We start from the raw sequence: 139,798 nt of genomic DNA on the forward strand, positions 1-139,798 counted from the left end.
CGAGGTCGTCGGCATCAGCCGCCCTGGCTCCTACAAGCTCAGAAACTCCGACGGCAAGACCCTTGGCCATCCATGGAATGCTGACCACTTGAAGTACTATTACAAATAGACTCACATTGTACAAGTGTTAAGCTACAGCCGTTCGGCATCCTATGTAACAAAGACCATTTGGTATGAATTCAATAAAGAGGTGATTTAGCCAACTCGGCCCTAAACTCTTTTACATTCTGAGCAATGAAACACTCAAGTGTTGAAGCTTCAACGCAAATGTTTCCAATACAAAATCAAATCTAAGTATGTGTCAATAAGACTATACAAAGGATCTATGCAAACATAGCCAAACATTCATCAATGATAGGGCAAACACTTGAAGCTTGATAATGCAAACACTTGAAGCTTGACAATACAAACACTTGCTTGATAATGCAAACACTCATAAACATACAAAACAAAAAAACTCTCAGGCTTATAACATGGCACATGCCATACAAACAACAAACTAGTGCAGGTAGAGTACATGCAGAAAGTGAAAGCACTTATAGTCATCCTCATCTGAGGTTGAACCCCTGATCATATCACTATGAGTCATACCGCCATTTTCTGCATTTCCAAACTCATCATCACCCTGATGACTCTGCTCATCAGCACTAGCCTCATCATCAGACTCATCTGCACTGCTAGAATAAACGGCAAGGTTGAAGGTTTCACCTTTTCGATGATGCTCATCTATTTCTTCACGGTATTTTCGAAGAACGCTTCCATCATCATAACGATCAAGGACAGCCATCCATTTCCTTTTTTCAAAGTGAACTTCCCGGGTACAGCGAGGTTTAAGGACATGGAGAAAGGCCTGGGAACCCAAGAACTCCTTCACAGCAGCTTCCTTCTCAGTCGGGATACTACTCTTCAGCTCAGAAACCTCAACCAAGGCACTATCCAACTCCTATTTAACCTTGGAAACCTCGAGCATAGTTGTCTCCAACTGTTTCTTAGTCGCCTCCAACTGTACTTTGAGTCTCAAGTTCTCACCATTCCGCATCTTCAAACTCTCAAAATGTTGATCCCTGACTTCAATGGCCTCAGTCAAAGCTTTGCTCGTCTTCCTGGCATCATTCACAAGCTGCTTATTCTCTTTCAGTTTCACCTTGCACCGCTCAGCCTCTCGCAGTCTGTCGTGATACTCAGTCATGACCTGCATGACAAGACGATCATCGCTACCAAAATAATGCTAATAAAGAGGAGAAAACAAGGAAATGACAAAGTAACACTCACATATGAAGACAGCTTCAACATCCGGTCACAATCCGATTCATCTTTAGCTAAAGGCTCTTCGAGCTCATCGAAAGTGAATCGACGCCCTGCCAGGCAATTGTTGATATACCCAAAGTCCTTTGGCCGCATGGCAACCTTCAAATCCTTTCAAGGGACACTGCCAACCTCTTCTTTATCTTTACCCTTGCTGCTAGAACTAGGATCACATTTCTGCCCAATGTGCTCCCTAACTGGAAGAAAGATAGGATTGATAGTAGGAAGATGAGGCAACAATCGCCTATCTTCCCCGGCAACTATGGCAGCAGCACATCCAATGGCCTCAGCTTCAGCTTTCTTCGAGGTAGCAACCTTGAGGACTTCTTCTCGAGACTTAGTTTTAATGATTGGTCTCACTCGGTGCTTGCGAGCTTCCTTGTGAAACAGGATGTCTTCTGAAGGAACTAACATGGGCACTCTCATTTTCTTGGTGCTAGTCTCCACTTTCTTGCCCACCTTCTCCACTGAACAAGGAAAATCAAAGTAAGGAATACCACATTATATATCTATATATAAAAAAAAGGGAAGATCAAGGATCAAGTGAGGATACAACTTACTCGCTCGTCTCTGGCACTCAGAAACTAAGGGCTGGAAACCGTACTTTCGAAACAAGGGTCGTAGCTTACCCAAGTGTCTATCTTCTTTAGGCACCCTCAGCACTTTCTCTACATCAACTAGCTCCTGTCCGGAGAGTTTGATGGTGCCTCGTGTCACTGCATGAAGAAAAATCTTAGAAGCAAGAGAAAATCACAACAATAGCAAATAACGAGAAAATGGATACATTACAACCTACAGTCTGGAAGTGAGTAGGAACACGTCGCTCAGGCGTGACACCCTTAGCATGCTCCCAATCATTATAAAGAAAGCACCAACGTTTCTTCCATGTGCAGTACGCCTTTCTCTTATCAAAGACAACACGCTCTCTCTCACTCCGACATGCACATTCAGCATAACCAGTACATACTTTCACCGGGCGCATCTTATAACAGTAGCGCCACTGATGGAAGGAAGGTTCACCTAATCCACACTCCATCCATATAATATAAAACCCGATCAAGGTATCCCAGAAACTAGGGTTGAGTTGCCCCGGTGCATAACCAATAAAAGACAGCATCCGTTGCAACCACGGATGCAAAGGTAAATTTACCCCCAAGGTCACTAATGTCTGGGTATAGAACATAACATGACCCGTGGGCGGCTCAGAAGGCAATTCTTCACAACGCACCAAACGTATTCCTACATTACGGGGGATACTACATGATCGCCTTAGGGCCTTAAGCTGCTTTTCGCTATCTAACAAGTTATTTTCTAAATGGTCCGCTGTGAACTCAGAGCGAAATATGGGTATGGCGTCACAAACAACCCCCTCACCCACTAGCATGGAGGAAGAACCAATATTGGCTAAGGTTTGACAATTGTGAGGATCAGAACGAAATATGGGTATGGCGTCACAAACAACCCCCTCACCCACTAGCATGGAGGAAGAACCAATATTGGCTAAGGTTTGACAATTATGAGGATCATCCAACGTTTCTTTCATACCAGACTCTAACAAAGGCCATGCAGACCCTGACATGGCAGGCTCAAACCTAGAGCTAGAGCTAGGGGATCCCTCATCACTAAGACTTCCAGACTCCGACATCTACAACAAACAGAAACAAACTCTATCACTACATGAAGGATCAAAACATAAGGAAGCTCATAGGGCATGCAGAAAAGCTCAACCAGTTCATTATGTTCTTAACAGAATACATGAACACTCAAACAATTCAACAAGAATGAAAACATCCGATCTAGTGGAGAAGACTACCAACCTGAAGATGGTGCAGTAAAGCAATGTCAGAATCCCTCTCAAGTAAAGAGCACTATGTCTTCAAAAATCACTACAAGATGAGCAAATGAAGGTAAGGTAAAGAATGGAAACTTATCCTTCTTATATATAGTTCAACATGGCTATTGATATTCAAAATTCAAATTCAAACCGTGAGAAAGCCCCACATGGAAAATCTTCAAACTTCTAACACTAGGGAGTTTCAAATTTCAAATGTTTCAGTTCCCCCCTTAAAAAAAAAAAAAAATCCGAAAGGGGGAACACAAAAGCTTCATCAATGGAGGACAAATATCAATCTCAAAAGCTTCGCACTATCTTCATCAAGATAGTGTGAAGCAAAATCAATTTATGGTGCCAACGAAAGCTTCATCAATGGAGGACAAATATCAATCTCAAAAGCTTCGCACTATCTTCATCAAGATAGTGTGAAGCAAAATCAATTTATGGTGCCAACAAAAGCTTCATCAATGGAGGACAAATATCAATCTCAAAAGCTTCGCACTATCTTCATCAAGATAGTGTGAAGCAAAATCAATTTATGGTGCCAACAAAAGCTTCATCAATGGAGGACAAATATCAATCTCAAAAGCTTCGCACTATCTTCATCAAGATAGTGTGAAGCAAAATCAATTTATGGTGCCAACAAAAGCTTCATCAATGGAAGACAAATATCAATCTCAAAAGCTTCGCACTATCTTCATCAAGATAGTGTGAAGCAAAATCAATTTATGGTGCCAACAAAAGCTTCACCTATAAAGCTTCAACACCAAAGCTTCACCTATAAAGCTTCAACACCAAAGCTTCACCTATAAAGCTTCAACCCCAAAGCTTCACCTATAAAGCTTCAACACCAAAGCTTCACCTATCAAGCTTCAACCCCAAAGCTTCACCTATCAAGCTTCAAACACAAAGCTTCACCTATAAAGCTTCAACACCAAAGCTTCACCTATAAAGCTTCACCTATCAAGCTTCAACCCCAATGCTTCACCTACAATACAAAATTTCAACACCAAAACATATAAAAGCTTCGCACACTCTTCATCAAGATAGTGCGAAGCTAATTCAAGTTTTGTATCCTAAAAATAGCTTCAACTAGTCATGCTATATACCCAAGAAAAAATCTATAGTCAATAAACCTTACTTATTAAACTATTTCCCAAACATAAAACCTTGTGACAAATAAACAAATTTTGTTCACAAAACCAAGATTCCCTTGAACCTGTACAAAAACACGGGTCAACGCAAACATTTGTTTTGTTCTACACCCATAACATCCTTGTCATAAACAAACAAGCAATTATGTATATGTTTCCAAACATATTATAATAAATCAAACAACAAGCCAAAATCCCAAGTTTAACTAGAAATCCAACCCAAGCAACCTCTTTCCCTCTCTTCCTCTTCCGCCTCCTTTCATCTATCAAATTTCTGCAACCTTTGCTCTTCTCCAGTGGAGCTGAATTTTGGACACCCTATAGTTCTTGAGCAGATGAACAACTTTCAAGAAGGAATCGTTTCTGTTTGAGCGACGGAAGCCGAAGTCGAACCTCCGATCCTGGGTTGCTTGCTTGGAAGTTTGACTGCATACCTTGTCTGTCACCTCTTTCGGCAGATCTCCTAGCTCGGCGACTTGGGGGACTCCTACTATAGGGTTTGTATCGCACTTGACCAAGCCCGAAACTACAAGTAAGCTTCAAGTGAAATTGATACATTACCTTGTGCATCTTCATCGGTTAAAGATACCACCCATGGATGGAGGAAAAGTACTTCCAGAGAAGATGCCACATCTACATATGAGACAGATAAGGCATGTGAAAATGATACCACACTTCGGTACTTAGAAGTTTCGTGATTACTCAATGGCTTGGATCTTGCAAGTCCCCAACCGAGGAGATTCCCTCACTCGGGAACTTAGGGGAGCACTGTTTGTACCATACTTGACCAATCCTGAAACTACTGAGCACCGGTCAACGTTATACCGTCAAGGACCCAGAAGAGCTTCCCTTCAACCAGGAGGCCAATCACAATGCGACACGTGTCGACATCAGAAGCCAATCACAGCGCGACACGTGTCAACATCAGAAGCCAATCACAACACGACACGTGTCAATGTTAGAACAAAACTAGAAACCCTCTTCTATAAATAGGGATCATTCTCCCACAATAATCTCTAATGTCATTTTGTACTAAACTATTCACTAGAACTCACAAAATGAGAGCTTGAACCTATGTATTTGTGTAAACCCTTCACAATTAATGAGAACTCCTCTACTCCGTGGACGTAGCCGATCTGGGTGAACCACGTACATCTTGTGTTTGCTTCCCTGTCCCTATTCATTTACGTACTTATCTTCACTAGTGATCGAAGCAACCAAGCGAAGGTCACAAACCTGACACTTTCTGTTGTACCAAAGTCCTCGCTGATTTTGTGCATCAACATGTTGTATACTACAAGTGGTATCCAAGTTATTTCTAGTAATATGGCTATTAAAAGACTCTCTCAGTGCTTGAATCCGATTTGAATATGTCTTCACAGTTCAAGCCAGATCTAAGTTCTAAGCCTTCAGGCATATAAGATTTGATCACTCTAAAAGTCCTTGGCCTCAAGGCATAAAAAAGAACCTGATGTGGACTTAACCCATCCACGACAAGCTTTGATAACAAGAAGTCCGAAGTTACTTGAGGCGTAAGTAATCGACCTGTCACTTAGTTTTATTTCTATTATATTATGATTACCATAAAACATTCGAGTACGTAATGAATTCTGATGGGAAGCCTCAAGGCCTATTCAAGGCCCTACAAAGGCACCTATTTGGATTCATCCTGTTCCTCGGGCTAGAACATTGAGTATAGAAGGAGTTCTGATGGGAAGCCTCAAGGCCTATCTAAGGCCCTACAAAGGCACCTATTTGGATTCATTCTGCTATTCGGGCTCAGGTAATCAGAAGTATAATGGTTGTAAGACTCATATAACCAAGAAAATGAACCTTATGTATTCGAGTACTAAGTTAGTTATTAACGTGAAGCCTCAAGGCCTACACCTAAGGCCCCACAAAAGTACCTGTTAATAACTAACATAGTCTCTCAAATATATATAATTAAAACTCAAACATCCGTTTTACATCTGCCATGTTGAAGATGGCAGTGGCACGCCTGAGCACTTAAAAGTTAATCTTGATTGTGAGCCTTAAGGCCTACACCTAAGGCCCCACAAAGGCACCTTTCAAAGTTAACTGTGTCCTTCTAATTCAGCCTTGCCCGACAGGCTTTACCCGACAAGCCCGCCAGTAAAGCAGAAGCCCGACAGAAAGCATCAACCGGTGCGGACCTCTCGGGGAGCTGTGTGCTCGTCGGCTAGGAAGCATCCCCGACGGAAATTCCTGCCACGAACAATAATATTCTTGTTAGTCTTATTCGTCGCGTACTCTGATATTCAACTAAATGAAGGATCGAAGAGGTTAAAAATGTACCAATATTGGTCCCCAATCAATATTGTCTTGTGCCATATATAAAAAATCTACTGATTCCTCTTCCTCCCTCCAAGCCTCCAAGGTCTCGAGGCTTGAGGCTTTGAAGTTGCCCAATCTGTCAATCACTACTAATTTGTGATCGTATAATAAACCATATCTGATCACATGAAAGTACAAGTAGTTAAATTTTCTCATATGAACAAGCAACTAGTTAATTAATCTTCGTTTTTATCAGGAAATTAATCTTAGCTAGTAACACCAATAATTGGTACTAGCTAGGTGATCGAAGTGAAGTGGACCAAATCATATGACCAAAGAAAATAGAAAAGTGAACCAAATTATTTTTGGCAAAAGTTTGACATGCATTGTGTGATCAATATTTTAGTCAATGTAAAAATAATAGTAATACAATAATTCATATCATTCATAAAAAAATGGAGAAAATTTATCATTCTTACTCAAATAATATTATGCAATGACGCATATGTGTGTATTAGTTATGTCAATTATCTACTCATTGGACTGCACGTTCATGTGAATTTTGAGTTGTGTTGTGTTGACGTATCATATCTAGAAGTCCGTAATCTATGTGTTTTTAATTTTTTGAAGCTTATTGTCTTCGGATAATCGGATACGTACTGGTATTAGGTTATATGAATGCACAGCACATCGGCTTGCAATGACATAATGTGTGTATATCGATCGACCTAATAATTGGCGGATGAGCAGTAGATTCTGAAACATATAGAATAGTAATCACTTAATTTTCTCTTTGTGTGTTGAGGTTTTCTAAAGTAATAAAAAAAATAAAAATAAAAATATAGAATATTAAGCACTCAATTTTCTCTTTATGCTGCATCACCTCTATGTTCATCTTTTGGGAAACATTTTGACATGTGACCGTTTACTAATTAAACTCTTGTAAAACCAATTGTTTGTTGTTAGAAATTAACCTGGGAAAGGGATTCTCTCTGGATTCCTTCATCCTAATCCATAGAGTTCGAAGATCTGGACCATTGAAATTTAATCTAACAGTTAAAGTTATTATAACTTTTTAAGTGGACCCCTGTTTGTAGCTGTTGGATCAAATTTCAATAGCCCGGATCCCCTGACTTGATGGATTAGGTGTCAAGGATCTGGAAAGGATCCCTTTCCATTAACCTGAGCCACTATTTATATGTGACCTAATATATATTTGTTACGTCTATTATTTTTACAGTAAATTTGCACTTACGATTTTGTATTTGTGGTAACCATATAAGAGTTTAATCATTTTGATTGTTTATACAAATTATCTCTAGATCAATGTAATGGTCAATAGAGAAATATACCCAAGTAAAAGCCATTGTAACCATTCTTAATTAGTAATGAAATCGCTATCGTTTATGTAACAAAAAGAAAGAAAAAAACTTGAGTCACTTGATCATAATGACCATCCCCATTAAATTGTGACAAGGACTCGCCGGTCCCTTTGTTCTTTAGAAAGAAAAAAAAAGAAGCATAAGTTGAAAAATAAAGAGTGAACTACTAGAATATGGAGCGAAAGGCCAGATATAAATTTGCCACAAATCAATATTGGTAGTGCTATTTACACATCTATTTTTACTTCTCACACATCATTGTTAATTTTCGGCGTAGTGCTATCCACACTCATTTTTACGTCTCACATATCTCTCTCAATTTTCAGCCGTATGACCGAATGAATTGAAGATGTATGGCAAAAAATTAATAAAGGTATGTAGAAGGTAAAGATAATTGTGTGAATAACAATGTCTTGAGATATTTATGCCTTTTGTGATTTTGGTTTTCAATGATAAATTAGACAGAAATAAAAGATGTTCTTTGATAACTTGTAGGAAGTTTTCTAACTCTATGGTCTTCTTAAACTCCAGAATTCTTCCTGCTTTGTAGTACTTTAAGTGTTCCCATCTAAAATAGTTAGACAATCATGCAAATCCAAAAAACATTTGCATTGCACCACTTCAAATTGGAGAAATATTTTTGTGGGTCAGAACAGGCCCAATATACCAAATATCAAATCGCTTGTATTATGATATTTGATGTGCGGACTCTATTTTTGTCACCCTGAAAAATCTCTCTTAAGTTGAGGTAATATTCTTATAAAACATGTCTATTCAGTTGCCCCTTTTACAAGCTCCAGACCGAACCTCCTCCCTCCTGCCTTCTATTTAAATTGTCTTCGTTTTGAAAAACTTCCAACAAAACGTATAGTAGACGCGCGTGGTGTTTGAGAATAATTTGAAGACCAACGAGGGATCATATCCATATATATGCATGTGTGATCGAAACTAGCTAGGATATTATCTCACTTGTACATTATTTACGTGAAGTGTGGAAGCAGAAAGACCAATATTATTGTTTTAATATTGAAAAAGAATATTGTGTATATATAGATGTTGAGTCGAGTCAGAGAATGATAGGGACATTTGGTAAGCCAGTCAAAGCAAGCGTTGCCTTCCATGGTGGTAATCAAAAGCAGCTGGCTCTAAATATTGTACAAGACCTGTAGCCTATGGCCCTCTATAGCCTATAACCTCTCGTCTCTCTGTGTTACACTGTTACATTTATAATATAATTGTCCTCTCCTCCATCGATCTCTTTCTCTTTCCTTCTCACTCTTTCCAGGGCACCTATACATGTAGGCGGTCAGTTTCTAGCCCTCTAAAAATTCCATAGAGCTGTGAATAAGTTTTCCAAAGAATATCATAATCAAGAGAGTAACTTATATATAACGTAATTAACAACTTACACGTTACAATATCGAATATTAATTGATTAATTACTACACATCTCTTCCTTTCTTTCTTTATTCTTTCTCATAAAAAACAATATAATGAATTATATTCACACACAAACACAGAAGATTGGCACGGCAAAAATGTTGTTCCTTTGTGATCGAAAAATCATGGATTTGAATTATGAAAACACCCTCCTTGCAAAACAAGAGTTAAGCTGCATATGATAGACTTTCTTCCGACTCTTACAAAGCGAAGAACTTTGTTAGCTTGCGGTTGCACTTTACATAAACACAGGGTTGTGAAAAAGGATGGCTAGGTTCGGTCGCTTTCTTGCACTCACCCCTGCACTCACCCACGTGATGTGTCACCATTCACTTACATGTTCAAATTAAGACCAAGAGATATCATCAGTTGCACAACTAGCTAGAGGTCTATATAGCTTTACATAGCTATCTCCCTTATGTACACTCTTCTCTCCGTTCCTCGTGCTCTTTCTATATTTCGTATCCACTCACTTTCTTTCTTTCTTTCTTTTGCAACCCGGTACTACTACTGTGGAGTACGGTCACATTTTCTTGCTTGAATATGTAATAATGGTGAAGCAAAAACCAGTTTCCAGGTTTTGGTTTAGCTCTACACTAGCAACAAAGCACCGCCATCGCCCTCATCAGACTCTGCACTTTGTGTTTTTCTTTATCGCTCTTCATAACTAGTTGCGTCCTTTTCCTTTAAGGCTCTCTTATACATGTAGAAGAACAGTAACCCTCCAGGGCATCCACATAGTAGTCGATTTATTTCTTGCCCCTTCTCTTTACTACTACTGTTTGTGTTGTTTTTCCGGCGGTCAAAACAGTACCGAATTAAAAGAGACGTCATGCATCATCACAATCTTTAGGGTTTTGTGAATTGTCATATACTATCCATGTTTCCTTCTAGCAGCACCACTAGTAATACCCAGCTACCTTTTCTATGTGATGACAACCACACAAATGGTATTATTGATGATTTTCATCAAAACCCTAATTCAATATCATCACATGGTGGCTATCATCAATACTATTCACAGTACTACTACTCCGATGACCAGCAGCAGCAGCAGGCACCTGATTTTCTTGAACACGATGGAATGCTATTGAGCTACTTGCTATCTCAGCAGCAGCTCTTGATCGACAGCTCCAGTACTACTAATGTAGCAACGCATTCCAACCATACTCGAGCTCACAGTAGCGCTGAAATATGCATTGTGGATTCAAATTCAAACAAAACAATGGAGTTGATCAACCGTGCCGACGAGATCACCGTTATCCCGGCTGCAGATTCACAGATTAAGAAAAATAATGTGAAGATGAATGGAGAAGGAGGTGGAGAGAAAAAGGCAAAATTTGCTCGAAAGAGAGCGAGTGGGAAAAAAGACAGACACAGCAAGATCTACACAGCTCAAGGTCCAAGAGACCGGAGAATGAGGCTGTCCCTCCAAATTGCCCGGAAGTTCTTTGATCTTCAAGACATGTTGGGGTTTGACAAAGCCAGCAAAACAATTGAGTGGCTTTTCACAAAGTCAAAGACCGCCATCAAGGACCTCAAGCAGCACCTCCTCGTCTCACCCAAGGAGGATTACAGCAGCACAAATGGCGGTGCAACTGCAAAGGTGAATTCATTTGAGAGTACCACCGGTGATGTCGCATCGAAAATTATGGAGCCAAATAGTAGTGCTGCAAAAGGTGACATTTCCATTGGGTTGGCTAGGGAGAAAAAGTACAGGAAGTTATCAGTGGTTGCAAGGGAATCGAGGGTGGAGGCAAGAGCAAGGGCAAGAGAGAGAACAAGGGAGAAGATGATGAGGATCAGAGGGTTTGATCAAGATCATCAGAGTACAAAGCAAAGCCATAAGCATCAAGAACAACAAAACCCTAATGAATTGTTTGAAACAGCTGGAATGATGAATTCCATGATGATGAGCATGAATCGTCCCAACGATGGTCAGAAAATTGTGGGCAGAACAAGTAGTAATTGTGGTGGTGCAGAAAGATTGTTTTTGAATTTTGATTTTTCGCGACATGCGGAGGCAAGTGGAGCAAATTCTGAGGACTGTGATTTTCCAGGGAATTGGGGAGCAATCAACAACACCAAGAATATTATTACAGGTAACGTGCTGCAAGTAGAGCAAAACCCTACCTCATACCCAAAACAACAGAACCCTAGCTCAATTTTCGGGACCGGTACTCAAGAGCAAAACCCTAATTCAATTTTCCTCACCACCTTAGCCAAAGCTCAAGACCAAAACTCCACTACCTCTTCAAATTTTGCGATCAATACAAATATTAGTACTTTGCAGCCCCTGTTTACTGGAAATTAACGAATCTTCTTCCACCTTCTCCTCCTCCTCCTCCTGCTGCTATATATAGCTAATTATCAAGCTCAGTATCCGAATATATTCACTGGTAATTTGTATTGTAGTGGATTACTATCTTTGACAGTGCGAGAAAAATGTTTTCAGGCATCTCTCTAAACTTTATTTGATTGCATTGTTAGAAAATGTAATTTGAAGATGTCGTAATTTCTTGAATTTATAAAAAAAAATTGTGCAATACAGTGTCAGGTACTATAATAATTTGTTTGGAGATTTTATATTATGCTAGCATCGTTGTGATTTTATATTTTCTGATCGTCGTCACTTTCCGTAATATAAATTCTCATGAAATATTATGCTAGCATATATCCAGTCACTGGAAAATAGTGTTGCAGTAATTCAGTTTTTCCCTAAAATTGCAAAGGAAGACAATCACATAGACATATAAAATAAAACTGGAAAACAAGAGTAAACTTTACTATATGCATGCCACATTTCAAATATTCTTTTGCATTGGATATGTATTTCTCTATGTAGCAAAACCTGCAGCAAATAACAATCATTAGGATGATAATAGGGCATCATATTCCTTTCCCAGCTCATTGATCTCCTATTAAATATATAACCTAACCCACCCATAGATACAGCATCTAAAAACCATAATCTTCTCAGAGAGAATTTATAAACATAGTAGATGGTGCTCTCCGCTTGGACGGAGCCATGCCATGATGACGGTTTTTCTCACATACACGGTATATGAGCCTACTGTCTGTAATTCCAGGTAATAATGAAAACATCTTGATTAGTTATTTTTTTCTATTTTTCCTAGTAGCTAAGTTCCATTCATATAGTTTATCTCTCTATTTTATCAAGTTTAAGGTCCATAGAAACTTTTATTGTGTTTCTGAGAATGCTTTTAGGCCAACTAATATAACATGTCAACCTGACTTTGGTTGCATATGTTTAATTTTACAGTGCTGCAAATTCCAAGGAATTCAGTATATATATTGTCTGTTTATGCTAACTTCCTTGTTTTGTTTGCTGGGTATAGCCTAGGTTGAAAAGCATATTACATAAGTGTTTGTGTATGTTCTATGAATTACTATAAATTATGTGCCTAGCTACCCATATATTTCTTTTGTCTGTGTTTCAAGCTTTCAAAACGTATAAATTTATTCCATTCATTTTCATGACCTAGCTATATATTCTAGGAATACTTAAACTGTTATACAAATTGTGGTATGCTATATCTCCCACAAATTAGTTTTTTAGTAGGTACTGATTTAGGTGAAAGAAACTATCTCACCATCACACATTGAAGAAGTCTGCATATTACTATGTGCGGCCCTTGATGATGAGCACAATTACATTTTTTAGTATCATTTCTTCTTGGAACTTTTATATTTTTAGGCTTGAACTTATCTAGTGCAGTTAAATGATAATTTGGATCCTTCATATTTCACTGAATGATCACCATAGGCACATGATGTCTGTGTGGTTTTGTATCTCTGGAAAGCTTACTTTCAGAGTCCTAAAGATAATTGTTGTTTCCTATAGTCTAGCCAGTATAAGCACGCACACACACAGTGTCCGTAAAAAAATCAGTTGAAATCCACAGAGAGAATTGATGCTAAATTCTCTTGAGAAGATCCACTAATCTGTGGAATTTCATGTATGCCTGCGTTTTCCACTTTGGATGTTATATTCTCTTTTTTCTGGTGATCCTGAATTTTATAATATTCTTAACTTCCAGTTCATCATGTACCCCAAACTAATGAATGTCAAGGGAGGGGTTAGAATATTCTATTTTCAATTTTCTCTCACCTCCTTTTTCTAGCTAATCACCATTTTGGATCTTGATCTTTCTTGTCATAATTTAGCTTTCAGATTCCTGACCTACCATGAATTAAACTTGCATCTTTTCCAAAGCTAATCTTATTGAAACCCTCTAAGATCCTTTATGTTACTTATCATCTTTCTTTGTTTTATAGGAAGTGATTTTTACACACTATTTTTTTCCTCCTACACATCTATGTTAATTTTTGGTCTTCAAATTGAAGGCACCAAAGGAGAATTAATCAAGGGATAACAAGAAGTAATGCTGTACAAAAAGGAGAACAATGTTTACGGAAATCACTTCTTTTGTTAAATGCATTCATCCTGACAATGAATTTGTATTGTGCAACTTCGTGACAATATTGAGTGTTTACGGGTCTTTAGTTCTACTGCCTAGACTCGCCCCTAGCTATATACTACCTGCTATGGTCTATGGGTCAGGAGATAAGAATTTTACCCCCTAAGCCAACATGTTACTTGGCTTTAGTTTTGACTGCTTTTTCGTTCAATCCACTTAAAACCCAGCTGCCTTAACTGCTACTACTTCTTTCATTCAGAGCTACTACTGCATCTGCAGCATTAATCGATGACAAATCGAAGACAATAAAGCTCACAAAAGTAATGGAGGTAACTGTTACTCTAGTCTCTCTTCAGCAACCTAGGTCCTAAACGGTATACAGTTTATTTTTCCTCTATTTTTTTTTAATTAAGAAGAAATAAAAAAACTTACATCACTAGTTACAATGGTGTTGGTATTGCAGAATCACTGACATTTTCACTGCTGAAACTCATTCACAAAAAGTTAGAATGAAGATAAATAAGTTGTTTTAAAGTCTTGACAGAATTTAATCATCTGTTAACAGTTAACACGTCTTTACTTGTATTCTTCAAAGAAAAAAAAACATAATTATGTTCTCTTTATATAATAAATATCATCAGGATTACCATTTATATTTACCATGTCTTTCATTGTAATGATATATATGAGATCAGCAACCCAAAAACTTGTGTTTTTTACAAATCAGAACTCTGATTAATTCTCAATCTGGTTGGGAAATTGACCAAAATGATCATTTTTCAAATCTCAATTGATGAAATAATGAGCTTTTAGTATGTCATGGATACCTGATCTTTGTATCGCCAAATTTTTTCATCGCTCTCGTGGACATTTAGTTTTGATTAGTTCAACAACTGGGATTTGAAGCAAATTCCCATTCTTAATTTCTCACATGCATATCTCTTGCTAAATCTATTTCCAAGAAGACAAATAGAATCATATGATTAAATATCTGTTCTGTTGTATAACAATACAACCAGTATAGAGTTGTAACAAAAACAGACAAATATATAAATTCAATAATCAAATTTTAGGAGTACGTAGATATAGAATGAGCTAAAACATTAACATCCAAGAAAGACATATACTGACCTATCTACAAAACTTGCAAAGCTCTCTTTGCCCCATCAAAACCAGGCAGTTTCTCCATCTCCCAACTAATCAAGCATACGCCATGAGCCTAAAACAAAAAATGGCCACTGTGAAAGAGACTGTTCATATTTATAATCATCTACCTGCGCAGATTGAGCTACACTTAAAACGAAACCCAAATCTGTCTCTTACATACAAAGTCTGCGTATATATGTATAGAGAGGAGAGAGAAAAGAACCCTAATAGACGGCTTTGTAGGTGGAGGAGCCTCTCTTTTAGCGTACGTACGTTATGATTTTTCGGCCATCGATCTCTTTTTCTGCAAATTATATAGGGCATGCCCTTATCCAAAGGATTTTTATTTAAAAAAAAAGTGAATTAGTTGTGAGATCGCTCTATATTGAACTTTAATGATCCAAATTGTTATTTTTTAAGTTGCACTTTATATATGATTCTTGCAAAATATTAGTCACAACAAAAATATTTGAGGCATCTATATTAAGTTCAAAAAATTTAACGAACATTATGTTCTAAGATAAAGGGTATGTTATATATGGTTTGTTTATATCTCGGACTGGATTTGGTTTTGTCAAAACTCAATCAGTTTGCGTGATCTTATTGCAGTGTTTGGTAGACTTAGGCCCGTGTAGGCTGTACGGACCAAAAAGAAAGGGCAAAAGATCTTGGCTCACCAACGACACACAATGACAATTTTATACACAATTAATTATACTGTATTTTTTTTGTATTTGTCTTTCTTTTTGCTTTCTGCATATATATAGCTCCGTGTGTGTGTGTGTGTATTTTGAGAAGAGCACTGAGGTTGAGTTATTGTGAACAGTGAAGAGCTGGCTATATAATTGCTCTGCCAGAGTTGTACTGCACCAAAACATGGTTGTGTTTCTCTTTTACAACAACTTACAGAAGCAGAAAATGCTTTTAATTTCTTGTGCACATTTCTTAATGCAAGCAAATTAAAGTTACCTTAGATCGCGATGATTAAAGTCAATTTTGCCTTTTTACAAACGATTCATGTACAGGAACTGCAGCTTATGTCAACTGAACAATCAACAACAATGCATGCATGCACGAACACCTCGATCGATGATGGCTGGATTAATTTTCAGAGCATCATGTTCGTTGAGCTCTGACATTTTGAGCACCTCATCGAAGATATGCTGAGGCAACGTAATCACCTAAAGCAAGTTACTTTACGGAGAAGCATCACTTCTCATGTGAGAAATGAATTATCAACCACACCGCCTTAAAATGGGAACTTATGCATCATTAGGCATTTCATTACTTGAAATATGATTATTTACAACACCAGAAACACACACAGCGTACCGAAACTGAATCAAATCTCGTGCACAGAGGAGAATAACGAAGGACGGGAACATGGTAACAAGAAAAACTAAAAAGAATCTGAGAAGAGGACATTCACATTTTACACTCAGTTGCCTATATCGACGGGGAAAAACCAAAAGTAGGGATTACATATGGTGTTCGATGACTAGGAGCGTCTCACTGTGACTGACATTCCATTTTGCCTGCCTGAAGAAACCGCATTCTGAGACCATGATGATGGCTTGAATCCCCCTGTAAGTAAGTTGGATGCAGCAGCAGCACTTATCCTTCTTCTCTTAGATTGCAGTTCCAAACTCTTCTTAGAAGTCCCAGATGCGCCAGGAAAAATTGAAGCCCCATTGATTAGTGCTCGCTTATCCTTCCTATTTTTTTCTAACTTGGAAACGAACTTCACACGCGACGCAGCAGCAGCATCCTCCTCTGCCACTGGAAGCAGTCGTAAACCGAGACCCATCTTCCTTGAAGCAGCCTCTTCTTCGGCAACTCTTTTCTTTTGAGACTGAAATAAAACAATACTAAATAGTGAGGAAACCCTTTATGTAATGCCAAATTCAACACTCAAGTTCAGTTCGTTCTCACTTGAGAAGCAGAAAAAGATGTAAGAAAAGAGAATAAGTTATACACACACACACACACACTGAGAAGAGAGATTTCTAATCATATTTCATCATATCTAAATACTTTATAAGGAAATATGGGTAGGGCAGACTAAAAACTTCTAATCATCTCTCCGTGTCCACATTTTTCATCACTCTGTAATATAAACCTTAAAGGAGAAGTGAAAAGTAATAATTTTGACTTTTCTAACATCAACCAATGCATCTGTGTGAGAAAAAAACATTTAAGTGAAGAACTAAAAAATGATCAGGTTACATACTCTAAGTTTGGCTCTGAGGGCCTTGTTGAGGGAATAGTCATCTAAATGCCTGTCATCAGAAATTCTCTGTAGGCGAACAAGTAATGGCTCGGCTTCTTTCTTCTTTTGCAAATCCTCTTCTTGGTGTTCAAGACGATAAAATGGATCCGCAAGCTTTCCTCTTTCTGGAGAACAAAAAATTAACTTTTGTTATGAGAGCAGAAAAGGAAACATCAAAATAATGCAACAAGTGGTCCAACATCTCAAGAAGAATAATGCAACCTTTTGATCACACAACTGAAATTAACAAAAAGGGGTGAAAGGACTCCATTCACACCCCTTCTTTTACTTCCTTTTTTGTTTGAGTTCAAGTTAACTTAATTGGAGTACAATAAGCTCAATCTATTTCAATAAGGCATTACAAAAGTCACAAAAGTCACAAAAGAAACACCATTTGCAGCAACTTCTAAACCAACCTTCATCAGCAGGAAGTTCAAAGGTTTCTGCATCCTCAACGTCAAATTCCTCATTCTTTTGCGTGGCCCCACTAATAATCACATACTGGCAATTCTTCGGATCTGTCTGAATAACAATCTCTTGTTTGCAGCATGGAGACTTCATGGTAAAGCTCCATATCTGGCAGGAAATAAAACCTTGATTTTTAATAAATGCATTAACTAAAACCGTTAAGAAAGAATGACGAAGAAGAAAGGCAGGCATGCTAAAAAAATGAATACACGGATTTCTATTGATCAAGGGGTAGCAAAACTAATAGTAGCCAATTTAGTTCTGAATATAAAAGTACTGGTTGGAAAATATACCTTTGTAGAGTAGTAATTTCCAACTTGCTTTTTTTCTGCATTAAAACGAACACCCTTCGCAATCATAGAATTGCAACCACCGCACCATATATGGTAAGGCATCTCGAACCTGAATGCATAACAATCAATATATCAGAATGACGGACATATGATTGCCAAGATTTAATTAAATTTCCCATTTTCCACCCAAACTATATCATTCAACCTAGTTTGCAAGAAAAAGCACATAACTGCAAATGCTTAAAGTGGAGTACAGTAAAAACCACAATTTCATATACATGTGTGTGTCCATACATATTACAAACAGTGAAACAGTAAGCACTATCCAAGAAAAACACTTCCAAATAGATTAATGCCTACAAACTATAATATACCAACAGAAGTAAAACGAAGTAAAGTGAGCAGTAAAACCAAGTGACTAAGTTTCCATGTTCCATTTAGAGCTTATCAGAGCCATAAATGGAAAATGACATAAGTGAAACCATCATCGCACAAATCAAATCACTTACAAAACTACAACAAGAAGGAAAGAGTAATTCGGTTGGTTAATAAGGCTTTAATCTCACAATAGATATCACGCATAATCTTCTCACCGGGGAACAGTTTAGTAAGATAATAACAAAGAAGCGAAAAAAGCCCATTATTAGCTATTCTGCGGAAGTCACTCAACCACATTAAAACTTTCCATTAAAAAAATTGCTTCTTGAGACGCATTTAGACCATCTAACAAACACATAACATATATGATTTGACTTGTTACCTTATAATCAGAATCCCCTGGTCCAATTTCCTCGCTCTCTCCCTCAGAGCATGTTGACCGTTGAACTTGTTCAAGGAGCCCTGAAGCAAAAATCAACATTAGAACTCCATAAACCAACCACCCCACCATGACATATTCTAACAGGAGTATAACGGAAGCATACCTTCTTTGGCGACCATTCTGGGGGATAATAAAAGTTGTCTGCCCTAGCAGCTGCAAGTGTAGACTGCAGAGAACCAGGTAAAACATTTAGCAGATTGAACAAATCTACAAGCAGAAAGAAAAGAAAATCCTAAATATTACTACGAAAATACAATTGTCAAAATACAGAAGATTCATCTCAAGCCCAAGTATTTGTAACCGTTGTTTCATAACGATCAATTACATTAGAAAAAATAACATCCCGATTTTCTTTGGTGAAGAACCATATGTTTAATTAATCTCCTATACATTTAAAAATCGAAACAGCATCACCACAAAATCCTTTTGAGCTCATTGGTCACCTAAAATCTTAGACGAGCAACATTGTCCATTAATTTTTAAACTGTCGATAATGAATCAATGCGATCGTAGGTTCTAAAAAATGGCAATCGAAAGCAGAATCAAATCTGTGCACAATTAAAAATTAAAATCCAAACACTCCAAAAATTGGATATATTGAACGTGAAAACTCAAACTTTATAGCCCTCATCTTACATAGAAAAATTCGTTCGACAATAAGTTAAAAAAATTCAGATTAATCAACTCGAATATGAAACCCCAAGAAAACGCGTCTAATCCGATACCAAAACCCTAATATTGCAATAGCTTCAAGAACGAACAGGAAACCCTAATTTAATTGAAATTAGTGAAAAGAGATGAATTTTGCATACCATTTTCTCCTTCTTGAATTGCTACTTGTTCACCGAAGTTTTTCCGATCAATCAACCAGTCCGCTCGATTCAATCGTTCTGTTGAAGTTTTGGTTCTTGAAATTTTTTGATGCCCCTTTTTCCTGGTCGGTTCTCAATTTTCCCTATTGGACAAAGACGACGTCGTATTACTGTTTCCGGGCCCTGCCTTTTCTTGTCATTCACAACGCTACAAGAATATGGAAACCCAATATCGTCTCGGCCCATGGCCCATAAAAGATCGTCGCACACATCCAATCACTAATTGGATTTTAAATTTAAATCCATATTGTCAAATTCCTAAATGATTCAACAGTTTGTGTCAAAGACATCATGCCATTTTTATGATTTTGTTGTAAGAAGGTGAATAACATGAATTTATATTTATCAACATCAAACAATTTTCGAAGTTTGATTTAGCATGATTGAAATGTATGAACTTTGTTTTTATAGTGAAGGAGGTAAAGATTATAAACTTGCGCATACTTTCCAATCACTTATTTGTTAGCATTTTTTTCTTCAAATGATAATGGCAAGGGTATTTAAATATAGAATTAATTACTTGAGTTATAAACTCTTTTCCTTGTGATATGAGATATTGGAGTAAATTAAAAGTTGACATAGTTCCATGTCCTTCGCGTTGAAGATGTCGAACAATTCAAAGCATTTTTTTATGAAATAGTAACTGTCCTTCAGTCCCTTCTGTGCAGTTTCCTTCAAATCTCCAATAGTTGCATCACCTGGAACAACAACCACTATGTCTCCAATTGGCGACTCCCTTTCCTCTTGGATTTTCTTGGAGTGATGCTCATCCCTCCAATCAATGTTTGGCCATGGAATTTGACATATGAATGTCAGTGTCAAAGATTCCCCTTGTGCAGCAATGTCAAATTCTTTCACAAAATGTTTACAATTCTGTATAATTTGAACACTCCTTTACTTTCGTTTGAGTCCGCTCCGGATAACTCCTTTACTTTCGTTTGCACCCCTATTCGTTATTTTGTATGTAAACATACGTAAGGATGAATTTTTCAACAATTCAATAAGAACCTAAATATTTTCATTGTAAATTGAGTAGTTAAATTAGGTGCCATGAATCACATAGTTCAACTATAACATGATGAAAAAGAAAAAACTAGAAAGAAAATAATTTATAAAATCCATAACACTAGTGGTACTTCTCAACTGGGCAGCCATTCTTGTCCTTGGGGAAGTTTCAGTAAAAAACCTAATACCACAGTACCAATAGTGACTAAAAGAACCTATTTACCTCTAATTCCTGCAAAATTAAAAAATTAAAAAACCCCTAACACCATATCACATGCTCGGGACCGGACCGGGCTCATAACGATATTACATGATGTGTCATGTGATGTGTTAAAATTAATGAGGAAAAAAACTAAGAATAACAGGCCAAATGAATGAATATATAGCAAGAAGCAGATAGATCAACAGATGGAAATAAATGAAGTACCCAAACAAAGCAATCACTTAATTCTTAGTTATAAATTGTATCCCTAAAAAATTTCTGCAGAAACAACTTATGTGAAATTGGAAAATAGGCAAATGTTCAGAAGATGACAGACAGAGATCGAGATCGATATGAGCAAATTAAGTGCCCAAACCAATCACTTTTTATTGTTACTAACAATTTGGCAAAAGAAAGTAAAAGAAAAAGCTAGGAAGAAAATCAATTTGTTGCTAAGAAATAAGCCTTTGCAACGAAAAATTTCTGGAATATCATCATCTTGTATCTTGTAGCACAATGTTGAAGTTTGTGGTTTTAATTATATTAACAAGCATCCAAAGGTTACACAAAATATATAGAAGAGTTTGAGTGAGTTGCAAACTGCACTCAACACTCACGACAGCCAGCATAGGATGCCACACTAATCTCCTTAAATAATGCAAGACAGCTAATTGAGACATAGGGAGCCACACTAATCAACCACACTAATCTCCTTAAATCATGCAAAGCAGCCGGCATAGGGCCACACTAATCTTCCTTGAAATGAGGAGATAAGACCCTTACACAAGATGATAAGATCAAGAAGAAAATAGACAGCTATTAACTAGATAAAACCCTAATGAAGAGTAGTCATAAGTAACCGGAGGTCCTTCCTTCAATACTCCCCCTCAAGCTGGATCCAAAAGGTTGATGGATCCAAGCTTGCCAAGGAGAAGCTGAAATTGATGAGAGGCCAATGATTTGGTGAATAGGTCCGCAAGTTGATCCGAGCTCCTTACAAAATGCGTTTGGATAACCTGAGATTGAACTTGTGTACGAACATAGTGACAATCGACTTCAATGTGCTTGGTTCTCTCGTGAAAAACTGGGTTGGAAGCAATGTGCATTGCATCCTGATTGTCACATAAAAGAGACATGGATTGATGATTGAAAACACCTAAGTCACACAGTAAACCTTTGAGCCAAATTAGTTCACACACAGTAGATGCCATGGCCCGATATTCTGCCTCAGCACTGGATCTTGCAACGACAGTTTGTTTTTTGCTTTTCCATGAGACAAGGTTGCCTCCCACAAACGTGCAATATCCCATTGTAGACTTACGATCAATGGAATTGCCAGCCCAATCTGCATCACAATAACCTGTAATCTGAGTGCTTGTATTGTTCTTCATGATTATACCACGTCCCACAGAACCTTTTAGATACCGAAGTATCCTTTTGACTAGGTTAAAGTGTTCCATCGTGGGAGAGTGCATAAATTGGCTAACAATACTGACAACATAGGTAATGTCGGGCCTTGTGATGGTCAGATATATCAACTTACCAACCAACCGCTGATAATAGCTTATGTTCGGAAGAGGTTGACCCTCTAAGCTGAGCTTAAGTTTAATGTCGAGAGGTGTAGGGACCAGTTTAGCATCACTCATGTTTTCTTCCTTAAGGAGATAAAGAACATATTTACGCTGGTTAAGGAATAAGCCCTTGTGAGAGGTAGCCATTTCGATGCCAAGGAAGTATCTCAGTACACCAAGATCTTTTATTGCAAAGCGTTGCTGAAGAGAATGCTTGAGTTCTTTGATTTCTTCAGGGTTATCTCCGGTGATGATCAAGTCATCAACATACACAAGAACAACCAATGTACCAGCGGTGCCTGAGCGTACAAATAAAGAAGAGTCCGCATTGCTTCTTCCAAAACCAACACTGATAAGGACTGAACTAAGCTTAGCATACCAGGCTCTCGGTGATTGTTTAAGGCCATAAATTGATTTGTGCAGTTTACACACAACATCCTGTTTATGACTTTGAGAGTGACCCGGTGGTAATCTCATGTAGACGTCTTCTTCAAGCTCACCATGTAAGAAGGCGTTTTTTACATCCATTTGATACATAGGCCATCCTTTGTTGACAGCCACGGACAAGAGTACGCGCACTGTGTTCATCTTTGCAACCGGGGCAAAGGTTTCCTTGTAATCCACATCAAATGTTTGAGTGAAGCCCCGGGCCACTAATCGTGCCTTGTGTCTTTCTATAAACCCATCCGAGTTGAATTTAATCTTGTATATCCACCTGCAGCCTACTATTTTCTTTCCTTTGGGCAGTGGCACAATGCTCCAGGTTTTATGTTGATCGAGTGCATGCAATTCATCCTGCATGGCTTGCTGCCACACCTATGATTGGTTAGCTTCTTGAAATGATTGAGGCTCTTCATGTGCAGATATATTACTCAAATAGGCAGTATAATTAGGTGACAACTTTTGGTAAGAACAGTAGTTGGATAAGGGGTGTTTAGGCTTGTACGTAACAAAATCTTGCAATCTTGCTGGTGGGTGCCTCTCACGAGTTGGATTTCGTCGAGGTATGATAGGAAGAGACTCATCTGAGGATTCTTCAGGATGAATACTGCGTAGAGTTTCATCTTCCATAGGCATGTTGTTGTCGTCATATGGAGCCGGTTGATTTGGGGCCACAAGATCCATCGTGTGAGGTTGATCACCCACATTGTTGAGTATCTCAGTCATTGGCAGTGGAAACATGTCCAAGCTAATCTCCCCCTGACTTGTACTATCCAGAGACTTACTGTAATAAGAATTAGTTTCATGAAATTGAACATCATTTGAAACAATTAATCTCTTAAGTTGTGGATTGTAACACTTATACCCTTTTTGTGTGGACGAGTAGCCAAGGAAAATGCATCTAGTTGCCCTAGGATCAAGTTTGTCTCGATGTAAGGGCTGAACATGAACAAAACAGATGCATCCAAAGACTTTAAGGTGAGACAAGTCCACCTTTCTGTTCTTGACTATCTCTATTGGAGATTTGAACCCCAAAACCCTACTAGGTAACCTGTTGATTAGGTAAGCTGCTGTCATGACGCTTTGAGACAAAAAAAGTTTTGGTACATTCATTTGTAACATCAATGCCCTAGTTTTTTCAAGGAGATCACGGTTTTTCCTCTGGGCAACACCATTTTGTTGGGGTGTGCCAACACAACTAGTTTGATGTATGATGCCATTGTTACTCAAATATTGAGTCATGACTTGGGACATGTATTCGGTGCCATTATCAGACCTTAGGGTTTTGATTTGAGAAGAAAAATGATTTTTAACAAGGTTGTGAAAGTCCTTAAACACTTCCATCACCTCACTTTTTGATTTTAACAAATATAACCAGGTGGTTCTTGAATAATCATCAACAAAAGTTATGAAATATTTATAACCATCAAAAGATTCACTTGTTGGTCCCCATATATCAGAGTGTACAAGCTCAAAAAGGTGAAAAACTCTAGACATCGAAGACCCTAGAGGTAGTCTTGTTGCCTTTGACAAATGGCAAGTTTCACAGTGGGTTGATTCTTTGCCTAAGTCAGGAAATAAGGTGGACAAGATAGGTTGAGATGGATGGGCTAGTCGCTGGTGCCACAATGAGGCCTCTTGAATGGAGGTATAGATGGACTTTGACTTGGCATGAAACCCACAGGAAGAGTTTTTCGATATGTAATAGAGACCATCAATGTAAAACCCCTCACCAATCGTCCTCTTGGTTATACAATCCTGAAAAATGACAGTTTTTGGTGAAAAAATGGCCAAACAATTTAAGGAATTTGTGATTCTTCCCACTGAGAGAAGTTGAAATGGAAAAGATGGGACATATAGGGCCATAGACTCTATTTGATCTGATATCAGGTGGATTTTTCCCTTTCCTACAATCCTAGCACCTTCACCATTAGCAACAGATACATGTGAAGGATTATGTAGTTTCTCAAATTTATGTAACTTTGACATTTGATTTGTCATATGGTCTGTGGCACCAGAATCTACAACCCAAAAATCATGTAACTCATTTATTTTAAGAGCAGTTTGGAAAGCAGTTATAATACCTTTCAAGTCTGTCTGAGGTACACAATCAGCTTCAGCTAAAAAACCTGCAAATTTGCCCATCAATGCAAACTCATTTAACAGGTCCCTTATCTCTTCCCTTTTTTTGTTGGAGATACGATGCGAACTCATTTAACAGGGTGGCAGGATTTGCAGTAAACTGTTGATAGGTATCAAAACTGTTGATAGATGAAGATGTTGCAGTGTTGGCACGAGGGTGTGCTCGACTTGTCTTTGGTGCGGATTTATCCTTCATGAAGTCAGGTTTGAGTTCTGGATGTAGGATCCAACACTTGTCTCTCACATGCTCGATGTTGTCACAATGTAGGCACTTCAAATGAGGGTTTTTCCCTTTATACCTTTTTTCATTTGTCAGGTAAGCCCTAGCTTATGTCACGTTGATTTTTATACCATTGTTCATGACTTTTCTCCTTACTTCCTCACGTTGGATAGTTGCACAGACACTAGTGAAGGATGGTAGCTCCGGGTTCATGAGAATGTGACTTCTCAAATCCTCATATTCTGAGCTTAAGCTAGACAATAATTGAAATTTTTTATCTTCTTCAGTTCTTTTAAGGAGCACTGAGGAATCAGTTGTGTGAGGTCTGTACACATCTAACTCATTCCACATGCTTCTCAAGGAACCAAGATGTTGAACAAAGCTTTTACCTTCTTGCTGTATATTGGAGATATCCTTCTTGAGTTGAAAGATGCGAGCTGCATTGTTTTGATTGCCATACATCTCCTTCACGGTGGTCCAAAGAGTGAGAGACGACTCAGAATAGCTGAAGATTTCAGCAACCTTCCTTTCCATAGAATTTAACAACCATGACATGACCAATTGATCTTTACATAGCCACCCTCCAAATTCTGGAGAATAAGCATCTGGTGCAGGTTGACTGCCATTGATGAAACCAAGTTTGGATCTTCCACCGAGAGCAAGACTGACAGCCCTTGCCCATGGCAAATAATTAAACTCATTCAATAACACTGAACTGAGACGTTGGTTTGGATTGATATCCATTTCAGACGCGCTTATAGATGAAGAAGCAATGATGCTTACATCATCTGGACTTCCATCTGCCATTGTTTTTGAAAAAATAAACACAGCAGTTTCGATATACAGAATAGGCTCATAATGATGCCTGCTCTGATACCATGTTGAAGTTTGTGGTTTTAATTATATTAACAAGCATCCAAAGGTTACACAAAATATATAGAAAAGTTTGAGTGAGTTGCAAACTGCACTCAACACTCACGACAGCCAGCATAGGATGCCACACTAATCTCCTTAAATCATGCAAGACAGCTAATTGAGACATAGGGAGCCACACTAATCAACCACACTAATCTCCTTAAATCATGCAAAGCAGCCGGCATAGGGCCACACTAATCTTCCTTGAAATGAGGAGATAAGACCCTTACACAAGATGATAAGATCAAGAAGAAAATAGACAGCTATTAACTAGATAAAACCCTAATGAAGAGTAGTCATAAGTAACCGGAGGTCCTTCCTTCAATACACAATGTATGACACCGATTGCCGCAGGTGTCGCATTCCACCATCCTCTCACCGTCTTCCTCCTTGGCTGGGCATTTACAGAGGAACGTCTTCAGGTGGTCAAAACCACATTGGAACCACAGTTCATATCCTTCGCGTTGAAGCCATCCCCTATCAATTTAACTGGATTATCATTCAAAACCCTAGAAGCTGGTGTTGTATCACACAATCTGAGAAAGATGTCGGACAATTCAAAGCATTATGTTGGACAATTCAAAGCATTCTTTTATGAAATAGTAACTGTCCTTCAGTCCCTTCTGTGCATTTTCCTTCAAATCTCCAATAGTTGCATCACCTGGAACAACAACCACCATGTCTCCAATTGGTGACTCCCTTTCCTCTTGGATTTTCTTGGAGTGATGCTCATCCCTCCAATCAATGTTTGGCCATGGAATTTGACATATGAATGTCAGTGGCAAAGATTCCCCTTGTGCAGCAATGTCAAATTCTTTCACAAAATGTTTACAATTCTGTATAATTTGAACACACTCCTTTACTTTCTTTACTTCTCCGTTTGAGTCTGCTCCGGGTAATCCCTCCATCTTCACATAAGAGTCATAGAGACGTTTTATATCATTGCATGTACGATTGTATATTTGTCCTTCCCATGGTACCTCCTTCAGCTGCAAATGATAAACATCCCTACCATTGTGGTCCTTTGTGATTGTACGGGCAAAAATGTGATGTTCATCAACCACCACGTTGTCTAGGTTGGACAACACATGATCTAGAACGGCGGTAGCCCCTACTGATGGCCTGTTAGCTTGCTTGTTTGCTCGAGCCAAGTCAACCGCTGCTTCCCGTAACGCTTTTCGGGGCATCAAAGGAGCACCATTGCCTAGTATCTCCTTGAATTGATTCACTGCTATGCGGATTTTGTCAGCTTTGCATTTGCTATTGTCCTTGAGCTCCTTTATGTCATCAACATTCCTGCTATTCCTCTTCATATTTTCTGCCTCATGAATCATCCCAACAAGATGGGAGAGAAGATCTTTGAGCGTTCGAAAGTCCCTGTATCGCGAAAGTAATGCTTGCAACTGGTGGCCAAAGGAGGACTCGGTCATCTTTGAAAGCTCTAGTGACCCAATGTGGTTCAGTGAATCAACGTATGCGAAGCGACTGATCCCGTAGCTTCCACGATAGAACTTGTATCCCCACTTGTCAAACCACGAACGTCCGCAAGCGACTCCGAACAACAATCGAAGATCCATCCCAGCTTTCATAGAATTGTCTTTAACACAGATTGCTCTGCAGGAATCAAAAGATACAAGGATTCTAATCTGTTCACATTCTAATTACATAAATAATTACATTCCCAAGATGAGTTTTCGCAATCATACCTGGTCCTAAGAAGAGTACACATTCTGTCCCACAAGTCCATAATCTCAGTGCCACTAAGATGAGCAGAGCCCGCATCATGTCCCCTTATGCCCAATAAATGGCCGTAACCATCAGAGTGAATCAAGCCATACATGATGTGGTTCTGCAGATCAAGCACACCATTCTGTAGAGGCTTATTCCAATCCTCTTCCGACAGAATAATCACATGGTATGATCGGTTGCACAGGAGATGCTTGCTCCAACCTATATATACAACCAGAACCAATTAACTAACTGAACCCATGTATAAACAGATCCTAACAATCTACGAGTCCATGATGTGCCAGTGAACAAGACATACATCGAAAAATTTAAACTCAAGATACACAATCATTAACTACTAGAATGCAGGATAAAGAATCGACGAAAAAAGTAGGCAAACAAATCAACATATATACAATCTTTATCAAAAGATTGATGGATCAAAACAAACTACCATTTCATAATTAAACGTAAGGAAAAATTAACCAAGAAAGATTCAAATTTTCATCGAAACGTTCTACGGGCCATACAATATATTCAGATGTTTCAAGACTCCAAGCGTATTGAACAGCAGCGAATCTTTTATTTAAAACAGAGACAAACAATGAATCTTATTTACTCGAGCACTGCAAGTTAGTTTGTGTCACCTGTTATCCGGCAATGGTCACAAGTCTGTCGTTTGGACAGTTTCTTCACATCTTCTTCAATGATGTAGAGGGGGACCGTAACACCTTGTCCTTCCACTGTAAGCTGCCTGCGCCAAACGTTCATGCCATGCAGAAACTCACCAAGATTATCGAATTCTTGAACAAATTCCAAAACGTTGTCGCGGAATGCTCCCAAGAATCGATGAGGGCCACTGCAAAAGTTACTAAAAGGGTGTGTGGTTGACATAGGTGTTTCAAGATCTATATCAGGATAGACTATGTCTTGGAGTAAGTACTTTCGTTGAGGAAGAAAGAAACTAAACTGAAATTGTTGGTTGTGTTTGACGAGACAGAAGAAGCCGAGACTGGGTAATTAGATTTTGTACGTACGCTCTCTATATATATATGCATTAATATCTGAGCGAGTCCTCATTAGCAAAGGCAAAAAGCACACCAAATCAAGTAAGCAAATCTAAACTAGAAAACAGTACATACAAACTTAGCCAAAACTTGATTTAATTTCCTGTGTTGTTATCATACTCGTAGACTTATAGCATAAGCAATATTTATTTTCTTTTATTTCCTTTTCCCCCTTTTTTCTATTTTTTTTAAGACTGTCTAACCGAAGGGGCAACATTAAAATTTAGGAAACTTTAACGGAAAGCTACCGGTATTATTCACTTTAATGAAAAACCACATTTTTACACTAAAATGTCAATCCTGATACTATTTACTTTACCCTTTATTTTGTCATTATTGTTTGTTATGCAAGAAATTATTTTTAATAAATTGTGTCCTGCCATATTCATGTAACATGTCTAACTAAAGACAATAATTTATTAGTTTTAAATCCGATTTTAGACAAGTTTGAAATCTCCAAATAATTCTTATACAAAATCCCCTTACAATTCTCACGCGCTTTTTCGTGGCGAATTCTTGTGAAGGATTTGTATTTCCTCGTGGGTTTTTGAGGTGCATGCTCTTCTTCCGCTTGGCTGTCAAGAAATAAATTAAAAGATCACTCACATTGGTTCTTCTTAGGCACATAACTAACAGTAAATTACTGACTTCAGTTATCCAGAAGTACCTTAGTGAGAACATTGATCACGGAGTCTCTGGAGCAAGACCTCATGTCTTCGCAAGCTGAGGAGCATTGCCTAGCTGTATCGCACTGTGATTCATTTTTGTTCTCGGCTTATGGACCTCGGGAGTGCGAGTACGAAGAAGGAGATAGCCAATTTCCCAACCAAACGGGCTGGGTATCAGGCCAAGCTTGCCCAGCCTGATGGCCGTCCGTGGAGTTTGTGCCATAGAACTCGTCAGTTACAATTACTTGTTCGACATTATACTTACATTCTGCCCTTCTGAAGGGAACATCCACTCTAACAATTCCGTCTCTGTCTACCAAAATAACCGGAAATGTTTCAAAGAAAAGTAGCATACTACGTACAAAAAGTTCGCGTCCCTCTTTATTTCTACCCATCTACCCAAGTATGATAGTTCAATCACTTTATTTGATACGCAATAAGCCTTTTGCTACAGCTCTGGAGCTGCCAGCTAGCTGCAGCATATTGCACCTACCTATACCCATTGTTAACCGAGGTTACGAAATCTTAGGTTCAGAACTTCAGAGTGTGGATTTCATATAAAAAAAGGGGTTCAAAATACCGACTGACTCTTTCATCTATTTGCTGGCCTGTGACCAAGGCATAGGCGGATTCCGTACTTAGTGCAATTAGCCTCTTGAAAAGGCTTGATAGCTCTGATATGGGCTATCAAGTTCAAGGCCCTACCCTTTCTGGGGTAATTTCTCCCTTTATTAATACTTTTAGGGTAGCGCAATTCCTTAAGCCATCGACTTTCTTAGAGCTGTAGCAGCTGGGTCAGCTAACATATTTGTTTGTGAGCGATTTACGTACTTTGATTACTAATCTAAGGAGTGCCTTCCCAGTACAGATGGACACCACTAAATTTTATTTATAGAGTGCTTAAAGTAAACTGAAGTCCATAGATTATTTTTGGGTGAAAAATGAGAATTTCACAAGTTAATTACCACTGGGGTCATTCATAATCAAACCAAATAAGAACCTAGCTTGCTACTTAAACTTGAAAACTAGCAGGTAGGGAACAATCCGACATTTAGATTTAAATTAACTTTATAGAAATTTAGAACAATGCAACGTTAATTAGAGGTGCAACAAATACAGAGCTAGACTTTGGCTTAATTTGCAGCAACATGCAATAGGTGTAACACGGGAAACTGGAAGTTAGCAGAATTCGTTAGACGGTGGTACAATCCAAAGGGCAGCTGGATTATTAATGCTCCGAGGACTTGGAGAGTAGTGTCTTGCGATGGTCTCATCCTCTAAATTGAAGATGCCCATGTCACTTGGTCCGTTGTAATAAAAATACTGCGGTTCGTCCGCAACTTCTTCCAAATCATCGGTGTAGTATATGCAATTTGGTTGAAGCCCGGGATGGTCTGAAGCCAATACAGACATTGAATAGTTGTCACCCACAAATATGGCCTCACCACCAATGCTTTTTACCTCAACTTGCTCCACAGCAGATTCGTCCTTCCCCTTGAACACCAACTTGTGAACATGGAAGCCTTCAGTCCAGAACTCCTTGGCCTCCTCTTTCAAAAATCTTCGAACATGCAATAGGTCTCCCTTAGTCGATTCCACAAGATATCCCTTAATTGCGAAGCGACTATGGTTAGGTGTAAGAACCTTTGCTTTTGGCGGCTTGCTATTAAAGTTGAATGACCAAATCGCTCCCGATTGACCAACTCCGTAGACTTGGTTTTTATAAATTATAGCATCACTGAGATAGTTCTCTTGGTTGTCGATGTAAGTCCAACTCTTTTGTCCCTCTTCAAAGAAAGCCAACCTATGATCACTATGATCACTTATTCTGTCGTAGATTGCTACAACAGCATATTTACTGTCTCGATTATTCATAGCAGGCTCACCGTGTAAGATAACCTTTGGGAACCAACCATAGAAATAGAAGGAACCAGAAGGACCGGCATTGGGGTTATCCAAGGGAGGGAGAAGAACGGGAGCCACTGCTTTTCTGAAAGGGTTCATGAGAGTCACGGACAATCGAAGTTTGTCTAGTTCATCTACTGAGACGAGTAACAAAACATTTTTGTACACTTTTCCATCGGAGACCCTGTACAGTTCTCGCTTTCCTTGAGGACAGGAGGATCCCTTTCCCTTGGTATATCTTAAAAGTGGGCGGATCATAAGCATGGGAAGTGACTTACCACAACGTTTTGTTGTATCTTTATATTCTTGAGCAAAAGCATGCCAATCCTTGCAAACAACATCAAAGCGGACAAGGTCAAGCTGCTCCAACAGCTTATCCATAATCAAAACGAGAGCAGGAGAGGGAAGGCTTGCCCAGTTGGCAGATGAGCAGTGACGACGACGTTTGGAGGAAGCACCCACGTTCTCTGTCTCCCATTCGCCAGATGAGCGACCCCGACAGCGTTTCAATGTATTTCCCGTGTTCTTCCTCTCCCTACAGTCCGCAGAGGGGAGACGACAACGCTTTGAGGCAGCACCCATGTTCTCCCCCTCGGGGTCGGCAGATGAGGGACGACGACGTTTCAAGGTAGCGCTAGCACCCATGTTTATTTTATTAACGAACTTCTGGACCTAATTAAAAACCGTGTTTCGGAATCAGAAAATATGAAAATAAAACGAAATCCTTCAAACAATATTACAAAATCAGTAGAAAAACCAGAAACTAGAATAAGAGAAAAGGAAAATAACTGGGATAAAAGAGATTCCAAGGAGTGTACAAAATTCAGAGATGAACTTCTATGTGAATTGAAGGAGAGAGAGAGAGACCCGCGGAGAGAGAGAGGGTTTGAAGGAGATCGAGAAACCAAGATGGCTTTGAAAAACGCCAGAGAGAGATCGAGAGAGAGCGGGGATAGAATGATTCCCAATGTAGTAACTTTTGTATCGGGTCTCCAGTTTGTAATTCGGTTTTTTTACCCGGTTGTAATTGTACTACATCTACCCCGTACATTTAAAGGAGAAAAAAAGAAAAAAAGGGGGGGAAGGAAATAAAGGAAAAAAATATTGCTTATGCTATGGTCATTTATTGGTCATTCGGGGACGTGATGCGGGCTCTCTCTCTCATCTTAGTGGTCCTGAAGTGGATTGAAGAAAGTTAGAAGTTCCTTTGGCAATATAGGGAGTAGTCGAACGGTTTATAATTCCTTGTACGGTTTGCATGGTTTGGTCTCTCATCGATGTGAAACTTTGTACTCATATTCTCACATGAACATGAGTTATTGGGTAATGCTTAGGAGACTAAATTTGAGAAACCAAAGGACATAGAAGTTGATGATTGGTTTATTACTTAAGCATTGATAAACGTGCTTATCCTTATTGGTGACACATCATTTAATTTGCAAATTTAATTTCTCTAACATTACCTTGAGTTATTTAATGTCAATAATAAAACTCTTTCACGAAGCTATTATTAAGATTTCCATGTAAGAGTTCATCTATCAAGAAAGATTCCAACAAATTAATTAATAGATTAAGAGCCAATTGATTAAATTGACATAAACATTATAACTGTGGAGAAAATCACTTCCCATACACTATAAGAATAGAGAGAAGTTACATTTGAGTGGCATATGCATGAATCAAAATATTATGTACATGTCATGATGAATTCTTTCCTGATAGATAATAGATAGGAATGTCAAGATTTGGATCGTGACATTTTGTTTAAAGAAATGACGTGATATTATTTAGGGCATTTGTCATGTATATACAAGGAATTGTTATTATCTTTTCAAAAATTTCATTTTACACTTCTTACAAATGTATTTTCTTTCTAAATAAAAAATATTTGAAGTGCAAATAACAATTCCCGTATATATATAAATATATGTGTGCACATTCAAATCCAATGGATATTTACTCGTTTGAGTGATGAACGGTTGCATGTCAAAATTAGCAGATGACTTCTAGAACGCTTGCTCAGTTGCTTGTAGTAAACATTTTTCACCCCGCAACTAATTATTGTAGTTAGGCTAATAGTGTGATACACATATTAATCAGTTGTCCGGGATAAACAAACACACTCCCTGCAGATGAGCAGTGACGACGACGTTTGGAGTAAGCACCCACGTTCTCTGTCTACCATTCGCCAGACGAGCGACCCCGACGGCGTTTCAAGGCAGCTCCCGTGTTCATCCTCTCCCTGCAGTCGGCAGAGGGGAGATGATAACGCGTTGAGGCAGTACCCATGGTCTCCCTCCCCCGGTCGGCAGATGAGGGACGACGACGTTTCAAGGTAGCACTAGCACCCATGTTCCTTCGATCAACGAACTTCATGACCTAATTAAAAAAACAATCAGAAAGAAGTGAGAGGGGGATTGGAGGAGATCGAGTGAGAAGTGAAATTTTAAGTTTTGGTTTTGAACTTTTATTTTACCTTTTTCGGTACATAATTTTTTCTAAGGAAAACTAATGAAAATGACTTGAAAACTTTGAGTTTTAACTATAAGGACAAAATAAAGGGTAAAATAAAAAGTATTAGGTTTGACTTTTTAGTGTAAAAAATGTGATTTTTCGTTAAAGTGAACAGTACCACGAGTTTTTCGTTAAAACTCCATTTTTCCTATGGACATAATACAACATGCTGGCTTTAATTTTTTTTTTTTTCACAATCCTACAAGAATATGGAAGCCCAATATCCTATAGGCCCAAATCCAATAACTTGTACAGGATTTTAAATTTAAATTCATATTGTCAAATTCCATGCAATTTTTATGATTTTGTGGTAAGAAAGTGAATAACATGATTTATCAACATCACACAATTTTCAAAGTTTGATTTAGCATGATTGAAATGTAGGGCTGGAAAAAAATCCCAAAAATACCAAACCGAACCGAAAAATTTCCGAAACCAAACCGAAAAATTCTCAAACCGAAGTTCCCGAAAATTTCGATACCAAATACCGAACCGATCCCGAAATTTCGGTACGGAAATCGGTCTCAAGTTTTTGGGATTTCGGTATTCCCAAACCAAACCGAAAAAATATATATATATATTTTTTAATTTTTAAATATATATTTAGAATTTTAATAACCATTGGATTATGTTGATATTTAATCTCAACCGTTGCATATAAATCAAAGTTACCCCTGTGTGTGTTTGACTCTCTATCTCTCTCGGTCTCTCGACTCGACATTCACTCACACACACACGGACCTCAGTCTATCTCGACCCACATTTTCTCTAGATGCTTCCCCCACCGTTTCACTCTAGACCCGTCTTTTCTCTGCTTGACTCATGCTCTTCCCGTTTTCCTCCTCGCCTCACTCTTCTCTGCACCAAGCAGCTCGATTTAGGGTTTCACCATTTCTCTTCGAATCAAGGTCTCTATTTCTCTCCGTATTTTGCCAATCTAGGTTTCCCTCTCTCTGTGGAAAAACCCTAGATCTCGCCACTGCCGGAGATTCGAAGCTCGGCACTTCGAGGTTCAATCCGCCTTGCCGATCGCCTCCTCTCGGTGCCTTCACGGAACAACCTGCAACACCAGTCGACATTTCAGAGCCTGCGTCTTGAACTCTCTTTCTCACGGAACCACCGCCACCACCATCTTTTGGGCTCGAATTTTGTGGGTTCTGAAGAGCAGCAGCGACATGCAAATATGTGGTACCCTTTTCTTCTTTCTGTATATTTTTTTTTGTTTAATTTTGTATTTTTTATTACATGCATGGTGGATTTATCGTTGGTAACTATTAAATCGCTTTTGAATTGTGTTTAATTTGGATTTTTGTGTTTTGAATTTTGAATTTGCAGCCTGATCTTCCACTGGAGCATCCAAATTTTGCATTTGTGTATCTAATGACAGAAACCTTTACAAATTCAAAATTTGAAGCCTCTGTCCATATACTTGCAACCCAAATATTGTTAAAAACGAAGAAACAATGTAAAAAATCCAAATTTTACATTTGGTTATAGCTTTTGTGTAAACGGAGCTTCTACTGAGCTCTTAGTTATGGGTACGTCTTTGTTTTCATAATCCTTTAGAGGTTTTGGAATTTTGAGATTTTCTTCGTGGATTTTGTTAATTGGCTTGCTTTGTTGTGAATTTTCTGTTTTATTATATTTTATTTATTTATTTATTTTTAATCTTTAACTGATAGTATGATATGTCTTTCAATTTCTAGCTGTTGATTTATGTTGTGATCTTTTGGTGATTAATCGGGTAATGATTTGCATATGATTATTTATAGAATATTCATAATTATTTCACAAGATTTGTGCTTGCACGCATATGCTATTAGGAGAAATTAAATAGGCAGATCACATAGCTATTGTGCATAGATTCACATTGCAAACTGCACAGATTGGGCTACAGATTGTGCACAGATTGCACAGATTGCAGATTGCAGATTTTAGTCCAAGACCACAGATTGGCAGCCTGCCCAAAAGCCCAAATTTTCAATATAAAAGGTTGAATTTTAGCCCAAAAGCCCAAAACCATTTCAGGATTCCCGATTTGTCCCGAAATCCCGAAACTATTTCGGGATTCCCAAAAATTGGGATTCCCGAAAATTTGGTTTGGGATCGGTATTGAAATTGGGATTCCCGAAAATTTCAGTTTGGGAATCGGGACAAGGGTTTCGGTATGGGATCTCATACCGAACCACGCCTATTGAAATGTATGAACTTTGTTTTTATTGTGAAGGAGGTAAAGATAATAAACTTGCGCAAACTTCCCAATCACTTATTTGTTAGTTTTCTTTTTTTTTTTTTTTTTTTCAAATGATAATGGTGAGGGGATTCAAATATAGAAATAAAATTTAACTTAATATACCAACATTTTAATTACTTGGTATAAACTCTTTACGTTATGACATGAGATATTGAAGTGAATTAAAAATTGACCAGAAACCCACTAAAAACACTAACAGGAATGCTCTTCATCACTTCAGTAAGTCAGCGCTTTCTGCGACAACATTCTAAACTTTGCTAAAAAATGGAATGATCTTTGTAAGTTTTGCAAAGCTTTCTGCGACAACATTCTAAACTTTGCTAAAAAATGTAATGATCTTTGTGAGGTGGTGCATGGTATAAGAGTCTGGTGCAAAGAACTTTCTCTTAAAAGGCAAACGGTTATGATCCTCCACATCAGAGGATGTGAAGAAATTGCCGAGACAACCGACTTGTAACTTCAAAGTGTTTTAATAAGTAAGATTCAATGTTCATCTGTATTGTGATAAATAATAAGATTCAGTGAATATGCTTGGAGTCTTGAAACATGTGGATATATTGTTTGGCCATGAAAATTCGAATCTTTGTTGGTTAATTTTTCATTAGGTTTAATTATGACCTAGTAGATTGTTTTGATCCAATCTCTCTTTTAATAAAGATTGTATATATGTTGATGCGTTTTCCTGCGGATTCTTTATGTTATATGTAATGTATTCTAGTGATTATTGATTGTGTATCTTGAGTTTAAATTTTGTGGATGTAAGTTTACTGGCACATCAGTGACTTGTAGATTGTTAGGATTCTGTTTATACCTACTAGCATGTGTGTGAGAAATTTTTTTATTTTTGTTTTTGAAATAGAAGGAGAGATGAAGGGACTGATAGAGAACGTGAGAGTGGGAAGTTTTTATTTTTAATTTTTAATTTTTTTAAATTTTTATAATTAGAGATATGCTAGGATTACATGTATGTGAGGCTTTGAAAAAAAAACAGCAAAATATGGTTATGTGAAATTACATTTCTATCCCATATTTCTTATTTATGTTCTGTTTTAATTAGAAAGTTAAACTGGTAATTTCATAGGATTTTGGTTGATAATGAGTGTTTTATTAATTAGTAGAGAGATTTCCTATGTTTAGTTAGTCGGTTAGTTAATCAATTGGTTTTGGTTGTAATTGGTTTGGGTTTATAACTTTATATATATATATATATATATATATATGGATTGGAATGGTTAGCTAAGGTTATTTATTGGGCATTAGGGGATGTGATGCGGGCTCTGTTGGCTCATCGAACGTTCATGGTTTTTCAAGTGGGATACACATTAAGCTACGAGATCAGCCATTTCGCATACCAAGTTTCACTGACCCACATTGCATCATTGGAGCTTCGAAAGATTGCCGAAGTTGTTGACGAGCATCCTATACTGAGCATTACTTGGGAATATGGACATAGAAAATATGAACACACTCAAAGATCTTCTCTATTCCATGCATCTTGTTGAGAGCATCTGCGAGGTAGAAAATATAAGAGGATTAGCAAGACAATTGACAACATAAAGAGCTCGATGACAAGATCAAATGCAAAGCTGACCAAATCCACATGGTAGTGAACCAGTTCAAGAAGATACTAGGAAACAATGCTCGTGCGATCACCTAAATTTTTTTACGGAAAGCAACATTTGACTTGGCTCGAGCATACATACGGTCAGTAGGGGCAACAAAATACGAGAATTGTGGGGAAGTTAATCAAATTGAGTTGATGTCCGTACCATGGCAAGGGTAAGCATACAATTGTATATGCAATATGCAATGATGTAAAACTTCTCTATGACTTTTACGTGGAGAGATTATCTAGAGCGAAAACAAAATAGGTTCCACCATATAATTAATAGGTAATATGTAGAATAGCTCAACTCCTTATAGGTATTTGCATGGTTTGGTCATTCACTATTGTAGGACTTTATCCTCATATTTTCACAAGGACAAAAGTTATTTAAGTCAATAATAAAACTCTTTTATGGAGCTATTAATTATGATTTCCATGTTAGAGTTCTCTTAATCTATCAACAAAAATTCCAACAAATTAATTAATATATTAAGAGCCAATTGATTAAATTGACATTAACATTATAACTGTGGAGAAAATCCCTTCCCAAACACTAAGAATAGAGAGAAGTTACATTTGAGTGGCATATGCATGAATCAAGATGTTACATATATATATATATATAGATATATATATACACACACATACACACACACACACACACACATATATATATATATATATATATCATGATGAATTGTTTTCTGATAGCTAGGGATGTCAAGATTTGGATCGTGACATTTTGTTTAAAGAAATGACGTGATATTATCTAGGCCATTTATCATATCTATATATAGGTAACTGTCATAGTTACTTCAAAAATTTTATTTTGCGCTCATGTATTTTTCTTTCTAAATATAAAAAATTTAAAGTATGAATAACTATATACATATATATATATGCGCGCGCATCCAAATCCGATGGATATTTACTTGTTTGATGATCAACGGTTGCATGTCAAAACTAGTAGATAACTTCTACAACCCTTGCTTGTAGTAAAGATTTTTCACCCCGCAGCTAATTATTGTAGTTAGGCTAAAAGTGTAATACACATATTAATCAGTTGTCTGGGATAAACAAACAGACTCCATAATGATTTTATATAAGAAATCATAGTTTAACATAATTGCGAATCCCTTATATAAACAGTCAAAATCAATGAAAAGTTATATAGAGATCATTTGTGTCTGTCAATCATGGGTTCACTTTATTTTAAATGTAATCTTTGATGTTTAGATTACAAACTACGGTCTAACAGTATCTATTTTTACTTGTAAGTAAAAGGTCTTAAGTTCGTTTCTCGTCAAAGGCGAATTTGAACCAAATTATTGCTAACTCATTGCGAAGCTAAGTTAAGCTCACTCACTTCACTTTAGTATAAATAATATCGTTTATTCAAATAAAAAAATTTCAAGTTCACAAATTAAATGTTACCATCCTCAAACTATCCTTGTTCGTAAAGTATTGAGTCAGAAGTTTTTATTTATTTATTTATAAATTGCGATGTTATTGAAAACTTGTACACGAACAAATAAGATCAAAAATGGTAAAATATTGCCTTTTTCCACATCCCACATTGCTTTGTCTGTAGATAACGTAGATTGCATGTCCCTTCACTCTTTAATTAGTTGCAATCCACTCAACTAATTAACCAGTACGGAGTTTTACTTTGCAACCATTAATTGAGAAAGGTTAACATTAATCCTTACACTAACTACATATTCTGCCTATGCATCAAGTATATCCTAGAAACAAAATTTAAGCTTAAATAAAAGTAAAAAAAACATATGATTGAGGGTTTGACAATGATAATATAAACTTTATTTGGGAAAAGGGTCTACCGTCCTCTCTTTTTCTTTTCTCCTCCTCAACATTAAATTAGCATAGAAAGGTAGTAGCAAGACTCATATGAAAGGCAGGAATCCGAGAGATTTTTTAGTTTGTCGAGAACACTGTCCGGTATACCAATTATAATAGTACAATTGGTTGAACACTTGAAAAAAAAGTTTCAACCAATTGTATTATAATACTTGGTGTATCAGGTCATATTTCCAGCTCACTGAAAATTTTCTTGCAAGAACACAGATGTTTTCAATTACTCTCTCTCATCTTTTCTCTAGAGATTTTATAGTGTAACCAAAGCACTGTTTACATGATGCTATTGCTCTATTAAATTCAAAGTTCTAAAAGACACTAGACACTAGTCGGGCGGCAGGTTGGGACCTAGTGCCTAGACGGATTTAAGTAAAGGTATTATATATTGTATAAATAAATGTCTATTTATACTTAAAAATCACACATAGTTATATTGTGATTCATAAATCACAAAATGAAATGATATATATATATATATATATATTATAAAGTAACATATTGAAAATATGAGGAACAAACATATAATGAGTGTTCATCCAAATATTGAATAAGTCTATTACATTTTATTGAAAAATTAAAACGTAAAATGAAAATTATTTATTTATTGTCTAAGTGAGAGTCGCAATCTAGGGGGTGCTTAGGCAGGTTTAGGCGGGTTAGGCAGACGCCTAAGTGGGTCTAGACGCACTTTCTTAATTTTCAAATGATTATGGACTAATCAGGGCAGTAGCCAACCGCTTAGCGCCTAGGCAGTGCTAGGTGGGGATTCTTAGAACAGTGATTAAACTTATAACATGTGCAAACGTTCTTATATTAATATACTTAACAACTCGAGCATGTCAATCATGTGATACACTCATCTTATAACACGTGAAATAATATACACCACATAATATTTTTAGAGATACATAAACTTTTTTTTTTCTCTCAGCTTTCCTATAATATATATATATATATATCTTTAGCAGATTAAATTTGATCAAGCTAAGCTGTCAAGAAAAATTGGGAAGTTTCTCTCTCTATCGGGTTCTTCATTTAACATGATCCATGCTTCCCCTTCGCACCCTTCTCCTCTATCTCCTCCTCCTCCTCTTATTCCACCATGCCATTGAGAATTCCTCACCACCTTCTTATTTCCACCATTCTTTGCCTCTCTCTCCTCTTCTTGTTCTTGTTTCATGAATATTTCCACAACTACTCCAAGATTTCCACCACAAACATTCACAAAGAAAGCATAAGATCTTATTCATCATCGCTTTCTCATCATCATCAGCGTCTCCCTAATACGATCAGCAGAAAAGTGTTAGCAAGCAAATTTGACTTCACTTCATTTGTACATCCTCACCAACAACGCCAAAGGTCATCAAAAACTTTACCGGATGATCATCATCACATGCAAGCACAATCGGAGCCCTCGGCCGATGATCCGATGGAGATTGATCCACGTTATGGTGTTGAAAAGCGACGCGTTCCCACCGGTCCAAACCCTTTGCACCATTGATCATATCAGCTTTAATTTCTCAGGTGATCAAGTACTGTACATGGAGTGAAGGAAAGATAAATATACAGAAAAAGAAAGATTTATACTAATATTATCAAAGCGTTTATTATTACTTACATATGATGTTTTCCCCACTATTTCAATTTGTCTTGTCGAGAAAACAGAGAACCATAATGTAGGAGCTTGAGGGGTAATTTTTTGGTGTACTTAAAATATGGTCATGTGATATTATTTTCTATTTAGATTATGATATGTAGATTTGTTTTTTATTTATTAATAAACTTTAAAAATAAGACATATTAATTATTTTGTCGACTCTTATTATAACATATAGAATAATACACTACGTATTTATATTCCCCGTAGTTATAAAATTTAAAGAGTTGTTTTGATATAAATTTATCGAGTTTTTGGGGGTTGTACATTCATGTATGAAGGGATGGTCGATTGTCGACACTATAATTGTTTTCATAATGAAAAGGAAGAATGAATTAATACTCCAGTTTATGGGCATGATTACTATGATATCTTGTAAATGTTTTTACAATTTTATGTAAATCGATCGATTGCAAGGAAACATGAGTAGCTGTGACGGCACGGCACGCTTTGAGAAGATATTTGTCTAGCATTTTCTAGATGGATTTTTAGTGTGTCCGTATTACGTGATCTGTAGATCACATGTTATTATACAAGTTAAAGAACATTTGAAAATAGAACTTTCCTCTACTTATATAACGATAATATCGTATACTACACATGTTCCGGACACAATAAAAACATTCTCCATTTGCTATAGCTAACACCATCCATAACCGTTAATTAAGATATAATTAATTAATTAATGAGGATGGTTAGTGTAAAAGCTTTTTCTTTCTTTGCATTGCAGATTGATTAAGCTCTGCATTGTAGGTCGACCAACATATGATGGGTTTGGTGCCACTTATTTGCCACACCTCTTTTAGAATTTGGATACGGGAAAAGATCCTCTCCGGATCTCTCCCACCAAATCCTAGGGATCTGGAAGTCCGAACTTTTGAAATTCGATCCAACGGCTACGAACAGAAAGTCTCTCTAAAAGTTATAATAATTGTAGTCGTTGGATCAAATTTTAAGGATTCAGATCTCCGGATCTCTAGGATTTGATGAGAGAGATCCGAAGGGGATCTTCCCTTTGGATAGACCGACTTATCACGGCACATTAATGTCATCATGAATGCTAATAGGCTGGCATCACGAATCTGTATGTATGTACATATACAGTATGAGTGTCCTAGTGCATTATTTATAAAAATTTGGAATGTAAAACTAAAACATCCGCATCTCTAACAATTAAACTGTATCCAACTAAATAGGAACGGTTATATGAATTCTAGAACGTCATTGTGTTCAGTTTTGTGTCAAGTCCTTTGTTAATAATAATTACTCCATATATTTTCTAAAGCTTCTTTCCGAGTCTTCCTATATCTTGTTCTATCCGTTTTGCCCTAAGCATTTGTCTCATAATTACATCTTCTAACCAAAACATCATCGATTATAAACCGATATGTGCAAATATTAGTGCACTACATATAAATACTAATTGATGATCTCAACTAACGTTTCACATCATCAATCTGTTTCAAGAATCCACTTTTATGATGGGGTAAAAGCACAATCATCTCTCAACATGCCATTAGAATTCCTGTTTGCCATTATTATTATTTGGGCAAATTAAGCTAGACACTTAAAATCGATTTTCCATTTTTTGTTATTATTAAACAATAATTGCTACATATATACGTGCTTGGATCAAATATATTCTTCTTGCGTGCTAGACAAGCTAGGTATAGTTAGTTATTTATTTCATTGTTAGTAACCTAGCTAGTAAGTAGGTACGTTGTACTTAATTTGCGATCGATGCGCTTGTACTCGTATTAAGATTCAAATGTGTAAGATTTGAGTCCCAATTACCTGATTCATTTGAGACGAGAAATGCTACATATTTTCGATCATTCATCAGTAATTTATGAATATAACGTAAATTTAAAATTGCGTAAAATCATAAGACTCAGTCTATGAGTCAAGATCTTGAACTCTAGAATTTTTACAAACGATTAATGTGAAATACGTAAACACATACCCTGATAATGCCATTAAATGTCATCTACAATCTCTAGACCAACAGTAGGTGTGGAGGAAATTAAGGTTTCTCTCTAGCCTTGCTTGCATGCTACAACCTTAAAACGTGTTTTTTGTTAGTGTACATATTAAATGAGTATGTGATATAGGCAGAGATGACCCGTTTCGATCAACCAGACCATGCATACAAACGCAATATTGGCCTCCCACTCATGGCTCACCCCCACCCACGTTTCAAAGGGTCTGCCGACTTTCTCTATTTACTTCTCCAATTATATTAGGAATAAACATTTTCTGAACTTGATTTTGTCAACGTTGCCCTAACCATATTAAGAATAAACATTTCATCTGAGGTATTTCTGTTAACGATTCAGAAAATTGATAAAATTATCCATCATGAACCATTTCCGGGAAGGTGATTAATTGCGAAAGACGAATATGTGTATGTTTTGCAAACCTAATCCAAATTAAGTCAACTTACAACTTCAAACTAACAAGTAACAATAATACAATTTAATACAGCTAGATCTCGATAGAAGATTGTGACACATATAATTGTTTAGAAATGTTTTTAGAATAACTAAAAATATTTTTAGTGAAAATATTTTTAGGTTCTAAAACACTTGAAGCGCACTTAAAATGCTATTCAGGATTCACTCATATTTTTATCAAGGATTGACTCTAATAGCACTTTTATAAAAAACGTTTTCAGTTATTTTAAAAATACTTTCAAACACATATGTCTATACTACACAAGAAAAATCACGACTAAATTAATTAATAATTAAAACAAAAACACACATTTAGAGAATAGTAGGAAGGATACAAATTATATTCAACAAGTTCCCCCCACCTTCCACCGGCCACAACTAATTCAAACAAAATAATTAAACTAATATACCATCTCTTATATAAACCCAAACTGGTGCAGGTTTAATTTCAATGATCTTAATATAATCAATTATATTTCACAACATGGTTCGTCCAATACCAGAGGTTGCAGCCAACAACTTCGCCTCAATGCCGCTAGCAATCGCCTTGTTCGTCTCAGTCTCTGCCCTTGTAGCTCTATGTGCCAAAGCCAACCATGTACACCGCCGTGCCTCGCCCGGAAAACAAACTAAGTCACCCTCGGCGGCACCTAAGCAACTTGTGGCCAGCCTCAGCAACAAGGCAATTCCACTCGTCTCCAAAAATAAAGGGGAAGAAGTTGAAGTCGTGGATGATGGGTTTGGAGAAGGAGGGGTGTGGCAGAGGTCAATTTTGATGGGTGAGAAGTGCCAGCCACCTGAATTTTCAGGTGTGATATATTATGATGAGCGTGGAAAACAGCTTTCTGAGCTGCCACCAAGGTCGCCTAGGGTCGCCAGTCCCTTGCCAAACCTTTTCTCTCCTGCGGCTAGAGATATGCGACCTTGCTAGCTATAGGTGATCAATTTAAATCCTATATTATGTACAGTACCATATATATGTTTGATGTAATATAGGAAACTCAAACTTTATTGGTGTTTCAACTTTATATTTGCACATTTTGATAGCTTGATTCTTTAGTTGAACTGTGTAGGATTGGAGATTGAAGACGATAGAGGCATAAATGGGAACTTGGTGGAGGAGACTAAGCAGAGCTAAGTAGAAGATTTAGAATTTTTTTTTTTTTGGAAAACGAAGATTTAGAAGTTTTGCATGTCGTTGCAAGTTAAAAGAAATAAATGCAATGGCATATAGGTTGGCACAATTCGCATTAAGTTGTGACAAATTTATAGCTTGGAGCCTTGGATTGAGGACGCTCCTCCGTGGTTGATGCCGTTTTTGGAGGTGAAGACAGAGCTACAGAGTCGATGATTTCTTGTGATGGCAAGCAGAGATCTTCTTTTTCCTTTCGGTGGATTTTTCCACCTTGGAAATTTTCAAATCGAAAGGTTTTTTTAGAAGTCCATGCTTGTTGTATTTTCTTTTTCTTGTTGGTTCATATTACATCCATGTATTACTTTTTAATGGTTGGGAATTAAATTCATCTTTAACGATATAAAAAAACTGTGTAGGATTATTTCCTATCAGTATGATATCGACAACATCGAGAAGGTGTGAAATGTAATAAAACCGTTTATTATGGTAAACATGTTTTTTTTCCTTTAAACAGTAAGTTTAAATGTCAAAATAGTCTTTGCATTTTGTTCTATAGCTAATTTAATCTTTGTGCTTTCAATTTGGCAAAATTATTATGCGTGTTTACATCTATTAGCTAATTCAAGACAATTCATTTAAAGACAGTTAAAATTGACATATAAAAGAATAAAAATATAATTTTAATATGGAAGAATGACCGGATCTGTATTATTAAGGGGTGTGCTATCCACACAGCTCATTTTACTTCTCATGCACCCCTTGATAATTTTTGTCCGCTGATCTTTTTCAATTCATCCAATCTGACGACCGAAAATTAAAAAAATATATGAAGAGTAAAATAGAGTGTGTGAATATCACATTCCATTATTAATTCTATCAGATATCTTGTACGGGTTGCCAGACAAGACCTTGTTAAAAATAGGGAGATATGCACATGGAACCCAAGTATTATCCATTGATGATGGCAAGTAAAATGTCTCTTACAAATTCACCCTTCTCTCCGATGCTCACTCATATAACCCGGCTCCCACCCATCTTCTGTCTGTCTCACCTACTTTGACTCCTCCAATGGCTTTACTTCTCCTTCCTAACTCCTTCTCTTTGTCCCTTCTTCGAAACCCTACTGCTCCGCCGACAGGACATACAATAAGAAGAACAAGACACCGGTTTCTCGCATTGGCGGCGTCTTCCTCGGACTCGGAGGATGACAAGAATAATGCTTCTTCTCAGAGGTCAACCAAGTTGGTCACTTTCTTGGGGAAAGGTGGGTCCGGAAAGACCACCTCCGCCGTTTTCGCCGCTCAGGTATCTCTGTAATGTATGTCTGAGTTAAAACTAAAGAAACCAACGATGTCCAATTTAACGTTAATGTGAAATTTTGTTGGAATTATGGTTGTGGGCAAAGTTTTAATCATGAAAAGATTGAATTTTTTAATGATTTGAATGGTTTTCAATTGGGAAATTTGACCACCAAGCATATGAATTTAGCTGAATGATTATATGTTGGGTTTTTCAGCATTTTGCAATGGCAGGGTTTAGCACATGCTTGGTGATACACACACAAGATCCCACTGCTGAGTTCCTTCTAAACCGAAAAATCGGAACTTCTCCAACATTGTGCAGCCCCAACCTTTCTGCTCTTAGATTTGAAACCACCAAAGTATGTTTTCGGAATCCGTTTTTGGTTTTTCGCATTTTCCCTTCCAATAATTATTGTATGTCAAGAAATATGCTGCAAGTTACCTAGACCCAAATTGGATCTTTCTTGATAATGTAGATGCTTTTAGGACCTCTGAAACAGCTAAAGCAAGCGGATGCGCGCCTTAATATGACGCAAGGAGTTCTGGAAGGGGTAGGTATGTAACATCAGTTGAGGGGTTTAGTTGCACCTGAATGTTCTATCTGTGGGGGGATTGATGATGCTTCTGTCTTTTCGATTGAGCAGATTGTCGGAGAAGAGCTTGGGGTGCTTCCTGGGATGGACCCTATATTTTCCGCATTAGCGCTTGAGAGGCTTGTTCAATTCTTTAGGAATGTGGCACAAAGATACCGCAACGAAGATAATTTTGATGTAATAATATATGATGGTATGAGCTCTGAGGAAATGCTGCGGATGATTGGTGCAGCTAGAAAAGCAAGGTCAATGAACACACCCCACAAGCGCGTGCGCTTACACATGCACATAAACAAACATTCATATATTGACATGAATCACATGATCTGTGCATAGGTTGTACTTGAAATACCTGCGGAACACGGCTGAGAAAACTGACCTTGGGAGGTTTGCCGGCCCTTCAGTTCTGAGACTGGTGGACGAAGCCATGAGTATAAGCAGCAGTACACCTCATCTCAATGGGAAAATGAGTGCAGAAATATGGGACAGTCTGGAACAAATGTTGGAGGTAAGTATCAGCCTATTTCCTGTAACTACAGTTTGTTTGTAAATCCAATGAGATCCTGCAATTGTTATGTGTGGCGCAGAGAGGGTCATCTGCTTTCTCAGAACCTGAAAAATTTGGCTGCTTCCTAGTGATTGACCCAGACAACCCAATGTCCGTTCATGCTGCATTACGCTATTGGGGTTGCACAATCCAAGCTGGTGCACAGGTTTCCGGAGCCTTTGCTATTGCTTCACGACATAAAAACACAGAATCAGAGGAAAGACTCAAGAAAAACTTTTCACCCTTGCCTTTTGCTAGCATTCCAAATATTTCCTTGGGTTCCCCTCTAGATTGGAATGCGATCATACAGGACACGTTCAGTGAAAGTGCACGAAATCTGCTTTCTATGACAGCAAGTGGCGGTGGTAACCTAACGCCCTCAGTAAAGTTTGATGCAGCCAGAAAATCAGTAACCCTTTTCATGCCAGGTTTTGACAAGTCAGAGATCAAGCTATACCAAGTATGCTGATAACCATTTTCATTTTACTATTGTGCTCAATTTTTTTTATGGCTTTTGATGTGCACATTTTCGGCATCTTTGGTGTGATATTGAACATATAAAAATCTGTGAAATGCAGTATAGGGGAGGATCTGAGTTGCTGGTGGAAGCAGGGGATCAAAGACGCGTAATTCATCTGCCTTCGAAAATTCAAGGGAAGGTTGGAGGTGCCAAGTTCATGGACAGAAATCTTGTAATCACAATGCGATAGCGTATTCTAATTCTAATGATTTCGTTTATTTTATAATCAATTGAGATGTCTCTGCGAGAGCGTAGGCAAGCTGATTTCATTACAATTTCAACAAAGGTGGTTCTGACTATGTATTTCACTAAGCATATGAAATAAAGCTCAGACAGCAACTTCCAGAAATAACTCTTCGTATGATTGATCTTTCTAACTTAATTTCCTTTTTGCTTGGAATGGATTATTGATTGTAAAACACGCGTGATACATATGAACATACATTCTACGACATTAAGCGGCCAAGATGAAATTTACAGCAGAACATAGAGACGAGAACAGAGAAAAAAATCCGAATGAATCATGATTCCTGATTAGTTTCTTCTGTTTGTCCATGGACACGGCCCCTTAGCTCTTCGAACGCCTTCATGCTCTCTGCATCAAAGCCTCCAGCAAACTGGAAACAGTTCCAAGTTAGCATTCCAATTCTATATGTTTTTCACTAAGAATTCAAATCCTTCACATTTGAAAACTCTGAGTAATGGGAATTTTCTAATTCTACTGTCTATTTTTACACAAGGAATGAGAAAAAATCAGTTATACCTGATGAACTCGGAAAGCAAAACGCACGCCTTGAAGTAGTATAAACTCTCTGTTTGGTTCCTTCTCAGGTCCACTCAATGCATCAAGTTCCGAAGCTACACGTTTCATATACTTTCTTGCCAATTGCACAGATGAGAGCTTGATCTGCAGTGGTAAAAATCGAACATGAGCTCAATTTTGCGAGATGATACGTAACATAATCATACAAAATATTAACAGCAAGTAAGCACAATAAAGTTTTTTTGAGTTTTGAAGCGTACCTTGCCGACAACCCCTGAATCCAATAACCAATCGACTGGAATTCCAAACTCCTTGCACCGTGAAATGGCCATGTCTCTTGTACGCAAGAGAGCATATACACTCTGTTCCACCCTAGAAGAAAAACAATAGAACACTTGAGAATAAAGAAAAATATCGAAAAAGCATTTCTTCTAACCAGCACTTCAATGCATGAAAAGAAAGTTCATACTTCTCAAGCAACGAATACATCTTCTTCAGAGCAGCTTCACATGGGAGTTTGGGATCATCAACAAAAGTGGAGACTTGCTTCTCCAATTTCATCAAGTCTTGGTACTCAAAAGCTGCTTCTCTTAGTGCATCCACTTTTCCTTCAGGCCAATCAAAGTGCTTGAGGACAGCCCTTTCGTCAACCTACCAAAGGCAGCAAGAGATGGCTAAGTGAGTCTGGAAGGAGGGTTTGTGAGTATACAATATCGAAAAGCATGCAATACAAAAGGAGTTCAGATTTAACGGTTTAGCAGTTGAGTCTGCTAGCCATCTGATGAGTGAAATGTAATCCCTTGTTTGTATAATTGAAAGGAACCTTTGCGTGCAATATATGATTCAGTGGAAGATTAATGGCATACCAAGAAGGAGAGCTCTTCATCTAGCCAGTTCACAAATGCTACAAGATCTTCTATGTTTGTGAAGAAAGCTGCTCGAACTTCTGCTGCCAACGACATGACAAAATCACCTTGAGCTTCTACATCAGCTTTCACCTGTATCCAACGCAAAAATTTTCAATCTTTGAAACATTTGAGTACTGAGAACCAAATTTCATGCCTCATATAAGAAGATAAAAGATATAAAAAGACAAAGTTCTACTCACAGCTAAAAGGAATGATGATTTGTTCTCAATCTCCCCAATCATATTGCTCCTCGCATCGGATACATTAGATGATGAAGATATTAAAGACGATGTATCCTTCTTTGCTTCACGTTTCATCAATGACTGATAGAATTCAACCAGCTCAGGAGCGCGGTGTACTTTATCACCACCACTTGCCCCCTTAGGCAGGCTTCCTGGTGGAGGTGGTGGACGAGGTGGTCCACCAGGTGGTGGTGGCGGTGGCGGTGGGCCACCAGGTGGAGGAGGTGGTACTCCACTTGGGGGACCGGGAGTTGTACCAACAGGGGCACCTCCAGATGCCTTAGGAGGCGGGCGAGGTACCCGAGGAGGCCTTTTCTCAATTTGGGCAAGTTTCATCTTGGTTATTACTTGAGGATCAACAGCATTACCATCGGCGTTACCATCATTACTTTGGTTGCTTGAATTGCCAGAAATAACTGCCTTTTCCTTGATATGGGCAAGTTTTGGTGGTAAAGCTACTGATCTCTCCTTTTCAGCCTTGGCTCTAGGCTCGTAGCTCAAACTTACACTTGATTTGTCGCCAAACTTCTCTACCCTTGCTTGCTCTGCCCTTTCCTTAATTTGCTTCTCTCTCTCTAAGGCCAACCTATGCCGGTCTTTGTAAGCAGGATATTTCTCATCTAGAACTCCTTCAACTGACTTCGACATCAACTGGAAAGATGATGCCACAGAATTAGGTGAGTCGCTAGAAGACATCTGTGTTCTAATGTTCGGAAGAGTGGGAGTTTGAGGGGAATCATTAAGTTCCTGATCCACCTTCCCAAATGTAGTGATGGCAACACTGTCGCTTGCATTCCTAATCATCAAGGATTCCAGGGGACCCCTTGGTCGAACGCTCATACTTGGTCTGCTTGGAGAGCCTCCAGACAAAGATCTAGCTGGTGATGAACGAACACTAGAATCGTCTTTGCTTTTCCCCCACCTTTTCAGCTTTTGCATTATACCAGGTTTCTTGCTGAGATTACTATATCGACTCGTGGAACTATCAATAGAAACATTGTCAAAATCTTCACTTCCAGGGGACGACGGATGAGAGAAGTTGCTCTCAAGATCTGTATCCCCTTGTCCACGCTCTGATCCTGCATACTCCAACATCAGTTGTTTGGCCTTCTCCTGCGATTTGGGGCTCAGATTCTTGTTTAGATCACGAGCGGATACCTTTCCTTGGGGTGTCTGATAGTTCCGGAGCTCATACCTCAAGCATGCATTTACCCAACGGAGGTACACTAGCTCTTCAACTTCACTGAACCTATTCATTTGAAGGCCTTCCACCTGCTTCGATAGGTCCTCATTTGCATGCTTTAAATTATTAACCTCCTCTCTTACATTAGCAACCATTTCAGTCTGAAACATGTGAGGGAAAGCACTGTAAGTACGAAATCACACGAACATGTTTACAAGCACTGAAGCCACTTGATTAAAACATGTTTCATTCATAATACTTGCTAAACCGCCGGGGCAATTTCCACCAGCTTGCTGAATCCTTTTTGATAAACAAAGAAACTATTCAATCTTGGCATCTCTAGGTTCTAGTCTCAAGTTTCAACTCAGAATAGTCAGGGGCTAAGTCCTAAATGAAATAGCGAGCCAAAAGAGAAACTACATGTTTGGAAAAAGAAAACAAGAAACTTACATGCCAATGTTTTAAATCTTCTCTCTTCTTCTCATATGAAAAACGTAAAGAAAAGAAAGACATGCACGTAATGCAAGAAAGCAGTAAGACCAACCTCCGTCATGTTGGAGAGGGTTGCTACTCTTGCTTCAGCAGCATTCAACTTAATAGTTAGTTCTCTCTTTTCGATTTGAAGTTCTTTGTTCTTTCTCTTAAGCTCCACGACTTCCACCTCTAATTGATTCACAGCTTTCAGCTTCTTTTCAATTTCAGCATCTTTCTTGACGGCTTCTTCCTCTTTAGCCTGTAAATTAGTAACTTGTTGTTTGAGCAACAGTAACTGGCCTTTTGTCTGGTTAGCATCGAGCTGAATCTGCCTCTGCAATTCCTTGATTTTGTACCTGGCTGCCTCTAGCTCCTTCTTGGCGGAAGCTCCCCATGTAAGCTCTTCTTGAAGCTTCTTCCTCTCAGACTGCAGAGAGTTAATAGTAATATTGAGCATGCCAATCTCCATTGTCTTAATCTTGAGTTGCCGTTGTAATTCATCAACGTCTGATTCTTGTTCCTTCAATCCATAGTACTCAAGTAATTCACCTTCAAGCTTTACTTCTCTTTCCTCCAATTCCTTTACCAGATTACGCAACCTTTCCAGCTCACTTGCATTATTTGCCATCTCAGCTTCATATATGTCTTTCTCTTTTGTATCTGTCTTGTTAACAGGTAATGGGATTTCAATCTCCCCGGATAAAAGATCTTCAAATTCAGGTAAAATATCTTCATCTCCGATATCACTAGCACGGTTAAATACACTGCTAATTAACTTAACCTCTTCCTCGTCTTCTTCCTCCTCCTCCTCCTCCTCTTCTTCTTCTTTCTGCAATATGTACCACTCTTAGTTTACTAAAAACAATTTTTTTTTTTTTTTAAGTAAAAGAATTCTAAAACCTATAGGTAAAGGAAGGGAACATAATATTTGCTGCCAATTTTACGATGTTGCAAAAGAGATGGGACTTTGACAGAAGTTTGTTATGCACTTACATGCTTTTCTCTGAGGCTATCATCAGAATATGTAAGTTGCTCTTCGTCTTCCTTCTCGCTTTGATGGTTACTGTTTGCTTTACCATTTTCTAAGTTACAATATCACCAGAAGAATTATAAGAACTAAGATTCTAAAAAATTTGCAATAAGGGAACGTAAAACTTAACTCGTCTCTGAAACAATATTTACTAAATATGGCTCAGTTGCAATATATCAACGGATAAAAGAGCTGTAACCGTGTTTTTGTACAATATAATTTGTGTTCCAATAAATTAATAAACAAGTGACAGTTATGGACCTCATAGAGATGAATACCTGAATGCCTGCCTGTTGAGGCTGATGAACCAGAGTTTTTTATGCTGTGCTGCCTTGCTGCAATCGCTGCAATGGTAGCAGCAACCAGGAGGCTTAACCTGACTATCATGAAGGTATTGCAAATGGGGAGAACTCAAGCTCTCACTTATCGATAAAGATAACCAAATTCGGAAACACCCCACCGCCTGCTTCCACCCACCCCATAGTTGATAATTCAAACCATTAAAGCCCCTAAAATGCAGAAACAGTAACCCAAAATCTATAATTCCGAAGAGAGATTAAGAAAACAATCCCTTTCCGATATCCATATCCAACTGTACACATCCCAGACCGTTCAAGGAACTCGCATATATAAGTATATCAGTAGCCAAATCTAACTATGAAGTATAAACATTCCCGACCTCATCAGCTATCATCTTCTGAGGTTTGTAGACCAAACATTAAAGAAGGATTTGCTTGGGCCGGAAGTTCTTGATAAGTAAGCATTCCAGCACAACTCTTAGTGCTAAGAGCTATAGCAACCACCAATAACTAGTGGCCAATCTTCTCCGAAAGGATTGAAAGTTCACAAATTGGTGGGTCCAAACATGTCTCCGTACCGATTTTAAGGAATATTAGCTGTTAAACAAGCCAAAAACCAAAGCTGAAAAGTTAGAAAATGTAAATTTTAACTGCAGTTACACTATTTCTGTTAACTGTTCTTCCAGCTGACAGTTTGGCTTTGCTCACCTAATTGAGTCAAGCTTTAGATTGATCAGAAGCTCAAAAGACAAAATATGACCAATCATTGCCATCTGATCCATTTGACAAACTTGGTATATGCAGAAATCAAACACTGATGAATGGTAAGAAATCAATTTGATATAAGGTGGTGGGTCCAGAATTCCCAAATCAAAGGACTCCTATTTCAAGTAAGCAATTTTCTGTTTGGCTGAAATTTTAATCCTCAGAGGTAGCCAAATACAAAGCAAACTAAACCAAACTTTTGGGGGTGATTACCTAAAAACCCACTTGCTTTCCTTTTTGGCATTTCCCAAAAAGCTTGTATCTTTGTGGTTGGTTTTATGTGTAATCGGAAGCAAGTGTTGCATATCATGGGTTGCGCATGCAAGACATGATTTTTATCAATAAGTCTGTTCACATAGCATAAAAGTCTACTCTTTTTAAAGGCATGTTTGGGATTGCCTCTAGAAAGGCTAAAAGCGTTTCTTGCTACCGTAGAAGCGCTTTCTAGAAAAGCACGAAGCACTTGAATTCTCAATAAACATTTCAACATGTTTTTAATAAAAGCACTTTTAGCATAAGCACTTATAAACAAAAGTGCTTCCGTAGAAGCACTCCCAAAGTGTAAAATTATGGCAGGATGCCCACAAGAACTTGTAGATAAGATTTTGGAAACTGAGATTTGTAGTGGGAAGTGTGGCCAGCAAAGTGACCCACAACATAACAAAGAATCATCCATTGAATTGAAAACGAGTTGTTCGGCGGAGGAATTTGAGATCGTGAACTTGTCAAAGAGGATACAATATTCGAGAAGAAAATTGCAGACGTGCAAATGAAAAGCCACGGAAAATTACAAGAAAAATCGTTTTCTGGGTTATAAATTATGTGGACTCCACAACTTACACCAGAAGCCAAACTCCATTATCCAAACATGGATTTTGGGGCTCTAGTTGTTCCACATGCCTCAGAGAAGAGGAAGCTACAACATACGTAAAAATTCTACTGTGCTCCGGTGTATTTTATATACCGGGGTTTTTTGCCGTTAAATATTGGTCATTGGATCATTAACGAAGAATTTAACGGCAAAAAATTCGGTGCATACTAGAAGATTTTCAAGATACAACTAGAATATGCATTTTCACCAGACGAAATACAAACTGTGGTCACTTCCAGTTGATAAATAATTAGATGAAAAGGGAAAACAACATGTAAATTTGGAGGTGGGTAAAAAAGAATACCATCTGGGCTTCAGCTGTGGGATTTTTCACCGGAGAGACAGAGCAACTACAGCAAACAGGAGGAATGTGAACAAACGAGCGGGAATAACTTTTTGACCGGCTTTGCGTTTCTACTTTTGTCCTCAGAAACCGACGCATGTGAGTGGATTTACCGCTTTACCCCATCTGGATGTGACTGTAATTTTACATTCCATGGTGATACTGTTTCGAAATTACGGGTCCGGTTGCGTTTGTTTATCCAAAAAACACTGATAAATGCTTTTGTTAGAAGTGCTTCTACTAGATACATTTTCATAAGCACTTTTGCTTGAAGCACTTGAATTGGTGTTTCCATGACCCAAAAAGTAATACTTTCAAGCTGCCCAATGGAGAAAAAGAAAGGAAAAAAAACTGAGAGTTACATGAAACATCACTTCAAGAACTTCCATATCACATTTGCATTACATATTCCGTGAAAGAAAAGACTCAATCCTCAATCTCTTCGATTGCTAACTTTTTGTCGATACATAAAACGCTATACTTTATGCACAAATCTTTAACATTGCTCATGCCAATGGCATTCTGCATTCGAAATTGTACAAGCCTACACAGAATAACAATCAGAACTTCCTTGTGCATCGCTCGACTCGTGACCTTAAAAAAACAAGGGTTAAAAATCTCTGCATCACGTCAAGGAGCCTGGTTATTCCATTTCCACCTTTGTCCTACCTCCTCGAGCACCTTGGCACGAGCTTGGCTTTTTCTTGCTTCATCCTCTACCCAAGATCTGCAACATTGTGCAAAATTGTTGGAATCGTATATAAATATATCCATGCCATTTCATTAAATGATTAAAGGTTTCGGTCTTTGATGAAGCTTCATGACAATGTCCTGTTGTATGTAACAGAAAAGTTATAGCTAATTGATGCAAAACATGCTTTAGAAAGAAAAGGTCAAGTGCCATAAAGTTAACCTAAACTCGAAATGTCACATTTTAACACCCACACTAGTAATATGTGTCTATGCATTATTAAGAATAATTGCAGGGATGATGAGTGATACCTAAGAATCCGAATAGCTTCTATCTCAGCTTCAAGTATAGATTTCGTATCAAGCACACTTTCCTGCTTCGTCTCTAAATCGTTGAGTGTATCCTGCAAATCACACCTCTCAGCAACATAAGTAGACCTCTCAGACGCAAGCTTTTCTGACATCTCATTGACCTCTTCCTTGAGACTGAGAAGTGAATGCCTCTGAGCGTCCATAGCTGCCTTCTCCTTTAACATCTCAGCAAAATTCTTTTCTTGGAAAATCTTCTCCTGTTCCAAATCCTGAAGGGCAGCAAGATAAGCATTCTCCACCTCAAGACCATGTGCTTTCTCTGCATTCATTTTCTCATCCCAAAACTTTTGTATGTCTTCCCTGTCAAGCAATTCTGACCTGATAACTTCCATCTCAGCCTTTCTTGCATAATTTTCAGCTTTTATTCTTAACAATTCATAAGAAACTGATTCCGCAATCCTGCCACTTGTCAACGCCACTACTGCTTGTGCTTTTGTTGAAGGTTGGTTTGGCTGAAGCCGCTTGCACTGTCCTGCAAGATAATATGCCACGGCGTTCTTAGAATAAACCTCATACCATACATAGAAGAACATAAGCATTCATATATGAGCCTACATATCTGCTTGTTAGTTTTCGAAGTGTGGAAACACAAGTTATTCATCAAATTTGTGTTGATGTGTGCACAGTTGAAAATTTTAAATTACTTTAGAGTAGACATGGAAACTGGGAATACCAAAAACTTTTCTGAGTATGCTACTTTCCTCTGTCAGCATGTCAATATATAGTCCTGCTGGTGCATCTGAACTTATCCCTTTCACATCCATAAAACCTACTGTTGTTGTGGTTGATATCTGGACCGTAAATAAGTCAGATTTTCAAACCAATGACTTAGGAGGCATGGTTTACTCTTGGGGAAAAAATCACGGATTGATGATTATGTTTGTGATCTTCCTTACCTTCTCTATCACTCCTGGCAAAAAGTCATACTCTAAATGGGCTTTCCAATCAATTAGATCTTGTCGAGAGATAAACCTGCAGCACCGTGTACTATTTGAGTATAAAAGGAAACTCAAGATATTAAGAAAAACATCAAACATACTTTCTACCTCTCAGGTGAAAAATTGATATTTCCATAGCTATTTAGACCGTCATAACTGGAGCTCTTCTGTGATAACTTGCTAGGAATGACACCAGCCTCCGCAAGAGCTTAGGGACAGGATGCAGAAGCAAAGATTAAAATACAATCTTTATAGAACAAATACCAATCAAATTGCAGATAAAAGAATCAATCCTCACCTTGAATGGACCCAAAATCTGGGTCTTTGACACACACATCTTCAAATGCAGAAATTATGGATCTAGCAAGTGAAATTGATGGGACAAGCCGGTGCTTTGCATTCCTATAAAGTAAATTAAAAATATCTAAGGAAAGACCATCCTGAAGATCTCATTAAAAAATTATAAAATTTATTTCAAGGTGTGAAATTAGTACCTTTCCAATGATGAGTTTAATTGAACTAGCCATCTTGCATATTCCCTTCTAGTACACAACTCATCAGCCTTGACATCATCTTCAATGATCTGTGTACCTTAATTACAGTTGAGAAATTCATGCTCTGAACTCGACCCAGAGCTTCAGTCATATAGAACACTAAATGTACAGACAAGAACATGTCACAAGTCCAAAATTTCAAGACTGTCAAACGTCACTGATAGTAAGAAGTAAATTAATCCTAAATTAAAAAACAGATATAAAGTTCCTTGGGGATTCAAAATTATATTTAAACATTATGTTCCAGAAACTTGCTATCAGTGAGCATGCCACTCATATCTCAGCACCGGTTTAGTCTGTAAGCTTATGTCTTAGTCCTTACTTCGAAAATGCAGATAAAACATATAAATATCAGCATCTTAAAAGGCCCAATACAGATTTGACAGCACTCAATAAAGAAGCAAACCTTCAGTTTCTTCAAAACTGCTAGAGCTTCCTGTTGAGTAGAATCCACGGCAACAGGAATTATAATGCGTTCAAGCTTCTCCACATATGCTGAATTAAAAAAAGAAGATACGTAAGAAAACCTCTGCGAATTCATCAGTATAAAGACAATTTAGACATAAAAATAAAATAAAATAATAGGGTATTTCTTAATAGCTTAAGAAATGTTCAATTTAATGTACCTGAAGTAACATTGTCGCTATCAAGAACAGGTAGTCCCTGGACTTGCCTCAGTGACCGCGGCATCCTCATCCAATGCTCCTTGGTTAGCAGATTCAGTATCAGATCCCCGACTCAATATCCCGTGAACAGAATGCAATGGACTCGTAATTTGAAACTTAAAACCTACACAAATAGAACAATGTAGTATGCCCAACACACAATTTAGCAAATGCCCGACCATATAAAACCACTAGAGCTGTTATCCTAAAATCAAGTAACCAAATTAACCCAATTGGAACAGCAATTCACTAAAAAGGAAACTTAATCACTAGTAACCCATCAAAAGAGCCAATAAGTGAAAATGCAGACCTCTTTTCGACCGCGAAAAGTGAGCAATGGCGGCAACTATTACCGCCAGTGAAGCCCCAATACCCACAATCACAATTTTAGGTAACCCTGCAACAACCCAACAAATTAACACAAAAGTCTTAAGCTTTTATGTGAAGTTGTGCGAAATTCATGATTAATTCAGACCTGGACTTCTGCGGGGAAGCGGAGAATCGACAATTTCCCAACCGCCATAGTCGCCGTCGTCGGATTGGTCCAATGGGAACCATGAAATGTCGAGGTTTCGCTGGGCGAGCGAAGCAGAGAGGCGCAGTCTGGGCCTTGCGGATTTGGGTTTCAAGAGAATTAAGGTCGGGGAGAGAGTACGGCGTCGTATAAGTAAGAAAGTGTACGTGGGAAGGAAAATGGAGGAAGAAGGAGGTGCACAAGAGGAGCACATGGTTATTGATAGCTGAACGAGATTTGGGGATTAGGGTTTTGAATTTGCGGTGGGAGGTGAGAAATGATGAAGCTTTGTAATTGCAGAGAGGGAGAGAGAGTTTGGGGTCGGAGAGTGGGATGTGGGATGTAGGAGGTGGCAGTGGCATCTGTTTGTTCGTTCGTTTTTATTTTATTTTTTTTTTTTCTGGAAATATGGCATCTGTTTGCATGGTCTACCCAATTTATGACATATCTAACCACATCATCCGTAACGCAGTACTCACACAAATATTTGGTCTACCTAATTTAAGTCGGTGCCTATCGAAGTTTTTCTCATTAATTTTTGTTCTGGCAATGGAGAGGGTGACGCCTTTGCACTAGGTGCAGCATCTTATGCTTATGTACCCTCCTCCTCTGCTTCTTGTTTGTTGCGTTCTTTGTAGCTTGCCTTCTGTGGGCTTCTTTGTTTGTTTGACTTTAGCCCTGGTGTTATTTCAAATTTTTCAAAAAAATAAAAATTAAGATTAGTCGCCGTTGAACTCATGATTGATTGCTAGCCATTGATATAATTAGGCTTCAATGTTGATGCACGACTAATCCTAGCAGCCCTCATAATGACGGCAATCTTAACCTTGGTTCTTTTTTTTTTTTTTTTTTTTTTTTTGGCATAAGACTGAAGTGAATGATTTTTTCATAACATAAGATTGAAATAGATAAATTTTTCTAATAAGTAATCCATCTTCTGCCACAATTCTTTCATTTCTTCTTTCTCTTAACTTCGAACAATAGTGAGTTATCCAATTCAGTCTAATCCTTGACACCGAGACTGAAAATGTTTTGTCAACTGGGCTAATTCATACACCAACTTGGATCAAACATTTACCATCACCAACAAGGTTCTAAAAATCGCTAGGCGCTAGTCGGGCGGCGGGCTGGGGCCTAGCGCCTAGGCGGCTAGGCAGGGCCTAGGCGGGAGCCTAGGCGGACTAGTCGGATTTAAGTAAATCTATCATATTTAAGGTAAATAAGTGTCTGCTTCTACTTGAAATATATATAATTTCATCATAAACTACAAAATAGAATGCATATATATCATGAAGTATTGGAACATAATAAAAACATGTGAAATAAGGATATAATGTTTGTTCATTCAAGTATGCAACAAGTCTCTTACAATTTATTGGAAAAAAACAAAATGCAAAATGAAAGTTATGTATTTTCTGTCTAAGTGAGTTGCAACCTAGGCGGGTCTAGGCGGGTGCCTAGGCGGGCTAGGCGGGTGCCTAGGTGGTCTAGGCGGTGGGCTGGGGCATAGGCATTAATCGGGGCGGTGGGCTGGGGCCTAGCGCCTAGGCGGCGCTAGGCGGGGATTTTTAGAACAGTGATCACCAACAAATTAACATTTACAGACAGAGACAGTAAAACACACAAACCCAGATTGCAGTAAAAAAACTACAAAACAAAACAAAATTTGATTAAGAAGACATGCATTTTTTGCCATCTGACGAGTAAATGAGTTTACTTTGAAGGGCTTGGTATTTAGGCGACACTGCAGCCAAAATTACAATGCCGCTGACCAATGCCAGCCCCAGTCCCAAACTATTCACAAGCATCGACTCGGTACAGTGTTTAGACACATTCCTCTTCGTTTGTAAGAATGTCAACTTCTCCAAAAGCCCCGTTTCTGCAGTTGCCACAGCCAGACCGTACGTGTAGAGTCCAAGGAAGATGTGCCACGGCAACACCCTTAGCCTCACCGAGCGCACTTCCCCTCGATGCCAGAAGCTCAGGAACCCCATCAACCACTGCAAATCAGAAATCTAATAAGTATTGCCCTCCTTTGTTTTTTTTTTTTTTTACACAAGGAGCATGAACAAGTATTGAGCCTATTAACCACGGCAACAGTAAGGTCGAGGGACGTTTGTGGCTACTTCTAAGATGAGCGACACTTCTGTTTATAACTGCGTCAAAATTTTTATTAAAAATTCAAGTGCTTCACGATGTAGCATCTCTATAAAGCACTTTTACTATCCGAAAACATTTTAGCACCTCCGTAAAGCGCATTTACTACGTTTTTAGGTTATATTAATAATTGCTTTCCTCTGGCCCATTTGATAAATTATTTCACTGATATGATTGAGGGTTGATGCTACTGTACAGTCAAGATGGCCTACATGCTTCCTAAACCTCCAAATCAGTAATTATCCTAAAAATAAATATTGCTTTTGTGATTAAACCGCTATGTTAAACAACAATGTAGTTTCCCATAAATCAAATAATTGCATCAAATATGAGTTAAATTTAGAAGTATGAAGAATTTACCTGAGCTCCAAACAAGAGGATGCAGATCAACCCCATCCAAGAATGCAAACTATAGAAATTAGACACCATGCCCTTCTTCCCTTGAAATTTAGTCCAAATCCCAACTATCCCGGAAGCCAAAGCCACGCCTTGAAGGCACAAATGCACTGATTTCTTCAAACTCCTTGAACCAGGCAACCACCTATGGATCAAAATTGCTGCAGAAAATATAACAAAAATAAATAAAATATTCAAAACCCAACTCATAAAAGTGTCTCCTTTTATCAATGGGAAATGATTTCCGTACACATTTCCCGTTTATTTCTGTCCGTTGATTCTTCTTTGATTCGTTCAATCGAAAGACCAGAGATAAACACGCATGCAAAATGGAGAAAATGGGTGTGTGGAAATCACTTCTCTTACCAACTGAAGGGTTTGCTTCAATTTTTAAACATGTTGCTAAAAAACTTCCATTACCTTCTCCACTAATGAGAATAAACCCAATGACCATGAACAGAGGATGAAGAGCCTGCAAAAACAACAACCACCCTTTTCAAATTTTTTAGCTTCAAGAAATGATCAATTGAGATATTATCTGGGTTTTGAGAGTAAATTAAGAGGTGTGAATAGAAGGAGTGGAGAGGATTCATACTGAATAAATGAGGCCTTGGTCTTCTTGTGGGGAAGAATGAGGAAGGAAGCTGGACTTGAAGGAGAAAGCCCAGAAAATGACCAGAGCTGCAACTGCAAGCCCTGAGATTCTGGCAAAGAAGAGGAGTGGAACTAGTGATGGTGTGACTGTCGCCATGGATTTGATACTTGCAGCTCCAACACTCTGAGAGCGAGAGTCAGTGCACCGACAGCTGAAGTCTAGATCTACTTTGGCACAAAATACTGGCAATTTGCGCAAAAGTTGCTTTCTTTCTCGAATTTCATTATGCGGAAAAAACAGATGCTTTCACTCAAAGACTGTCCCACTACACGTTCTTTTCAAGGGAATATTAAAATTTTGAATTTTAACGATAAAAGTAAAATAAAAAATAAAATAAATAGTATCAAGATTAATTTTTTAGTGTAAAAATATGATTTTTCGTTAAAATAAACAGTACCGAAAGTTTTTTGTTAAAATTCCCTTCTTTTTAAGGCTTTTTCGTTTTTTATGCAATTTCTGTTTGGATAATGCTTGTATTCTCCCGTGCAGAATTTCTTTGTTTCGCATTATTATTAAATGATGGAACAAGAGGTTTCGCCGTGAAAAAATACAAGCATTATCTTTTATGTTTTCATTTGGTGTCTCAAGTTATTCTATTTCGTCAAGTTGGTTGAAAAATAATTGATAATTTGACACTTAAAGAATTAGAGCCATAAAACAGAAAAATGCCAAGTTTCAAGCAAACCGACAGGTCCAAATATGTCAAATTAACAATTTCATAGACAAACTTGACGAAATAGAGTAACACGAGACACAAAATAAAAGATTTGTTAGTCTGCTAGTTGCATAAGAAAGATCAAGTACTGTATTAGGGCTGTTCTCAGTGGTTTTTTTTTTTTTGTTTTGTTTTACTTTATGGCTTTTTACTCTCGACTTCTCGGAGTTTGATGGCCGATAACCCTTGTTAACCCTAGCTAGCATACAACCTTGATTTCTAGTAACATGCCAGCTAAGGAAAAGGACACTATTCGGCATTTTATATGTGCGGAGTCATTCTTACTTGTATGTGAATTTATATCTGATACATATTACTATAGTGATTAAAAGTATGTTTGATATTGCTTTTAAAAAGGGCTAAAATCACTTTTAAAGAGCTAAAAATGCTTCTGAATTTGAGCGAAAAAACTTAAAAGTGTTTCTGTATCATAGAAGCGCTTTCTAAGTGCCCTTTAGGAAGTACTTGGAGTTTTATTAAAATTTGTGGCGCAAACAGTCCCAAACCAGCCCTAACTGGTTAAATTGATGAATTGTGATATGGCCAAAGTTTTTTTCCATTGTACAATCAATTTAGGTTATACAGCTTGTCTTATCTTTGTATAAAGTATCTATATGCCTTGCTAGGTGCCCTATACAGTATTTTTCTGTATATTATTCTGTGTTTGGTGGTGACTGACTTAGTAATTATCATACATTTTTTATAACTTCTAGTCTCAAATTTGGAATGAGGATCTTCTCCGGATCCTCTTTGTGGGGATTTTGGAGATCCTTCAATCATGTATGTTGTGTTCACACGTACATTGTGCGGTTAATTTTTGTTAGTTACTGTTTATATTTAATTTTAAATAAAAAATTTACAATAATTTATGGTCGCACGATATACGATGAACGGATGTGATTGGAGGATTCTTTAAATTCTCACAAAGATAGGAAATTTTTAGTTGTGACGGAAACACAAGTGGTACACCACGTGTTTTAATAGAAATGGTGAGAAATTTTATTTTTGAAGTTATTAACTTTTTAGCACACATATCTCACCATTTGTTTAGTGACACGTGATGTACCACATCGTATACCGATCACACCGAAAAATCTCTCTACAAATAGGATTCGGAGAATCCTAATTCCAAATTCGAGGTACCTCCGCAAACATAACCAATAAAAAAAGAATTATTGCGTCGTATTTCAACATATAGCAAGCAAAATGACATACAAAGCATCCAAAATCAGCCGGTGAGTATCATATCCCCACCACTATATATAACCCCTTCGAACCTAAACACAAACACGCCCATAAATAAATACCAAGTTAGAGAGAGAGAGATTATGGAGCCCTTCACCAAAGACTTCAAAGTAGGAGAGTGCGAAGGCCAAAAGGTGGTGGATGGTGAGACCATGCCACTGGTGCTGCAGCCTCCAGCACCCGAAAACAACGATGTGGAGTCACTTATTTTGGCTCTTCAGAAGAACAAGGACTGGTTTGATCAGATGCTTCTCAAGAACAGCGCTATCCTTCTCCGAGGTTTCAATGTGCAGAACGCTGAGGAGTTCAACGACATCATAGAAACCTTCGGTTGGGATGATATTCGCTATGTAGGACCGGCGCCAAGAACTCATGTGCACAAGCGAGTTTGGACTGCAAATGAAGGACCTCTCTCAGAGTTCATATACTATCACCATGAGATGGTCTTGGTAAGTGCATATATATACATCACCATGAAAAATCATCATATTTCTAGGGACATAGGTTGTCAAAAATATTGGAGGAGTCTCCTGGCAGTTTCATTTCTGTTTTCTTAGGTGACAAGGCTCGGCCTAGAATGGTTGTTTCTTGTAACCGAAAAACAAAAGAACTCGTTTTTGTTGCATTAGGATCGGAGACAGGTATCGAATTCATCGCTAGGAAGTGTGAAATTGATCATGTTTTCTGCAAACATATACTGTGTCAGTTGCTTCCCTTCCCATCACCAAAGCACAGAGAGATTAATAAGTTAATTAACTGTCATATATCTTGATTTAAGCAAACATTTTTTACTTGAATTTTTTAAGCCAAGTCAAAACATGGACTCATTCCAACCTCAGTATGTTTCCTGCAAACATGGACCGATGACTCTTGTATCGTAAACTAAAATTCGAAGAGTTGACTCTATATAATTAATTAACCCTAATTGACTATGTCTAACTAATTAATTAACCTGCAGATTAAGGAATATCCCAAAAAGGTCATCCTATTCTGTGAGATACCTCCACCAGAAGGCGGACAGACCCCATTTGTTCCGAGCTTCCGAGTGACGGAGAGGATGCTGGAGGAGTTCCCGGAAGCTGTGGAAGAATTGGATGCAGGTGGCTTGAAATACACCTTCACAGCACCAAGTAAGAACAGCACAGGTTCTATGAGGGGCAGGGGTTGGGAGGATACTTTTGCCGCATCAGACCGTGCAGAAGCTGAAAAAAAGTAATACATTCATATTTTAGTATATTATATAATGTGTCGATCGACATCATTGTCACCAGCTAAAATGGACAGTGTTTGTTTACTTGTGGCAGGGCTAATGCTTTAGGCATGGACGTCGAGTGGCTATCAGATGGGGGAATCAAGACGATATTAGGACCGAGGTCGCTGACGAAGGTGTTTGAAGGAAGAAAAGGGAGGAGAATGTGGTTCAACACGATGGTAGGCATGCATGGGAAGGAGAACAGCTCGGCCCTGATGGCGGACGGGACCGAGATTCCGGCAGAGCTGGTGAACAGATGTGAGCAGATAATCGAAGAAGAAAGCATCCAGTTCAAGTGGGAGAAGGGTGATGTTCTCTTCCTTGATAACCTGGCTTTGCTTCATGGAAGAAGGCCTTCTCTTGCTCCCAGAAGAGTCTTGGTTGCCACATGCAAGTAGAGATCTCAAGATATGATTACCACAATATCTTCTACTTCCATCAAAGTTGTATGCAACTATGCATGCTATGCATTTACAATTAAGCTACTCGATATCGGAGTCATTAAAGTACGTATATGTAATAAGATCTCAATTTGTGATTTCAAATTCAATTGGGTGAACTTGAAAGGCATGAATATGATATGCAATTAATTGGGAAAGAAATAAACACTTAATCTATGTGCTTTTATTTTGTGTCTCGTGTTACTCCATTGATTAAAATTTTATTCATTTTCAATTTTTGATCAAGATTTTTAGGTTTTAATAAACATCATTAATTATTTCAATAATAAAATATTTTTTATTTCTAATATATTCATTTAGTGTTAGAAATTTTACATTTGGTATATTTATTTTTATGACTAAATTTGTTATCAAATATTTTTATTATTAGTTTGTACCTATTTTTAATTTGCAACCTTTTTTTTTATTTGTACCAATTTTCTTTTCAGTTTTAATTTGTACCTGTTACATCCCACATCGCCCAGGGGTGAGGATCCTCTAAACCTTATATGTAAATTCTCATATCTACCTAGCACGAGGCCTTTTAGGAGCTCATTGGCTTCGGGTTCGGTAGCAACTTTGAAGTTAAGCGAGTTCGTGCGAGAGCAATCCCAGGATGAGTGACCCATTGGGAAGTTATCGTGTGAGTTCCCAGAAACAAAACCGTGAGGCTATGGTGGGGGCCCAAAGTGGACAATATCATACTACGGTGGAGTCGAGCCCGGGATGTGGTGGGGGCCTAAAACGAACAATATCGTGCTATGGCAGAGAGCTTGGGATGTGGTGAGGGCCCGGGCGGGGATGTGACAATTTGGTATCAGAGTCAATCCTTAGTCGGAAATGTGCCAACGAGGACGTCGGGCCCTAAGACCATCTCCAATGGTGACCTAAAACCTAAAAATATTTAGCCTATAAAATTTAGGTTTTGGCCCAGAAACAATTTTTCTGATCTAGCCATTTTGGCCTAAAATTTTAGCTCGAGATTATCAAAGAATGGATTAAGGCTATTTTTTTAATTAACTTTTAAAAAAAAAAATTATGTAGACTATCATAAATTAATTATATGAACATTTTAACATAAAAATATTTAAATTCCGATAAATTTTGAAAAATCACTAAATCAATACATGAAAATCATGATAAACCACATAAACTTAAAAATAAAAAATTTAAAAAAAAAGACAATTAATAAACCACATAAACTTAATACAATCGAAAACTCATAAACTTAATAATGATATCCACCATCTTGACTTGGTGATGGACTTGGGTGATAGTTTTGAGATGAATCGTCATCTTGAAATATACTCCTTGTGGCACTCCTTCATAAAATGTCATTTTGCTTACCACGTAAGTATTTCTTCCTCTCTAGAGTGTATTTGTCCAGGTCCTCCACCATCAAATTAATTTCGAACCTTTCTTGCTCTCTATCCCCTTGTTCCTTCATGGCCAAACGCATTTGGGCTGATTTTTCTTGCCGAGGTTTTCATTCATTCTTACCATTTCACTAGCAAATTGTGCACATATCGGATCTTGGGACTTCCCTTTTCTCTTTGCTTCCTTTTGCTTATCTCTACCCGGGGGCCTTGCAAAAGAAATTGGGGTTATTTGTTCGACACCTTCATCGTCGGCAAAATTCACACCTTCATTGACATCATTTGGGGGTGGGGCTTCACTATGAAATAATTTTCCCTATTGTTGGTCCGCATTGGTTCCCCACCTCGGACAATCCTTGAGGATGTTCCAAGCATGATGCAACTTAAAAGCTTGATTTTTTGGTGTAGTTCTTATCTTGTAAATTGTCATTGCTTTGTCACCCTATACAACAAATACATAAAAACAATTACTTGCAAAATACTATTATGTACATGTGTTGACCCTAAAAACTACCAAGCCTACGTGGCGCGCAAGCCGGGTAATCTATAAGCTAACTACGTCATTCGGTTGAATGCGGGGCGTGCCAACTCGTCGACCGAGCTCGGCCGAGGAGTAAAATTTGTTGATGTTGCGTTGGGTGCGAGGATGACTTCTGCGTCTCACGATTGCGACCGAGGAATGAACACGTCTCGGCCTCTTGGGTTCTCGAACCTGAAGACAAGACTACTATTCTTACAAAGTTCACAAATCGTCGTCGTCGGATTCGGTCACAGTGATGGTATTCACCAGAGTAAACTCACGCCAAATAGACACCAAGGTGTAAGGGCACAAATACTCAAAGCGGATATATGTCTTAACAATAAACATGGTTCGGCCGTCGGAATGCCAAACTCTAAATCTCACTTGAGAGTATCCAATCATAAACTAACTCGGCGTGTAACGTGCTGAGCCTAATAAACGGTAACACCTCACTTCGCCGAGAAGGCTAATGAGATGACCTCGACCAATAAGGATTCGAAAATTCTTCTCGACCGAGACTTGGATAGATAACCAGTCACCCTCGACGCAGTGTTATCTATGCCGACTGAATATGCTCCGCAGTTGGCTGATTCTACGACAACAGTGTTGTTTATCCAAACTGAAGATGTGTTGGCGAAAAAGAAAATAAAAAAATCTCAAAGTTGTTGAAAGGGTTTGCACAGGGCAATTTTGTGTGTTGAATTGGAGGTCATTTGAATGTTGCACCGAGTCTTGTATTTATAGTATTGATTTTTCTGCTTGGCAAAGTCTGATAACATTGTAGAGTTTAATTGCAACTCTAATTCCTGAAGTTGATCCACGTCAAAAGCCAAGCATATCCTCAGATTGTAGTTCGTGACTTCAGCTCTCTAACTGTTGCTGCTGACCACTCATTTATCCCATGCATAATCATAATAAATAAAACTCTGACCAGTTTATCTTTTATGCACCTACAGTCACTCCTTAGACCTTATCACATCAATCAAAACTTAATCCCATCAAAATAACCACCATTATATATATATATATATATATATCAATATAATCTGGGAGATGCATGCAGACTATACAGCCTACATATATATATATATAACTTGTAGCTTTTCACACGACATGCAAGTCTTCCATCATTTGACAACATCCTAGCCCGTTTAGGTCCTATCCACCATTATCTTCGGCTTGCAGATCCATGTTAGGCCAAGTGAAGAGTCCAAGAATCTCTATAATTTATTTTGTACAAGAAAACTAAGATAATTTATTAAAAGATAATTATTATGCTTAAAAACCATCATATTATCTCTTAACAATAGCAAAATATCTTAACTTTCTTATCCGACGATTAAGAACCATGTTTACTCAACGACCTCGATTGCTTGGGCCGATGGCGTAAAATCAGGTCCAAACAACATGACAAATAAAATATCAACAAAGAAACTCACAATTTATGAGGCGCCCCTTCCACTAGGCATGTCAACCATGGCTCTCTCCAATCTTCCCTTCCACAAAGTGCACGCTTTGTTGATAATCTTCCACCGATCATAAACACCACCAACTTCCCTTTGACCGGCGTTGGAGTTTTCATGGAACTTATCAATGATTTTACCCCACAAAATCTTTCTATTTTGATTCATGCCAACGGCACCATCTTCGCTAATAGAAATCCATGCCAAACATAAAGCAATATCTTCGTCAAATGTCCAATTACGACCTCTAACATGCTCTTTTGCCATCTTGAAAATTTTGGAAATGAGAAGAAATGGTAGAAAGAAAAATTGGAAGAATTGTAGGAGAAAAGTTTGTTTTGTGTGGATGTTTGAACAAATACATAGGTATTTATAGAGTTTTTGGTTGAATTTTAAGTTAAATAATTTTTTTAAAATTATTTTAGCCGTTGAATTTAAATTTGGACCGTTAGATTTTTTTTTTTTTTTACCGTTAGATTTGATCATATTCGATCTAAGCCGTTAGATTCAATAAATATATAAATATTAAAAAAAATATTTGAATGTGGACCGTTGTATTAACCAACTGTCCAATTAAACTGGCTGTTGGATGAACAAAAGTAGCCGTTGGGCTACAATGTGGCTGACAACAGAGGGGACCAACCCACGTGGGTGGGCCTTCGGCTAGAAAAAAAAGGGCGCGTGAGGCGCGTTGGGGGGACTGGGTTTTGGGGTGTGGGCTTCACAACCCACTTTTCACTCTCACCCGTGGGTCCCATTTTATTTTGTGGGCTAAATTATGGCTAGTATTTGCCTTCCTTTTAGGTTTGGTTTAGGTTTTGGGTTGGAGTGGGTTTGGGGGGGGGGGGGGGGGGAAGGGGAGTTTTAGGTTATAAGCCACCATTGGAGATGGTCTAAGGGGGTGGATTGTTGGATCCCACATCGTCCAAGGGTGAGCATCATGTAAGCCTTGTATATATATTCATATCTCTACCTAGCACAAGGCCTTTTGGGAGTTCATTGACTTCGGGTTCCGTTGGTACTCCAAAGTTGAGCGAATTCGCGAGAAAGCAATCCCATAATTGGGTGACCCACTGGGAAGTTCTCGTGTGAGTTCCCAGAAACAAAACCGTGAGGGCGTGGTCGGGACCCAAAGTGGACAATATCGTGCTACGGTGGAGTCGAGCCCGAAATGTGGTGGGGGCCCGGGTCAGGATGTGACAGTACCCATATATATATATATATATATATATATTTTTTTTGTCCCATATTTTTTAAAGTTTTATTTGAATTTTTACTCATATTTTTTAATTTTGCTAAATGTACCCACGCTAATTATATGTATTTATTTTATGTTTTAAAATATATCAGTAGTTATTTTTTAAAATATGTTAATAATTATGTGGGTACATTATTTCTTGCTATAATTTTGTGAAGAACAATATTACTCTAATATTTATTTTAAAGTATTTATTCTATTTTAAAAATATTATTTGAATTTGTTTAAATTTTATAATTTGTGGAACATTAAATGTATAAATGCATGAGTTAGATCTCTTAAACTATGTCAAGGACTTAGATCAACATATTTAAACAAACAATATCTCAGTTTAACAATTAGATTAATTAGGGATTGGAACTGTTGATGCACAAAACCGGAGGTCTTGGAACAACGTAAATCCGACCGTGAATCTGCATGAAATGTAAATAACACAAGATGTATCGTGGTTCACCCCAATGTTTGGGCTACGTCCACACTGATTGTATTATATTTCTCTGTTGAAGAGGGAGAGAGAGCTTAGAGCTTAGGGGATGTGAGGAGGCTTAGGGTTTATGAGGGTGAGGATGCCCTTTTATAGAATAAGGGCTCATCCCCTAATTACATATTTGCCCATTCCTTTATTACATAATTACATTTAAGTCTATCGAGTATTTATATGAGATCTAAATACGAGGCCCTAAATATGGTATAAACAGTAGTCCCCCAAGTCTTCAGTCAATAGAGTCTTTTGGCTGGAGACTTGAAATTCAGTCCATGTGTGGGCCGAAGTAACTAGATGTTGTCTTGAACTAATGCTCGATATGAGGCGGTGCTCAATCTGAAATGATGCACAACTAGAAGTAGCACATGATGCTAGGCTGCTCGGCTCGTGGCTTATGTTGCCTTGGTTAGCTCGGCTTGTGGCGTTGAAGGTGAGGGAGTCCCTTTTATAGAATAAGGGCTCGCTCCTCAATACATGAATGATGGGCTAGAGTGATACTCGCGGCGAGGCGGTTGCTCAGCTGGCGGCGTTGCTCTCTAATGATGGTGAGGGAGTCATTTTTATAAAATAAGGGTTCGCTCCTCAGTACATGAATAATTGGTGCTCTCTAATGAAAGTGAGGGAGTCCCTTTTATAGAATAAGGGCTCGCTCCTCAATACATAAGTAATGGGTTAAGTCCCTCAAATATTTTTCATGAGGCCCAGTTGAGGCCTAATATATGGTACATAATGTAGTCCCCTAAGTCTTCGGTCAATAGAGTCTGTTGGCTGGAGACTTCAAATTGAATCCATGTATGGGCCGAATGGGCGGTTGTTCGGAGGTGGTATTTTTATACCCTGCACTGAAGCTTTGTAGGTGAAGCTTTGCAAGTGAAGCTTTAAAGCTGGAGCTCTGTAAATGAAGATTTTGAAGCTAGAGCTTTTGTGTAAATGAAGATTTTGAAGCTAGAGCTTTTGTGAATGAAGTTTTTGAAACTAGAGCTCTGTAAATGAAGTTTTTGAAGCTAATTGACATGAGTGATACTCATGAATGTTTATGTTGATTGACATGAGTGATGCTCATGGATTTTGTCATGAGTGATGCTCATGAATGTTAACATGAGTGATGCTCATGAATGTTGACATGAGTGATGCTCATGAATGTTGACATGAGTGATGCTCATGAATGTTTATGTATGATTGTCATGAGTGATGCTCATGAATGTTAACATGAGTGATGCTCATGAATGTTTATGTATGATTGTCATGAGCATAGATGAAAATATCGATAATATCGGCGAAATATCGCCGATATTATCGTTTTTTTCATATAACGATATTTCGTGAGTATTTCTTTAATTATCGTTATAATATCGCGAGATAAACCTAAAAATATTTGAAAATTTCTGAAAAGTCTCAAACTTGCACATAAAGGGATTCGAACCCCTCCCATCTAACTCCTTCAGCGCCTTGACCACTATACCACTTACGTTTTTGTGAAAACATGCTAAACTATTTATATATATGGTTTTGTTTTGAATTCTTTTTGCAAGAAACAAATTTGCCCATATTCCAAATTTTTTGTGGTATTATATTTTAAATTGTGTCAATTAATTACTTAGTCAATGGCATGTGGTTTTTAATTTTTCTATTTTTTATTTGGTCACTTATATGTATGGTTGGAAAAAATTCCCGAAAATCCCAAACCAAACCAAAAAAGTCCCAAACCAAAACCATCCCGAAAAATACCGAAATTTTCGATATGGGATTGGTTTCCAAATCCCATTTGTTTGGTAATCCCGAAATCCCAAAAAATACCGAAGTATTCGGTTTCCTATTGACTTTTGGGTTTCGGTTCTTGAAAGCCATTGTCATGGTTGCTGACTACTCTTCACAATACACTTACTCTACACATAGAGATGATGAAGATAGTGAAAATTTTGAACCTCATAGGAACTCTATGTGGTACTTAGTCACTCATGTATCTTACCATGCAATGTATAAAGTGTAAAATATTGTACTAATTCATTATATATAAATGATTATGGTGTGTTTAAACTTCTTTCATTAATTACTACATATTTTCTACACTCACAATGTTTGCCAGCTCGCTATATAATCAACTTAAATCAGTTAAATCCATCATGCAATGCATTTCCTTTCAATTTTTTGTGATAAACTAATAGATAATTGACTAAATAAACATCCTGCAAAGTTTCAATAAAAATTTCCAAGTTTTTCTTACAATTTCCGTGGTTTCCATGTAATTTTTATCGATATCGATATTATCCCGATATTTCCATCGATATTTCCGTATTTTCGGACTACCGATATTTCCGATATTACCGATATTTTCTTCCTTGGTCATGAGTGATGCTCATGAATGTTTATGTATGAATGACATGAGTAATACTCATGTATAATTTGGAGTACTGGGTGTACTTTTGATCACCTGGTTGGTGGCATGAAAGAGAGTACGGGTTGTACATTTCATCACCTGGTTGGTGGTATGAATGGCTAGTTGCCAAATGATATTAGAGTACGGGTTGTACATTTCATCATCTGGTTGGTGGTAATAGCGGCAGGTTGCAAAATAATTTTGGAGTACTGGGCATACTTTTGATCACCTGGTTGGTGGTAATAGCGGCGGGTTGCCAAATAATTTTGGAGTACTGGGCATACTTTTGATCACCTGGTTGGTGGTAATAGCGGCGGGTTGCCGAATGATTTTGGAGTACTGGGCGTATTTTTGATCGCCTGGTTGTAGGGGTGGGCACTTAAAACCGAAAACCGAAACCGAAACACGAACCAAATCGAACCGCACCGAACGGTTTGGTTTTGCGGTTTTGAAATGGTTTCGGTTTTGAAACCGAACCGCAACATAGAAAACGGTTTGGTTTCGGTTTTGGCCTTTGAAAACCGCACCGAAACCGAACCGCACCGCAAATATTAATAAACATTTAATTAAATGTCCATATTATATTTCATGTTTTAATTGGTCGTTTGTTAAAATTCATACACTTAGTATGGACTCAACCACACTAGAATATCATCATTCATCACTTTCTTTTGTTCATTAACTTGAAGGACCTTTGTTATTTTATACCATCACACACACATATATGTACAAGGGTGGACTAATCTTGTTATCAAGAGTTGAACAATGATCTACTAAAAGCCACTCATTTGAAGCATGATATCACATATTCTAGTATGAAAATTTCGCTCACGTTTAATGAATTCAAATTTATTCAAATTGTTTTATGAAAAATATTGTAAGGGACACCTTTTTGTTGCACAAACATGTTTTAACATCACAACTACATGCAACATGCTAATTGTTTACATAACAAATGTCATTTTCCTATTACTATTGGGAAATGCTTTTTAATATGTTAAATTGCAAATTGTACATTTTTTCTTAAAAACCAAACCGAAACCGTTTGAAACCGCACCGAACCGAACCAAACGGTTTGGTTTCATTTTGGTTTTGGCTTCAAAACCGCACCGAACCAAACCGCAAAAACTTGCGGTTTTGGTTTTGGTTTCACTCAAAACCGCACCAAACCGAACCGCGCCCACCCCTACCTGGTTGGTGCTATTTTGGGCTCATGGGCCTTCGTCCTCCACAACATGCCAACCCATTTATTTTGGGCTTTGCCGTTTTTTTTTTTTTTTTTTTTACCCTCTGATGGGGTTTATACATATTACCATCTGATGGAGTTTATACAGATGTCTCCGAAAAATAAAATAAATTACATCATTCTAGTGGGGTGTTTATTCCTTACTTTTGTAGTGTCCCCATGTGCCTCTCTTTTTCTTTTCTCTTTTGCAGATGGCAGACAAGGAATGATAAGTACATTAATCTTACCTCCGTTTTTGCACTATTTCTCATGATCACAGCCTCCACCACCTCTCCATACTTCCTGAATTATTCCTTGAGCTGTTTCTCATATGTGTCCCAGGGAATCCCCCTTTTTTCTTTTTATTTTTACTTTCCACTTTCCACTACACCTATGTCTCTATGTTGCTACTCAATCGTGACAAGAAAGCATAAAGTGATCAGCACCAAGGCTTCGATTCCAAAAGGGATGCTTATCAGAAATGACGTTGACATAGTCGATGACAGCTCATTTGATGGGCTGAGTGTCATGGGAGTCGGCCACGTATAGGTACTGCATCGACATCACCACGCTGAAGGGAAGAAAATAAACGAGGGCCTCATATGGATCTCTTGTTCTGTAAACATTCTCCATTTCCATTTCATGGATAAATCTCCCTTCTGTCGAATATATGCTTTTGCATGGACCAGCTGATGACTTTTCTTCAGAGGTGGATGTCTCTTCAGGTGCATGAGAATATGTGCTGTTGGAATGTATACGGAAACTTCCAAATTTGAGTGTTTCAGGATGATTGCTTTGAGCATAAACAGGCAGTGGCTTTGAGGAATTTGCTTCATTGGGATTTGGAAGAATGGTTTCAGAGCTATTTGCCTCTGAGCTTAATTGGGGAGAAGACGAATCAGCAAATTTTTCATAACCAAGAGCACTAAATGGATCTCCTTCAGATGTGCAGGCTCCCTAACCACGTTGATCATTTCTGGCATTGTGTATTCCACTAGGTGAGCCAATGTAAAGGCTGCCTCTCGAAACAACCTTTTCAGCAACCTCCTCACTGTACCCATGTTCAGCAAACTGCTTAATAGCACTCCGGAAAATTGCTTGCAAATAAGATAGTAGTAGTTCTTCAAGCTGGCACGTAATTGGGTCATCCCAATCTGCACACTCAGAAGCTCCCACTTCCACTTCTTCTGGCTAAACCACCGGAATCCATACAGGACTGTATCGATCTTGTTTGGAGTCGGATATTATCACCGGAGAATCGAAATGGTGGCCGCAGATCACCACGACGGCGATGATCGACAAAATGCAGAAACGAAGCAGTACGGACGCAGATGAGTGCTTCACATGGAAGCTCCCCATCTCAATTAGTATCAAATGCTTCTCTATTTTGATTTTCTCTCTCTATAGGAATTGAATCGACTGTTTGGTTGCCAAGATTATTTTTGGAGGTCTCACAATCCTCTTCGTCGTTGAGGCCTCGAGAGCAGTCCCTCTCAAGGTCGAGATCTTCGCCATTGGTGTCTCTCTCGCTCCGCTTGCCACTCACGGTCGACACGGTGCTGTTGGGGGAGGACACCCCCACTTCTTCTTCGCAATCGCCCGTCGGTGGCAGCTGGTTCACGTCGATGCCCCGCAGGAACGATCGGGGCCCGCCCCGGCACTTCTCTGAGTTAGAATTTAGATCTGAAGAAGGCAAGGGATCGTTCCATAGGGGCTTTTGGGGAAGAACGCCAGAAGGGGAAGCAGCAGCAGAAGTTGGGAGGAGAGAAGGCATCAGATTCAGCTGAAAGTGGCTGCCGCTTTGATTGTTATAGGTGTGAGGAAAATTCAAGCTGAGATCGAGACCCAAACGTGTATGCTTCCAAGTGGCTGTGACTTTGGTGCTGCTTTGGTGTAATAGTATGATGGTGACAGATGTAGTAGTCAGATTCACGATGCTGCAGTGGTGTAGTAATATGGGTTTTGCAGTAACTGTGTAGGTGTTTGGTTCTTGGGTTTCTGCAGATTCACGGTGGAGTGTGGTGAGGTCTCATGGTGGTGAGATGGAAAAAATGAAAAAGGACTGACATAGTTTTTCGTGTCGATTCCCACAGACGGCGCCAAATGTTGATGCACAAAACCGGAGGTCTTGGAACAACGTAAATCCGACCGTGAATCTGCATGAAATGTAAATAACACAAGATGTATCGTGGTTCACCCCAATGTTTGGGCTACGTCCACACTGATTGTATTATATTTCTCTGTTGAAGAGGGAGATAGAGCTTAGAGCTTAGGGGATGTGAGGAGGCTTAGGGTTTGTGAGGGTGAGGATGCCCTTTTATAGAATAAGGGCTCCTCCCCTAATTACATATTTGCCCCTTCCTTTATTACATAATTACATTTAAGTCCCTCGAGTATTTATACGAGATCTAAATACGAGGCCCTAAATATGGTATAAACAGGAACCAAAATGATCCTTTAATAAATTACATTTGTGTATTTATTACACAGATAAAAAATAGTTTCTTACAAACGAAGCAAGAAGCGTCTAACAAATTCTTTGTTTAGATTTTAAATTCTGGTTTCAACTTTAAATAGGATGCTTTGTGTTTTGTCACGTGCCTTGTGTTGTAATTTTGTGAGATTATCAAGTAATTAAGTTAATCTGTGGATGCCATGTGTCAGTTTTCTGTAAACATTGAGTGTTTGCTAATGTGCGCACATGACGCATAAATTTTGAAATGTGATATCCACATATCTCTTTTTACTGCTTACACATTTCTAATTTTCGATCGTCGGATCAGATGAATCAAATAAAATCAAAGAATAAAAATTAATAGGAGGTGGGCAAAAAATAAAAAAAAAGATGTGTGGATAACACACCCCCTAATTTTTCAATGGCCCTAGATTTATGTAGATTTGCTGCCTAGGGACTTTGTCCGTGTCAATGGGATGTTAATTAAAATTTTAAATACACTTTCTTAATGTGGTTTTTTAATCATTTATTTATACGTGTTAGCTAACTTGTCTATTGATGATATAAGAATATTCAGTGTATGTATGGGGAGCTTTAAGATTGAATAAGATCCTTTTCGGATCTCCATGTTTGAAGCCAACAGATTTAGAGATTTGGACTTTTAAACCTTGCAGTCTTTATTGGTACCAAGACGCACGGTGCTCTGATTTTTCAGAATAAGAAGGGATGGAGAAAATGCTTCGAGCCAATGTTCGAGTACCATGCGTCACGGCGCTGAAGTAATTCATGTCATACTCTGAAGAAAAACTCAAACGACCTTCAACAAAATGGTATATGTACTCGGAATCAACACAGGTGGGTAGGTAGCCCATTTCACTGGCTCACCTCACATAAACCAAAAGTTTGAATCTCTATTTCTCTTTGTTCAACGACTTAGATCTCTAAATCCTTAAGCTCCATACACAGAGATCAAAAAGAGAATCTGGACTCACAAAGATTAACAAAAAACATAAGTAGCATATATCTACATGGCCTATAAAATTGCCAAGTGGAGCATAGCAGCAGATGTGAAATGCCCCACGACCAGAAAAGCTTGAAATGCAAAGGCCGGACGGCCGGCTTGATTACATCCTTGTATGCGGACGTAGAGGCATTGTAGAATTTGAAGCAGAAAAAAGACGAGAATTTGTCAACTTGTGTTTGGGTTTAAGCACATTGCTTCGTCCATAACGTTATGGAAACGAAAGGAGGTATCAAAAATTCACTCATACGGGTATACCAAGGCCTTCAGAGATTCCAACAATGGAACGGCAAATCGCAAATTAGATCAAGGTAACTCGAAAGCTCTTTCTGAGATGTCAAACAAAGATTTGTTAGTCTGCTATCTGTTGCATAAGAAAGATCAAGTACTGTATTAGGGCTGTTCTCTGTGTTTTTTTTTGTTTTACTTTATGGCTTTTTACTCATCGCCGATAACGCTTGTTAACCCTAGCTAGCATACAACCTTGATTTGTCGTAACATGCCAGCTAAAGAAAATGACACTATTCGGCATTTTATACGTGCGGAGTCATTCTTACTTGCATGCGAATCTATATCTGATACATATTACCACAGTGATTAAAAGTATGTTTGAGATTGCTTCTAAAAGGGGCTAAAATCACTTTCAAACACCTAAAAATGCTTCTAAATTTGAGCGAAAAAACTTAAAAGTGTTTCTGGATCATAAAAGTGTTTTCTAAGTGCTCTTTAGGAAGCACTTGGAGTTTTACTAAAATTTGTGGCACAAACAGTCCCAAACGAGCCCTAACTCGTTAAATTGATGAACTGTGATATGGCCAAAGTATTTTCCATTGTACAGTCAATTTAGGTTATACAGCTTGTCTTTACTTTGTATGAAGTATCTATATGCCTTGCTAGGTGCCCTATACAGTATTTTCCTGTATATTATATTGTGCTTGGGGTGGGGGACTGACTTAGTAATTATCATACATTTTTTATAACTTCTGGTCTCAAATTTGGAATTAGGATCTTCTTCGGATCCTCTTTGTGAGATTCTGGAGATCTTTCAATTACGTTCGTTCATCGTACATTGTACGGTTAATTTTCATCAATTATTGTTTATATTTAATTTTAAATAAAAAATTTACAATAATTTCTGACCACACGATATACGATGAACGGATGTGATTGGAGAATTCCCGAATCCTTACAAAGAGGATCCGGAGAATCCTCATTCCAAATTCGAGGTACCTCCGCAAACATAACCAATAAAAAAAGAACTATTGCGTCATATAACTAGCAAAATGACATACAAAGCATCCAAAATCAGCCGGTGAGAACCATATCCCCACCACTATATATAACCCCTTCGAATCTAAACACCAACACGCCCATAAACAAATAGCAAGAGAGAGAGAGAGAGAGAGAGAGAGAGAGAGAGATTATGGAGCCCTTCACCAAAGACTTCAAAGTAGGAGAGTGCGAAGGCCAAAAGGTGGTGGATGGTGAGACCATGCCACTGGTGCTGCAGCCTCCAGCACCCGAAAACAACGATGTGGAGTCACTTATTTTGGCTCTTCAGAAGAACAAGGACTGGTTTGATCAGATGCTTCTCAAAAACAGCGCTATCCTTCTCCGAGGTTTCAATGTTCAGAACGCTGAGGAGTTCAACGACATCATAGAAACCTTCGGTTGGGATGATATTCGCTATGTAGGACCGGCGCCAAGAACTCATGTGCACAAGCGAGTTTGGACTGCAAATGAAGGACCTCTCTCAGAGTTCATATACTATCACCATGAGATGGTCTTGGTAAGTGCATATATATACTATCACCATGAAAAATCACCATATTTCTAGGGACATAGGTTGTCAAAAATATTGGAGGAGTCTCCTGGCAGTTTCATTTCTGTTTTCTTAGGTGACAAGGCTCGGCCTAGAATGGTTGTTTCTTGTAACCGAAAAACAAAAGAACTCGTTTTTGTTGCATTAGGATCGGAGACAGGTATCGAATTCATCGCTAGGAAGTGTGAAATTGATCATGTTTTCTGCAAACAAATACTGTGTCAGTTGCTTCCCTTCCCTGCACCAAAGCACAGAGAGATTAATAAGTTAATTAACTGTCATATATCTTGATTTAAGCAAACATTTTTTACTTGAATTTTTTAAGCCAAGTCAAAACATGGACTCATTCCAACCTCAGTATGTTTCCTGCAAACATGTACCGATGACTCTTGTATCGTAAACTAAAATTCGAAGAGTTGACTCTGTATATTCTAATTAATTAACCCTAATTGACTGTGTCTAACTAATTAATTAACCTGCAGATTAAGGAATATCCCAAAAAGGTCATCCTATTCTGTGAGATACCTCCACCAGAAGGCGGACAGACCCCATTTGTTCCGAGCTTCCGAGTGACGGAGAGGATGCTGGAGGAGTTCCCGGAAGCTGTGGAAGAATTAGATGCAGGTGGCTTGAAATACACCTTCACAGCACCAAGTAAGAACAGCACAGGTTCTATGAGGGGCAGGGGTTGGGAGGATACTTTTGCCGCATCAGACCGTGCAGAAGCTGAAAAAAAGTAATACATTCATATTTTAGTCTATTATATAATGTGTCGATCGACATCATTGTCACTAGCTAAAATGGACAGTGTTTGTTTACTTGTGGCAGGGCTAATGCTTTAGGCATGGACGTCGAGTGGCTATCAGATGGGGGAATCAAGACGATATTAGGACCGAGGTCGCTGACGAAGGTGTTTGAAGGAAGAAAAGGGAGGAGAATGTGGTTCAACACGATGGTAGGCATGCATGGGAAGGAGAACAGCTCGGCCCTGATGGCGGACGGGACCGAGATTCCGGCAGAGCTGGTGAACAGATGTGAGCAGATAATCGAAGAAGAAAGCATCCAGTTCAAGTGGGAGAAGGGTGATGTTCTCTTCCTTGATAACCTGGCTTTGCTTCATGGAAGGCGGCCTTCTCTTGCTCCCAGAAGAGTCTTGGTTGCCACATGCAAGTAGAACAACCATCGATCTCATGATATGATTACCACAGTATCTTCTACTTTCATCAAAGTTGTATGCAACTATGCATGCTATGCATTTACAATTAAGCTACTCGATATCGGAGTCAATAAAGTACGTATATGTAATAAGATCTCAATTTGTGATTTCAAATTCAATTGGGTGAACTTGAAAGGCATGAATATGATATGCAATTAATTGGGAAAGAAATAAACACTTAAATTGTGTGTGCATTCCCTATATTATATCTCAAACTCTTATTTAAAACTCATAAGCTTACGGCGTGAGACATAAGTACAAGACTTGGGAGATGTTTTTTATTGGATGACCATTCAACATTACGAGAGAAAGAAACACATAATTATATACGTGCATATATACAATCAGTAAGTTTTAGAGTAGATGAATCTACAAGTGCCTTCTTCTCCTTCTCTTTCAAACTCAGCTTATTCTTTGGCAATCAGCGTCTCACTTGCCCGTTTTCCGAAATCATCTTCAGAGTCTGCACCTCTGGGTTGATCAGCCTTCTTCCTTGTCAGCCATTGCTAATATGTAATCCAAGTCTCCGGTGGCCGTATAAGATGATGCTGCTTTCGGAATATTGTAGTTCAATAATTCCTTTCTACCACCACTTTTGAAGGCTTATTTAGCTGTTCTAACGGAATTTGTGTCTAAAAGAACATTGCTTGTAATGGAAGAGCCCTTATAGTAGAAACCTTAAATTCAAGTTTTTTATGATTTTATGTAATAATTTGAGTAGGTACAAAATTTTAAAATAATTTAAATTACATTGTTGTAAAATATTTTTGTAAATATTCAACAACAATAAATATTAAATTCACACATCAATTTTTTTTTCTTCACAGTAACTAGAATGACTTCATTATTGGGTTATGTCATGACATGTGTCATAGCTTATGGCATGGTCAATTTTTATTTTTATTTTTAAAAGGAACAACTGGTAGCAAGTCACGGTTATCCATAATTTTCAGGTTGGAAAGACTTACAGAGGCATTTCAACATCCCTCTGACCACAAGTCTGGCTTCCTTCAAATTAAAAACTGAAGGTCTTGGGTTCGAAACCCGCTGCTGATAGGATTTCAACTCTTTACGATCATTAAATTAAAGTTTCCTGTCTCAATCTCCTCCATTAGATTGTATATTTCTTGTTATCATTTCACTTATAAAAGTGAGGTCCTTGTATGTCATACTAATGTCATGATCAATTCTTTCTTATCAATATAAGATTTCAACTCTTACAACCATTAGATTAGATTTTCTAATCTAAATCTCATCCGTCGAATTGTTACCTCCTTTTTTAGTCTTCCACCATAAGTCTCCATCTCTTTCCCATTCAACATATTTCTGGGAATTGGGTTTTATAATCTGCCGAGAGAGAGGTCATTGATGGTTGAGTAGTCGCCTGCAAGGCCGACACCGGTGCAGGCGGAGGGGTGGGGTGGTGGTTGGCTAGGGAACACCACACACATTATACATGCAGAATTCTATCCGAGTGACTTTAACCAGGACCAACACCGATATCAGCTACGACTTCAGTCGAATGCCAATAGGGTCGTCAGTTCAAACCCCCGACTGCCAACGGGTGCCATGAATCAATCAACGAGGAGAAATTAAACAGAAAGTTTTCTTTCACTAAACTCGGTGCTTCTTGATTTGGTCAATAAAAAGGAATGTCAAGTCAGGTTGAAGAAACACATACAGACCGACCGGCAATTTGATACTGAAAAAAAGGCATTTACTTCTACTTATTCTCTGGACAAGCATAAATAAAGAAAAAAGCACAACACTAGCATAGCCCTAAATCTCTTTGCTGTTCTGAAAGGCAAGATGAGGCTTTGAATGTTTACCAATACTAACTCTCATAGGCAGCACGAGTGGGCATGGCCCGGCCACGGCCCCTTGGGGCATAGCCGCCACCACCTCCATACCCCCTTCCATAGTAGCCACCACGACCACGGCCACCACGCCCAGGACCACGGCCGCCTCTTCCACCCCGGTACCTTGAAAAAGCGCCAAAAGTCTGCACCCCCAAACAAGCAACCGCATTAATAAAAAACTCCAATAACTAAGATGACAAAAACAAAAAGGTTGTTACCTCTGTATCTATCTTTATTTGCTCAGAGTATCTTGTCCTTCCATTCTGGTCATGACTCGTAGAATTGCACGAGATGGTATCAAAGAAGTCATCCTTATTGTAAACGGGCTGTGGCACAAAAACAAAATTAAACAAACTCAGATAACAGAAGTAATACAAGGATTATTACTTACAGTAGAATTCATCTAGCTAGAATGATAAAGATAGCCAATGCCACCTTGATTTCAACCTTCGATAACTCAGCCTCATCTTCATCTTCAATGTCATCTTCATCAGTGTCATTTCCATCACCCTCTTTGTGAGGTTTGTTACTCTTACCAAGATGACCCCAAACCTCATCCTTGTTGAACTTCTCATTCATTGCCATGAAATCAAATTCTTCAGTGAATTTTGTTGTGGGACGTGAACTCTGCACACCAACATGTTATTTATTTGGCAATTTCAGTGATGCCGAAAATGCAACAACTTAATTAAAGAGAGTAAATTAAAGCCAATCAGGAGGATCATGTCTGTAGATAATTTGGGATTTATCATATATGTCACTTACTATAGATTAGAAGTAGTCAAGAAAATAAAAACACTTCTTCTGACTAAACACTTCCAATCAAGAAATTTCAATTTTAGTTCGCATTTAACAAACCATTGATACCCAACAAAATTCAAATTGTGGGGGAAAAAGGCTTCCTTACTCCAGTCCCTCGTCCTCTTTCACGTCCCCTATATGTATAACCCTGGCGATTTTGATTTTGGTATGGAGCTCCATTTGGCTGAGAACGCACATAGTCCTATTTATGGAAAGAGGGAGAAGCCAACGTCAGAACTCCTTGCAATCGAACCACAGAACACATAATAAATTTTAAAAAAGAAACTTGAAGTCCTAAACACTGGCCACTAGACTAAACCGAGTTGGTGGAATAGGAGAAACCACCAATCCACAACAATTCAGTCATTTAAAAGGCTGGATCAAATTCAGGCTGACACCAGACATATGCAAATAAATCTAACAAAAAGAAATTCAAACAAAGAGCCTGCCCGACAATTCAGATTTTCATGGGGGTGAACATCCACACCATCTAATCCTGAATAATAACTACCACACCATCTAATCCTTAATAATAGCAACTCAAACTAATAAGCATGTTGATAACTAAGTTGAAGATCACCCCATTGAATCACAGTCCACTTTTTTTTGTTGCACCCAGCCCACATATACAAGGAGTCACAAAAACTAACTAGTCCAGAGGCATGCAAGAATCTGTGTGTGTGTGTGTGCAAGTGAGCGTGTAACACATGCATGTACGGCAAAACAACCTTTTGACCAGCCTGTGCAGGTTGTTGAGGAAGTGGCAATATTGGTGGCTGTGGTTCTGCTGAAAGTGGAACCGATGGTTCTGATGAGGTTGATGATGAAACTTGTACAACCTCCACATCCTTGTGAGCTGTTTGCAAAGATTGAGATGAAGAGACTGTAGTGGATCCCGACTGCAAAAGCTGGCCTGGGGTTACCAAGGAAGGCACTAGTGTTTCCATGCGTAAAGAATTGGCTGTCCCAGCAACAGAGGAAGTCGTTTGAGATATGCTTGGATAAGGCAAGGTTGGACCAGAAATTGCAAGAGGTTTGTTAGAGATTGGTGGCACAACACTTATATCTGGGCTTGAAGTAGCCAGAGAAGATAGTGGTGGCAAGCTTGCACTAAGCATGGCTGCCGAAGGTGCAGAGGGGGCAGAACTAGGTGCTTTGTTAGGCATTGAGCTTGGTAGAGTTTCAAGAGATAATGTTGTAGAAGGCACTGGAGGCAGAGTTGTTGGCAATGTTGGCGGGGATAAAGAAGTAGCAGTCAAACTAGAGGAACTAATACTAGCAGCAGGAAGCAAAGGTGGTGGAACTTCAGGCAAGTTTGAAGCTCCAGTAGGTAAGGAGGGAGTAAAATTGGGGTACTGCAGTGGCTGCTGCAGTGAAGAAGGCATTGGCTGCTGCAGTGAAGAAGGTATTGACAGCCCAGGTGGTGGTCGAAGCAATGACTGCTGGTGTAAATGAGGTAGCCCATTTGGAGGGCCATAGTATCCTTGCCAATACATTGGCATACCATTTGCACTTGGAGGAGGCGGCGTACCACCCCATGACGCTAAATTGCCTCCAGGTTGATATAAAGGCAAACTACCTTGGAAATTTGGACCAGGGAGTCCCATCTGTGGAGCATGGGAATTAATATCCGTCAAAGATCCACTAGCTGGAGCTGGCAAGCTCGATGTTGAAGGAGCTGGGCGGGAATAGTGAGACTGCAAGAGAGGGAAGAGAGAGAGAGAGAGAGAGAGAGAGAGAGAGAGAGAGAGGGAAGAGAGAGAGAGAGAGAGAGAGAGAGAGAGAGAGAGAGAAAGAGAGAGAGAATAAATTAGCAGAGGTTGGCTAGAGGCATCCCAAAAGTTAGAATTCCTTCTCTTACCTGGATAATAGCTGGATCATTGTTTATAGGTGGTGTAGGCTGAACAGGTGGAGAAGACTTAACCTGTAAATCCTGAAAACAAAGATAATAATGAAAGACTTAGGGTCTGGATATTTACTTGAAAATATAACCAGAAGTGAATCTAGGCTACATAGTTCAAAACTGGTCACCTAGTTAAAGTTATATTTTCATCAAATATCATTATTACCATATACTTCAGTGGCCATATTTGAGCTTCAGTTTTAGTACCAGAGAGTAGTCAACACCAATTGCAACATTACAGATTCTATTTTTACTCTTACTAAACAACCAAAGTCCATGCTACGATTGAAGACAAATACCATCACCGTAATTTAAACTCATAAAGTCGGCACATTTTGGGGTTTTTATTTTTATTTTTTAAACTATCAGACAAAAATATAGAACACTAGTTGTGAAGTCCAATCTGAGGCATCTCAGTACCAACCTTGATGTCACTCCCGCGAAATAAAATATACTCATAAACTTTGTCTCCCGGTGGGATTTGTGGTCCATCCTTCTTTCTTCCTTCTGTTCCAAAAGATCGCACTGCCGTGTAAAAAGTAACAAATTAGCATCAATACATCCATCCATATCTCAACAATAGCACTTGATGATACAATATATGTACATTTATTATCCATGTCACATAAACTATTCATACAACTCTTCCTAACCCTTTGAAGCAATTGTTTGGTCATAAAGCAAAGGGAAACAACTTTATAAAGAAAACCATGTAACCCTTCCAAATACAGAAAAGATAAACCATTTAGAATCAAATTTTGTAATTTTCTACAGAAATCCCAAAGCTTGATGAATTGTGCAATATGTAAATGGAAGCGCATTGAGCCACATCAATTCTTCGCTATATCGTACTTTCAAACTCAATTCTAAGAACACACTAATTCCTGAATCTCATACTTTACATACTCACATGCATACATGTCTTCACAATTCACAATTGAGTAAAATTTCAAAAATTCATATTCCTAAACCAAGAATAATTAAACCAAAATGCCAATCGGGACGACTGAACTAGTAATAAACTAACAAATCAATTTCATTTAAACAAATGGTACATACAGAAAAATGAAAGGTTCCATAAAAAAAACCATCTATTCCTTGCGAAATATAGAAAAGATAAACCATTTAGAATCACAAAATTCTACATTTTCACAAGGAGTCACAAAATTTTGCAATAAAATACAAAGAAGCACATTGAGCCGCTGACAGTCAGATTCAATAGCAAATTCACAGTTGCCAAAAATTTAAAAAATCTGAAATCATTAATAATTAAACCCTAAAAATGCCAATCTAGACGAATTAACTAGTGATAAACTAAAATTAAATTAATCAAATTGACCTAGATAACAAGACCTAAACGGAATCCGGCCAACAATAATCAAAAGTAAAAATCGAGAGAGTAAAACGGTACCATTTCTGAGTCCAATACTGGACTCTTCGGTGTTGATGTTATAAAGCACGCCTTCATATCTGATCTCACTCTTGGAAGTCAAACTAATCAAGCTCCCTATGTACGAATCGGCCGCCGAGCTCGATCTCGCAGCAGTCTCCGTAGCCATGGCCTCCGATTTCGAAACCCTAGCGCATACAGATTACAGAGTGAGAGGGAGGAGAGAGAGGGAGAGTAGGGTTTTGGTTTTGGGGGTGCCTTTGAGATTATCGGGTTCTCTCTCTGTTCGTGGGGGAGAGGGAGATCTGCCTGCCTATTTAAGCCCTGTTGATTTTTTGCGTTTTTTGGTAATTTGACGATGTTGACGATCAGGCCAATGAGGATTTGACACGTGGGTGGTTTGGGACTTGTTGGTCTTTTTTGTTGGAAACTGAGGAGAAGTTGGTCCGTTGACGAAAATGTTCCTAATCCATGACCAATTCTGTTTGTTCTAACAAACTAATTATTTAATTTAATGACAATGAGTTATTGGCTAATTTATTGAATTTAACTGTAAATAGGATATTGAAAATGAAGCAAGACTAGGTGGTTTAGATTAAACATGTTCTTAAACAAATATAATCTTGCATAATAGCGAACCAAATTCTTTATCAAACGACAATATCAATTCATCATGATAAATTGCATCAAATTTATTTAAATTAGTGTAGAACTTAGCTTAGAGAAATTTATAGAATTTCAAAGGAAAAGTTATAGAAGAAAAGATTGGGTAGAAAAATTTATGGAATCTTCGCTCTCCATCGATTAATGTAAATATTATTGTTTGGTAAAAAAATTTTTACAAATTAATATATATTTTATTTGGTCAGTATTCAACTTAAAATCATCAGGATAGCAACTAACAGAGAAATCGGGACATCAGCACTGTGATGACACAAGTACCCTTAAATTTTATGGGAGCCGTCGTCAATTAGTAGTGTCAGTAGAGGGGTAAAATCGCGATAAAAAACCGCAAGCCGAAATCAAAACAGGGAAGGGGAGAGCATTCCTCGCTAATTTCCGTTGCGATCGCAGAGTCGAAAGCACTGAGAAAAATCCAAATTCCAATAGCCGTTGTACGGACATTCGAATTAGGGTTTTCAAGAACTCGCCCAATTTAATTTCTTGTATTGCTACTCATTGTTATACGGAATTAGGGTTTCGTCGTGGCGGATGATGTTCACGCCACAAAGGAAGGCGTCGACGGCGGCTCTGTTGCTGACGCCGAGGAGCGGCGGCGTCGTTTCGAACCCTAGGAATACTGGGAAGGGTAAAGCGGTGGCGCTTGTCGATGGTCCGCCTCCGCCATTGGGCTCGCTGAGTGAGAGCGGGCCTTATACGACTGCGGGATTAGATACCGGTGATATGGACGACTGGAGAGCGTTCAAAGAGGCTGGCTTCCTCGATGAGGCGTCTATGGAGCGCAAGGACCACCAAGCGCTCGCCGAGAAGGTCTCTAAGCTTCAAAAAGAGGTTAGCCACTTGATTTTTGGTTTATCGAACCAGATTAATAGAACCGTTATTAATATCTTGTGCAACATTTATACACAACGCAAATTTGTAATATTCTGAATATATAATGATATATTTGTTGTTGGGCAGCTTTTTGATTACCAGTATAATATGGGGCTTCTCCTGATTGAAAAGAAAGAGTGGGCATCGAAGAACGAAGAATTGAGTCAAGCATTGGCGGAAACCCAGGAGATTCTTAAACGCGAACAATCTGCACACTTAATTGCAATATCTGAGGTTGAGAAGCGGGAGGAGAATTTACGGAGAGTATTGGTTGCTGAGAAGCAGTGTGTAGCTCAGGTATGCGAGCTTTCTTGTTTGTCAATTTGTGTAATGAAATTTTGTTTGTCAATGTGTATTAATTTTTGTCACTGCAGCTGGAAAAGGCTTTGCGTGAAATGCACGAGGAGCATGCCCAAATAAAGCGGGAGTCTGAAGCAAAGATGGTTGATGCAAATTCATTAGTTGTGGGAATTGAAGAGAAGTCTTTGGAGACAGATGCAAAGTTGTGTGCTGCCGAGGCCAAACTTGCTGAGGTCAATAGAAAGAGTTCAGAGTTGGAGATGAGATTGGAGGAGGTGGAGGCACGTGAAAGTGTGCTTCGAAGAGAGAAGCTTTCCTTAAGTACAGAGTACGTTTTTACGACCATGACACTTGCATTTAGGATGTGCAGGATCCTAATATATATAGTTGCTCTGTTCTTTGCTGAATGCGAGACATCTTCCATTTATGATGTAGTCCGTGTTTATATTCTGGAGCATTTGGCTTTTAAATTTAATTTGACTTGTTCCTAATTTTGTTAGGCAAGAGGTACACAAGACAACTTTTTACAAACAAAGGGAAGACTTGAAAGAATGGGAGAGGAAGCTACAAGAAGGGGAAGAGAGGTTATGCAAGCTTCGGAGAATTTTGAATGAGAAAGAGGAGAAGTCAAATCAAAATGAAATGAGTATGAAGCAAAAAGAGAAGGGCATCGAAGAAGGGCAAAGGAAGATTGAAGCTTTGAACACTATGTTGAAAGAAAAGGAAGCGGATGTGAATAAACGGCTAGATGACTTAGCATCAAAGGAAAAGGTGTCTCTCGTATAGATGAGTTTTTATTTTTTCATTTTTTTTTCAGAAATGTATATTTGCAGCTTTGTTCATTTGACTGATGTCAATTTGGTTGCAGGAAGCAAATTCTTTGAGGAACATATTAGAGTTGAAGGAGAGGGAATTACATGAATTTGAGCAAAAACTAAGTTCGAGAGAAAATGTGTGTCCTAACTCTTAAACTCCTGATATTTATTTTTATGTAACTTATGACTAATAAAATTATATCTTCTGTTTTTCAAAGGGTTATATATTTGTTTTCTAAATGGGTACGTTCATGTAAAACGTATTGAATGAATGCAATGTAAATGGGCTACATTTATGAGACCTGATGCCATTTGTCAAAAAAAAAAAATTCTGTTTAGAAGGGCTTGAATGTTTATTTTCATACAATTTGTCTAGAAATCTGATATGGTCTCTCACAGGTGGAGATTCAAGAGGTGCTTGAGAAGCACAGATCCATTCTCAATATGAAAATGCAGGAGTTTGAGTTGGAAATGGAAGAAAGGAGGGAGTCTCTGAACAAGGAACTAAGGATTAAGGTTGACGGGGTGGAACAAAAGGAGCTGGAAATCAGCCACAGGGAAGAAAAGTTGTTGAAGAGGGAACAAGCGCTGCATGAGAAATCAGAGAGGTTGAATGAGAAAAATAAGGAACTTGAAACAAAGCTGAAAACTTTGAAGGAGAACGAGAAAACCATCAAAGTTGATGAGAAAACTTTAGAGGTGGAAAGGCAACAACTACTTGCTGATATAGAGTGTCTTCAGAATCTTAGAGATGAAATTCAGAAGATAAAGGATGAAAACCTTCAACTGGAGCTCCATATTCGTGAAGAGAGAGAGAAGCAGGTAATTACCCAGGAAGAGAGGTCAGAGCACCTCCGTTTGCAGTCGGAATTGCAGCAGGAAATAAAGACTTATAGACTTCGAAATGAGTTGCTCTTGAAGGAAGCTGAAGATTTAAAGCAGCAGAGGGAAAAGTTTGAAGAAGAGTGGGAGGATTTGGATGAGAGAAAAGCTGAAATTAGCAGAGATCTGAAGAAAATTGTTGAAGAGAAAGAAAAATTAGAAAAATTACAAGGCATGGAGGAAGAAAGGCTGAAAAAGGAGAAAGATGCAATGCAAAATTACTTACAGAGGGAGCGGGACAGTCTCAAGCTTGAGAAAGAATCATTTGCGTCTAAGATGAGGAATGAGCAGTTAGCGTTAGCTGAAAAGGCCCAATTTGAGCATAGTCAAATGGTTCAAGATTTTGAGTCACAGAAGAGGGATCTTGAGGCTGATATGCAGAATAAGGAGCAGGAAATGAAGAAACGCCTGCAGGAAATGGAGAGAGCATTTGAGGAGGAGAAGGATAGAGAACATGCTAAAATTAATTACTTGAAGGGAGTCACTGATGAGCAAAGGGAAGAATTAAGATCTGAAAGGCATAGAATGGAAAAGGAAAGAGAAGAACTTGCTCTGAACAAGAAGCAACAGGAAGTTAACCAACTTGAAATGCGAAAAGATATTGGTCAGCTTGCTATGCTTAGCAAAAAGATCAAGCAGCAGCGGGAACAGCTTATTGAGGAAAGACGACACTTCCTTTCTTTTGTTGAGAAGCTTAAAAGTTGCAAGGACTGTGGAGAAATGACAAGGGAATTTGTACTTTCTGATCTCCAAGTACCGGGAATGTACCAAGTTGAGGCTGTTTCTCTGCCAAGGCTCAATGATGAACTTTTAAAGAACTCTTCGGCTGATTTAGGTGTTCCTGATTTGGAATACACAGAATCAGGATGGGGAACGTCTTTGCTGCGCAAATGCAAGGCAATGGTTTCCAAAGTATCTCCAATAAAAAAAATGGAGTATATTACTGATGCAGGGTCTTCGGAGTTGCCCCCACTATCCGCTATTCAGGTTAATGTTGAAGAGAAAAGAATCGAATCTAATATGCTTATCAATGAGGGAGAAGGAGGGCACATCAGTCATGAAGATGAGCCTGGGCCATCTTTTAGGATGCTTAATGACTCTAGTGCTCAACCACTACCATCGGATAACACTTCCAAAGAAGTGGATGATGGGTATGCTCCATCAATTGATGATCATAGCTTCATTGACAGTAAGGTTAAAGATGTTCCAGATGATTCCGGGCAATCTGAGATAAAGAGTGGTCGGCAACAACCAGCTAGGGGACGCAAGTCCAGACTGTCTAGGACACGCACAGTGAAGGCAACAGTTGAAGAGGCAAAGAAATTTCTCGGAAATACTCCAGAAGAACCATCAAATGCAAGTATGCTGCCTAATGATAGTAGTTACAATTATGAAGAAATTCAGGGAGCTTCCAGTTTTGCTGAGAAAGCAAATAGTAGCATTGGGAGAAAACGAAGGCGTGCTCAGAGCTCTAGGATTACTGAAAGTGAGCAAGATGATTGTGACAGCGAAGGACGTTCGGGCAGTGTCACAACAGCTGGTGGGCGCAGGAAGAGGCGACAATCTATTGCTTCTTCCGTGCAAACACCTGGAGAGCAGCGATATAACCTTAGACATCGCAAGACGTAAGTTGCTTAATGTGTGTATGAAATTATGTGGCACGGTGACGGCTAAATGTGGAAGTTAATTAGTGTTTGCAGTTTCTGTGGCGTGATCATAATAACTTGAGTCAAGGTTGTATATCTATATAGACTTGTTGTCAGTCTGTCATTCTTCATGCATTGTTGCATTTGTTTCCAATCAACTTAAGGTTTAACGACAATTGGATATCAACATGGTTGAACGCTGGATATATCTTTTTGCTTTGAGTGGTTATGTTTATATAAAATTGTTGGGCTTTTTTTTTTTCCCTTATCAATTTTAGTTTGAGACTATTGATATTGTGATGGATACACTGAGTACGGATTTGAATGTCAAACTTCTGGTAAATCTTATCACTGTAGTCTATTTGATTCTTTTCCTTCTTGGGTTACAAAGAACCGTTCTTTGACCCATTTCTGTTCTTGCTATGGAATATTAGGTGAGCACTTCAATTGTCCAGGTCCCTTCAGTTAATGCATGAAATAGAATGTTTGTTAGATCCCAGAATAATCTATCCAATAGTCTTCACTAGGTGCACGTTCTGTTGTCCAGACAAATATTTTCCTAACCAGCTTCGGGTTAGTCCTGGAGTGACAATTTCACTGACCGTTATTCTGAAATTATTGTTCCTTGATCGGGGAAAATCATTCGGAAGTTCCATCTAAAAAGAGAAATTTTTAGTTCAGTTATTTGTTACTATATTGGTATGGGGAACACATTTTGTTCTTTCTGATATTTTGGGAATATATATAATCGTAGAATTTTTTTTAAGGAAGAAGGTAAACAGGGATAAACTTATACAGCTAATCATTGAACTACCGAAGTATCTGTATGCGGAAGACGTGAATTTTTACGGTTTTACTTGTGACCTCATCTGTCATAAACTGTCCAATCAAGGGATCTTGCATGATGTGTCAACTGTGGGCATTTTCTATGCTGTGCCATGTGAGGAAGTGTTTGGTTTTTCTAAATTTGTCTATGGATGTTGATCAGTGCAGGATCGGTCACAGCAGCACCAACCGCGGCTGACCTGAAGAAGAGAAGCAAGGAAGAAACTGGAGGTGGTGGTATAGAACCAATTCCGGAATCTGTTTCTGTGTCATCGTTGGGGACGGCTGGTGAGAATGGGCAAACTACACAGTTGATGCAGGTCACTACGTTAAAAGGTGCGGAATTCTCACAGGAGCGGGTTGTGAGGGTAATGTCCCCCTTACCTTTTACGTGTCTTGTACTTTGTGACGGTTATATCTGAAACGTCTAAAACGATGTGAATAAGGTCTGTTAACCTCTGTTTCTTGTACTGCAGTTTAGAACACCAACAGCCACCGTCGATGACAATGCTGAAGCCGATGCAGCCAAATCAGTTGAAAATACAGATATGAGCGTGAAAGATATTGGTACACCGGAATCTGGTTGCGGCAACAATACAAATGGCGAGAGCGACGATGACTATGATGACGAGGACGTTGAAGAGCGTCCTGGCGAGAAGTCAATAGGAAAAAAGATCTGGACTTTCTTAACGACGTGATGGCGAAAACCAGTTTCTAATTTACCATATTTTTCCGAAAACTTTGTAATGACTAGCTTCAGTTTGTGTGATTTCTTAGCTTCTTTTTGTTTTCTCATTTTCGTTGTAATTCCAATGTTGAAATGGCGATTTCTTCGCCCTTTTCAAGTCTTTTTAGTTTTTGCTCTTCTTTTGGACGGGTGGAAACATGGCTGAAGATATTATTACCAGCTTGTAACGGGTTTATTGCTAAGTAGCGTCTCGAATCTTGATTCAAAAATATAATGTCATGTGTTGTAAACATCAGACGAGTATAAGATATTCCCATCCCTTTACCAACACAAACTAAGGAAAAAAAAACCGTATAATTGTTCAATAATTACAATCCTCAAATAAATACCAATAAAGAAAGTCTCTAACTATTAATTATGGAGTCTAATTTAATGGGATTAGTGAAAACAAACATGAAAGATGAAACTACAAATTAAAGACCCATCCCTCTACTCTTCACATTTACCTGCAAAAGCTTGCGCTGAAAAGTATTTATCATCCTATTGTACTAGGCCTGCCCAGGAAACAATTAAGTAGAGTTTGGGCTATGCCTTCTGATAGCCCTCCATTTTTCTCCCTCCCTCCCTCGGTTCCCACTCCTCTAGTCAGACACTCTGGTCCTCTTCACTTCACCCCTCCTCTCCTCCCCTTAGAGTAAGTCCACCCCCTAACGACTTTGCGCCAGCACCCAGCGCATTTATCCACTCAAGTAAACAGTAATAGACTAGAGTGAACAGTAATAGGCCAAGGCATTTTCATCTCTAAAAAAATACGCTGGCACCCAGCGCATTTATTTGGTGTGTTTTTTTTTTTAAGTTTATTTCGAATAAGATTTTTAACCAATTTCGGATAAAATTTCAAATAAACTTAAAAAAAATACACACTAAAGTAAAATTACATACTCATCAAATAAACTTAAAAAAAAACACACTAAAATGAAATTACATAAACTCATCAAATAAATTAAGGATGAGCTTTTTGATATATTTTTTTCACACAAAAAGTATATGAAAGTACTCTCTGGACTCCATTCTTCTTTTTCTTCCCTGATTTTCCAACTGTGTTGTCAAGCACAGTTTCACCACTTTTTCTTCCCTTCTTCTTTTTCTTCTCTTCAAACCGCCAAAACCCATGTGAGATTAGCCAAGTTTGGCCCTACCCCACGAGCCGCAACCACCAAACGAACCCAACGACCCGCAATCCCACCCAACCCTCCTCCCCGATCCCCTCACCCACTGGTGCGCCAACCAAAACTGCAAACCCTTTGCCGTCGATCCTCTCGATCCCCGGAGCTCCTTCGATTGCGACTGATCTCCGACGCCGCCTCCGATTCAGACCATGACGTCAGCTACTTCGTCACCGATATATTCAATCGTTGCAGCTCCGAGCAACAGCCCAAGACCAAGAGGGAGGGCTTTGGATATGGAAGCTCGAGTTGGGGTGGTGGTGCAAGGAAAGCAGAGAGCTTCGAATTCAGCTCAAGGAGGGGTGGCGGTATCGCCTGGCATCATGTAGGCCGGGCAAAGGCTCAGCACATTCTGAGCCGGCCTAGAGACCAGCTTGGACTGGGTGCCAGCCTATCTGCTCGGCTGGAGTGGATTGGCTAGGTGCCGGGCCAATAATTTGGCTGGGTGCTGGCCTAAAGGTTCCCCGGTGGAACTGCTCTTAAAAACCCAAAAAGTGCTTTTATTTTAGGAAAAATTAAAAAAAATGACTTGAAAACTTTGAGTTTATAACTAAATAAAAAGTAAAGTGAATAGTATCAAGATTGACTTTTTAGTGTAAAAATGTGGTTTTTCGTTAAAGTGAACAGTACCGGAAACTTTTTGTTAAAGTTCTCTTTATTTTATGGCTTTTTAATGGTCATGAGATTGACATAATTTGATTATTGAGATTTAAAATTGATAGAAGTGGTCTTTAAGTTTGTCTATCATAAATCGTTTTGATCCTTGAAAAATCTATGCTAAATAAGAATAAAATGATAAAAATATCCTCAATTTTTGTCAAATCATTTTGCCTATTGTTTATTGGGAACTTTAACACAAAGCTCTTGGTATTGTTCACTTTAACGAAAAACTATATTTTTACACTAAAAAGTCAATCATGGTACTATTCAATTTACCCTTTATTTTATCTTTATCGTTAAAATTCAAAGTTTTCAAGTTCTTTTCATTAGTTTTCCTTTGTTTATTAGATTTGGGGTATTTTTGTCATTTGATCCTTATTTAATAGAGATTTTTCATGGAATAACCAAAATGATTGATGGTGGATAGAACCACTTCTATAGATTTCAAATCTCAAAGATTAAAGTGAAGAGTTATGCCAATTAAGAATCATTTTGGCTAAAATGCCCTTTTTTTTTTAATTTTTCCACAGTTGCTTGTGCTTCTTAACCATTATTTCCTTCATATTCCTCTTCTACCAAAATACAAACTTGTACATACAAATTGATTTCATATAATTTCATGACTGAAATTCAAATTATTTTCCATTTTGGTATGGGAGTAGTGAGTAAGTAGTACAATTATGTTGATGTGTTTGTCAACATTCCAATGAGAGGTATATGTTTAGGACAAAATTATATGCCACCTTTAAGCTAATCATCAACTATTATACTAGAAAGTTAAAAGTATGCCATATCTATTTAGTTTGGAATACCGGAATACCATCAAAGTTCTGTTTTTCTCACATTTTAATTGTATAATTACATCTTTCAAACGAAAGCGAGTCTTGGCACAACGGAAATGTTGCTTCTTAGTGACCAAAATGTCACGGGTTCGAGTTGTTGAAAAACTCTCTTTGCAAAGCAAAAATAAGGCTGCATACGATAGACATTCATCTCCCAACTCTAACAAAGTCGGGAGCCTTCGTTGGATTGGGGTCACTCTTAATTATTTATTTCAAACAAGGGAAGGATGTTGTTTTCTTGGTTTTGGTAATGAAGATAGGAATAGGTGGAACAAATAGTAAATACCATGGTTCAATTCCAAGATGCACCATAACAGTATGAACTTGAAGCTGTTTCTATGTCCCATCTCAGCCATACAGTTTTTGCCCATCCTTTTTTTGGGAGATTCAATGCAGCATTTGTCTTGTTCCTCCGTGTTTCAGAAAGCTCTTAAAAGCCCAAAAGCAGAAAGCCCCAACCTAGAGAAGAATCAGCATTGAGAGATATGAACTAACTTTTTGTCTTGCATGTACTTACGTGCACCACCCTCCTCTCTCTGTCTTTGCATGGACGTCGGTCCCCTATTTCCTCTATGCCCTAACTCCTGCCAAACCCTAGAAATCCTCACCCCTTTACCATAACTAATCTCACAATCTTAACAACCCACCTCCAACTACCACACCCTTTTAACCGACTAAGGTAGCCATTTTTAATGGATATAATGATGATACAAGACAATTAACTTTTACTTTTGACGAGACAATCTCAATTACGAGAAAGAATTGAACTTGAATGCAGTGCGATGAGCTCACTGTTTTAAATAAAGAATCTAAACGCATGCATGAGAAGTCAATTTATAAATTTATCGTGTAACTATATTAGTTGGAACACAAACTAATTAAAGTAGAGTGACACCTCTCTGAACTCAAAGTCAACACAAACTCTATTTTTTATAATTTAATTCAAATTAATTTAGAATATTACTCGGTTAACGTGGGAGGATAATCAATAACAATTAACTAAAAGTATGACAAGACTATGACGAGATTGAAAGAAGAGCCGAATGCCTTTCGCTTTCTCCTTCAAGTCCTTTAGGTACTCGTGCTACTGTCTTCTGATAATAATAACTATTATTTCTTTGATGCTCTTCGAGAACTGTGCTTTTGATCCTCTCTCTCTCTCCCTCTCTCTCTCTGCCTGTATACTTTCTTAGCTTTCCCATAAACATAACGAGTAGACTAGAGAGCTCAGCTTTGTTTCTGCTTCTGCATTTTTTCTCTTCTCTTCTTCCCTTTTTCCTTCAAACCCCTTTGGGATCTTTCTCACATTCTGCTTGGAGCCTTGGGCCCCAAACCACGCGTGATTTTCTACATATATGTACATGCACACACACACACATATATATAAAAGGGACGCGTTGATATTTCTCATGAAAATCACATCCATGCTTGTAGTTTCTGCTTCCTAAATCCATTTATATTTTGGGTCAGTTTCTCATGTTTTCTTCTTCCCACAAACTCTAATCAAATTTCCCTCTGGATTTACCCTTTTGTATTGACTATTACCTCAAATCCATGAAGGGTTTTACTCCCATCAGTGTTGTGATTTTGGTAACCTTTCTGTTCTCTGTGGGTGCTTGGAGTTCTGAGGAAGTAGATGAAGGTGTAGCTCCAATGGAGAAAACGGAGCAATTCGCTCTGTACTCTGCAATCCAAGGCTTTGTGGGTAAATGGTGGAATGGCTCAGACCTCTATCCGGATCCTTGTGGGTGGACTCCTATACAGGTACTTTTTTTTCACCCCCACCACCACCACTCTGTACTGTTTCTCTGCAACGTTGCTTAAATCCAAAGTTACCAGCTATATATTCCTTTTTTGGTTTTTAGTTGTACGGTTGTACTTGACATAAGGGTAAATGGCAATGTTGTATTTAACGGTTAGATGTGAACCGAAGAGTTTCAAGTTAACTGGTGAACCCGAATCACTTAAAAGACAATGTATAGTATGGTAGGACTTTAAAACAAGTCCCAATTATTTATACGGGTTTTTCATTTGAAGTCGATATATATTTTCAATGTTAGGGTTCGGTCAGTTAACACTTTGAGGGTTCGGAACAGGTCGAAAGTTTTAAGCATTTTTAGTTTTGATACGATGAGGTTTTAAATTTCTATTGCAGGGGGTGTCTTGTGATTTGTTTGATGGGGTTTGGTACGTGACCTCCATGAATATTGGACCTATTCTTGACAACTCCCTTGGTTGTTCCCCAAGCGCAAAATTTAGACCACAGCTGTTTGATTTGAAGCACCTAAAGTCCCTGTCCATTTTCAATTGCTTCCTCTCACCCCACAAGCATCCAGTTCCGATCCCCTCAGAAAACTGGTGGAAGGTTGCCGGCAGCTTAGAATCACTAGAGTTTCGATCGAACCCGGGCCTCATTGGACAGATTCCTACAACCTTTGGCAGCCTCAGAAAGCTCCAATCATTGGTACTAGTGGAGAATGGATTAAGAGGTGGATTACCAACAAATATCGGTGAATTAGTCCGATTGAAGCGGCTAGTTCTTACCGGAAACTGGTTTACGGGCCAAATCCCCGATGGGTTTGGTGAATTGAATCAGCTGCTGATCCTTGATTTAAGTAGGAACTCACTGTCTGGGCCTTTGCCAATCACCATTGGACGTTTGACTTCACTCTTGAAGCTTGACTTGAGCAGCAATCAACTGGAAGGGCAGCTGCCAATAGGTTTTGGTAATCTAAAGAAGTTGACTTTATTGGACCTCAGGAGCAACAATTTCTCGGGTGGATTGACCAAATCACTTCAAGAAATGCATTCCTTGGAGGAAATGGTTTTATCCAACAACCCAATTGGTGGAGACCTCAAAACCCTAGAGTGGCAAAACATGGAGAGTTTGGTATTTTTAGACCTCTCCGGATTAGGTCTAATTGGTGAGATTCCAGATTCATTTTCAAACCTAAAAAAGTTGAGATTTTTGGGTTTAAGTGACAACAAGCTCACAGGCAACCTCTTGCCAAAGATTGCAACTTTGCCCTGCCTCAGTGCACTCTACCTCCACGGCAACAACCTGACAGGGGAGCTTAAATTCTCTGAGTCGTTTTATCACAAAATGGGGAATCGTTTTGGTGCTTGGAACAACCCTAATCTCTGCTACACCAGTGGAATGGTGCCAGCAGAGCATGTCCCAATTGGGGTGAGGCCATGTCAGCAGGAGGGGGAGGAGGTCACTTGATTTATAAAGATACCCCTTCTTTTTAGAACTATAGAATATAACTTCTCTAGTTAGAAGCAACCGTAACTTAGAATTTTATTGCTTGTTTTGTAATGCTTTATTTTGCCTCTTGACATGAATCAAATCAATATTTATGCTTTCCTGTTCTCGATCAAATCAATTTTGGACTGGACACAAAACCGACCGGATTAGAGACCTTGTGAGTGGTTTGGTTCGCTTTTAACATTAAAATCATAATATTGGACTAAAGAAATCTGCATTGCTTAGCAGTTAAAAAAGTTGGTCACAAAACCGGCCAAACTTAGGGATGGACACAAAACTAACCGAATTTGGCTCTATTTTTACACAAAATATGTGTAATCTTTAACGAAACCAAACCGTATCACTTAACAGTTAATAGATTTAGTCGTGATTTGGTGATGACATTAATTCAAATCCAACCGTGACCATCATTAGTATATGAAGCGGGATGCCAACTCTGCTGCACATGTAAAAAGGATAATCTGGTATCACAGAAAATAAGAACATATGATTGGGCGGTTGCTCTGCAGACCAATATACAGATGGCAAAAATTCATTTGGGTTTCTTGCTAAACAGAGCAACCCCAACTAACCGTAAATGCTGGGAATTTTTACCAGCAGAGGAAGTGCCTTCAATGGAAATATGGGCAAGTGTGATCCTTTTATTGCTTTTTCAAAAGGATAAAAAGGTGCAAATAATGGCACGACTTTAATACACTGAAAGTGAACTTTGGTCACTATTGCTAGGTATTAAAGGTTGTAGCTTCCTGCTTCCTGCATGGCTTTGTACTCTTGTGGCAATGGGTAGACTTTTGTAGGCTGTGGAAGCACTGTCCACAGAAGTGCTTTTGTAGACCTTGACTACTAGGTTGGATCCATAAATACAATTCCAGACCCAATTGAATGTAAATGCTGTGTCCACCATTCTCTTTGTTCTAGGACCTAGGTGAGGTCAGTTTCTTTTTATTTTCTTGGGCTTGATTGAGTGGCTTCTGTGGGAGAAGCTGAATATCCCTTTGGGAAACTATATGGCTTCCATGTCTTTCCGAGTCTTCAACACTTAATACGCTCAGTTCAACAAACATGTTGTATACGTGCATGAGTTTCTTTCGCATCGCATGAGCGAGCGTATACAATTTCTGAAACGCAAGAAAATAACAGCACCAAGAAAAACAGCCACACCAGCAGCTTGACCCGAGTCCCCCGTCTCCACGGCTTTCCTTTTAGCGACTCTTTCAACCGCTCTGACATCCATCATCTTCCCGCTTTGCTCACCCAGTATCTGTTGATTATTCTCCCCCTTCCACACGATGAGTGGACGGGAAAACCCCGACCCAACGTTACACGTTCTCCAAGTCCGAAGGGATCCAGTGCCCAACTATCGACTCCTGCCGAAATTGCACAACTTACCAGACAAAGCCAAGATGAACCCGTCGGCAAAAGCGAGCATACTTAAATAGCTCAAGCTTACCAAGCCTAATCTACTTAAACAAGGCTCAATTTCTCTTTCAAACGTTGTTACTACTACTCTCTTTTTTGCCCTAGTGCTACTAACCACTAAGTACTGCTTTTCTGATGGTTTTGCCGCATAATTGAAAGGATATTCTTTAAACATGAGCATCATTTATATACAAGAGTTCATATGTTCAAAGTATAATAACTACAAAGAGATTTATATAGTAGGATAGTGATTTTCACGCTCTCGTAGTTTTCTCCAACACTATTTCATCTTTTATTTCAATTTATTTTCAATTTTGATTCATAATAGCTAAAATAGCTAAAAAACAAAAGTAGGAGTGCAAAAAGAAAAAACTGGAGTGTAGAACTCACTTCCCCTAAGAAATTACGAGAGCCTTGGAGTGCGAGGCGAGAGTATAATTAATCACTGAAAACTTGCTTTCCTGATAAGTACATATTGCGCACATTTTCAACGTGTTGACAATGCAATTGAGAAAATTCAATTGAAACGCTTGAATGCTTTATTTAGGAGACATTCGGTGGGAAACGGAATTGTTAGACTTTTTGTAAAAACTATAAAACACAAGTTTTCTTTTAAAATGGACCGTATAGTGGTTTTGTCACATTAGTTCATCTTTTCAGGGATCAAAAAGACTCATAGTGATATTTCAATTTCTTATGGCCACCATCGTGTGATTCACAAGCGCCAGAAATCGAATTCAGGACATGCCGTGTGAAATACGCACCTAAAATTCATCATTAACCACTGACCATCATGTGGTGGTTATAAAATACAAGTGTGGAGAACATTGAATTATGTTATGTGAGTTTGATTAGGTAATATGCCGATGTTATTAAAGCTTATTTTGATGTGGTTTTCCATAAAGTTTTGATTCCTTATTATCTTAAAATTTAAAAGTCCAATAAAAGAATATGTTTCCAAATTGGAAATATTAGATGTTGCTAGAGGAGCCATTATTTCAATCTTAACCTAGATAAGTATAGTGACTGATTGACAGTTGCTAGTGTTTTGTGTTTTGGTAGAAGAATGCATTGTATATTATTGACTTTTGCATCTTTGAAATGAAATAAACTTGCATGCAACAGGGTTGGTCGATACACGACTTCTCGACTTAATAATTAACAAGAATGTGTGAGAAGTAAAAATAAATTTGTGAACACTATCCTAGTAATACTGTCAACTGTGTACTATTTGGGGAGGCTTTCTCTAATGCACGTTAAAAGTGTACAATTAAGTTACACATTAGAATAAAAGTCGTTAAATATTTTTCTATAACTGGACCTAACGGTTCTTATTTAGATGGGTAATCACTTTTAATGCAAGAAAAATCGGTATTTGAGGAAGACAAAAAGGATTTTACAGTTTATGGCGTTTTTGTGTTGGGCCTTGTTGGGATTCACCAATCAGCCCAACTTAATCCATTTGGTTTGTCGTGGGCTGCCGCAGAAAGCCAGGTCCAAATTTGAGGCGGAGCGGATGTGAGTTATTAGCAAAAAAGTTGGAGATGTGACTCGCCATATTCTAAATACGACAAGACCCCATGACTCAACAAACAGGAGTATTGAAATGGACGGTCCATAAGTGAGCAAACCACCACATTAATGGCCATGGGGTTTGTTTTTTATAGTACTCTCTAGCCACTATGCACACAGCCAATTCATGCTAAATTGGTGTGACAATATGTCACATAGTACGAGTACCGTAATATTTCCACTAGTACGACTGTACGAGTACTGGTCCCAAAACCTTAATTCTAACTTTCTTTTTGGGGAAACCCTAATCCTAACTAGTATGAATCTACTTTGACTTTTAGAATTTTGATGACTTTAGGGTTTACACCAAAACTTACGCTATTTATTCGACGATTTTGAATATTATTGTCAAGTGTTAACGAACAACAACTAATCTCCGGATGCCGGTCTCAACAGGTAAGGTATCTTACGTTGTTTTCCATTTGTCTAATGTTTCTTTGATTTTGGATTTATTTAAACCCTAATCCAAATCCTAAACGTAATGCGGTGGCCAAACACTGGCTAATTAAACTGATAATTTATATATAGTGCAGCAGCAGCTAGCACCAATTCATGAGCATGCATCACATTGACGTTTGACATGGAATTTTTTTAATTAATCTTAAATTTCATTACCAACCCAGATGGCATTTGTCACACATTCAACACGCAAACCCTCCTTCCAAAGTCTTTGATTTCGACCCATTTACCTGACTTCTTGATATATTCATCAGTCCATGAGTCGTCTTACATCATTTTTGAAAATAATAGTCAGCTAGATACAACATTATTTTGGTCAATTAAGGTGTATTACTTAGATTGTTGATTCTACTTTCAAAATGGATATGCATATGAAATATATGTAAATCAAGGATGGAGGACGTGTTATTAATGTTAAATTTGTATCGATTATCCAAGTGTAATTTACATATTTTATAAACTTATCAACGTCATATTAACAGTAAAGAATGAAAGTTGCGTTCAGAAGAAAACATGTAACTTAATCATTTTCTTTATTTGTACATGTATTGTTATCACAACTCACAAGTGAGATTATGTACCAAAAACAGGTATCCGTCAATGTCATACGAATGAAAGTTAAACAAAGAAATTAGTGGACCCGTTCAAGTCTTGTATTCTTGCCAGACCTTCGCACGCAAAAGATCATCACCATCATCCATTCATCCCTCATCCTCATATGACTCATCGTTCTAAAAAAAAAATTTCATAACGGTTAAAAATTCCTGATAATAATTTAAGCCTTAATTATGGACATAACAATCATAATTAAATGATGATTTATACCAAAGCTGAGGGACTTGGACTATACCGTCTACGTACGTTAATTAATTAAGTCGTCATAAACTTGATTAACATATGTAATTGTTTCATTAATTCTGTTGAAAATGTGATCAATTGATTAATTAGAGGGCCAATATGGAGGTTAATTACTAACTTCATTATATAAGTAGATCATCTTATACATATAGTATTGGGAACTTTCTCGAAAAGCTCATGATACTATTCACTTTAATGATAAACCATATTTTTACATTAAAAAATCAATATTGGTACTATTCACTTTACCCTTTATTTTGTCCTTATCGTTAAAACTTAAAGTTTTCGAACCCTTTTCATTAGTTTTCCTTATAATATTGGCATGCTAACTTGCCGTCTCTGAAGTCCAATTTTTGCTGCGTGTGAGAGAAGATTACTTCCTGTCCCCAAAAATTAGAAAAATGTAAAGGAATTCCATTATTTCAAGCACCCAAAAGCTACTATTTTCTATTATCTTTCTTTGGTTCAGAGCTGAAAAGTTACAACACACAAACAAACAAACAGCCTTGCCCAAATCGCGGCTTAATCAAGTGCACCACAACACACTTATTCTTAGCACTTCTTCTGCGTATCTAAAGCAAGGTGGTCCAAATTTTTGTTGAAGAATGTAAAAATCGATACATCGGAAAATCAATAAATTAAAATACAATATATTGTGAATTGTTTTATTACTAATCTTATGGTGATCTCTCGAGATAAAACCTCACACATGTCTTACTGCGTATATAATATATGCAAGTTAAGAACAATATTAATGTGATTAGTATTAAACTGCTGGTCTATTTCTCCCAAAACTTTGACAATTTTAATTCACAAAGTGGGTGGTGTTTCCTAGAAAAATCTTCACTCATATTTGACCCGAAAGAAAGAAATTGGGAATTTGGAAGGTGAAGTATTGAAAAAAATTATATAAAAGAAATATAGGCAAAATGCCAAGTCTTTAGCCGGCACCAAAAATATACTTTGTGTGCCAATATATTATTCCAAAAGAGTTGACATTCAAATTCCCATTAGTCATTAGCGTGCAATTCACTCCTCCTTCCCCTCCCCTTCTCTTTCCCAGTCTTTGCAATGCCGAACGCCAAACTCTTTCCTGTTTCCCCATGCACATGTATATAAAATACACCAAACCCCCCTCTCCCTCCTCAGTAAATAAAAAAAAAAAACCGAAAACTTCTCTCATATCATTCCTTAAACCCTGCAAAACTACATCAAAAACTCAAAGATCATAGTCCGCACTGCAATCTCCGCAATGGCTTTGAATCCCTCATTGAAATCGAAACACCTTTCGTCGTGCAAAACCGTGTTTGTTCTTCTTCTCGTTCTCAATCTTCTTACGGGGTCCTGCACTGCAACGAGGCTAGCGAAGACTGTGGTGGTGAGGCTCGATGGGAAGGCTTTGATGAATCTGGATCACGCGAAAACGTTTAATCCCCGAAAACACGAGACGGGTTTTCGATACAGAGGTCAGATATTCAGCTACTTCCCCAAAGGGACTCCCATCCCTCCTTCTGGTCCTTCCAATAGGCACAACTCAGCGGTGGACTCTACACCTAGAAATTAAGTTTTTATATACACTTCTGTTTTTTGTAGCTTTTTCTTTCTTGTTGAATTGTATTTAGTAAAGGGTTTCAAAGTTTTTCCGAATCGGATTTGAACCTCAATGGTGGGATCAGATCAGAAGGAGATGAGTTTCTTCGTTTTTTCTTTCTAGCTTTGTGATAATTCCCAGTATACTGTATATAGAAAAGCTTTATTAAGTTGCAATACCTTTCAAATTAATGCCGGCACTTTTTTTTGTGATTTGAATTCTATGATTCTTCAAAGTATCGATATTTTGAGGTTTCAACGGTTAGATCTCTCAGATTCTGAGCAGAGTAGGTTTCATCTTTCTCTGGTTTTGACTTCTTGTGATGCATCATGCATCAGCATTTGGACATATCTTCGCCATGCTTTTGGTTGATTGAGAAGAATAGCTTATAATATTGGCTCCCCAAAATCCATTCCACACAGTTGCCTTTTAGTTTTGGTATTTGACTTTTTGGTCGCTTGGCCCGCCACTTTTTAGCCTTCCACCATTCATTAGGTGATTTTTGTTTTCATGGAATATGTCTAATCACATCTTTTAGAAAAAGTTGAGGGAACTGGTAAGTTCAGTTAGTTAATCAACACAACGTTTATGTATTTTTACATTTAATATCATATTTTTAATCGATAAATTAAAGGTTTACACTGTCACTTAAATTCAAAACTAAACAAAAATAGCAATGTTGAGTTCCTCAATATTAGCACAAATATCTTTTCGTATGGCACCATTGTCTCAAATTTTGATGAAGTTTGGTCTTAAAAAACACCTACGATGTATTGAAATTTAATTTGTGCAGGCGCATGGCCCTCAAAGAGTGGCATAAACTTCAATTGAAAAAAATTGGTAGGTTTACTCAGTTACTCCACGATGGTACCAAAACTACCATAATTCTACGTACCAACCCCCATTTTATACCAACAACCTTTTGCTCATTAAACCTGCCAAATACCCAGCCTGAAAAATGAGCAATATGGTTTTTTATTGTCAAAAGGTAAGAAAAATGAGCAATTAAATAAGTACTTATAATTCTCGAGAATTGATAACTTATATTAGGAGAATATTTTAATCCATTGCCATGTTTGTCACCTTGATCACGAGGTCCATGATCATATACAGAAAATCTATTAAAACAATATACAAAATGGAGGACATCTTTGATAAAAAGAAGATACGTTTCCTTATTAATTCCCTAAACGGGGGTTACCAATGTGCTTAATTTGGACATGATGAACTTTTGAAGCTGCGTAGGCTTTGTTGAACTTTAAATGTAAATTAAAGACCATTTCTTAGATGCATCCCAACATATTTTTTGGCCTGCCTAATTAATGAAACTAATAGGCGCCGAACTAGGCAATTTCGTTATTATAATCAATGTGTAACGGTGCATACAATTTGTTTGTTTCTGAAAATATTTTATCGCCTAGACGTCATAGAGAATTGCGAATTCTAATTTGTGTAAATTCTATAAATAGACATAGAAATGCATCTTTTTGTAATGGGAATGAGGTAAACAGTCAAGTTGTGGATAAAAGCAAAAAATATATGAAAAAAAAACTTATTAAATTAAAGCTATTTCTTTGACCCAATTATCGATTAGAAGATTTATTGTAATATTTTAGATCGTTAAATGGACTTATTTGAAAACAATTGTATGATAACAAAATTATCAAACATAAACATTGTTTGAACTGTTAGATCATTCATCAAAATTTAAACACTATTCATTTGCCATGCATATTCTTGCTTTTTACGAGATAAGATTCTCGTTATTTTAATTTGAAAACAAATATCACAAGTTGTTGTATTGAGACCATTAATTAAAGAGTATTAGTTCCTTGACTTGTGATTGGCAAAATAAGCTTGGAAAGGTGTGCATTCCTCACCATTCTCGAATTTATACGTGAAATCCAAATCTCAAGAAAGCAAACTATTGTCATTGACGTTTTTCATGGTCATATTGTTTTCTTGAGGAGCAGTTAATATCAAAATCTGCTGCGAAAATTCATAAACTCATTGGGATTTGTTTCCTGGTTTCACCTCATCTGGAGTTCGTTGTACGGTGTTTTTTCTTTTCTTAGTTTCCAATCTAACCACGAGGTTTAGAGAGTTGACAAAGTAATAGGGCATTGACATTCACACTCAAAAGTGAAAATTGTGGGAGTAAAGGGATAAAGTTGCATGCAAGTTGGACCGTAAAAATGGTGAGGAACTTTCTCTCTGCATGAGGAAAGGTATTCTGATTGTATCTCAATGAGAGGAACTTTCTCGGCAGCAAAATCAAAACTCTTCATATTTGAATATTATAACTAGTGCGCGATTAGTTTTAACATTTCATTTGCAAGATATTTGTGTAGGGATAATACTTGCATCCACATAAGGGGATGCACATGTCCTTTTATTTACGACTAATGTATTTTGAGCATATAAACTCGACGATTGGGATAGTTTAAATTCTTCTTCATCATTTGAAGATCACTCTCACCAAAAATCATTCGAATAAAAAATTATTTAATTATTCAAAAATATCAAATAAATGAAGAGTTCATCATAAATATGTTACTTGATACTTATATCGTTGATTTGTTCTATACATTTCAATGACTAAACGATCTCTGATTCAAATTAATTTGTTCTTTTATAGTGATATTTGAATAAATAAAAAAAATTGAACTGTTCCAATTATAAATTTTGATAAAGGAGATGAGCTCATCCCTTCAAGGGATGGACACAAGCATTATCTTTTTGTAAAGAGAAAAGGAAAAGCACTTTTATTTAAAGTTTAAGCAGATTAATTTAAAGTTACATTGGGCAAGTGACAGTATCTTTTCATTTTGTGCAAATCTGCATGCACTTGTATAAACTTCTATGCTTTTTCTCCTTTTTTTCGTATGATGAAGCAACTCGTGTTTGACTTTGAGGACATGGGACTTCCATGAATAATGATTTTATCCTAAACACCGCCAATCTGAAGGACAGCAAGGCCTTTCTGTTTTTATACAAAGGATGAAATTAATTTCTCGAACGTATAATATTATTTTTATTTAGGATAATGCTTGTATTCTCCTTTTTCGAATGAGCTCATTCTTTCACTTACAAATAATGAATTATCTTCATTGTAAAAACTTCATAATCTGAACTGTTCAATCTCTTAATTATCATTTAAATATGATTCATTCAAAAAATCATTCAAATTAGAGATTGTTTAGCAATCCCTATGTATCAAAATATATCAATGGTGTAGATGCTAAAAATTCTCCGATTTGAATATTTTTTTTGTAGAGGTGATCTTTAAATGAAGATTAGGAGTGAATGGTTTCGATTATGAAGTTTTAACGGTAACAATACGTTATTTGCAAGTAGGGGAATGCAAGTATTATCCTTATTTTTAAGGGTAATATGCTTGTGTCCTCCCATGGAGGGACTTACTTGTCTCTTCACTACGATTGATGAACCGTTATCATCCGAATATCATAATCGGAACCGTTCATTCTCTTTATCATCATCTAAAGATCATATCTACAAAAAATCATTCAATATGAAAATAGTTTAGTAATCCATAAGTGTTAAACCAATCAACAGGTTTGATAACAAGTAGCGTCCTCATGATAAATCATCTATTTGTTTTATGCATATAAATGGCTAAAATATTTTAAAATTAAATAAATATTTGCATATATGATGCTTAGGCAATGATAAAGAAAATGAACTATTCTGATTATGATGTTCGGACAATAAATATTCGTTAATCATAAATAAGATGACAAGAAAGTTCCTACTAAACGGACACAAGCATTATTCTATTTATAATACAAACTACTACTGCATGCCACGACTTTTGATCGGAATGCTTCATTTGTATTTATAATTTTTAAGTTTAGTATCATATGGGGGCAGCATGGAAAGTCTGCACTTGGAAGAAAGACAGATAGATATATATAGTGGTATGTGAACATATTGTTGTTTATTATTTGCTCTTAATTTCTTACATATTTGAAGACTTGAATTACATGTGCGCGTTCGGCTCACGAATGATATTCAACGCAACAGCCACGAGCTATGAGTCCATGCCATTCTTCTTATCAAAAGAAAGAAAACCATATATTGTTTACTTGCAGATCATCAAAGTTTGAAATGTGTACACAAATTTACTTATGATTAAAGACTAAAAAATAAAGTAAAAGAGAGAAGATTGTGTTTAAAAATAAAGTTAAGAAGTCAAGTGCATGTGTTTTACCGACAAGAACAAAGTCAAAGTGCGTGTGCACAGTACACTGTTCAAATAGAAGCGTAACAATTTTCAACCACATCAAATTGTAATTAGCAAGTAAAGAAAAACGATTACTTCCATAAAATCCCAAGCGAAAGAGCCAAGTATCTTCGCTAAAGTATTCGTAGGTTGTCTTGGAGTTTTGACATAATGTACTGGAGCATGCAGGAGCCAGCTACCATCTTATCAGACATGGGGAGAGCAAATCAGGTACAGTTGGATAAAATTGGCATGCAGCTGTTGCCGTTTGATAGTTACCAAAACAAAACGCAAGCGGTGACAGCCAAAACAAAACGCAAGCGGTGACAAGTTTTTCATTTGATTCTCTTGGTGTGATGGGATTGTTGTCTGTGGCTTAAATTTGGTCATTGGATTTTTCCTAATTTCATTCTCTGCAACGGTACATTACGGTTGACATTATCATAATTTATGATATCACTAAAGACATAAGCAATATGGATTAGGCTAGTTGACTAGCGTGTTCATTCTCTTGCACTTGAGTCTGTATTCTTATGTTCGTAGTTTTTGTTTTGAGAAATAATATAACATACACTAAATAACTATGAAGAAGATAGTTTAAATTTAGCTGTAGACGGTGGAACACATTACTTCAACCAGTTTGATTAGACTCACTCAGGTCTACTCTTTGTCCGTAAATTATATTAGTTTGAAATATCATTTGCTAAAAACTAAAACCATAAGACTATCTCCAATGGTTGGGCTAAAAGCCAAATATTTTAGCCCGGAAAATTTAGCTTTTAGCTCAGAAACAGCTTTTCTGCTCCATCCGTTCTACCCTAAAATTTTAGTCTGGGATTATTAAAGAATGAACTTAGGCTATTTTTTTTGTTAAATTATTATTTTTTAAATAAATATGTAGATTATCGTAAATTAATTTTATGAACATTTTAATCTAAAAAAATTTAAATTCCGATTTCTGGGCTAAATTTTGGGGGGAATCTGGCCTTGGTTTAGCATTTAGCATTTAGTCCAAAATTTTCTCTTGGGTTGGATTGAGTTTGGGAGGAAATTTTGGGGGGTAATTTGACTTTTAGCACACTATTAGAGTTGGTCTAACAGTACTATAATGACAATTATTCATTTTACGCAATCCAAAATGAAAATGGGTTGGTTCACCAAGCTTAGCCCAAGCTTAACCTGCACACATAGTAGGTTGAGTCAGGCCCCTGAAGACTTCAAACTTGGGTTGTGTTGGTTCGGCAGCCCACAGTCCTTTGTTCAAATGGATTGAAGTTCATTGGTAAAGACCAACAAAGCCAACATATGATTTGGGAGGGTTTTTAATTGCAAAATATTATTATTATCATTTATTTCTACCATCACTTGTATCATCTTTCTAAAAGAAATGAGACCCACATGTATTTTGTGGACCGTGTCTCTATTAGATAAATGATACAACTAGTTATACAAATAAATGGTAAATGTAACACTACTCTTTTAATTGTTCAAGTCCACCACATCACATTTGCCCCACTCACATATATATACGTATGAAATATTATATTCACACACTCCAAATTACTTCCCCACACCTTTTTTATTTTTTAATATTTTTCTATCAAATGTTAGTGATGTGTAGAATATTAAAAAAATTAAAAAGATATGATAAAAGTAATTTGAGTTGTGTGAATATAATCTCTCTATACATATATAAAGAAACAAAGTTTTTTTTTTTTTTTTTTTGGGTCAAATAGAGAGACAAGTTTGAATGTCCCAAAGTTCCAACATTGTCCTTTTTAATGTTTAAAAATGATCGATTTGGACCAAACCCCATCAAATTAAGTGCATATGCATATGCAAAAACAAAAGTTACAAACCAAAAAATAATAATTTCTACTTTCCCATCTGTCTGTTTATCTGGTTTGGCCTTGTGGAAGCAGCAACAGAGATATCGGAAACAGGCTTTCCACTTTTCTGTTTTCCTTCTTCCATGGAAAAGTTTTAGTATGACAACTGACTAATGAGAGTCTCCATCTAGCCGTTTAAACAGTAATTCATCTCATACTCTGATATACTGTAGATATAACAAACGATAGTGCACGAGTCTAGATGGTTTTGAAACACTATTTTAAAAGACGAGGCGTTTTATAGATAATCTCGCTTAGACGAAAGTCTTGAGATTTGAGGTGTGAGGTGTGAGGTGAAGTTCTAATGGGATCTAAGTTATATATATATATATATATATATATATATATATATATATATATTATGTATACTATACTACTTTGTAAAGCAAATTAAGCAATCGTTTAAGCAATCATATTGACTAGTGAACCAATTAAAATTAGAATACTAAATCAAACTTGAATTTGGAACAAATTGAGATATGAAATTGGGGTAAAATTGAAACATGTGATTGGGGAGAATTTATGGCCCGTATATGTAACCGGAATCAAAACATGAGAAATTGAATTGATGAGGAATTGAAATGAGTAGGAGTTAGAATCGGATTCATGTTGAAGTCGTTTAATTAAATATTTTGGAATCAAAATAAAAAATAGTATTGAATTCATATAAGTTGCTTACTAATTCACCTGAATCGGAATGAAAATTAGTGTGACTACTATAATGCCCTTCTTCAAAAAATTAAATTTTGTATACAAATTTATGAGAAAATCTCTGCAAATCTCATCATTCCCTAACTGTGCTTTTTACCAGAGCCACGATTCGCTTTTCTTCCTCAGGGAGACCCGTGATATCAATAATGCCCTTATTCAAACCCAGTTGAATAGAACACTCCTCTCTCCCTGCAATTATTCGTATCATTTATCCCTGCCCTCACCTCCATCTTCCCCATCACCCTACCCCATAGGCGCCACCTCTTCTCCTTGCAGAGTATTTCATAATGTTTTGGGTTTTTGAGTGGTTGCTTCCCTGCATTTGTGGGTTTGGGTTTGGGTCTGGTTTGAATTGTTTATTTTCAGGGTTTTGGTGATTGATTTTTGAATCCGGTTTCGGGATACGTGGATGGGGTTCTTGAGCTGGTGGGTTGGGTAGTGGAGGTTGCACGAGGGTGAGCTAGTGTGTTGGATAGTGAAGGTCGCACGGGGAGATGGAACTGGAATGTGAGGTGTGCCGCATGAAGGAATAGTGTGTAGGGAGCAATGGGGAGCGGTAAGTTGAGTGACAAACTTGAAAGTTTAAAAATAATCAGAGGGCATAATAGGCAGGAAAAATGCATTCCCGTTACCTCACTCTCTTGGAACTCGAATACCACATCTATGTAGGGAGTTCAATTCCTCCAATTTAGGGAGTTGGAATACCTCTTTCGTATGGGCCCCACCACACTTTTGATTCCTCCAAAATTAGTAAACGGTTCAATACTCCGTAATCGAAATTCAGCTCATTATTTTGATTTCGATTACGGGTATATAAACACGCTATTAGGGTTTGAGGAATTAGGGATTGGATGAATTGTGAATAAGAGAATTGGGTAGTGGATTGACGAAGAGTCTTGGGAATGCCTAGGCAAATGCAGGCGCACCTCGACCACGTCTAGGTAAGTTTAAGCCTTCTACCAAGCAAAGGTGGTTCCACCACTGCCCCGCCTCCAAAGTTGCCTAGGCGCGTTTTCTAAAACATTGTTGTGCACAAACAAATTTTAAAGATCTCACCCTACAAACATTAGTGCATTCTATACACTGATACGCATTTCATGGAAATCTCACCCTAAGCTATCACCAGAGACTTTTATTTTGCTTCACAACTTTGGTGAAACTGATAAATAAAAGAGCTTATTTAGGTTAGGCCGCTGCTGCTGCAGAAGTCATGAACTGAGTAGGCACGCTGCAGGGTGACAATAAAGGGAAAGACAGAGATGGCAGTTTTTTCAGCATGAGACAAACGAGGAGCAATATCTTTTGAAAATAATTGAGTTCCAACCAAACGGTCCCTGACCAATTAAGCTTGCTGAGGGGAATCCCAATGGATTTGTTTGCCCTGCCTGTAACCAACAACCCCTAAAAGAAAAATTACCTTCTCCTTTTTTCTTTCAAATTTCCAACGAGATAGAGACAGAGAGATATAGACACAGAATGAGACTGGGACAGAGTTTGTTAACCTAATTAGTACCTATATTAATCCATGCTTTTGCAGCCAATTAAATAAAGGAGATTGTCATTGCGTGTTGAATATAATTAACATGATCCGATGACTTAATTAATCAGTTGGTTTTATAATTAGTTCCATAGCCCTGATGCAGTAATTGCAAATAACATTGCTTGTTAGTCATGGGTAGTGATAACTTGTATCTTTACAAAGTGATTTTCGCACTTCCCGCATTCTTTCATTTTTTTCTTTCTAGCTGCATGGTTGAATAAACCGGAGGATTAATAGACTAATATAGCTTGTACAAGGGAAAAGCGCATAAAGAGAAGCTGAAGACGTGCAAATAAGAGTGAAAATTAAATCACTACGCTATCTTTTTTTCAGAATCCCATGATTATCCTGGATTCATGATACGAACTGCAAAGTAAAACTTTCCATTCATATAATTACACAAAAGTTCCCATGATCATCTGATTTTCCCATCATGCACTATGAAAGAGGTACAAAGAGAGCTGCAGCCTGCTTAAGCATCCCAAAGCGGCAAAGTCTCTTTCCTTCGTATCACTTTCTTAGATTGAGAGAGACTACGTAGTGCGGTAGTGGTAATTAACTCCCAAAATTGAAAGGGTTGAATTCTAAGTTTCCAACATTAACACAATCTAATGTCAAAGATTTTTAACGCTCAAAATTATAGCGGACCTGAACTTAGTCAAATAAGTTAGTATGCTTCTAACTCCACACGGAAATTCAGATCTTGCTCTCGTAGTTTACATAAAGAAGAAATTATAACAATGATCCATTAATTTTAACCTAACCAGAGTAATCGTTTTTTAATTAAAAATTCATGATCATTGGTCGCTTAACTCATTAAAACGTTCAACTATAGTTATTTTCGTCAACTCCATTAGAACTTACGTCAACATGAGCTGGTTTTTTATTTTGAAGAATACGAAAAAAAATTCAAACTTGAAAGACCATGAGCTTCTTTCTAATAAGTAATAAAGCATAACACCTATACATAAAAACCCACAATCCCACATTCTTAATTAGCTCCAAAATTTGAAAGAGAGAGAGAGAGAGAGAGAGAGATACATGGGAGAAAAACCCAACCTCCAAATTTTCATAACTCAATCACAAAATTAAGCAGAATATGGATTAATCGAGCCTAATTAATTAAGCTAAACTCTAAGCAAATAAATGCTAAGCTCAGGACCCCCAGAGCCATCAGGGTTCATCATGTAAAATGCCTCAGAGTCCTTGGACCCCGCAACCCTCTCAAACTTAGCTCTCATGTACATGAGCTCCCCCTCCGCCCCAACGCCGTCGTCACTCGCCGGCAGAACTCCCGCCCCCATTGAAATCGCCTCCAGAGCTTTCAACACCTTCCACTCCTCACCGCCGCACTCCCGCTTCATAGCAAACCCGCATTTCTTCCCGTTGCAGTAAGTCCTCCACAGCGGCTCCTCCAGTAACTTAAAACCCTTCTTCTCCGCTTTCTTCTCCGTCTCCAGCGCTATCCGCACCAACCCAGATGCCATTTCTCGCACCAGAACGCTCGTCGGCGTCGCCAGCTCGATCAGGAAGGCGGGCGCCGACTTGGGCTCGTCTTGAAATGCCAGGTGGACGTGTCCACGGCGGTAGCCGAACAGAGTGCCCATCACTCTGCGGCCGAGTACGGGGCGGTGGGAGCGGTGGCTCTTTCCAAACACCGTGAGAGCCGAGCGGAGCTTGGAGACCGACATTAAAGAGTGTTTCTTTGGTGGGATTACTGCAGTTTCTGCCGGGGCGACTGGGATTCTGAGCTCCTCGTGATTTTCTTTCTCCGATGATTCTTCCGAGAAATGCAAGTGGCTGAAGTTTAAGATTTCCTGGTCGTCGTCCTCCTCGTCCTCAGATTTCTTTTTCCAGTGGAAGTACCTCCTGGAGAAAGAGAGTGATGAGTCGTGAAGGGTCTTTGCTGCCATGATTGTCCTCATCTGGGAAGTTTTGGAAGAGAGTAGTGAAACAGAGGAACACTAATAAATTTGGTTGGTTTGACTCAGAGGGAGTGATGGGAGAGAAGAGGAGAGTAAAAACGATGGAAGATTGTGATTGTGTTGTGTGTGATTTTATTGTTTGCTTGTAACACTGTCTGTCATGATATGTGGCTAACTTTAGAGAATCCTGACAAAAAGAAGGTGAGCAGTCCCCACCTAACTGTAACTAAAAGGAAATATGAGAGAGAGAGAGAGAGAGAAAGAGAGAGAAGAATAGGTTAAAGGTGAAATTGGGGAGGGATGGAAATGGACAATTAATGGAGAGATGATTGATATAATTTGATGGTAGAAGCAGAGTAGACAAAGCCTTGTGCTAACTCTTTGTCATGTGAAGCGTTCATTTTTGCTCACTACTTGAGAATATGAGAGAGAGGAATAGGTGTAAAGTGAAATTATAGAGGGATGGAAAGAGGAGGTAGGTTATTTGCCCTCTCACTTTTCGTGCCCTCCTGTTTTGTATGGTTACAGTTAAGTTATGTCAACCTTTTATATTACTATTCTGTTGACGTGGCTTAACCGTGACCACACAAACAGGAGAACACGGGAAGTGGGAGGGTAGATAATCTGTCTCCATGGAAAGATGATTGATATAATGTTTTGCGCCTCTATATTTATTATAGTTGAATTAGTTTAAATTTTGATATTTTTATCTGTTTATTACACAGATTTTGAAATTTAGACATATCTAACAATAATAAATAGAATATTTCTGTCATGGAAGGCAAGGGGTGGACAATTGATGGAAAAATGATTGATATAATTTGATGGTGGAAGCAGAGGAGACAATGCCCAAATTCTTTGTCATGGGAATATGCATTTTCGCTCACCACTCGAGAATATGAGAGAGAGAGAGAGAGAGAGAGAGAGAGAGATGAATAGGTGAAAAGTGAATTTGGAGAGGGATGGAAAGATGATTGAGATATAATTTGATGGTGGAAGCAGAGGAGACAATGCCTTGTGCTATTTCTTTGTCATGTGAAGAGTGTATTTTTGCTCACTACTCTCAAGTGGTGATAATACTGTCATATTTATTACAGTTGGATTAGTTCAAATTTTGAAAATTTTGACTATCCACTACACAGATCCCGAAATTTAGACTTATCTAACAATGATAAATAAGGTAATAAACATTAGCATCACTTGAAAGTGGTGAGCAAAAATATATCTGTCATGTGAAGGCAATGGGTGTACAAAGAACACTACTTGGTTGCTTATATATAAGGTCCTCTTTTACGGAGGATTAGTTTGGTGTGTCATGTGTGCATCCTCTTAGAACATTTTCCCGAATCGGAAACAAGGGAAACCTTGATAAATCGGGGGGAAGCAGGGCCTGCAGTTTCCACTAATCCAGTCGCTTCCCAGAAGTAAACTAGTATGTCTAAATCCCCCCCCCCACCCCCCCACCCCCCCCCCAAGTCGTCTCCTTACTGTAGCAGTTAGATGAAATCAAATTAAATTAAGATGTGAAATTTGAGATTATGTGTGATATATGGATTTTGTGAGTGTGATTGTTATAAAATATTGTTGAATCAAGCTCAAGCAGTCTAAAGCCCTTATTTGACAATCAAATTGCACAATTCACTAGGGCTAAGGAATCATTACATGTTGCATATAAATTTCAATCCATCACGTATATAAAGTAAATTGTTATATGAAAAAATAAAAAGGTTTCTACACATGTATTAAATTGTTAATTGTCTAAAATGCCTACATGCATGCATAAAATAGAGTGCATTTAACGTATCATCTCATTAATTATCATTAAATTAAATCAAAATTCATCTAATAATAATAAATCAGATTAGAGAGCAAAAATTATTCCCATGAAATAAGGGGTGTGTGACTGTGTGGTATGGTGTAGACATGGAATGGGAATGACTGACTATTGCATTGGAAACAGTTAAGGCCACACCACCGTACTGGCCATTTAGTCCTTTCATGCCCCCACCACGCGTAACAATGCACCAACACACGTACCCAGGAGCCACCATTAGCCCTGTAATGTTTTGTGTTCCAATTTGTTATCTTCTGTTTTCCCTTGTTTTTTATGTTTGCATCTGAATATCTGTTAATTTCTCTCTCTGGTTCAATAGAATGACTGGTCTGTGAGTTGCAGACATTGTTCACAAACAGTAGTTTTATGAGATTATTCTGGCTATCTTTAAGTTTTGGATTATCTGTTACCTTGCAGTGATTCTCAAATTTGAATGAAAGAGAGAGAGACCAAAACTTTTTTTCAAAAGTAGTTACCTTATATGTACTTTTTGTAGACAAATCATCAAATTGTGTATAAATTCTTTGGATTTTCGCTATGTCAAACTGTCATTATAGTTAATCATAAATAATTGTTTATGCGTAAGGAACAATAAGATCATATTCCAGGCCTTGTTAAAACTTAATAGAAGACCACATTTGAGTGCCTCTCTAGCAGTCCATTTTTTCTGGGCCAAGAAGACTTACATGGACATTTCAGTTTCTACTTGGCCATTATCGTGTGGTTCATCAGTGCCAAAACTAAACCTAAAATGTGATATGTGAAATATAGGTCTAAAAATCGTCTCCAACTATTAATATTGGTCAACGAGTGTCTACTGGTTCACACTAGAGCACTAGGCCTAATTATCCAATCATGATGGCTAATAACATTGAGCCGATAAACTTCTTTCTGCCAAAGGATGTGCTAGATTGGCTACGTATCACCATCATTAACAACTACTTAATTAGGTTGAATAATTTTAATAGGCCAGATCCCTAGGTAAGAGGCCAATCCTTAGAATTTTGTCACACACCATGATCTGCGTATGCTCTACATGTGAAGTTGGACCATCTATTATTTAGGTCAAAACTGGTTGAATTCTGGGGCAGCTTTTCTAAAAGTCCACTAATCCACAGAGAAATGTTATAATAGGATTCCTAACTTGTAATATGGACCGACCAGATATAATCACGGATCAACTAACAAGGACCCGCACCAACAACTTGAAGTGAAACAATAACAGATTTAGATATAACAACTTACAAACATATTATTTTTGTTACGAGCTAACATCATCATGCTATTAGCATAATCTATGTGCATTATATGTTTAATAGTACAATATGGATGTCCTAACAATATGTGCTTATAAAGTATACACATTTTCTGCTACATTGAGAAAGATGACGCTAGAAGAACCCAAAATAGTAATCTAGTTAACCAACTAAAAACAAACTTCATCACAATCCACAATATAAGACTAAGGACTTGTTTGAAACTGATAATTCGAATATCAAAAGCACTTATGGGAAGAAGCACATGTTATGTGCTTACTTATAAAATCACTTTAAATATTTTTGTTGGAGAAGCATATGAGAGATCTTCAAACAATTTTCTATGTGATTTTTAGCAAAGCATATGCGAGGTTTTGGGGGAAACAAGAAACTCGCAATGTCAGAAGTTGTAATTGTTAAGGTGAGTAAACAGCGGAGCTTGATAATGGACGAACGCGAGCCAACCGGTGTGCATTGCACATAAAGGACGAACGACAACATGGCTGTAGAGCCTCCGTAAACTAATATATAGTCTCCCCCTTAACGGACAATCTAGAGTAACCAGGCTACGTGCGGCAATGGCCTCCATAATGAATCCTTACCTAATATAAAAATATTCAACATAAACCTGTAATCATCCAGAACTTCGATAACCTTATACTCGTTCGTAGGAGGACTGAAACCACAAAGATATGCAGAGCTTAATTGCCAGTGTACTACAAAGTTCGATACACTCTCTAGTGCTAGGATTAAATATAAAACCCTGCACATAATTGACGCAGACCAAGCCGTTGATACTTTGCTCCCTTGAGAAAGACGTAGTATGTGGAGTAATGTCTGGAAGTTGGGTGACAGGTACTGAATCCGTACTTTGTTCAACTATTTCTGCGGAGGAGTACCACCCCTGCCAATAATTATGGAATAGGTGGTTTGTAGTATTATTGTTGTTGTGATAGTTCTGGTGAGCGTTCACAAAGGAAGGGTTGCGGATGAGGGAGAACCAAGACTTGCATACGCACTGGCCGGCACTGGCTTGTCAACTTCCATGTACATATGTACTTCTTACAAAAAGGCAATTGGGACAAGAAGAGACGGAGGGAGCGCAGTCGGAAAAAAAATTGACAAGCAGAAGCTAAGAAAACAAAACGCATGCTGAGCGGTGATACATAGCGGTGCACTGCTGCTAGGTTTTGACCTAAATCCATATTAGTTTTTTATTTGACCTTTGATTTTGGGCGCTAGGAAAAGGAAAAAATGGTTTTACTTGCCAAAGAGGAGGACAGGAGTCCTCTAAATTCGAGTAGGATATGGGGATGGTGGGTTGGGCTACAAAAGGCCTAAGGCCCTATGAAAAAAGGAAACAAAACAGACGCGATCAATAAAGAACAGGAAATAAAACAGCATGCACGAGGAGTTGGTCAGAAAAATAAAAAATAAGACCAAAAATGTTTTTTGAAATGCCTTATGAGAAGATGTTTGTATACATCACTTACTAAATTATGTGGTATTACCGTATTAAGATATGTGAGTATCATATAGCTAGAGCTTTTTTTTATACATTCAAGTTAAAATTTCTCTCAACGAGGCAAAATAGTTTGAAATCTTGTTTTGTATGAAAAAATCATGGACCAAAATTGGTCTCAAAACATAATATCTCTAACATTTAAACTCACTATATGTTTGTTTGCAGGTGACAAATTCCATCAAGTCCTGAGGTCATTAGTTTTGCGTATGATTGCATCACTGCTTCATGCCATGCACGCCCGTGCGTTTTGGAAGAAGGCAAACCTAACTAAATATGGCGGGCACAATCGCAAATACTACGGTTGGATAACCACATCTATTTTTATCCGAATCAAATTCTCTTTAAAATATATGTAAGTACTTTCGAGAAGGGACTTGGTTGACTCCGTACTGTTGCAATTCTTTGATATATATGTCAGGATTGAGGGACACATTTTGACGTATATTTTGATACATGTTTTTGTAAGGTTCATTCTGTAATGAATGTCAATAATTTAATCGTTTATCTTTTATACGTCTTACCTTAAAGACTATGTCTACAAAAATATAGACAGTTCATATTTTTGTAGGGCTCATTTTGTAATGTATTTCAGCGATTTAATCGTTTATCTTTTACGTCTTACCTCAAAGACCATGTCTACAAAAATATAGACGGTTGAGATTTTTTTAGGGCTCATTTTGTAATGTATTTCAATGATTTAATCGTTTATCTTTTACGTCTTACCTCAAAAATCATGTTTAAAAAATATAGACGGTTTAGATCGTTGAAATATATTACGAAATAGATCTTACAAAATGACTGTCAAATGTGCATCAAAAGTATGTACCGAAATGTTGAACGTTCGTGTGTCATGACATCATCTAATTCCAAATTTGCTAATTATTTTATCATTTACCATACTATTTTAAGAAACCAATATGAGAAAGCATTTTTATTGAGGTAATCGAATAAGCAGAACTACCATTCGTTCTCATGCATGAAAAGGATTAAATCCAGAATCCACTGCATTCTGGAAAGGGCGAAAGAGTGGTTTGGGGAGATTGTCCCACTCGTACCAATCCCAACCATCGCACATGTTCGGCTCGACATTTCTCAGGCTCTTGATCGGGACTTGCCAACACTGCTCGCACATAAATCCCTATGCAGTGGTACGGCTTGCCTTTGTCTTCGAATATGTTGTTTATGACATTCAGCAGCTCTATCTTCTCAATGTCCAACCCAGTTCTTCCGTCACTTCTCTTGCTGCACACTCCTCAAAGCTCTTGCCTACGCAAACACAAAAATACAAATATTTAAACGGGTATACATGCAATAGAGAGTTGGTCAGTAATTAACCTGTTAATTTTATGTGTTTAAATAGCATATAACTATTTACGGAAAAACTAAGATAAAGAAAATAAGTACATATGCAATTATTGTGTGTTTACCGAATTCGAGGTGGCCACCAGGGGGGGAAAAGGTGGAGTCGCCAAGAGAGGAACGGCGGCGCTCCAACATCACCTTCTTCCCTTTCAACAAACACACCACCACTGCCACTTTCGGCACGGGACGCTGTATTGTTCCGTTAACCATGTTTTGATATCAAACTTAGTATATATGTGTTATAGTTTTGCGGTGGATGTGGCATGACTGCCAACTCATATATATAGATGATGGAGTAGTGCTCAGGCTCAAGCCACTCTCTCTGGCCAGCTTAGAAGTCGAATTTTGAAAATGGACTTTCTTGGTCAGAACACCGTTATGGTTTGTATTATTATTTTCTATCTCGGCAATGACCTTTTGAATCTTTGATCGTTTCAGATTGTATTTAATTTGTGTATAAGATAACCCTTAAAAAAAGGCAATGATATTTGTGTAGTAGATCCATGCAGTAACTGACGTAAGACGTAGATATTATATAGGTACTCCATCTTAGAGTATTGTGCTTATCGGGAAAAAAAAAAAAATACTTGCATGTATATATGAGAGAAACTTTAATAGAGTTGTCAACACATCATTAATATTATATTAGGTTCAGTTTGGCATAAGATGAGATTAAAATACATTACATTTATATATACTAGCATTTGCCTACATACTTTGTATATATGAACACATTTTTTTTTAGAAAATGAGAAGGAGAGAGGGAGATGGGGAGAGAGAGAGAGAGAGAGAGAAAACGTGGGAGAGTGTGAGGTTTTTATTTTTTGTCTTTATTTTTTTATTTTAAATATTATAGATATTTTAATGAGAACTTTAACGAAAAGTATCTGGTACTATTCACTTTAACGAAAAACCACATTTTTACATTAAAAAGTCAATCCTGGTACTATTCACTTTACCTTTTATTTTGTCCTTATCATTAAAACTCAAAGTTTTCAAGCCATTTTCATTAGTTTTCCTTATTTTAATATCATCTATATGTGAGGTTTCAATAAAAAACAGTAAAATTCGAACCTGTAAAATTACATTAGTGCCCATTATTTTAGAGTTTAATTAATTAATAGAGATAAACACAAAATTCGATATAAATATTAACATATATCTTTCAGTCGGTTAAGTTAATGAGACTAAAATACAAAAAGCTGTATGCATTTAGGAAAAATACTAGTAACGTTGTCGGTGTGACCTTTTCCAAGTTTTCTGGGCGGCCACCGGTATCGTCTCAGACATCGATAGACATATAATGGTTGACGCTGAAGTGTGACAAAAAATGACCGGTCCAGCGCCGATTGGGGTCTAATTGAAGACTCGAAGTATCACTTAATACTACAATATAGTGATATTTTTTATAATTTGTAAGTGAAATGTCTTAGATTCGATTCTCGTCAAGGACGAATTTGAACCACATTATTATTAGTCCATTATAAGGCTAAGCCTATCCATTTTCTTTTAATATAAATAATATCATTTGTTAAAAAAAAAAATTGCAAACTCGAAGTATGAGATAATCCTCTCTTGCATTTTGGGTCGAAGACTCGAAGTATGAGATAATCCTCTCTTGCATGTTGTAATGCTTTAATGAGTCGAGCTAGAAATCACATCATATAATTGAGACAATGAATACTTGGCTGGAAACTAACTAGTTCCATCTGAGCTAGATCAGAGGCAGCGTTGAGAGGAAGCGAAAGATGTAATTACATAGGGTTCCTATAAAAAATTTGGTATCTTATATTTATATGTAATAATGTTATATATTACAAAAAATTACTCTTCTTATAAGTGTAAATTTTTTTCCTTCTAAGTATAAAAATTTAGAATTGCACAATGATATATTAGGAGTGTCAATAATAACACATTAAAAAACGATTTTCTTTTCAATTTTATTATATAATAATGCTATATATTTAAAGCTAGAGTTTTTAAAAGCTTTTTTTTCTTATTTGGTTGCTTAAGATTAAACTGCTTTTAATTATTTAGTGAAGATTATGTTTGCAACTATTTTTACTTATTATTTAATGACAATTGTAAACTTACAATCAGTGAATCTTAAAGTTTGTTTTGAGTTAAGTTATTAATTTCTAGTAACAACATACTGCCTTACTTTTTTTTTAAGAAAAAACTATCTTAAAAATGGGCCATTTTATAAATTTCGCGCCCTAATCACATAAATGTAACTGCAAAATTTAACATTACAAACACGTCATGTTTTAAGTTCATTACTAAAAAATTGATTTTCGAACATCATTTTCTTCGTTTTGCACACTGTGTTCTCTGTCGACAACTACAAGGCTAATAACCTTAGCTATTGTTGTCGCATGATGGCTTTCATCGTAGGAGTTCCTAAATAAAGTCAAAATTATTGTGGCATTAAATTTGGTTGGCCACATTTTATCCAACTTCAACTTTCTCGAAGCCTTTACGTTATTCAACTCTTTCGAAAGTGTTGAAAATTTCATAAATGCTAGTTGCTCATCTCATAAATTCATAATAAGGACATATCACCCTTTGCACTTTCACACACATGCGCGCGCACATAAGAATTTGTTTTCACATCAAATCAATTTGTTTTTTGGCATGATTTTTCAGTTCTGCGAGATATGAACGTGTATTGATCAGTTAAACCATCCAATAATTAAAGTTTAGATGTGAACGTGTATTTTTAAGGGGTTACGGGTTAGCTCTTGAACATGTGTAAAAAAAATAGCCATTATCAAGTTAGGGACAACTTGCATTCATCATATGGTGTACCATCTTATTCATTCCTTGCGATTAACATTTTTTTACAACGTAAATTTTATAATCAAAATAATGTATTTTCTTGATTATTATTTAAAAATCTTCTCTATGAAAATTCATTTAAACTCGAGATTGTTTGGTCATCTATATGTATCAAATAAATGGATAACATTCATAAATTTGTTGCTTGATACTAACATCGTTGATTTGTTTAGGTAACTCAACGATATCCGATTTGATTAAAATTTTATAGAAATAATCATTAAATAAGGATTAAGAAAATATACTATTTCGATTTTGAAATTTTTATAATTAACGTACATTGGTTTCAAGGGTCAAGACACCTTAAGAAGTGAATGCAAATATTTTTCTAAAATTAATGAAGATTGAGAAAATACATATATGGTTACGATCATGAAATTTGTCTCAATTTTTCCTAATCATCATCGGATTTTTCCAAAGCCCCATAGCCAATTACGATTTTCTTCTAAGTAAAAGCATACCTTCGAGAATCCATCTATTCAAAAAACCAATAGCAACAAACTGTCTATATTATCATATACCAAAAGAAAAAAAAACTTTAACAGACAACACTAATTCGGAGCAGAACACTCTCTAGCATCTTTATTTACGTAGATTGATTAATTGGTTCTTTTTTATTTTTTGTTAACATATTCAATCCGCCCTGGACTAATTAGATCATGGACGGAAAGGATTAAATCCGGTCTGCACCGCCTTCTCCAAAGGCCAAAAGAGTGGCGTAGGGAGATTATCCCACTCATACCAATCCCAACCATCACACATGTTTGGCTCCATATTACGAGGTTCTTGATCTTCATCTGCTAACACTGCTCTGGTGACAATCGCCACGTAGTGGCACGGCTTCGCTTCCTCTAGGAACACATGGTTTGTGACCGTCAGCAATTCTATATTTTTAATGTCCAAGTCAGTTTCTTCCTTCAGCTCTCTTGCTGCACACTCCTCAAAGCTCTCACCTGCACAAACACAAAATACAAATTGAATATCCCACATTGAAGCAATAGGTTTTGAAAAATAAACGAATTTTACATCGAACAATTGACAGAATAAAGTACAATATATAATAATAGTTCATTTCTAATACTAATGAGATGTCTTTTGTTACAAAATTATCAAACTTCTCGTGTTGTGAAATTGGTAAGATACAAATATTTGTGATACAATATCTGTATTAGTGTTGTGCAGGTATTCAAATGAAAGAGTGATTTACCGAACTCGAGGTGACCACTGGGGAGGGAAAACTTGGAGTCACCAATGGAGGAACGACGGCGTCCTAAGAGCACCTTCTTCCCTTTCAACAGGCACACCACAACCACCACTCTCGGCGCCGCAATCCCGTTTTGCATGTTTTGTGTTTGCTCAACCATGCTTTTTGTGTCTTTGTTTGCACTGGATGTCGTAGCCTAACCGCCTCTCCTTCTATATATAGTGGACTGCTCAGTGAGTCAGTCAATCCTGAAGATGAAAACTTGGTCCAAAACTTCATGACTGATTATTGTAGTACTATGTTGTTTACAACATTTTTTGCCCGTGTGAACTGACTAAATGTGAATGCTAACCAATACTTACGTACGGTTTCTAATTTTTCTTGGATAGCTCTTGGACAAGTGTCACAAGAATAAGCTGATATCAAGTTAGGGACAGACGGATCTCTTTCACCTAATCATTCTCATTAAACAATTCAAGCCTTTAAAATTTGATTCAACGGCTAAAGTTATTATAACTTTTAAAATGGGTCTGTATTTTTAACCGTTAGATCAAATTTCAAGAGTCAAAATTATTTTATGAGAAAAATTAGGTGGAAGAAATCCGAAAATGATCATTTTCCGTTAAGGACAACTTGCATCCAACACATGGGTGTGCCATCTTACTCAGCCTTTGCAACTAACATATTTTAATCATTTAAATCTCATAATACACGGTTCCGACAAGGGCGGCCGCTTTGGCCCCAAAAATTGAAGGGCCCCAAAAATCTCATAAGCATTCATCATCGTTATCAATTTATCTTATATGCCAGAGTGCTTTTCCACCAAAAAAAATTATGTTGCTTCATATATATAAGGTTTTGGTTTGTTTTAGATAAATAATAAACATTCATCATTGTTATCAATTTATCTGATATGCGAGAGTGCTTTTCTGAGGTTTTTGTTTCCGTGCCGACCACCAAGTTTAATTTTCAATATAGAGGGGGTAGTTTTCTTTTTCTTTGTTTTTTTTTTCATGTTTACATTAGATAACAAAGAAACAGTAATTAGGTTATTAAATGTGGCATTTTCCAGTATTTTTTTTATTTTTTTATTTTTTTATTTTTTAAATTTAGAATTTACTTGCAAAATCAGGTTCATATGATTGTGTGAATATAAAAAGAACAAATAAGCTGTTGGGAACCTTTAATATGAAATAAAAGATTGAGATCTAATTCACATAGGAAAAAAAAGAAGAAAAAAAGTCGATGCAATTAATAAAATCCAAAGCAGACAATGAATCAACAGGAAAGGTTGGTCCAAGAACGAGAGTCAACTTCTTTAAATCCGTTATTCCTTAGTAGCTCAGTGGTAGAGTGGTCAACTGTTAACTTACTGATCTTAGGTTCAAATCCTACTTAAGGTGTTTTATTTTTTTGTTAAATAAAGTGTTGTTATCGGCAGTTAAAAAACATTATCCTACACTTCAATAATTTTTCCATATGATTTTTATAAATTTGGAGTGAAGTGTGACCTTTCATAAGAACTCAAAAGAGAAAAAAAAAACAGTAGTTAAATTAATATATGTGGCCTTTGGTAGTAGCTGTTTTTCGTTTTCATTTATTGCTTACGTATAAAAATTAGAGATTTTAAACTATGAAAAATTCATTTCAAAGGTCCTATAGTGTTTGTCCTTGCACTCAAGGTCCCGTGTTCAAATCTCTCTCCCCATAGTTTTAATTAGTTCGTATAGATTATCCTATCATTTGCAAAAAAAAAAAAAAAATGTCCCTAATGAGAAAAAAATGTCTATTTTCCTTAATATTTTATGTACATACGTATTAATACTAGAAAATTCCCTAATGAGAAAAATGTATATTTTCTTTAATATTTTATGTACATACGTATTAATACTAAAATAAATATATTTTATGTGAAGTTATGCTAGGGCATATTTTCAATGTCCCCCAGGGCCTCAAAAAGCTTAAGATTGGCAATGGGTTCTGATCATGAAATTTGTCTTAGTTTTTCCTAATCATCATCGGATTTTTTCAAAACCCCATATAACCAATTACAATTTTCTTTTAAGTAAAAACATAACTTCGAAAATCCATTAATTTTTTCAAAAAACCAATAGCTACAAACTGTCTATGTTATCATATAACAAAAAATAAAACAATAACACACCAATGCTAATTCGGAGCTGAACTCTCTAGCATCTTTATTCACGTACATAGATTAATTGGTCCTCTTTTATTTTTGGTTAGCAGATTAAATATTCCCTGGACTAATTCAATCATGGACGGAAAGGATTAAATCCGGCACGCCCTCTTCAAAGGCCAAAAGAGTGGCTTAGGGAGATTGTCCCACTCATACCAATCCCAACTATCACACATGCATGTTTGGCTCCCTATTACGAGGCTCTTGATCTTCATCTGCCGACACTTCTCTGGTGACTGTTAGAGTATATAATCAAGCCATTAGGATTGTGACATTTGTCAATGTGGGAAAGGCTAGATTACAAGAGTTGGTTAGTTAGTTAGTCCAAGTTGTATGGATTTAGAAGATAAGGATAATGTAACTAAATCCTACACAAGATATATAGTGACTGTATTGATAAGAATCATTAAGAAAATATAAGTAGAAAGATTTCTCTCTCTCTCTCTCTCTTTCTCTTTCTCCTCTTTTTCTTCGATCTTCTTCTTCCTTCTGAGCTTTCATAACCTTCTCTGTGCAATACTAGAAATTACTGCACTATGGTTAACATGGTATCAATCGCCCAAATTGCGTAGACAGCTTCTTCGTTTTTGGTTTCTTGTGCTTCCGCTTCATCTCTTATCTCTGTGAGATTTCTTTGTGATTTTCTGGGCTTTTCTCTTCACTCCTAAGGTCTTCAATTCAATTGAGTTTTTCTTGCCTACCAAGTGTTTGTTTTTATTCCTCAAAGACAATTCTTCACAATGGTTACAGCTTCTCAACTACAAATTTTGCAGTCTTCAATTACTGGACTAATTTCCTCTGTATCGTCATCTGTGTCGGTTAAGTTGGATGATTCCAACTATCTTCAATAGCATTTTCAGATGTAATTGATGCTTGAAGGATATGGGATAATGGGTTTTGTTGATGGCTCGACTTGCTGTCTGCCTCAATACTCGTCTGTTTCCTCGAGTAATTCTGAAGTTTCATCTGGTGGTATTGGTTCAAGAATTGAGTCGGATGATTACAAAGTATGGAAGATGCATGATAGGGCTCTTATGCAGCTTATTACTGTAACATTATCATCTGTTGCCATTTCTTTTGCAATTAGGAGTACCAGTGTTAGAGATTTATGGGTTCGTCTCTAAGAACACTTTTCCACAGTTAGCAAGACTTCAACTTTTCAACTCAAGTCTGATATTCAGACTATCAAGAAAACGGCATATTCTGTCACTCAATGTCTTCAACAGATTAAAGAAGCAAGGGACTATCTTGTGGCTGCAAGGATTAACTTTGAAGATGAAGATATTGTTATCTTGGCATTGAATGGTTTGCCTGCAGAGTATAACACATTTCGCTGTGTAATTCGTGGTAGAGAGAATGTGATTTCTCTTAAAGAATTTAGGGCTCAATTGCTTGTAGAGGAAGCAATTATTGAGAACAGTCAAAGTCTACAATTTTCTACTACATTGTTTGCCAAGAATCAAGGTTCTAATTTTGGGGCAGTATCATCTGAAACTCATGGAGTCTTTCATTCTGGATTCCAGACTCCAAATGGTTTTCATGGGAACTCTGGTCAATCTCTTTTCTTTAATGGAGGTCACAAAACTAAATACAAGGGTAAATGCAAAGTTGGGAACTATTATAACAATCAGGGGCAAATGTATTTCAATCCGAAACTTGTTGTTCATGATTTTACTCCTGGAATTCTTGGTAATCATTCTCAGCTTCATAATGGTTCATCTTCGTCCATTATCATATGTCAATTATGTTCTCAACAAGGACACAATGCTGCTACTTGTGTGTACAAAAACACTGACTCATTTGAGTCTTCTGAGAACTGTCAAATCTGTGATCGAAGTAACCATACTGCAAAAACCTACTTCTATAGGAATAAGAATCGATCTCAACCCTCACAAATGACTGCTATGCAAGCTACATTTCCTAGATATATGCAGCCTCCATATATGTCACCTATGATGCCTATGGCCTCCCCTAACATGCCCCCTATGATGAACATGATGTCTTCGACTTGTACACAAAATCTCAACCCTTATTCACATATGGCTACTTTTAATGCATATGCCCCTGCTTATATGCATGCTTCCACTTCCCATGCTCCTGTCATGTCCAATTCTACCTCCCCACAAGTTTGGTTGACAGATTTCGGTGCAACTAATCACATGACAAACGACCTTAGCAATTTGTCTCTGGCCTCTCCATATCCAAGTAATAAGACTGTTCAAACAGCAAATGGGGAAGGTTTGCAAGTTTCTCATATTAGGAATTCTCTTAATCGGACATCATCATAGTCTCTTAGATTGAATTCTATTCTTTACATTCCCAAATTGTCTCATAATTTGTTGTCAGTTCATAGAATTAGCCTTGACAACAATTGTTGGCTAATATTCAGTGCTTCTTGTTTTTGGATTCAAGACAAAACCACAGGGAGAATCTTGTATAAAGGGCTCTACAACAATGGACTATATCCAATTCCTTCCTTTCCTGGTTTACCATCAGGTTCATCATCTCACCTACGAGCTAATCAACCCATTGCTCTTCTTGGACATACTGTGAATTCAACCTTATGGCATTGCATATTAGGTCACCCTTCCAACCCCATAGTTTCTTTTATACTTCAAAAGTCAAAAGTTGTTGTTAAAATAAATGTGTCACCTGTTGTTTGTCAGAGTTGTTTAGAAGGGAAATTTAGTAAACTTCATTTTTCTCATGCTTCTACAAAATCTATAATAGCCTTTGAAATTGTGCATCATGATTTGTGGGGACCTGCACCTACTGTATCTGTGGATGATTTCAAATACTATGTCCTTTTTGTTGATGAGTGTACCAGATTTTGTTGGCTCTTTCCTTTAATCAATAAATCTGATCTTTGTTCTGTGTTTGTTAAATTCTACCATTTTGTCTTCAATTAATTCTCATGAAGAAATAAGATTCTACATAGTGATGGGGGGTGAATATATTAGTAAACTTATGCAGTCCTTTCTTGCTCAACAGGGCATTTCTCATCATAAATTTTGTCCCTATACACCTGAACATAATGGTTTGGCTGAAAGAAAACACAAACATGTAGTTCAAACAGCCCTTACTTTGTTACAAAATGCAAATTTGCCTTCTAAGTTTTGGTCTTTTGCATGCCAAACTGCCATCTATTTGATCAATCGAATGCCATCTTCTATTCTTCAAAATTAATCACCTTTTGAACTATTATACTCTGTTATTCTTGAAATCCAGCATTTAAAGGTTTTTGGTTGTGCTTGCTTTCCACTTTTAAAACCTTATAACAACAACAAATTACAACCTAAGTCTGCAAAATGTATATTTTTGGGATATGCTTCCAACTATAAAGGTTATATATGCTTTGAACTCAACCTTGGAAAGTTATATATATAAAGACATGTCATTTTCAATGAACTTGACTTTCCTTACAATGCTTTGAGTTCTAAGTCACAGTGTTCACAGTCTCAATGTTTAAAACCTGATAGTAATTCACTAATCCTCCCTGTTGTGATGCCTACCTTGCAAAATGCCATTGTTTCTCCATCATCAACTCATTCTCTTTTCCATGAACATGATTCATTACCTTCTCAGTCTTCCCCAACACAATCTTCTTCACCATATATATCCCCTCAGCCATCATCACCACCTCAGTTCATTGCTGCCCAAGATTCTTCAACTCTTGTGGTTTCTGAATATAGTTCTAAAAGTTTACAAGTAGTCATTGACATACCACCATTGAATCTGCATCCCATGCAAACTCGTTCCAATAGTGGAATTATGAAGAAAAATGTGTTTTTTGTTGCTGCAAACATATCCATAGTGGTTGATTTGACTACCACTGAACCGGCCACATATAAATCTGCACTGAAGGTTCCAGTGTGGTTTAATGCAATGAATGAGGAACTTAATGCTCTTTATTCACAGAAAACATAGAGCTTGGTTGATGTTCCACCTAACAAGAATTTGGTTGGGTGTAAATGGATTTTTAAAGTCAAGAGAAATGCTGATGGGTGTATTGCTAGACACAAGGCTCACTTGGTCGTCAAAGGATTTAGTCAGGAAGAAGGTTTGGACTATGGTGAGACATTTAGCCTGGTTGTTAAACCAACAATTGTGAGACTTATACTTGCCCTTGTTGCGCATTATAATTGACCATTGAGACAACTAGATGTAAAGAATGCCTTTCTTCATGGCATTTTAAATGAGGAGGTCTGTATGTCTCAACCTCTCGGTTTTGAGGATCCTCAGTACCCATATCTGGTTTGCAAGTTACATAAGTCGTTATATGGACTTAAACAAGCACCAAGGGTTTAGAATGATAGGTTTACTCAATTCTTACCATTGTTGGGGTTCAAAAACACTCATTCAGATTCTTCATTATTTGTTAAACATGTTGATGGTGTTATTGTGGTTTTCCTCTTATATGTAGACGATATTATAATTACTGGGAGTGCATCCTCTGCTATTCAACAAGTTGTTGCAGATTTAACCAAAGAGTTTGATCTGAAGGATCTTGGTCCTTTACATTTCTTCTTGGGAATTCAAATTTCCAGAACTGCTCAGGGACTGTTTTTGTCTCAAGAAAAGTATATTGTTGACTTGTTGAAGAAGACTGATATGACAGATGCCAAACCTTTAGCTAAACCATGTATGCCTTATAGTAAACTCCTCAAAGATGATGGCCAGCCTTTCAATAATCATACTCTTTATCGGAGTGTGGTTGGAGCCTTGCAATACATTGTGTTCACTGGACCTGATATTGCTTTCTTTGTGCATCAGGTTAATCAGTTTATGCAAGCTCCAATGATATCTCATTTCACTGCAGTTAAACGGATATTGAGGTATCTCAAAGAGTTTTTGTCTAAAAGGATGACTTATAGTAAAGGAGAGTTGTTTCTTAAAGCCTTTAGTGATGCTGATTGGGCCAAGGATCCCAATGATAAACATTCAACTACGGGTTTGGTTGTTTTTCTTGGCAACAATTCAATCTCGTGGTCCTCTAAAAAGTAGCAAAATGTCTCTCGTTCATCCACTGAGGTTGAATATAGAGCTTTATCTTCAACATCGGCGGAATTAGAATGGATTCAACAATTGATTACATTCTTGCAGATAAAAATTTCTGATCCTCCAATATTATTTTATGATAATATGTCTGTTATAACACTCTCTTTTAATCCAGTAAATCATCAACGCACAAAACACATTGAAGTTGATGTTCATTTCGTGCGTGATTGCAAGCAAGAAGTTACTAGTACAATTTGTTTCTTCTTTATAACAATTTGCAAACATCTTAACTAAAGGACTCAGTACATCTCTCTTCAGCACACATTGTAGCAACCTCATGCTTGGTGTATCCAAACATGTGTTTGAGTGGGGATGTTAGAGTATATAATCAAGCCATTAGGATTGTGACATTTGTCAATGTGTGAAATGCTAGATTACAAGAGTTGGTTAGTTAGTTATGGATTTAGAAGATAAGGATAAGATGTAACTTGTTTATACCATATTTAGGGCCTCGTATTTAGACCTCGTATAAATACTCGGGGGACTTAAATGTAATTATGTAATAAAGAAAGGGGCAAATATGTAATTAGGGGATGGGCCCTTATTCTATAAAAGGGCCTCCTCACCCTCACAAACCCTAAGTTTCTCCTATCTAGAGCAAAGTTCTCACACTCTCTCCCTCACAAATACTCTCAGATAAATATAATCAGTGTGGACGTAGCCCAAACCTTGGGGTGAACCACGATACATCTTGTGTTATTTACATTTCTTGCAGATTCACGGTCAGATTTACGTTGTTCCAAGACCTCCGGTTTTGTGCATCAACATAACTAAATCCTACACAAGATATATAGTGACTGTATTGATCGGAATCATTAAGAAAATATAAGCATTTAAATCCTACACAAGATATATAGTGACTGTATTGATCAGAATCATTAAGAAAATATAAGCATAAAGATTTCTCTCTCCCCCCCTCTCTCTCCTCATCTTCTTCGATCTTCTTCTTCCTTCTGAGCTTTCATAACCTTCTCTGTGGAATACTAGAAATTACTGCACTATGGTTAACAATGACAATGGTCACGTACTGGCACGGCTTCGCTTCCACTAGAAACATATGGTTTGTGATTGTCAGCAACTCTATGTTCTTGATGTCCAACTCAGTTTCTTCCTTCAATTCTATTGCTGCACACTCCTCAAAGTTCTCACATGCACAAACACAAAAATCAAATTGAATATCCCACATCGAAGCAATAGATGTTGAATAATAGACGAATTTCGTATCGGATAATTGACAGAATAAACTACAATATACAATAAATAGTTCATTTCTAATACTAGTGAGATGTCTTTTGATACAAAATCACGTGTTGTGAAATTGGTAAGATGCAAATACTTGTGACAGAGTATCGGTATAGTACGTTGTGCAGGTATTCAAATGAAAGAATGATTTACCGAACTCAAGGTGACCACTGGGGAGGGAAAATTAGCAGTCCCCAAATGGAGGAACGATGGCATCCTAAGAGCACCTTTTCCCTTTCAACAGGCACACCATGTAAAACCACCATTCTCGGCGCCGCAATCCCGTTTTGCATGTTTTGTGTCTGCTCAACTGTGCTTTTTGATAACAGTATACAAAGCAAGCTTAACAGCTTGTGATCGTGTGGTTATAATAGTGACTAGTGTAGTCATCATGTAATCTTTGTAATAGCTTAGAAAGTAAGCAATCTAGTTAGATATATACTTTACATAACCATCATTGTATGATATGAAAAAAAATCAAGAAATAAAAAATATCTTCTCTGTCTAAAATTCTCTTTCTCTCTCTTCGTATACATATTTCTTCTTTTGCAAGAATACATCTTCTCTGTATCTGTTGGTATATTTACATGGTATCATTTTCCGGAAAAGCTTCGTGCTTGAAGGTTAATTGATCTTGGTTCTTCTGCTTCCGCTCTATCTCTTTCATTTCTCGATTTTTTTTTTAGGGTTCTCATTCCCCTATTCTTCTCTGGTTCTCGGTGGTTGTCATAGTGCACACCAGGTGTTTGATCTTTTGTCTAAGTGAATTTTTCTTTGAATTCTTGATTCATATTGGATCATGGTGACTGCTGCGCAATTGTAGATTCTTCAATCTCCTATTACCTCTCTCATCTCATCAGTTTCATCCTCTGTTTTTGTGAAACTTGATGATTCCAATTACCTCACATGACATTTTCAGATGGAGCTTCTTCTCGAATGCCATGGTATTATGGGGTTTGTGGATGGTATAAACCCTTGTCCTGTGAATCATAGCGATTCAACTGAGTCTTCCAGTGATTTGCATAACATTGATGCTTTTAAGATTTGGAAAATGCATGATCGGGCTCTCATGCAACTCATCACAGCCACATTATCTCCTACTGCGATTTCATGTGCTATCGGTAACACTAGTGCTCAAGACTTATGGGTGCGTCTTAAAGAACAATTTTCCATTGTTACTCGGGCCACAATCTTTTAGATGAAATCTGAGTTGCAGAATATCAAGAAAGGTATAGATTATATTTCCTTATATCTTCAACGAATTAAAGAAGCTCGTGATTACTTGGTTGCGGCTGGAGTTCTATTTGCTGATGATGATACTGTGATTTTAACTCTTAATGGTATGTCTTCTGAATACAATACATTGAGGTCTATTATTAGAGGTAGGGAAAATGTTATCTCTATGAAGGATCTTCGCTCACAATTGCTTGCTGAGGAAGCAATGCTTGCTAATGTTCCTGTTACTCCTTTCATATCTGTAATGGTAGCTAGCAATTTGTCTGCTGCATCTAAGCTTCCTCACTTTGAGTCCAATTCAACTCGTCCTCATTACTCCAGCAATGGTTCTTCCTCAAATGGCGGTTCATATAGTTCTCAGGGAAGCTTTTATCAGTCCAATGGGTCTGGTTCTAAATCTAATTACAACAACAACAAGGGTAAAGGCAAGTATCACTACAATTCCCGGTTTGGTAATGCAAAGCCTGGTTCTTTTCATAACAATGCTCCTGGTATTCTTGGTGCCTCTCCACCAAAGGCACAAGGATTTTTCTAAACTCCATGTCAAATTTGTGGAAAATTTGGACATCTAGCTATTACTTGCCGGTTTCGAAATACTGAGAACTCTATTCCCGAAGGTTGTCAAATTTGTGGAAAAAGGAATCACATTGCTCATTTCTGCCATTTTCGAAATGCCAACCTACAAACTCAACAAGTGTTAGCTATGCATGTTGCTGCTCCATCCTCTGTTCCCAGTGCTCATCCTCAACAAATTTGGCTCACAGATTCTAGGGCTACATCTCACATGACTGCTGACCTAAATCAGTTGTCATTGGCTTCTCCATTTCCTTCCAATGAGACAATTCAAACTGCGGGTGGTGGTGCGGGTTTATCAATCTCCCACATTGGTTCATCAACTCTACATACACCTTTCAAACCACTGCATCTTAATTCAGTTCTATATGTGCCTAAACTAACTCAGAATTTGTTATTTGTGCATAAATTGTGTCTGGATAATAACTGCTGGTTAATATATGATGCTTTCTTTTTTTGGATCTAGGACAAAGCCACATGGAGGATTCTCTTCAAGGGACATTGCAGTAATGGATTATACCCTATTCCCCTACCAGTTTCATATCATTCTTCCTTACCCAGAGTATAAGCTGCTTTCCTTGGACAACATGTATCTTGGAGTCTATGGCATAATAGATTAGGCCACCCATCCAATTTTATAGTATCTGCAATTTTAAGAAAATGGAATGTATCTTATATACCTGATCATAAGTCTGAGATGTGTCACTCTTGTCTAGAAGGGAAATTTTGTAAATTGCCATTTGGTGAATCTGTCTCTAAGTTCATACATCATTTTGATATTGTTCATAGTGATGTATGAGGTCCTTCCCCTTGTAATTCTGTGGAGGGTTTTAGATACTATGTGACATTCATTGATGAATGCACTAGACATTGTTGGCTCTTTCCTCTCATCAATAAAAGTGATGTTTGTTCCACTTTCATTGCCTTTTACAATTTTGTGTTAAATCACTTTGCTCTTTCTGTTAAAACCTTACAAAATGATGGGGGAGGTGAATATATTAGCAAGTCATTTCAACAGTTTCTTGTGACCAAGGGTGTTAAACACCAACTTTCATGTCCATACACCCCTGAACAAAATGGTCTAGCTGAAAGGAAGCATAGGCATATTGTTGAAACAGCTATAACCCTTTTGCAAACTGCCTCATTGCCTCCAAAATTCTGGTCCTTTGCATGCCAAGTTGCTGTCTACCTTATTAACAGAATGCCAACACCTGTTTTACACAACAAATCTCCATTTGAGTTGTTGTTTAAAGATGTACCAGCTATCAATCATCTTCGGGTATTTGGTTGTTCTTGTTTCCCACTGTTAAAACCTTACAATAACACCAAGTTGCAACCTAAAACAACAAAATGTGTCTTTTTAGGCTATGCTTTTAGATACAAAGGCTACCTATGCTATGAAGTGAGTCAACAAAAGATGTATGTATCTAGGCATGTTATTTTTTATGAGAGTGAATTTCCTTATGCCATGTTGTCTTCCAAAATCTCAAATTCCTCATCTTTTCCTCCTTCTATTTTGTCATCCTTTATTTCAATGCCTTCTGTCACACATGATAATCAGGTTGTCTCCATCTCATCTGCCTCTAACTTACCTACACTTGAGTCTATTCCTAACTCACCATACTATGAATCCATTACTGCAACACCAACACAGTCTATTCTGCTTTATTCCCCTGTGGCTGCAGAATTGTCCTCTGGATTTAATCATCATGATCACATTGAGTTTTCTTCCGAGTTGCAAGTGGTTCATTCTCTCCAACCTATGAATACACATGCCATGCAGACAAGATCCAAAAGTGGCATCTTCAAGCCTAAAGTTTTTCTCTCAACAATTGGAGAGGACAATCCTCTTGATTTCACTCAGGTGGAATCGTCAACATACAAGTCTGCTCTTAAATCCTCAGTATGGAGTACAGCTATGAAAGAAGAGCTCTCGACTTTACATTCTCAAGGAACTTGGTCCTTGGTTCCTCTTCCTGCAAACAAGAATTTGGTAGGGTGTAAGTGGGTCTTCAAGATTAAAAGAGATGCAGATGGGAACATTTCTAGATATAAGGCAAGACTTGTTGCCAAAGGTTTCAATCAAGAAGAAGGTATTGACTATGGGGAGACTTTTAGTCCGGTTGTTAAACCTATAGCTGTGAGGTTAGTTTTGGCTTTAGCTGCACAGTTTGGTTGGTCTTTAAGGCAACTTGATGTGAAGAATGCCTTTCTTCATGGCATTTTACAAGAAGAGGTTTATATGTCTTAACCACCAGGTTTTTTCAACTCTCACCAACCATCTCATGTTTGTAAGTTACATAAATCCCTATATGGCTTGAAACAAGCCCCAAGGGCTTGGAATGAGAGGTTTACCAATTTTTTGCCTTCTCTGGGTTTTCTTACAACATATTCAGACTCCTCCTTGTTTGTGAAACATGTTGGACATTCTGTGGTCATTCTCTTGCTATATGTGGATGATATAATCATCACAGGCAGTGTTATTGCAGCTATTTTTGATATTATAAGGCTTTCGCTCAAGAATTTGATATTAAAGATTTGGGACCCCTCCATTACTTCTTAGGGATCCAAATTACTCATCATTCTACTGGATTATTCCTTTCACAGTCTAAGTATGTTTCATATTTGCTTCACAAGACTGATATGGGTATTTCAAAACCATGTAATACCCCTTATCTGCCTTATACCAAGTTACTTAAAGATGATGGAAAACCCTTTCATGAACCAGCATTGTATCGAAGTGTGGTGGGTGCTCTGCAATATCTTACATTTACAAGACCCGACATTGCTTTCTCTGTGCATCAAGTGTGTCAGTTTATGCACTGTCCCATGGAATCTTATTTTATAGATGTGAAGAGAATCCTCAGATATCTGAAAGGCATAATGGATTATGGTGTTCAACTAAGCAAAGGGGATTTATGTTTAACTGCATTCAGTGATGCTGACTGGGCTGAGGATCCAAATGACAGACGGTCTACTACAGGTTTGGTGGTCTATTTAGGGTCTAGTCCCATCTCTTGGTCATCCAAGAAACAAAATACTGTTTCTAAGTCCTCAACTGAAGCTGAGTACCGAGCACTTTCATCCACAGCTGCAGAGATTGACTGGATCACTCAACTTCTGAAGTTTATTCGGATTGATATCTCATGTCCAGTCACTATTTTCTGTGACAATCTTTCTGCTATAGCCTTGGCTTATAATCCAGTTATGCACCAACGGACAAAGCACATTGAAGTTGATATTCATTTTGTTCAAGAAAGGGTTGCCAAGAAGCTACTTCAACTTCAGTTTGTTTCTTCAAATGAACAATTTGCTGATATTCTTACCAAAGGATTGTCTACTCCATTGTTTAGGACACATTGTTACAATCTCAGGTTGAGCAAACCTCCTCCTGTGATTGAGGGGGGATGATAACAGTATACAAAGCAAGCTTAACAGCTTGTGATCGTGTGGTTGTAATAGTGACAAGTGTAGTCATCATGTAATCTTTGTAATAGCTTAGAAAGTAAGCAATCTATTTAGATATATACTCTACATAACCATCATTATATGATATGAAAAAAAATCAAGAAATAAAAAATATATTCTCTGTCTAAAATTCTCTTTCTCCCTCTTCGTATACATATTTCTTCTTCTGCAAGAATACATCTTCTCTGTATCTGTTGGTATCTTTACACTTTTTGTGTCTTAGTTTGCATTGGATGTCCTAGCCTAACTGCCTCACTTTCTATATATAGACTATAGGGGATTGATTATTGCTTGATCAGTCAATCAAACCCCGAAGGGGAAAACTTGGTCTCGAACGATATCGATCGTCATGCCATTTCATGTATTGCCATATTGTGTATAACACTTTTTCCGCGTGTGAATTGACTAAATA

At 37.6% G+C, this 139,798-nt stretch overlaps 17 protein-coding genes and 2 long non-coding RNA genes across 25 annotated transcripts; 8 read left to right on the top strand and 11 right to left on the bottom strand.

The window, feature by feature from the left end:
* The first annotated feature begins 9,850 nt into the window (after positions 1 to 9,850).
* Positions 9,851 to 11,999, top strand: LOC103451684 (transcription factor TCP18). Its single transcript, XM_008391098.4, has one exon. The coding sequence runs from the start codon at positions 10,291 to 10,293 to the stop codon at positions 11,722 to 11,724; it is 1,434 nt and encodes a 477-aa protein (XP_008389320.3). The 5' UTR covers positions 9,851 to 10,290; the 3' UTR covers positions 11,725 to 11,999.
* Positions 12,000 to 16,247: 4,248 nt separating this feature from the next.
* Positions 16,248 to 19,824, bottom strand: LOC103451683 (uncharacterized). The gene is made up of 7 exons (XM_008391097.4): positions 19,661 to 19,824; positions 18,952 to 19,014; positions 18,789 to 18,868; positions 18,029 to 18,137; positions 17,684 to 17,843; positions 17,229 to 17,392; positions 16,248 to 16,850 (listed from the first exon to the last, which is right to left on the bottom strand). The coding sequence occupies exons 1-7, from the start codon at positions 19,661 to 19,663 to the stop codon at positions 16,497 to 16,499; spliced, it is 933 nt and encodes a 310-aa protein (XP_008389319.2). The 5' UTR covers positions 19,664 to 19,824; the 3' UTR covers positions 16,248 to 16,496.
* Positions 19,825 to 21,814: 1,990 nt separating this feature from the next.
* On the bottom strand, positions 21,815 to 23,026 carry LOC139190445 (uncharacterized mitochondrial protein AtMg00810-like). Its single transcript, XM_070810750.1, has one exon. The coding sequence runs from the start codon at positions 23,024 to 23,026 to the stop codon at positions 21,815 to 21,817; it is 1,212 nt and encodes a 403-aa protein (XP_070666851.1).
* A 3,747-nt stretch (positions 23,027 to 26,773) lies between these two features.
* LOC103452287 (PHD finger protein MALE MEIOCYTE DEATH 1-like) lies at positions 26,774 to 28,838 on the bottom strand. The gene is made up of 3 exons (XM_008391796.3): positions 28,592 to 28,838; positions 27,923 to 28,166; positions 26,774 to 27,830 (listed from the first exon to the last, which is right to left on the bottom strand). Exons 1-3 carry the CDS (start codon positions 28,836 to 28,838, stop codon positions 26,774 to 26,776), a joined length of 1,548 nt encoding a protein of 515 aa, XP_008390018.1.
* Positions 28,839 to 30,712: 1,874 nt separating this feature from the next.
* Positions 30,713 to 31,725, bottom strand: LOC103414417 (F-box protein At2g26160-like). The gene has a single exon (XM_029090911.2). The coding sequence runs from the start codon at positions 31,681 to 31,683 to the stop codon at positions 30,859 to 30,861; it is 825 nt and encodes a 274-aa protein (XP_028946744.1). The 5' UTR covers positions 31,684 to 31,725; the 3' UTR covers positions 30,713 to 30,858.
* Positions 31,726 to 44,412: 12,687 nt separating this feature from the next.
* LOC108175085 (uncharacterized) lies at positions 44,413 to 45,187 on the top strand. Its single transcript, XR_001791900.3, has 2 exons — positions 44,413 to 44,880; positions 45,004 to 45,187. It is a non-coding gene; the product is annotated as an uncharacterized lncRNA (long non-coding RNA).
* A 790-nt stretch (positions 45,188 to 45,977) lies between these two features.
* LOC103451690 (uncharacterized protein At1g26090, chloroplastic) lies at positions 45,978 to 48,391 on the top strand. 2 transcript variants are annotated; one of them, XM_008391105.4, is made up of 7 exons: positions 45,978 to 46,383; positions 46,595 to 46,738; positions 46,856 to 46,930; positions 47,024 to 47,217; positions 47,309 to 47,480; positions 47,560 to 47,979; positions 48,098 to 48,391. In XM_008391105.4, exons 1-7 carry the CDS (start codon positions 46,147 to 46,149, stop codon positions 48,227 to 48,229), a joined length of 1,374 nt encoding a protein of 457 aa, XP_008389327.2. In that variant the 5' UTR covers positions 45,978 to 46,146; the 3' UTR covers positions 48,230 to 48,391. The 2 variants fall into 2 exon arrangements, with proteins under 2 accessions (XP_008389327.2, XP_017192481.2); XM_017336992.3 differs by having other exon boundaries at positions 46,022 to 46,396.
* Positions 48,380 to 53,850, bottom strand: LOC103451689 (protein CHUP1, chloroplastic). Its single transcript, XM_008391104.4, has 10 exons — positions 53,647 to 53,850; positions 52,918 to 53,535; positions 52,603 to 52,691; positions 51,680 to 52,438; positions 49,911 to 51,296; positions 49,669 to 49,800; positions 49,272 to 49,453; positions 49,063 to 49,174; positions 48,803 to 48,946; positions 48,380 to 48,656 (listed from the first exon to the last, which is right to left on the bottom strand). The coding sequence occupies exons 2-10, from the start codon at positions 53,024 to 53,026 to the stop codon at positions 48,561 to 48,563; spliced, it is 3,009 nt and encodes a 1,002-aa protein (XP_008389326.2). The 5' UTR covers positions 53,027 to 53,535; positions 53,647 to 53,850; the 3' UTR covers positions 48,380 to 48,560.
* Positions 53,851 to 55,275: 1,425 nt separating this feature from the next.
* LOC103451688 (uncharacterized) lies at positions 55,276 to 59,216 on the bottom strand. 2 transcript variants are annotated; one of them, XM_008391101.4, is made up of 11 exons: positions 58,612 to 59,216; positions 58,447 to 58,533; positions 58,098 to 58,260; positions 57,878 to 57,966; positions 57,412 to 57,500; positions 57,216 to 57,319; positions 57,026 to 57,125; positions 56,876 to 56,951; positions 56,653 to 56,770; positions 55,920 to 56,451; positions 55,276 to 55,644 (listed from the first exon to the last, which is right to left on the bottom strand). In XM_008391101.4, the coding sequence occupies exons 3-11, from the start codon at positions 58,165 to 58,167 to the stop codon at positions 55,548 to 55,550; spliced, it is 1,275 nt and encodes a 424-aa protein (XP_008389323.2). In that variant the 5' UTR covers positions 58,168 to 58,260; positions 58,447 to 58,533; positions 58,612 to 59,216; the 3' UTR covers positions 55,276 to 55,547. The 2 variants fall into 2 exon arrangements, with proteins under 2 accessions (XP_008389323.2, XP_028947116.1); XM_029091283.2 differs by having other exon boundaries at positions 58,098 to 58,176; positions 58,612 to 58,846.
* A 1,099-nt stretch (positions 59,217 to 60,315) lies between these two features.
* LOC103451687 (probable transmembrane ascorbate ferrireductase 4) lies at positions 60,316 to 62,125 on the bottom strand. The gene is made up of 4 exons (XM_008391100.4): positions 61,799 to 62,125; positions 61,624 to 61,675; positions 61,168 to 61,364; positions 60,316 to 60,650 (listed from the first exon to the last, which is right to left on the bottom strand). The coding sequence occupies exons 1-4, from the start codon at positions 61,952 to 61,954 to the stop codon at positions 60,321 to 60,323; spliced, it is 735 nt and encodes a 244-aa protein (XP_008389322.2). The 5' UTR covers positions 61,955 to 62,125; the 3' UTR covers positions 60,316 to 60,320.
* A 1,743-nt stretch (positions 62,126 to 63,868) lies between these two features.
* On the top strand, positions 63,869 to 65,697 carry LOC103451685 (clavaminate synthase-like protein At3g21360). The gene is made up of 3 exons (XM_008391099.4): positions 63,869 to 64,267; positions 64,777 to 65,030; positions 65,123 to 65,697. The coding sequence occupies exons 1-3, from the start codon at positions 63,902 to 63,904 to the stop codon at positions 65,466 to 65,468; spliced, it is 966 nt and encodes a 321-aa protein (XP_008389321.2). The 5' UTR covers positions 63,869 to 63,901; the 3' UTR covers positions 65,469 to 65,697.
* A 7,510-nt stretch (positions 65,698 to 73,207) lies between these two features.
* On the bottom strand, positions 73,208 to 75,789 carry LOC139190690 (uncharacterized). Its single transcript, XR_011575036.1, has 2 exons — positions 74,179 to 75,789; positions 73,208 to 73,347 (listed from the first exon to the last, which is right to left on the bottom strand). It is a non-coding gene; the product is annotated as an uncharacterized lncRNA (long non-coding RNA).
* Positions 75,790 to 79,055: 3,266 nt separating this feature from the next.
* LOC103414418 (clavaminate synthase-like protein At3g21360) lies at positions 79,056 to 80,910 on the top strand. The gene is made up of 3 exons (XM_029091793.2): positions 79,056 to 79,478; positions 79,994 to 80,247; positions 80,340 to 80,910. Exons 1-3 carry the CDS (start codon positions 79,113 to 79,115, stop codon positions 80,683 to 80,685), a joined length of 966 nt encoding a protein of 321 aa, XP_028947626.1. The 5' UTR covers positions 79,056 to 79,112; the 3' UTR covers positions 80,686 to 80,910.
* Positions 80,911 to 82,153: 1,243 nt separating this feature from the next.
* Positions 82,154 to 86,990, bottom strand: LOC103423762 (protein decapping 5). Of its 5 annotated transcripts, none has more exons than XM_070810870.1 (9): positions 86,702 to 86,990; positions 85,715 to 85,815; positions 85,249 to 85,320; positions 84,116 to 85,084; positions 83,494 to 83,589; positions 83,022 to 83,213; positions 82,805 to 82,912; positions 82,557 to 82,729; positions 82,154 to 82,281 (listed from the first exon to the last, which is right to left on the bottom strand). In XM_070810870.1, the coding sequence occupies exons 1-8, from the start codon at positions 86,847 to 86,849 to the stop codon at positions 82,562 to 82,564; spliced, it is 1,854 nt and encodes a 617-aa protein (XP_070666971.1). In that variant the 5' UTR covers positions 86,850 to 86,990; the 3' UTR covers positions 82,154 to 82,281; positions 82,557 to 82,561. The 5 variants fall into 5 exon arrangements, with proteins under 5 accessions (XP_070666971.1, XP_070666970.1, XP_070666972.1 ...); XM_070810869.1 differs by lacking the exon at positions 82,154 to 82,281 and adding an exon at positions 82,332 to 82,429; XM_070810871.1 differs by lacking the exon at positions 82,154 to 82,281 and adding an exon at positions 82,332 to 82,429 and having other exon boundaries at positions 83,034 to 83,213; positions 86,702 to 86,982.
* Positions 86,991 to 87,583: 593 nt separating this feature from the next.
* Positions 87,584 to 93,685, top strand: LOC103423761 (nuclear matrix constituent protein 1-like). Its single transcript, XM_008361841.4, has 8 exons — positions 87,584 to 88,192; positions 88,322 to 88,531; positions 88,609 to 88,862; positions 89,035 to 89,305; positions 89,403 to 89,486; positions 89,749 to 91,856; positions 92,866 to 93,070; positions 93,179 to 93,685. The coding sequence occupies exons 1-8, from the start codon at positions 87,893 to 87,895 to the stop codon at positions 93,398 to 93,400; spliced, it is 3,654 nt and encodes a 1,217-aa protein (XP_008360063.2). The 5' UTR covers positions 87,584 to 87,892; the 3' UTR covers positions 93,401 to 93,685.
* Positions 93,686 to 97,353: 3,668 nt separating this feature from the next.
* On the top strand, positions 97,354 to 99,500 carry LOC103451693 (piriformospora indica-insensitive protein 2-like). The gene is made up of 2 exons (XM_008391107.4): positions 97,354 to 97,882; positions 98,274 to 99,500. Exons 1-2 carry the CDS (start codon positions 97,673 to 97,675, stop codon positions 99,342 to 99,344), a joined length of 1,281 nt encoding a protein of 426 aa, XP_008389329.3. The 5' UTR covers positions 97,354 to 97,672; the 3' UTR covers positions 99,345 to 99,500.
* A 15,208-nt stretch (positions 99,501 to 114,708) lies between these two features.
* On the bottom strand, positions 114,709 to 115,929 carry LOC103451695 (protein MIZU-KUSSEI 1-like). The gene has a single exon (XM_070811172.1). The coding sequence runs from the start codon at positions 115,591 to 115,593 to the stop codon at positions 114,796 to 114,798; it is 798 nt and encodes a 265-aa protein (XP_070667273.1). The 5' UTR covers positions 115,594 to 115,929; the 3' UTR covers positions 114,709 to 114,795.
* Positions 115,930 to 124,870: 8,941 nt separating this feature from the next.
* On the bottom strand, positions 124,871 to 125,871 carry LOC103451694 (geranyl diphosphate phosphohydrolase-like). The gene is made up of 2 exons (XM_008391108.4): positions 125,616 to 125,871; positions 124,871 to 125,361 (listed from the first exon to the last, which is right to left on the bottom strand). Exons 1-2 carry the CDS (start codon positions 125,770 to 125,772, stop codon positions 125,066 to 125,068), a joined length of 453 nt encoding a protein of 150 aa, XP_008389330.3. The 5' UTR covers positions 125,773 to 125,871; the 3' UTR covers positions 124,871 to 125,065.
* Positions 125,872 to 135,028: 9,157 nt separating this feature from the next.
* LOC139190446 (uncharacterized) lies at positions 135,029 to 135,880 on the top strand. The gene is made up of 2 exons (XM_070810751.1): positions 135,029 to 135,256; positions 135,308 to 135,880. Exons 1-2 carry the CDS (start codon positions 135,029 to 135,031, stop codon positions 135,878 to 135,880), a joined length of 801 nt encoding a protein of 266 aa, XP_070666852.1.
* Positions 135,881 to 139,798: the final 3,918 nt, after the last annotated feature.

Source organism: Malus domestica, chromosome 13, assembly GCF_042453785.1.
Source record: "Malus domestica chromosome 13, GDT2T_hap1".
NCBI classification, from domain to species: domain Eukaryota; kingdom Viridiplantae; phylum Streptophyta; class Magnoliopsida; order Rosales; family Rosaceae; genus Malus; species Malus domestica.

What these genes read in the sequence shown, in the direction of transcription:
- LOC103451684 (XM_008391098.4), top strand. Translation starts at nt 10,291, where the DNA reads ATGTTTCCTTCTAGCAGCACCACTAGTAATACCCAGCTACCTTTTCTA.
- LOC103451683 (XM_008391097.4), bottom strand. An exon ending in CAGAATGGTCGCCAAAGAAG is followed by an intron (nt 18,869 to 18,951) that starts GTATGCTTCCGT and finishes TTTTTGCTTCAG; the next exon opens with GGCTCCTTGAACAAGTTCAA. An exon ending in CAGGGGATTCTGATTATAAG is followed by an intron (nt 18,138 to 18,788) that starts GTAACAAGTCAA and finishes TTATGCATTCAG; the next exon opens with GTTCGAGATGCCTTACCATA.
- LOC139190445 (XM_070810750.1), bottom strand. Translation starts at nt 23,026, where the DNA reads ATGGATGTAAAAAACGCCTTCTTACATGGTGAGCTTGAAGAAGACGTC.
- LOC103452287 (XM_008391796.3), bottom strand. Translation starts at nt 28,838, where the DNA reads ATGTCAACCACACACCCTTTTAGTAACTTTTGCAGTGGCCCTCATCGA. An exon ending in TGACCATTGCCGGATAACAG is followed by an intron (nt 28,167 to 28,591) that starts GTGACACAAACT and finishes TTGTATATATAG; the next exon opens with GTTGGAGCAAGCATCTCCTG. An exon ending in TGTACTCTTCTTAGGACCAG is followed by an intron (nt 27,831 to 27,922) that starts GTATGATTGCGA and finishes TGATTCCTGCAG; the next exon opens with AGCAATCTGTGTTAAAGACA.
- LOC103414417 (XM_029090911.2), bottom strand. Translation starts at nt 31,683, where the DNA reads ATGAACCCTTTCAGAAAAGCAGTGGCTCCCGTTCTTCTCCCTCCCTTG.
- LOC103451690 (XM_008391105.4), top strand. Translation starts at nt 46,147, where the DNA reads ATGGCTTTACTTCTCCTTCCTAACTCCTTCTCTTTGTCCCTTCTTCGA. An exon ending in TTAGATTTGAAACCACCAAA is followed by an intron (nt 46,739 to 46,855) that starts GTATGTTTTCGG and finishes TTGATAATGTAG; the next exon opens with ATGCTTTTAGGACCTCTGAA. An exon ending in GGTGCAGCTAGAAAAGCAAG is followed by an intron (nt 47,218 to 47,308) that starts GTCAATGAACAC and finishes ATCTGTGCATAG; the next exon opens with GTTGTACTTGAAATACCTGC.
- LOC103451689 (XM_008391104.4), bottom strand. Translation starts at nt 53,026, where the DNA reads ATGATAGTCAGGTTAAGCCTCCTGGTTGCTGCTACCATTGCAGCGATT. An exon ending in CTCAACAGGCAGGCATTCAG is followed by an intron (nt 52,692 to 52,917) that starts GTATTCATCTCT and finishes ATTGTAACTTAG; the next exon opens with AAAATGGTAAAGCAAACAGT. An exon ending in ATTCAGGGGTTGTCGGCAAG is followed by an intron (nt 48,947 to 49,062) that starts GTACGCTTCAAA and finishes TTACCACTGCAG; the next exon opens with ATCAAGCTCTCATCTGTGCA.
- LOC103451688 (XM_008391101.4), bottom strand. Translation starts at nt 58,167, where the DNA reads ATGAGGATGCCGCGGTCACTGAGGCAAGTCCAGGGACTACCTGTTCTT. An exon ending in TAGCGACAATGTTACTTCAG is followed by an intron (nt 57,967 to 58,097) that starts GTACATTAAATT and finishes TTTTTAATTCAG; the next exon opens with CATATGTGGAGAAGCTTGAA. An exon ending in GAAGCTATTCGGATTCTTAG is followed by an intron (nt 55,645 to 55,919) that starts GTATCACTCATC and finishes ACAATGTTGCAG; the next exon opens with ATCTTGGGTAGAGGATGAAG.
- LOC103451687 (XM_008391100.4), bottom strand. Translation starts at nt 61,954, where the DNA reads ATGGCGACAGTCACACCATCACTAGTTCCACTCCTCTTCTTTGCCAGA. An exon ending in ACCAAGGCCTCATTTATTCA is followed by an intron (nt 61,676 to 61,798) that starts GTATGAATCCTC and finishes TTGTTTTTGCAG; the next exon opens with GCTCTTCATCCTCTGTTCAT. An exon ending in TATTCTCATTAGTGGAGAAG is followed by an intron (nt 61,365 to 61,623) that starts GTAATGGAAGTT and finishes TATTTTCTGCAG; the next exon opens with CAATTTTGATCCATAGGTGG.
- LOC103451685 (XM_008391099.4), top strand. Translation starts at nt 63,902, where the DNA reads ATGGAGCCCTTCACCAAAGACTTCAAAGTAGGAGAGTGCGAAGGCCAA. An exon ending in ATCACCATGAGATGGTCTTG is followed by an intron (nt 64,268 to 64,776) that starts GTAAGTGCATAT and finishes ATTAACCTGCAG; the next exon opens with ATTAAGGAATATCCCAAAAA. An exon ending in CGTGCAGAAGCTGAAAAAAA is followed by an intron (nt 65,031 to 65,122) that starts GTAATACATTCA and finishes TACTTGTGGCAG; the next exon opens with GGCTAATGCTTTAGGCATGG.
- LOC103414418 (XM_029091793.2), top strand. Translation starts at nt 79,113, where the DNA reads ATGGAGCCCTTCACCAAAGACTTCAAAGTAGGAGAGTGCGAAGGCCAA. An exon ending in ATCACCATGAGATGGTCTTG is followed by an intron (nt 79,479 to 79,993) that starts GTAAGTGCATAT and finishes ATTAACCTGCAG; the next exon opens with ATTAAGGAATATCCCAAAAA. An exon ending in CGTGCAGAAGCTGAAAAAAA is followed by an intron (nt 80,248 to 80,339) that starts GTAATACATTCA and finishes TACTTGTGGCAG; the next exon opens with GGCTAATGCTTTAGGCATGG.
- LOC103423762 (XM_070810870.1), bottom strand. Translation starts at nt 86,849, where the DNA reads ATGGCTACGGAGACTGCTGCGAGATCGAGCTCGGCGGCCGATTCGTAC. An exon ending in ATGATCCAGCTATTATCCAG is followed by an intron (nt 85,085 to 85,248) that starts GTAAGAGAAGGA and finishes CCTCTCTTGCAG; the next exon opens with TCTCACTATTCCCGCCCAGC. An exon ending in TATCGAAGGTTGAAATCAAG is followed by an intron (nt 82,913 to 83,021) that starts GTGGCATTGGCT and finishes TTTGTGCCACAG; the next exon opens with CCCGTTTACAATAAGGATGA.
- LOC103423761 (XM_008361841.4), top strand. Translation starts at nt 87,893, where the DNA reads ATGATGTTCACGCCACAAAGGAAGGCGTCGACGGCGGCTCTGTTGCTG. An exon ending in TCTCTAAGCTTCAAAAAGAG is followed by an intron (nt 88,193 to 88,321) that starts GTTAGCCACTTG and finishes GTTGTTGGGCAG; the next exon opens with CTTTTTGATTACCAGTATAA. An exon ending in ACTTAGCATCAAAGGAAAAG is followed by an intron (nt 89,306 to 89,402) that starts GTGTCTCTCGTA and finishes ATTTGGTTGCAG; the next exon opens with GAAGCAAATTCTTTGAGGAA.
- LOC103451693 (XM_008391107.4), top strand. Translation starts at nt 97,673, where the DNA reads ATGAAGGGTTTTACTCCCATCAGTGTTGTGATTTTGGTAACCTTTCTG. An exon ending in GTGGGTGGACTCCTATACAG is followed by an intron (nt 97,883 to 98,273) that starts GTACTTTTTTTT and finishes TTTCTATTGCAG; the next exon opens with GGGGTGTCTTGTGATTTGTT.
- LOC103451695 (XM_070811172.1), bottom strand. Translation starts at nt 115,593, where the DNA reads ATGAGGACAATCATGGCAGCAAAGACCCTTCACGACTCATCACTCTCT.
- LOC103451694 (XM_008391108.4), bottom strand. Translation starts at nt 125,772, where the DNA reads ATGGTTGAGCAAACACAAAACATGCAAAACGGGATTGCGGCGCCGAGA. An exon ending in CAGTGGTCACCTCGAGTTCG is followed by an intron (nt 125,362 to 125,615) that starts GTAAATCACTCT and finishes GTGTTTGTGCAG; the next exon opens with GTGAGAGCTTTGAGGAGTGT.
- LOC139190446 (XM_070810751.1), top strand. Translation starts at nt 135,029, where the DNA reads ATGGAGCTTCTTCTCGAATGCCATGGTATTATGGGGTTTGTGGATGGT. An exon ending in CTAGTGCTCAAGACTTATGG is followed by an intron (nt 135,257 to 135,307) that starts GTGCGTCTTAAA and finishes ACAATCTTTTAG; the next exon opens with ATGAAATCTGAGTTGCAGAA.